Source organism: Budorcas taxicolor, chromosome 2 (genome assembly GCF_023091745.1).
Source record: "Budorcas taxicolor isolate Tak-1 chromosome 2, Takin1.1, whole genome shotgun sequence".
Lineage (NCBI taxonomy): Eukaryota > Metazoa > Chordata > Mammalia > Artiodactyla > Bovidae > Budorcas > Budorcas taxicolor.
The window spans coordinates 49,415,029-49,524,240 of NC_068911.1; the positions used below are offsets into that span (position 1 = coordinate 49,415,029).

A 109,212-nucleotide genomic window follows, 5' to 3' on the forward strand; every position below is an offset into this window, starting at 1 on the left:
CTCATGGCACGGAGCAACTAAGCCTGTGCGCCACAGCTCCTAAACCCATGCTCTAGAGCCTGCGAGCTGCAACTACTGAAGCCTGTGGGCCTAGAACCTGCGCTCTGCAACAAGAGAGGCCACCGCATTGAGAAGCCTGAACACCGCAACGGTGAGAGTAGGCCTGGCTCACTGCAACTAGAGGAAGCCTGCATGCAGCGAATGAAGGCTCAGGGCCACCAAAAATAAATATAATTTTTACCAATAAAACAAACATTGTGTCCTTCACCTACCCATGCATCTGCTTACTCAGCAAATATACACAGCTCGTCCTGGGCAGAAGCAGGCATGCAAGGTGAAGCTGGGGTGCTTTCCCTTGAGGTGCTTTTGGTCTCACTGGGAGGCAGCTGTACAAGCAGCCACAGAAGGCCTTGCAGTGACAGAGATGAATAGGGTGAGAGTGAGACTGTCAGCCTGGCAGGAAGGGCGTGTGACTGTTGAAAAGTCGTCCTTCTGAGCCTCAGCTTCCTCCCCTGTAAAATGGAGCAGTGAAGTCCTGCCTCCTAGAGTTGTAGTGAGCCTGGGAGGGCCTCAGGAGAGCATTGTTGGGAGGCCTGTGGAGGGAGTCGGGGGAGAGGAGGAGGCGTTCAGCAGGGAACCTACAGGCCTGAGAGGTGGGGCTGGTTGAGGATTTGGGGTGACAGGGTGTTGAGACAGACTGGGACTTGGGACCCTTTGCTGCAGTGCTTCCATCTGGATATATATCTCCTAGAGCTCAAATGCAAAGAAACTCTAAGGGACTAAAAATAACTATATCCATGTGCAGTTGGGACAAATTATGGACAACAAGAAACAAAAAGACCAAAAACCCCAACTGCCACGTCTGAAGAGCTGGGAGCAAAAGCAGGGGTCCGAAGCAAAAGCAGCGTAGAGCACTCAACACCACCAAAGGCGGTGGGCAAACCACAAAAGCCACCCCTCTGGGCCGACCCTCACCTCATATAAGGAACCAACTCACTTGCAAGAGAGCAAGGGAACCCATTACTTGTTCTTGCTCCCTCTTGCTGCAGTAGGGCCCCAGTAAGGCCTTCCTGAATTTCTTGTCTGGCCTCTTATCAATTCCTATTGACTAAGGAGGCCAAGAACCCTGGTCTGTTACAGAATGACATGGCCAGATCTGTATCCTTTACACTGACTCAAGAGATTCCTGCAGCTGTAAGGAGCCTGGTCAAAATCTGACATCATACAGCACTTGGAAGATAGCCTGTGGAGGTGAAGCAAGAACAGAAAAGGGAAACTGGTGTTTCCAGCGAGAGGCGGCAGGCTGAGGCATGACGGCAGCCACAGCCTCTCCCAGCCAAGTGCAGGGACCAGCTGCAAGACTCAGGCCTGGCCCTGATGTCAGAGAGAATTCTCCAGCCCTCCAGCTGTGGGACCGCCCTGGAGAACTGCTGCAGGCTGAGCCCGGGAGCTCAGTCCCTGAACCCCAGCGGCACTTCAAGTGGAATGTCACCATGAAAAGACAGGGTGCTACACCACAGAGAACCAAGTTGGAATCCTGTTTCTTCCACCTCCAATTTAGGTGATTTTAGGAAAGTTAGTTTATTTTGCCCTGGACTACAGTTTCCTCATTGTCAAATTCAATAGGGAGATAAGTGTGAATGAGGTAATATGTTTAAAGTCCGTTATAAGCCCCCAGTAAGGAGTCACTCTTAACGTGATCTCATAGGCTTCCTGTCATGATGAGGAGGCTGAGGTCAGAGAGGTTAAGGTTAAGGGACTGTGTAGCCCAAGGCTACACAGCTGGCAAAACCAGGAACCCAGCAGTGGTCTGACTCTCTGTACCTGATGTTCCTGCTGCTCCGGGCTCGGTTCCACAAGAGGAAGCCTGGCCGGCTGCACCCAGCCTGAAACCGCGTGTACCTGGTAACCTTGTCCCAGGAGCCACAGTGCGCAGGAATGAGTCACCGAAACCCACTCCCGCGAGAAGACCCCTGCTCCCCAGCCCGCTTGCGGTCCAGACCTGGTTGCCAAGCAACAAGACACAACACACATAAACACACTGCGATCCCTGGCTGTAACCGTGAGGCTGTCTCTGGCGCTGCTGTCTTTCCCTTGCCCCTCCCCGCCAGCTGGGGCCCAGGAGCAGAAGGTTTGACCCTCGGGCTAAGGGCTTCCAGACTGGAGTGAATGTGTATTCCCTTGTGTGGATGTGGGGCTCTGCCCTCGCGAGGAATGGGACGACGCTGCACAGGGCAGGGTGCAGGGAGGGGCAGCCGAAGGCGTGGGCGGTGGCAGGCGGCGTGAACTTTCACCATTTCGGCCTGCTGAGGTGGTGCCCAGGCAGGACTTCCTGAGTCTGAACTGGAGGACAGCAGGGTGGCTCCGCAATGAGAGTGCGTGCCCATTTCCCAGGCACGAGGAGCTTCTGATGCCCCGAGGGCGGTGACACCGTCCTGTGTGGGGCTTGGAAACTCCGAAACTCCGCAGTCCCTCCTTTAGAATCTGCCACCATGCGCTCTCCTTACTCCACCACTCAGTTCAGTTGCAAACGTCTTGAGAGGGTGGCTCCCCTGGGTAGCCTCTTGCCTACACATTTGCCTGCATGGTCAAAGACTGTGTGCCTGGGTAACAGCTATTATTTCAGATCTGCTGTCCTAGTCAGGCACTGAACTCGGGGCTGTATATGTATTATTCTATTAACCCTCACAGTGACATTGTAAAGTAGGTATTTAAAAATCAGTTTTATTAGGCTTATGTTACAACAAAATCCAGCAATTTAATGCATATGATTTGATGAATTTTGACAAAAGTACACAAGCTTTTCACCACCACCACACCACAATGTTCATGACATATTAAACAGAATATTCCCATTAGCCTTCTGCAGACAAGTCTCCACTTTTGGCTCCCGGCAACCACTCACTGATCACTATAGCTTTACCTTTTCTAGAATTTCATATAAATGGAATCATGCACTGTAGTCTTTTGTCTAGTTTCTTTAACTTAGCATAGTGCTTTTGAAAGTCATTTAAGGGAGCCCTGGTTTTTTCCTTTCTTTGCTAACCAGTCGATGAATATTTGGGTTGTTTCCAGTTTGGGGCTATCATAAGCAAAGCAGCTGTGAACATACATGTGCAAGTCTCTGTGTGGACCTATGTTTTCATTTCTCGTGAGGAAATAGTAGGAATGGAATTGCTGATTCATTCAATAGGTATTATTATTATCATCTCCTTTATGCAGATGAAAGATTGGAGCTCAGAGAGGTTAAGCAGCCTGCCTGAACTCACAGTTTGGCAGAAATTCAAAGTCACGTCTGACCTGTATGCCAAGTGGCCGTCCATAGGAAACAGGTATTTATTGAGTTGAAAGTACTTCCTTGGTCAGTAATCAGTGTAGCAATGTGTACGTGGCCCGAATTCATCTGCACTCAAGTGCACAGCTTGACACTGAGCACGAGTTGCTGAGCACAGCATGTACACAGGCACAAAGGTCGCCCCTCCTGGAGGCCTAAGTGACAGAGCTGCAGGGTATCTGTTTTGTGTGCTAAAGATGGTGTTTGCCAGGTTTCTCCATCATAAAGTTGCTGTTTCCCGTTTGTAATTAATAATTTGAGAAGAGACTTTGAAAGTGAGTATTGTACTTCTCATCACGCTTTCACCCACCTGTTTGAATAAGCAACGTGAATTACCTAACTCCACCGTTCCTTTTACTCATTAGTTGAATTCTTCTGCTGTGGAGGCTTTCCCTTCTTCTTCGTGTGTCAGTATGACTCATGGGTTATTTTATAATATGGGATAGAATTCACTGTTTTAGTGCTCAACGTGCCCCATATTTGGCCAGCAGCAGTTCCTTTACGCTGACTCCTGACACTGTTTAACATGCCTTTATGATCTTCTGAGCACTTCCTTACTCTCTGAGGGAAGATGGTCCAGGGCCTCGCACGTCTGCACCGGTCCTGGTCTTGTCCATGGAGAACGGCATTCGGAAACCCTACCAGGGCACTGAATATACTCATCATCACTGGGATGTCTGACTCATAGGCCCCCTCAGGCTACCGGATCTTATGGCAGTAGAGTTAGGTGAAAGGCAGGACACAGAGACTGGACTGGCAAGTGAACGCTCAGCAAAATCAGGCATCGGCCTGTACAGGAATTTATAGTAAAAGCCCAGCTCAATGCCCGTGGGAACCCAAGCCAGACCAATCACAGTACGGTTTCTCCGCTCAAAAATGTCTCTATAACTTTATAAGCCTCTGGGGGTAACATCTTTCAGCATTTCCTGCTTTGGTGTGAATTACTCCCAGGGCAGAGGACATGGGAGCCTGGCCCTCAGGGATGGTGGAAGAGGGTAAGGGAGAGTGGGGGAAGGATGGTCTCAGGGGCTCTAGATAGTCGGCTGTGTCTCCCATGGTATAGAAAGCAGCACAGGTTTCTCCTGGCACAGACCCCGTTCTGTGCTGCCGGCTGACTGGCCAGTTGGCTCATCAGGGCCTGAGCATTGGTGTGAACTCCAGGAACTAGAGGTGGTGACTCACAACGTGAGGCCATAACTACACCTTCTGGTTGTGTTGGGTGCCCTCCATTCCGAAGGGCCGGCTGGCTCTGTAGTCTACAGGGAGGGGCAGTGCTGGGCTTCTTGCGGGCAGCAGGTGGGGACAAGTGCTGTTTCCCAGTGGCTTTCACATGCCTTACCCCACTGTGTCCACCACAACCCTGGGCCAGGATGCCTTCCCGTCTTCAGATGAGGATGCTGAGTGAAGTGGCCGAGAAGGCAGACACCAGTGTCTGCCAACTCCAGTGTTCGGTATGGTTCGGGCTGGCCCGAGATACCAGGCAGAATGACTACCATTTGAGGGCACAGGGAGCCCCACTCTCTGAGACTGGTCTGAGCAGTCTGGAGGGCCTGAAAGGCTCAGTGGGACACTGAACCCTGCTCTGCTCAGCTTCAGCCAGGCTGGTCTACAGCGTAGACCCAGCTGAAGAAAGGACACCAACCCTTGTGACTTGCCTTGCAGAAGCCACTTGTGGAAGGAGCTATGTCACTCTTTGCAAACCTTAAGGAGGGGTATGGCTAACTCTTCACTCACCTCTGCCAGTGTCAACCCACTTGATGGTGTACCATGGGGGCTTAGGGTCCCGCAAAGCAGATCTGAGATGGGGCTGGGAAGGCTTGGCCAGAAGGACCATGGTTTCAGGAATGACGAGGCTGAACCTGGAGAGCAGAGCCCTGGTGCTGGGAGGGGCACAGGGCATTAGGCAAATGGAGGGAGCTGGCATCAAGGAGCCAAGTGAGACATCAGGAGCAGAGAGGGCTGGACAGGCAGACTCCAGTTCAGGGGTGCTCCATTAGATGTCCCAGGGGCCCGGTGCAACCCAACCTTTCTCTGACAGTTTTTTCTCATAGGTAAATGAGGTATTAATTCTGCAACCTACTTCATAGGATGTTTGTGAAAAATAACTAAAATTTGATAAAGGAGGGTGAGATAGAGGTAGAGAGAGAAGGAAAAAGTGGGATGGAAAGGAAATAAGAAGCCAGTATAAATAAAAACAGGAGGAAGGGAAGAAGCAGCCAATCCTTGTTTTGTTGACAAGTCAGAAGGGAGGAGCCCATGGGCAGTGGTTCCATTGGGGGCTGCTGCAGTGGTGGAGGCCACTGGGAGGCCCCAAACAAATAGCCACCTTCTTAAAAAATGATTATTATTGCTCACAGTTTGATGTTGTTTCTTAAAAAAATATTTATTTGACTGTGCTGGGTCCCAGCATCTTCAGTCTTCATTGCAGCATTCGAGCTCCTGGTTGCAGCATGCAGGATCTAGTCCCCTGCCTTGGAAGCACAGAATCTTAACCACTGGACCACACCAGGGAAGACCACACAACTTGAGGTTTTCAAAGCGTATCTTGGGGGACTTCTCTGGTGGTCCTGTGGTTAACCATCCACCTTCCAATACAGCGTTCAGTTCAGTTCAGTCGCTCAGTCGTGCCTGACTCTTTGCGACCCCATGGACTGCAGCATGCCAGGCTTCCCTGTCCATCACCAACTCCCGGAGCTTGCTCAAACTCATGTCCATCGAGTTGGTAATGTCACCCAACCATCTCATCCCCTGTTGTACTCTTCTCCTCCTCGGTGTACTCAGGTTCAATCCCTGGATGGGGACTTAAGACCCCATACGCCTTGGGGCAACTAAGCCCAGAGTGCACAGCTGCTGCAACTAAGACCCAACACAGCCAAAAACAAAGAAAAATATAGTAAAGGAAAAAAAAAGCGTATCTTAAGACTGCCCTGGTGGTCCTGTGGTTAAGACTCTGAGCTCCTAATGCAGGGGGCTTGGGTTTGATCCCTGGTCAGGGAACTAGATCCCACATGCTACAAGGTACAGCCAAAAAAAAAAAAAGCTTATCTTTTAACTAGATAGTGTTAGAATGCACCAACTCATATAAAACAGATGATTTAAGTACCTCTGGGTCCTTTTCCAAAGCAGGATATTCTCCCCCAATGGTAATCCATAATATTCTTTTGACCTTGTAAGCAAAATTCGATCATGCTGTGCAAGGGCTAAAGGAATATAAAAGGGACAGTCGTTACCTGTATGAGCTTCACTTCTCAGATCTAGCTGAGCATTGGGATCTCTTGTGGTTGCTCTCACTGCTCAGACACTAAGTGAAAAAAAAAGAAAAATCTCTAATGTGTCCCATGGCAGCCAAGAAGCTGTCACTGGCTCTACATATATCCATTTTATGAATATTTTTCATTAAAAAGTTTAGAATGAAGGTAAAACTTTAAGTATATATGCCAGCTGTTCAAATTTGCTTGCAAGTATAAGAGAAGATAAAGTCAAACTACTTCTGCTGTGTAAGTGAAAAAAGTAGGACGTAAAATTACATGTGCAATTACTTAAAAACTATCTAAAAATGTATCTAAAAGTAAAAAAACACCCCTACAACGAAGCTCCATACATGGAGAAAAGATGGGATGGAAACAGAGCCTCAGAACGAATTAGAGGGTTTTTCCCCTTGTCTTTTCCACATTTTCTATTAGTAACAGGAAATATATAACAATTTTAAAGAAATGTACGTATTAGCAACAGATAAATGAAAGAATTGGAGATGATCAGGATCACAGAGAATTCAAGATAATCCCTCTGTTAGAAATCCTTCATATGGCCTTTCATCAAACTCAGAAAACGTCGAGGGCTATTCTAAACAGCAGAAATCCCAGAAATGAGTTTTCTTTGATGATGGAAGCACTATGCACTTTTTAATCAGAAGATTTAGCTTGTTAATGTTTTGCTTTTTAAAACAGCAAAGTTGAGTTTCAACCGCAGCTGCCCTGAGGATGACAAGGATAACAGATTTCCCACAGATCATTTACACAGTATAAGATAAGCTTAAGGGGCCCTGCTCTGGCTCTCCACATCCTGACTCTCCAAGCACTTCCCAGGTACACCCCATTGGCTACTACACAACAGCCATCCATTCCTCGACTCCCCTGCAACCTAACCCAGGTTTCTGTCCAGACGTGGCCTGGCAGTGTTCCCAGTCCCAGGGCGGGCCTCCTGTGGGCTGAACCCATTGTGGTAAAGCTGAGTCCTTTGCGGGCACAGACACAAGGCCCAGCTCCTACCAATGAGATGCTTTTAGGAGTAAGTTCATCTAATGGTAACAAGCATTTATTCTTCTCTCTTGTGAAAGTACAGAGCCCTGGAAAGAGGGCTCTCCTTCCAGCTCCACCATTCCTGTTTTTCACTCTCCAAGAAGGCCAGGAGGTATTCCAGGATGGAGGAAGGGATGAAGACAGAGGTGCAAAAGCAGTGGTCTGTTGAGGAAAGGTCTCTTAAAGCAGGTACTTGGACTAGACACTTTCATTGATTTCCTTTTAGACAGTACTTAGTCACCCAGCTATGATGAGTTGCAAGTGAGATTGGGAAATTGACTTTTTACTATGGGGCGGGGATGCTATGTACTCAGGTAAAATCTGATAACTTTGGAAAGAAAAGAATGAACTTGGGGCCACCATTAGATCTTGCTGCAAAAACAGGAGGCCGCCTTCTCGGGAGAGCTGATATGAGGATATCCTCAAAAGAGAATCCCAAATATACTCAGCATCAGATCTTTGTTTCTAATGTCATTCCCCAATAAAAGGAAACAGGGCTCCTTGGAGAAATGGCTGACTCTAGGACTGGGGCAGGAAACAGTCAGGATGAATTGGCTCTGGTAAGGCCAGAAAGCAGGGGAGTGCTCTAAAAGTAAAAACAAAACAAAGCAAACATACTCAACATCCCAAAACAGACCAACACAAGAAAACACCCCACAATGACAGGGATATGCCAAAGGGCGACAAAAGTCAATGGAAAGAGTTCCTAATGCCCAAACTTGGGTAACTTGGACAAAATAAATAACGTGGTATTGGATTATTGGTTCAGTTCAGTCGCTCAGTTGTGTCCGACTCTTTGCGACTCCATGGACTGCCGCGTGCCAGGCCTCCCTGTCCATCACCAACTCCTGGAGTTCACTCAAACTCATGTCCATCGAGTCAGTGATGCCATCCAACCATCTCATCCTCTGTCGTCCCCTTCTCCTCCCGCCTTCAATCTTCCCCAGCATCAGCGTCTTTTCCAATGGGTCAGTTCTCTGCATCAGGAGGCAAAAGTACTGGAGTTTCAGCTTCAGCACTAGTCCTTCCAATGAATATTCAGGACTGATTTCCTTTAGGATGGACTGGTTGGATCTCCTTGCAGTTCAAGGGACTCTCAAGAGTCTTCTCCAACACCACAGTTCAAAAGCATCAATTCTCCACTCAGCTTTCTTTACAGTCCATCTCTCACATCCATACATGACTACTGGAGAAACCATAGCTTTGACTAGATGGACCTTTGTCAGCAAAGTAATGTCTCTGCTTGTTAATATACTGTCTAGGTTGGCTGGCCATAGCTTTTCTTCCAAGGAGCAAGCGTCTTTTAATTTCATGGCTGCACTCACCTGCAGTGATTTTGGAGCCCTAGAAAATAAAGTCTGTCACTGTTTCCATCGTTTCCCCATCTATTTGCCATGAAGTGATGGGACTGGATGCCATGATCTTCGTTTTCTGAATGTTGAGTTTTAAGCCCACTTTTTCACTCTTCTTTTTCACTTTCAACAAGAGGTTCTTTAAACCAGAGATAATATAAAACCCGTGAGTCCATAGTAACATAAACAAACAATTCCATAAGTAAGTAACTGAGGGAGAAGGGACATATCTCCCATGCAGAAGAATTCCGTGGAATTCATGTCGATACTTTGTACTCCAGGGAATGGAGCCTAACTCCCCACTCTTCAGGTGTGAGAAGGGAGATTTCTTTGCAGACAGTACTGCATGGAAAGAAGGCGAGAAAACCTGACAAATAAAACCACAAACAGGCAATCAAGGTCAAGCTCAATAGCCATGTCATGTGGTCAGGAATGTCCTTGATAAGTCTGTGGTGAGAATGACATGTTACCTCAGTGATCTGCATCCCCCAAACCCACAACCCTGGTCTAATTGCCAGACAAACAGCAGACATACTACAGCGAAGGGATATTCCTCAAAGCACCTGACAAGCGCTCCTCAGAACTGTCAAGGTCATCAAAAACAAAGGAAGTCATGGCCAAGAGCAGCCTGAGGAGGCACGATGACTAAGTGTAATGTGGTATCCTGGATGGGATTCTGAAACAAGAAAAGGACATTAGGTGAAAACTAAGGAAATCTGAGTCAAGTGTGGACTTCCGTTAATGATACTGTATCAATATTGGTTCCCTGATTGTGACAAATTACTATTTTAATGTTCAGATATGAATTAAAGAAACTGGGTGTGGGGTATATAGGAACTCTCTGTACTATCTTCTCAACTTCTCTGTAAATCTAAGACTATTCTAAAATTAAAAGTTTATTAGAGAGTGAGAAGACATTCTCCCCTTTCCTGAATGGGAGGTCATAATGTCTGAAGCTGAGGCAGTCATATTCTGACTGCAGAGATGACAATTCATAGCCCTAGCCAATTTTGGGCCCAGTTACTGCATTTTTGTTATGTGAGAAAATAAACTTTACTGTTTAAGCTGTTTTGTTCCTTGCAGCTGAAAAAAATATCCCAAGCTCACGAATTTGTAATCATATATCCCCAAATAAGCCAGGATGCCAGAGATTTACAGTCTAAGCAAGTATCTCACCAATGTAAAAGAGACTGGAGAAAAAGAAAAAAAGAGGCTTTTATTAATATACACGTGTGGTGGAAAATGGTGGATGAAGTCCCAGTTAGGGTAGGGAGAGAACAAGTGAGCAGAGGTATGAAGAAAAATCCATCTCCATCTTGAGATTATTTTGTAAACAAGTATTTACTGAGTGACTACTATATGGTCTGGAGAAGGAAATGGCAGCCCACTCCAGTATGCTTGCCTGGAACATCCCATGGATGGAGGAGCCTGGCGGGCTTCAGTCCGTGGGGTTGCAAAGAGTTGGACACGACTGAGCAATTTCACTGTCACTATATAGTCAGGCTAGGAACCATGGAAAATAATAAAACGTTTAAGATTTAAATCCTGCCCAAGTATATTGAGATCCTTTATTTTTCTGTGGTATATCAGGCTTAGACGTTAGAACCAAAAGCCATCTTAAAGACCGGTTTTCTGCATACATAAGCTTAAAAGTACTCTACTTTTTAAATTAGTGGCAGCAAAGTGCTTTTCTATTAGGCTTTGTATTTTTGAGGTCCTCCAGCATTTAGCCTTTCTTTGTGGTGGCTGCCTAATTCCCTGCAGAGCAAATGAACCATTATTTATCCGCTCAGTCGGAGTCATTTAGGTTTCCAGGCTTCACCGTTACAAAAACTTGCCAATGAACATCTCTGTTCTTGCTCCTTTGACAACACCGCTAGTGTGCCTGTAATAAAAATTCCACGAAGGGGATCTAGATATTTTATTACAGAACACCCTTTCCCTCAGTCCCTGCCCCACAGGTGCGATCTCCCCTGTTCTTCAGGGCCGCAGGTTGGGTAGCTGCTTACCTCTGGGTGGGCACCACTCTTATTTCAACTGTTTAAGTGGATATGAGGCAGGAAGCAGGTGGGATCCATAACCTACCAAGAAAGCACGCAGATGCTAAAGGAAGAAATGGCGCAGGAAGTTGTAAGGGGTATTTGAGGAAACAAGAGATGGGGCAGGACAGATATTCTCTGGATCATAGTAGTTTGGGCTGAAGAAAATGCAGAATGCAGGTCAGTCACATGACAGAGGCCTCCAAAGCTAACGCGATGAATTTGTACTTAGTACTGCGGGGCGACGGGGAGTGAAGAAAAGACTCAGTGAAAGCGACTGGGTTTTAGACTGTCACAAGTCCTGGGGGTGGAGTGTCAACTCATCTTCCTGCGCCGAGATTTCCACATTTGTTAACAATTAAAAAGTAATACTTGCTGGGCCGACCTCGAATACATACAAGAAGTAAACAGTGAACTGTAAAACTCAGAAGGCCGATCTCCAGGGTAGTGGTTTACGGTCAGGTGACAAGTCAACAAAAATTTCTTAAGTCTTTTAGGAAAAATGCTGAAACCAGATCCAAAAACGAAATCTTTTCGCCTGCAAACGACTTGCTATGGACTCGAAGTGGGTCGCAGCCTCTTGCTCCGCTGCTCTCGCTCTGCCAGAAGCCCACGCGGGAGACCATTTTCGAGGTTTGTTTTGGCGTCTCGGCGCCAAGAACTCCGGTAGACGCGAGGGAACTGAGGTGCATGTGCGTGTGCGTGAGTGCACAGGCCCGGAATCCCCGCACTACTGAGCCGGCGTGTGCCACCGGGCGTGCGTGGGCGCAGCCAGCCACTGCGCAGGCGCGGACACGCTCCCCCTCGGCCTCCGCGCGGCGCTCTGGGCGAGCGCGCGCCCCCGGCGGGTTCCGCTCCCGACAGGCGGAGGGCTGCGTGCGCACGAGAGAGCCGGCCGTGACGTGCGCCGCGCTACGCCCGACGTCACGGGTCCGTGTGTAGTGGCGGCCGGGCTGCCCTCAGCAGCGGCTCCCGACGAGGGTGGTGCGGTCGCTGGGTGCGGTGTTCGGGGGTCCTGCGGCCCGCAGCGGCGGCGGCGGCTGCGGCGACGACGACTACGACTACCGGGAGGCCCGGCGCTCCCAGCCGCGGAGTCGTCGCTCCCGCCCCTTCTCCGGCCTCGGCGGCACCCGGCCCGCGGCTTCCTCCTTTTCTGCCCAGCTTCCCGCGGGCCTCGGGGCCGCGGCGGCGAGAAGGAACGAGGGGCGCCGAGAGGCCCCGGCCGGCCGCCACGGTCCACGCGCCCGCCGCAGGCTCCATGTGAAGGAGGGCCGGGCCTGGCCCCCGGCCCGCGCCCGACTCCTCGCGCGCCCCTCCGGTCCCCGGGGGCCCGCAGCCTCCCTCGACCGGGGGGCGCGGTGACAGGCCGCGCGGGGGCGGAGGGGTGGGTCTGCGGCTCCCTACGTCCCCGCGGAGCGGCGGGTAAGTGCGTGCGTGTGTGTGCGTGTGTGTGTGTGCGTGTGTGTGTGCGTGTGTGTGTGTGCGTGTGTGTGTGAGCGCGCGCGCGCGCCCGCACAAATGTGTGGCGGTGGGGGTTGGGGAGCGGGGAGGGGGCCGGACATGAGGAGGGGGCCGTTACCGGCCTGGGCGCAGCCCCTGGGGCGGAGATTTTGCTAGGTTGTTGCCTCGCTTGGGGTGGGCGGACCTTGGGTCCCTTGCATCCTGTCCTGAAGTCCAGGTCTGAGCGAAGTAGACCGCTGGGCGGTGGAGCTGTCAAGACGCGTACTCCGCCGGGCCTTTGGATGGAAGATTGCGCCTGGTCCTTGGGAGAGGCAGAAATGTTACACGCAGGAAGCGAGAAAGTGCTTGTCTTTGCCCCGCTGTATCGTCGTGCACTAGTGGTTGGGGTTGATGCCCTTTTCTCTTTATGGACCATTTAGCGAGCACTTGTTACGCCCCCGATACTTACCGTGCATTGTTTCACCTCACCTTGGAAGCCCAGTGCGGTGATACTGTCTCTCCATTTTACGGTTGAAAACATCGAGGCTCAGATTGAGGAACTTGCCCAAGGTCACGCAGCTTGGTAATCTGGGAAAGCCTTGGTTCGAATATGATGTATTTTCTGTAGAAGTGTATTTCTCTAGTTCAGATCTTGGGAAAATAAATAAGTGAGGAAAATGAGAAAACCTGAAAAGTTTCTTCTTGGGAGTAAAATCTAAATATTTAAAACAGTAGATCGAGTTTATATGCCCCTATTGTAGGTTGTTCAGTGTGTTTTGCTGCAGCCTAGCCAAATGATTTTCTTGATTCTTTCCCCCCAAAATTACTTTTAAAAGGTGACTCTAGGCACCTTTACCTTTTTCTTTTTTTGAGTTGGAACTGACCGAACAGAAAATATTTCCCCTCTTAGCAAAAAGAAGAAATAGATTTAGTTAAACTCCGTATTTCTTGAAAAGTTACAATTTGTGCAGTTTATTCTTGATGCATACAGGGAACTCACAGTTGGGTTATTTGCTTGAGATTTCCTTATTGCAAAATTTGTTTCTGGATTATGTGGCAATGACAACATGCTTAGTAATTTGTGCATTAACTTGTGCAATATCTCTGAGTGGAGAGCCAGAATTTAATGTGTAGAGTGTTGTAAAAGTTATCTTTTAATGTATGTATGTAGCAAACTAATGAGTATTTATAAACTAACTGAAATTCTCATTGCACATTGACCTATACTCTGTTTCTTTGATGATGGTTAAAGTTAGATAGCCTTTACATTTCTCTTTGCAGAAGAAAGTGTTGATAAAATTCTCTTGAGTAACTTGAATTTCATGCATAGTTGTAAATGTTTAAGAAATCTATTGATGCCCCAAATTGTAGTAGTTTATAATTTCCTTTAATGTATTATCAGATAGATTTAAGAAAATTTGTAGTTGAATGTCTTTGTAATGTCTGTAGAGAAAAGGTTGAATTATAGAGCTAAGAAGTGGATGGTTCACAGATTGATTTGTCGTTTGCTTAAAATACAAACGTGTGTTGAGTCTTGTTGAATGTAATATCATTATAGAATGGTTATCTAGTCATGCTGTCCATGAATCTCTCTTGAAAGAAATAACTATTAAAGATTTATTGTAAATAATTTGATGATTACAGTGTAGACTCAGTCTTTTAAGTGTTTTAATTGGAACTTTCATCCCTTGTTTACCTTATTGCTACCAGAGGGGAAACTATATTTAATAGATGCTGTAGTAAAATGGAATTGTGTTTGGTTCTAGACAAGTCCCGGCTTTAGTATCAGATTGATTTTATTTTTCCTTGTAGAATTGGAGCTCTCAAAGCTCCCTCCCACCTGCCCCCCAACCCAACCCCAACTTTTTATTAGGACAGTTTTAAGTACACAGGAGTTTGGTAATATCAGAACCCATATAGTAACCCTATAGACTGATTTATTGGCATCTTGCCATACTGTGTATATTATTTTTGGCCATGCGTGCCTGTGTGCTCAGTCAGTCAGTCAGTCATGTCCCACTCTTTGTGACCCCATGGACTGTAGTCTGCCAGGCTCTGTCCATGGGATTTTCCAGGCAAGAATATGGGAATAGGTTGCCATTTCCTCCTTCAGGGGATGTTCCCAACCCAGGGGTTGAATCACTATCTCCTGCATGTCTCTTGCATTGGCAGGCAGCTTCTTCACTACTGAGCCATGTGGGAAGCGTTTTTGGCTATACCATTTGAAAACTAAACTGTGGACACTATGACACTTTACCCCTAAATATGCCAACTTGCATTTCCAAAGATAAGGACATTTTCTTACACAGCCAAAATATCATTATTGTTAACTTTCTAATTAATAGTGTTTTATTGTTAATTTGTTAATGTAGTCTAGTATCCATCCATGTTTAAATTTCCCCGTTTGTGCTGGAAAGATCACTACAAGGTTTATTCACTACATTTGGCTAAGTCTCTTTGATCTCTTCTAGTCTAAAACAATATCAACTCTCCATTTTATTTATTTATTTTTTTATCTTTTGGCCATGCCACACAGTATGTGGGATCTTAGTTTCCAAGCCAGGGATTGAACCTGTGGCCCCTGCTGTGGAAGCACAGTTTTAACCACTGGATGCCTTGGAAGTCCCATCATCTCTCTATTTTATAAAATGGATTTTTTTAAAATAAAAAGATCAAGCCAGTTATCTTGTAAAACAAGTCACATTCTGGATTTGTCTGATTTTTTTCCCCCCTCATGTTGTAGTAGTTCCTCTAGCTAACTGTAAGCTAGATTTAAAGAATTGTTCGTTTCAGGTTAAATACTTTGGGCAAGAAAAACTATTGAGTGTTTCTATGTACTTTATATTGCTTCCCATCAGGGTCATATATTGTTAAGTCCTATTATTTGTGATCCTGAGTTTGATCACTTGGTTATGGGGGTTGTTGTTGTTCAGTTGCTAAGTCATGTCTTTGCGACTCCATGGACTGCAGCACACCAGGCTTCCCTATCCTTTACTATCTCCCCAAGTTAGCTCAAACTCGTGTCCATTGAGTCAGTGATGCCATCCAACCATCTCATCCTCTGTTGCCCCCTTCTCCTGCCTGCAGTCTTTCCCAGCATCGGGGTCTTTTCCAGTGAGTCAGCTCTTCCCATTAGGTGGCTAAAGTATTGGAGTTTCAGCTGTAGCATCAGTCTTTCCAATGAATATTCAGGGCTGATTTCCTTTAGGGTTTACTGGTTTGATCTTGCTGTCCAAGGGACTCTCAAGAGTCCTCTGCAGCACCACAGTTTGAAAGCATGAGTTCTTAGGCACTGAGCCTTCTTTATGGTTCAACTCTCACATCCCTACATGATTACTGAAAAGACCACAGCTTTGACTAGATGGACCTTTGTCAGCAAAGTGATGTCTCTGCTTTTTAATATGCTGTCTAGGTTTGTCATAGCTTTCCTTCCAAGGAGCGAGCATCTTTTAATTTTGTGGCTGCAGTCACCCTCTGCAGTGATTTTGGAGCCCAAGAAAATAAAATCTGCCACTCTTTCCCCCTTTTTCCCATCTGTTTGCCATGAAGTGATGGGACTGGATGCCATGATCTTAGTTTTTTGAATGTTGAGTTTTAAACCCGCTCTTTCACTCTCCTCTTTCAGTCAGTTCAGTGGTGTCTGACTCTTTGTGACCCCATGGACTGCAGCACACCAAGCTTCTCTGTCCATCACCAACTCCTGGAGTTTACTCAGACTCATATCCATCGAGTTGGTGATGCCATCCAACCATCTCATCCTCTGTCATCCACTTCTCCTGCCTTCAGTCTTTCCCAGCATCAGGGTCTTTTCTAGCGAGTCAGTTCTTTGCATCAGGTGGCCAAAGTGTTGGAGTTTCAGCTTCAGCTCTCCTCTTTAGGTGAGGTATATTTTCCCCACTGCAATTGGCATGGGTTCTCCAGTAATCTTTCAGTTTTCAGTAGATAGTAATATCTATTGCTGCATCTGTTGGCAAGCTAACTTCTGAATTTCAATGTTAACAATCTTTTGCTGGTCTGTAGACAGCAACAGAATCGCAGGAATTGTAAAAATATTCTGTGTAGCTGTATTAATCAGGTTCTGATTTTGCAGCTGTATTAATCAGGTTCTGATCTGGGGGATTTTTAAATATTTTTAATAATGAATTCAAGGTTATCGCCAGTTATGAATAAAAAGAGACCTGACTTGAGAGAACAGAGGACAATTCAGTTCCTGTCTTTTCCTGTACTCTCTCAAGGAGGGAGGGAGGGAGGGAGGGAGGGAGGGAGTGAGAGTGTGTGTGTGTGTGTGTGTGTGTGTGTGTGTGTGTGTGTGTGTTTTGGCTGTACTGTGAGGCTTGTGAGATATTAGTCCTCACTGAACCTTGGTCCTTGGCAGTAAAGTCGAGGGGTCCCTATCACTGGCCCATCAGGGAATTCCCTCCATATGTTTCTTTTAAGTCTCAGCCAATATTTGTTGCTCAGAAATAGCTGAAATATAAAAGGAGAGCTACTTTACTAAAACGTATTTTGAGAAAACTGTTTTTTGGTGTCATGCAAAGGAGAACGGGATTGAGAATCAGAAGGTCTAAACCCTAGGCCTAATTCACCTGTTCTATGACGTTCAAGGATTATAAACTTTTTAACTTCACTCTGTATTCTCATGTTGTAGTGATTGTTAGTGAACATGTTCGTAGGAGGATAGGAATAGACTCTTCTTTGATGCTCTTCCCGTAACTAGCCCACCACCTTTCTTGTAAGTGCTCAAGAATGTTATGCTTGAGATTCATAGTACTATAAATTTAAAAAGCACTCTAGTTGGTAAACTTTGGAAGTTTTTCTAGGGTAATTTCCCCCCATTTGTATAGTCAGTCATTTAGTATGGACTTTAATAAATTAATAGTGACAAATTAAAAGAGTAGTTTAAGGTACGGTTTTATCCGTGTTCTTTTGATAATTCCCAGATTGTGCCTGCTCAGCGCCACTGCCTCAGGCGGGCTGCCCCTTGAGCACTGTGCACTCGCCTCCGCTGCCCTCGCTGCCCTCTGACTGCATGGCACCGCGGTTGTCTCTGTGTCCTCTGCAGAGAAACTAGCTCTTCAAGCACAAGGCAGTGCTGTGTTGATTGTAGTGCCCAACACCTAGCACGATACCTGTTGACAAACGTTTATTACATGGATAGGTAATTGACAAGAGGCCTCCTTTTACAGTGTTCTCAGATTCTTAAAAGATGGTAGCTACATGAGTGGAAAAGGGTGGGGAAGTTCAAGAAAATGTTTCTGTATTCTCAGAAAATCAAGCATTTGTGAACAGCTCTACCACAGAGGCAAGGCTGTGGAAAAGTTTCTGAAAATTAATAGGAATCAGTGGGAGAATGTTAAGATAATACTTATTATTTTTGAAAGTCTTTGAGAACAGATCTGCAGCCTAAGCCGAAATTTCAATTCTTTCTGTGCTATTTAGTAATAGTTATATGCTCCCAACTCATATTGTATTTTAGATTTGTGACTTGGAGATGTTTCATTATCATTATTATTGTTTGATAAGTTTGTTGTTACCCTAAGTTTGACTGACTTAGCTACATGCTTCCCTGGTGGCTCAGATGGTAAATCGTCTGCCCGCAATGCGGGAGACCTGGGTTCGATCCCTGGGTCAGGAAGATCCCCTAGAGAAGGAAATGGCAACCCACTCCAGTACTTCTGCCTGGGAAACTCCATGGATGGAGGAGCCTGGTGGGCTACAGGCCATGGGGTCACTAAGAGTCGGACACAACTGAGTGACTTCACTTCACAATGCTATTTATGGAGTTTTAACTCAGAATATTTTGTTCTTTCGTTTTAATATGAAAGAAACGAGACCAGTGTTCTCTGACTAAATTTTGCGGAGAGATTAATGTCATGATTTGTATGATTGCTTTAATGCATTTTAAAATCATTTTAGGCATTTTTAGACCTGTTGACTGCTTTGTAAAATTAGTAATAGTTATTATATGGTATGACATAATGTATAAAAACAGTATGTCAAAGAACATTTACAAACTTTCTTATTTGGTTAGATATTATAAGGAAATGAAACAAGTAGAAGGTAGCTAGCTCAGCCTTGGTGTTGATAAAGATCTGCTTTGAGAGATGCTGTATCATTAACCATCCAGTCTGTAGCAGTGCCTGACTGCATTTGGTTGACTTCACCCCCAAACCACCATATACCTTTATTATAAATCTTTCCCCATGATTTGAGAAAGAATAGATTAATTTTGTGTTCTGAGATCATGTAATGTGTATTAATCAGCATCTCAAAGTTTTGTCCCATAGTTATGAACTGTTGCATGCTGCCTTAGGGTTAGAAGATTTACTCAGGGATGTACCTGAAGAGTTTCTTGCCTAGAATGTTCCTGAAGTGAATACACAGAGTGCAAACTGTATTTCATAGTAGGTAGAAAGCCTGAATTCAGTCTTAAATCTGCCATTAATTAGAAGTTGACTGTGACAAAGTGACTTCAGTAATTTTTTAAAAAACATTATCTTAGCATATAGCAGGGACACGCAGGGCTTAGCGTATAGCAGGTACACGCAGGGCTTAGCGTATAGCAGGTACACGCAGGGCTTAGCGCATAGCAGGGACACGCGGGGCTCTCAGCGCATAGCAGGGACACGCGGGGCTCTCAGCGCATAGCAGGGACACGCGGGGCTCTCAGCGCATAGCAGGGACACGCGGGGCTCTCAGCGCATAGCAGGGACACGCGGGGCTCTCAGCGCATAGCAGGGACACGCGGGGCTCTCAGCGCATAGCAGGGACACGCGGGGCTCTCAGCGCATAGCAGGGACACGCGGGGCTCTCAGCGCATAGCAGGGACACGCGGGGCTCTCAGCGCATAGCAGGGACACGCGGGGCTCTTAGCGCATAGCAGGTGCACGCAGGTACACGAGATCTTTCTTTGTAGCACACGGACGCTAAGTTGTGGTCCACGGGCTCAGTACTTGCAGTGCTTCGGCTTAGTTGCTCCACACCACGTGGTATCTTAGTCCCCAAACCAGGAACCCACTCTGCACCCCCTGCATTGCAAGGTGGATTCTTAACCACTGGACCACCAGGGAAGTGCCTAGTTCACCATTTCTGAATTTGAAAAAGTTGCCCTAGTTGCTTTCTTTTTTAAAAAAGGTTTATTTATTTTTTGGCTATGGTGGGTCTTTTTTGCTGCATGGGGCCTACTCTTCATCGCAGTGCCTGGGCTGCTGCTTGCAGTGGTTTCTCTTGCTGTGGAGAGCACAGCCTCAAGGTTTGTGGGCTCAGCAGTTGTGTGCACAGGCTTAGTCGCTCTGCAGCACCCGGGATCTTCCCTGACCAGGTATCAAATTGATGTCCCTTGCATCACCAGGTGGATTCTTAAACACTGAGCCATGAGGGAAGCCCCACCCCACCACACCTAGTTGATTTCTTAAGGACCTATCTAATCTATGATTCTGTGAGATCCACAGCATCATAGAAAATAGTAGAGTCAAAAGAGATTCACGTTTTCTTGCTTGGGAGATTGTTAAGATGACAACTGTCCAGGGAAGATTTGTTACAGGGCAGCATTTGGAAGATAAATCGCTGTGTTTAAATGTGATTAATTTGTCAGAATGACATCTTTTACTTAAAGATATTTTATAGCCAGGTAGCTTGTGGTGAACTGTGATAATCTATAGTAGGTTCACAGTAAATACTTGTTGGAAGAGTAGGTGAATAACTTCAGGACTGATATGATTGAAATCAGAATCACCTGATGATATTTTAGTGATAAAAATCCAGGACAGTAACCATTGAATTCTAGAAAAGAACTAAATTATACTCATAAATGGGCACCTAAGACTAGTGAAATACATTTTTTGAAATACTTTAGCCAAAAGTGAGGGAAGATCTTTTTAGAAAAGAAAAAAAAAAGAGATATTGGAAAAATTTTACCTGCAGTCTATGCCTGCTAGAAATTTTAAAATAATTTTATGGATGTACTGGATAAACCCCAAATGATTACATTAAAAAAATTCTTACTTCCCAATGGAAAAAACCATTTGGGGCAAACCACACATCAGCAAAAAAATTTTTTAATATATATATTTATTTTTGTGAGGCTGTGTGGAATCTTAATTCCCTAACAAGGAATTGAACCTGTGCCCCCCTGCATTGGGAATGTGGAGTCTTAACCATTGGACCACAGGGAAGTCCCAGCAAATTATTTTTTTCTCAGAATCTTTCTGCTTTTTTATTCTTCCTTTCTTCCATCTTTGCATCTCTAACCAAAGCATAGAAGTACATTAAGTGTTCTTAGCTTATTTTGTTCTTAGGTAATAAATTGGTATTGGCATTTGTTAAACTAGAGCTTCCCTTGTGCTCAGATGTTAAAGAAACTACCTGCAATGCTGGAGACCTGGGTTCAATCCCTGGGTCAGGAAGATCCCCTGGAGAAGGGATTGGCAACCCACTCCAGTATTCTTGCCTGGAGAATCCCATGGACAGAGGAGCCTGGTGTGCTGCAGTCTGTGGGGTCACAAAGAGTTGGACACGACTGAGCAACTAACACTTGTTAATCTGATGCCCACTCTAGTGTTTTCTCTCATATAAATCTTGCTCTTTTGCAAATGGGAGGATCAAGTTTGGATGATACGGCTGCATAGAACGAGAGCTCTTCATCCTGTTTTCAAAGATTGGCAGCTGAGAACTGATAAAAGAAGGCTTGATTGGAGATTATGAAAGGACTAAGTGGCTTAGATTTGGTTATGCAGGAAGATCTCTAAAGGGAAAGTTGCAGAGATCTTGGTCAGTAGGTGGAGGGGAGGCTTCAGTGGTTGCATGAGTTAGGGTTCAATCACAGAGGAAGAACGAACTGCTGCGGTATCATGGAATTAAGGAATTTATGAAAGGTAGAAGGCCTTACAGAGTTGTGGGAGAAGCTTGGAAACCAGAGTCTGTAAGGGGGAGTTGGCAGAGGAGAGAAATCACTAATCAGCCTTCCTGAGTCAGTGGTGCAGTGGGCAAGTCAGAGTTTGCAGGGGAATGTGAGGAGCTAGTGATGCCCAGCTACTGAAGTGTGGGCCCACACAGTAGAGCTGGTGGAAAGTATAGAAAGCTGTTGTCTCTACATAGCTACCCCTTCTGTGGTCTTCAATCAGGCTTTTGATGGTGGGCCTGAGGTTGCTGTTTGGTTGGCAGGGTTGACAATAAGAAAGAGCTACGTGCAGTACAGGGGAGAGCAGAGACACAGTGAAGTGCTCTGTCAGCTCTACATCCGTCTGACCATAATCCTCAGAGAGTAATTTCCGTGTTTGACCATCTCTAACCAGGAACCTGGTGGGGAGAGGATTCTGGAAATGTAGTTTGAACTTAAAAGTTGAAATCGTACAAACCGTCACAGAGAGTGAGAGTGGAGGGTGCCTGGGAAATCACAGTGAGGGCTGTGATGGCTGTGGCAGTCCACAGTGATGTTTCATCTTCTGTGAGACAGCAAGTTCTTTAAAATCTCCAAGCCTTTCTCTTCCTCTGTGAGATGGGAAGATAATACTTACATTAGGGATTATTGTGAGCATTAAATGAAATGTTTTGTATTTAGCAGACTGTCAGCACAGTGTAAAATAATAGCTTTTATTAGTAGTAGTAATTGTGGTAGTAAAGAAGATGGATTGAGAAATAGGAAGGGTGTATTTTGAAAGAGAGGGGAGAATAGAGAAGATGAATGGAGAGAAGAGTGAAGTAGAAGACATAGTTCCTGTAATTGAGAATGCAGTAATGAAGCTGTGGAGGACGCATGCCAGCATATAGCAAGGTTGGGAAGGTGTTAAATCAGATAACACCCTTTGAGACAAATGACTGCTGTGATGAGTGGAGAGACGGTGAATGCTGTCGTTCCAGCGCGCTCTTGCTCCGTCGGCCACTCAAGCCCACTCTTTGCAACCCTGTGGACTGCAGCCCGCCAGGCTGCTCTGTCCATGGGATTTTCCAGGCGAGAATACTGGAGTAGGTTGCCATTTCCTTCTCCAGGGTGTAGTTAAGGTTAAAAGTGGTAATGTAAAATTTCTAGTACACTATCAGTCCTCAGAGGTTATTTTTCACTTCTTATCATTTAGAAAGCTGGACAGATGAAGGGAGTAGGGAAGGCTGAAACTGGGTCCTTGTTTAGACAAGAAGGAAAGGAGGAAGGACACATTTCGGATAGCAGAAGTAGGAGGAGGCATCCTCACAGCATGCAGCACTTCATAAGACAAGTTGGTGCCTACTGGCTCCTAATCTATGCTTTTGATAGCCTGTTTGTAGTTTCTTGATTTTAATTTTGAAGGATTGCTTATGCTTGTATCACTGCAAGCAATCAGTACCCAGTAATTGTGTAGCACTTAATGATACTTACTGTATAACAAAGCCTGAGTTTTTACCAACTGTGAACCCCTAAAGTTAGGTGTCTCCCTCCTCATCCATAATCTATACCATGGCGTTTTCTCACACTCAGTAGATTCATAAGGTTATTTGCCTTTAGTGATTTCACTTGCTTACAGTATGAGATGATGAAGATTGATAAAAGGAGAGATTACATTAAAAAAATAAATAATAAAGAAGAAAAAAGCAAAGCTGAAAAGAAGCAGCAGCTCTAATGTATTTCTTCGTGAGTCTCAGGGTTCCTTAAGTGTTTCCTATTTTGGCTTTTCAAATCGAGCCTAAGCTAAAATGATGAGGTGTGGTAGATGCTGTTACACATACTCACAGTTCCCAAAGACCCCAGTAGGGTAAAGACCAAACGGAAGCAACACTAAAAGAAGATAAAACAGGAGAGCTGGGTTTGATCCCTGGGTTGGAAAGATCCCCTGGAAAAGGAAATGGCAACCCACTCCAATATTCTTGCCTGGAGAATTCCATGGAGCAAACACCCTCTTCCAAGAACACAAGAGAAGACTCTGCACATGGGCATCACCAGATGGTCAACACCAAAATCACCACTAATTGATTATATTCTTTGCAGCCAAAGGTGGGAAAGCTCTATACAGTCAGCAAAAAGAAGACTGGGAGCTGACTGTGGCTCAGACCATGAACTCCTTATTGCCAAGTTCAGACTTAAATTGAAGAAAGTAGGGAAAACCACTAGAACATTCATGTATGACCTAAATCAAATCCCTTACGGTTATACAGTGAAAGTGAGAAATAGATTTAAGGGATTATATCTGATAGACAGAGTGCCTGATGAACTATGGACAGAGGTTCGTGACATTGTACAGGAGACAGGGATCAAGACCATCCCCAAGAAAAAGAAGTGCAAAAAGGCAAAATGGTTGTCTGAGTAGGCCTTACAAATAGCTGTGAAAAGAAAAGAGGCGAAAGGCAGAGGAGAAAAGGAAAGGTATATCCATTTGAATGCAGAGTTCCAAACAATAGCAAGGAGAGATAAGAAAGCCTTCCTCAGCGATCAATGCAAAGAAAAATGGGAAAACAATAGAATGGGAAAGATTAGAGATCTCTTCAAGAAAATTAAAGATACCAAGGGAACATTTCATGCAAAGATGGGCTTTGGACAGAAGGACAGAAATGGTATGGACCTAACAGAAGCAGAAGATATTAAGAAGAGGTGGCAAGAATACACAGAAGAACTGTCTTCACGACCCAGATAATCATGATGGTGTGATTACTCACTACAGCCAGACATCCTGGAGTGTGAAGTCAAGTGGGCCTTAGGAAGCATCACTACAAACAAAGCTAGTGGAGGTGATGGAATTCCAGTTGAGCTCTTTCAAATCCTGAAAGATGATGCTGTGAAAGGGCTGCACTCAATATGCCAGCAAATTTGGAAAACTCAGCAGTGGCCACAGGACTGGAAAAGGACAGTTTTCATTCCAATCCCAAAGAAAGGCAATGCCAAGGAGTGTTCAAACTACCGCACAGTTGCACTCATCTCACATGCTAGTAAAGTAATGCTCAAAATTCTCCAAACCAGGCTTCAACAATATGTGAACTATGAACTTGCAGATGTTCAAGCTGGTTTTAGAAAAGGCAGAGGAACCAGAGGTCAAATTGCCAATATCCACTGGATCATCGAAGCAAGAGTTCCAGAAAAACATCTACTTCTGCTTTATTGACTATGCCAAAGCCTTTGACTGTGTGGATCACAACAAACTGTGGAAAATTCAGAAAGAGATGGGAATACCAGACCACCTGACCTGCCTCTTGAGAAATGTGTATGTAGGTTGGGAGCAGCTGTTAGAACTGGACATGGAACAACAGACAGGTTCCAAATAGGAAAAGGAGTACATCAAAGCTGTATATTGTCACCCTGCTTATTTAACTTATATGCAGAGTACATCATGAGAAATGCTGGGCTGGAAGAAGCACAAGCTGGAATCAAGATTGCTGGGAGAAATATCAATAACCTCAGATATGCAGATGGCACCACCCTTATGGCAGAAAGTGAAGAGGAACTAAAAAGCCTCTTGATGAACGTGAAAGAGGAGAGTGCAAAAGTTGACTTAAAACTCAACATTCAGAAAACTAAGATCATGGCATCCGGTCCCATCACTTCATGGGAAATAGATGGGGAAACAGTGGAAACAGTGGCAGACTTTTTTTTTGCGGGGGGGGGGGGCGGGCTCCAAAATCACTGCAGATGGTGATTGCAGCCATGAAATTAAAAGACGCTTACTCCTTGGAAGAAAAGTTATGACCAACCTAGAAGGCATATTGAAAAGCAGAGACATTACTTTGCCAACAAAGGTCCGTCTAGTCAAGGCTATGATTTTTACATTAGTCAGATATGGATGTGAGAGTTGGACTATAACGAAAGCTGAGCGCCGAAGAATTGATGCTTTTGAACTGGTGTGTTGGAGAAGACTCTTGAGAGTCCCTTGAACTGCACAGAGATCCAGCCAGTCCATCCTAAAGGAAATCAGTCCTGAGTGTTCATTGGAAGGACTGATGTTGCACCTGAAACTCCAATCCTTTGGCCACTTGATGCGAAGAGCTGACTCATTTGAAAAGACCCTGATGCTGGGAAAGATTGAGGGCGGGAGGAGAAGGGGATGACAGAGGTTGAGATGGTTGGATGGCATCACCAAGTTGATGGACATGAGTGTCAGTAAAGTCTGGGAGTTGGTGATGGACAAGGAGGCCTGGCGTGCTGCAGTCCATGGGGTCACAAAGAGTTGGACATGACTGAGCGACTGAACTGAACTGATGGGGTACAGTCCACGGGGTTGCAAAGAGTCAGACATGACTGAAGCAGCTTTCATACTTGTAGTTTCTAAAGACTGTCCATCTTTGCTCCTACTTGGGCCAGTTGCGCTCTTCTGACCATCTGTTTTGGTGAGGGACTACACTGAACTAATTTGGTGACATTTAGTAATCAAGTGGGTGGTTGGAGGTTGTGTTTGTAGAAGGGATAAGCTTCCAGAAGAAGGCCACTAGAGTGAATCACTTAATTCAGTATATTAATTGATTAGTCAATTCAGTATAATCTACCTTGTTATTTTCAAGTTCTTCAAATTAAGCATTTTATTTTAATACAATTAATATGCAAGTTAAGTTTCTTTTTTTCACTTTTTCACCAATTTCTTGCTAGCTTTTGTTCTACTGGAATCACTTTCCTTCTTCATGAAGTATATCCTTTATCCGCGGTCTTTTAAAAAGTATTTATTTATTGTATTCGGTTGCCCCGGGGGGCTTTGTTGCTCGGTTTTCTCTGGTGGTGAGTGGAGGCTTCTCTCTAGTTGCGTGCCCAGGCTTCTCGTTGCAGTGGCTTCTCTTCCTGAGGAGAAGAGGCTCTAGGTGCAAGGGCTTTAGTAGTTGTGGCATGCAGGCGCAATAGTTACAGCACATGAACTTAGTCACGCTGAGGCATGTGGGATTTTCCTGGACCAGGGATCAAACCTGGGAGAATTCCACATGCCTCAGAGTAACTGAGTCCATGTGCCAAAACTGTTGAGCCTGGGACCAGGGATCAGACCCAGGGAGGGCACGGCAGCCCACTTCAGTGTTCTTGCCTGGAGAATCCCCATGGACAGAGGAGCCTGCTGGGCTACAGCCCATGGGTTGCAGAGTTGGACACGACTGAGAGACTGAGCACAGCACAGGGGTGGAGCCCATGTACCCTGCGTTGGCTGGTGAACTCTCACTGCTGGACCACCAGGGGAGTCCAGAACCCATGGTCTTTCGTTTGGTTTAAACTTTTTATTTTGTATTGGTGACAAATTACAGTTTTTGTTTGTTGGGAATCTTTAGCTCTTGTTCTTGAAGATATTTTAGTTGTGAATGAAAGTCTAGATTGGCAGTTATTTTTCCCTCACCATTTTGAAGATATTATTCCATTCGGTTTTCTACAGTATGCTGCTAAGTTGCTTCAGTCGTGTCCGACTCTGTGCGACCCCACAGACTGCAGCCCACCAGGCTCCCCTGTCCCTGGGCTTCTCCAGGCAGGAACACTGGAGTGGGTTGCCATTTCCTTCTCCAATGTGCAAGAGTGAAAAGTGAAAGTGAAGTTGCTCAGTCTTGTCCGACTCGTAGCGACCCCATGGACTGCAGCCTACCAGGCTCCTCCATCCATGGGATTTTCCAGGCAAGAGTGGAAAATACTGGAGTGGGGTGCCATTGCCTTCTCCATTTCTACTGTATAATCAGACCTAAAAGACTGTATGGATTTTTTTTTAAAGTATCTTTGTTCTATTTATTTTTGATTCAGAATTTTTTTTTTTAGTATATGCTTATTTATTTGACTGCATCAGGTTTTAGTTGCATCATGTGGGCTCCAAAGTGCATGGGCTTAGTTGCTCCACAGCGTGTGGCATCTTAGTTCCCCAGCCAGGGATTGAACCCACATCCCTTGCATGGCAAGGTGGGTTCTTAACTGCTGGATCACCAGGGAAGTCCCTGGATGTTTTATCAATAATAATTTTTTATTGTGTTGTTAAAGTATATAATTGACTTTTTAATGGAAATACTCACATTGGTTTTTATTTTTTCTTTTAATTTTTAAATTCATTTAATGCTTATTGAAAATATTAGGAATATCTTAGGAATCAGTAAAATAGCCTTTAATAAATTTTTTATTGAGTTTAATTGTTCGTGGGCACAATTATTAAATGTTTGACTTCCTTCTGTGTATTGGCACTGAAGATAAATGAATTGGTCATTGTTTCTGTAATTATAGAACTCCATTCTGATGTGGGAGGGAGACAGATGTACCCGGCCTCGTAATTTGTTAGGCTTCCCTGGTGGCTCAGCTGGTAGAGAATCCGCCTGCAATGCAGGAGACCTGGGTTTGATCGCTAGGTTGGGAAGAGCCCCTGGAGAAGGAAATGGCAACCTACTCCAGTATTCTGGTCTGGGAAATCCCATGGACGGAGGAGCCTGGTGGGCTACAGTCCACGGGGTCGCAAAGAGTTGGACACGACTGAGCGACTCCATACTTGTTTGCGTACTTTTTAAGCTTTGGGTAGATTTTAGAATTTTAAAGAGACGTTAATATTTTAGAACTTGGTGTTTTGTTATTTTTTGAATCCAGGAGATTAGCAAGTGGAGCATATTGGTACACAGCAGGCATGGGCCAAGTGTTGGTTAAATGAGAGGCAATATAGTGTAGCATGTGAGAGTGGATTGCAGATAAGACTGTCTTGAGTTCCAAAGCCGAACTTAATAAATAAGTAAACTTAGCTCTTATTATTTTTTGAGTGTTCACTGTGCTTTGTTATTTTTCAAAGTGCTTTACAAGTAATATTTCATTTATGCCTTATAATAGTCACATAAAATAGGTACAGTTACTGTTACCATTTTATAGATGAGGAATTGGGCACTGAGAGCCATCATTATCGTTATTATCAATGAATTTTGAGAGGTATTTTTGGTAAACTAATGATATTTTTTTCTCTCTGGTACCTGATAGAAATATCAGGGAATGACAAATAATTCTTCATCAGTCTGCATTAATTTAAGAGTTTTAATAAAAGCCTAAATTTCTTGCAAGTGTTGAGTGAAGAGTTACCTCATTCTCTGTTAAGATCCATTTAATAAAATGTAGAAAAGAATTAAGATGTGTAGACATTTAAATTCCCCTACATGTATATGTATGGCTGAGGCCCTTTGCTGTCCACCTGAAACTATCACAGCATTGTTAATTGGCTATACTCCAGTACAAATAAAAAGTTTTTAAAAAGTTAAAAAAAAAAATCCCCCAGTATTCTCAGTATGATTTAAGAACTAAGGAAGAGGGGAAAAAAAAAAACAACCACTCATTAGATATCAACTTACTTTTAACAAACATTTGCATAATTATTACCAATATGCTAGGCCCATTATAGGCACTTTACAAACATTGACTTGTTTAATCTCCATGGCAATCTGGTGATGATTATGACTATATAATCATTCTAGGAGGCTATGCATTTTTTGTTACTACTTTTATAAAATTACTTAAAATGTTTTAGGAACACTCATAAAGCCCATGCTCTTTTTTTTTTTTTCGTCTATGCCATGTGGCATGTGGGATCTTGGTTCCCTGACCAGGGATCAGACCCACACCCCTTGCAGTCCCTAAAATTCTCTTTAAATTTGAATTCTGTATGGTTTTGAGTAGATAATGTGGTACAAAGTTCAGAAACTATGAATAGATAAACAATGCAGGTCTGCCTCCCCAGCTACCCAGTTCTTCTAACTGGAAGTGACCAGTGTTACTAGGGAAATACTCCCTTGAAATTGTCTTTAGAATTTTTGAATACCTGAAATTGGGATGTGTCTGACAAATGATGACATTTTATTTTTTAAAGTCAGAATTCATTTGTAGTCTGGCAAATAAAGGGGCTACTGCTCTGTGTAATAGTTTTGCAAATCAAAAGTAAGGGATGTCCGTAAGGTAATGAGACTTGTGTAACTTATAAACTGGCTTAAGGCCAGTAGTCGCAGTTGCAGTGCCAGTAGCATTATAGAATAAGATTTGTAGCTAGATTGAGATAATCGACAGACTACACACTTAAGGTATGTGATTTGGTAAAATCAGACGTGTGTATACAAGTGAAACCATAACCTCATCAAGATAGTGACCATATCCATCACCCCCAGAAGCTTCTTCATGCCCTTTTGTAGTCCCATCACTGTCTTGCCTCTTTTTATTGTCCCGAGGCAACCAGTGATCTGCTTTTTATCATAAATTAGCTGCTCACCTGGTAATGGACATTTGAGTCTCCAGTTTGGGGCTATCACGCAGTAGTGCTACGAACATTTGTATACAAGTATTTGTGTGGACAGTCCATGGGGTCGCAAAGAATCAGACACAACTTAGCAACTGAACAACAACAGTGAACGGTTTTTGTGGACATACGCTTTCATTTTTCTCGAGTAAATATCTAGGAGTGGAATGGGTGGGTCATAAGATTTTGCCAAACTGTTTCATAAAGTGAATGTCCAATCTTATACCATTGGACATTTGACGTTCTTACCAGCACTGTGAACATTTTCATTGCACAGCATCCTTGCCAACACTTCATATGACCATTCTTTTGGAATCTCATTGTGTTTTTTCCTCCCTCCCCTCTTCTCCGAAGGTGAAAAGGAAGGAATTTTAAGGGTTTTTTTGAGCAGTTTTAGATTTACAGAAAAATTGAGCATAGAGTTCCCATTTACCCTCTCCCTTGCTCCCAAGTTTTCCCTATTATTAACATTTTACATTAGTGTGATACATTTGTTACCTTTCATGACCCTGTATTGATATATTCTTATTAACTGAAGTTCATAGTTTACATTAGGGTACACTTTTTATATTATTTATTGTATGAGTTCTGACAAATGTTCAATGACATGTATCTGCCATTCTTACAGTATCATGGGGAATAGTCTCACTGCCCAGAAAATCTGTGGTCCTCTTACCCCTCCCGCCCGCCCGCCCGCCCGCCCTGGGTGCCATGGCAGCCACAGATCCTTTGATTGTCTCCGTAGTTTTGCCTCGTCCAGAGTGTAGTATGGTTGGAGGCACACAATAGATAACTCTCCAAGCATTGGCCTCTTTCACTTTGTAATATGCACTTAAGTTTCCTTTAAGGTCTTTTTCATGGCTTGAGAGCTCATTTCCTTTCAGCACTGAGTATTCTACTGCTCAAATGTATCAGTATATTTATCCATCAACTTAAAATAATTTAATTTTCATCACTGTTTGAGGGTTTGGAGTGAAAACAGGCTGATCAGACAGGAAGGTATTGGAGATAACCCCGGGCAAAAGATAGTATCATGCCTTGGAATGGAATGGTAGTAGTGGAGATGTATATTTAAAGAAAAGCTAACAGGATTTGCTGATCAGCTGGAATGTAGAAAGAAGGAATAAGAGGACTCAAGGCTGTCCCCAAATTTTTGTCTTGAACAACTAGAAAATTAGAATTTTTTTGTGTGTGTGATAGTAAAGACTGGGGAGAAATACTAATGTTTATTTTCCCAACTTTGTTAAAAATTTTCTCTTTAGAAATTTTCAGAAGTTGAGGAATTTTTTTTCTTTTCATTTGAGAGTAAATTGCCAGTATGAGGCCCCATGACCCCAGAGCACTTTAGTTTGTAATTGCTGTCAGCAAGGAAATTTTCTTACATATCTGGAATGAAACCATCAAAATCATGAAGTTAGCATTAATAGAATTAGTATCATCTAATCCACAGAACCCATTCAGGTTTTGTCAGTGGTTTCAGTAGCATCCACTTTAGCAAAATAATTCAATCTAGGGCCGTATTTTGTTTTTAGTGTCTTTCGTTCTGGAACAGTTCTTTCATTTTTTTTTTTTTTCAATTAATTTTTAAATTGAATGATAATTGCTTTACAGAATTTTGTTGTTTTCTGTCAAACCTTAACATGAGTCAGCCATAGGTATACATATATCCCCTCCCTGTTGAACCTCCCTCCCATCTCCCGCCCCATCCCACCACTCTAGATTGATACAGAGCCCCTGTTTGAGTTTCCTGAGTCATACAGCATATTCCCATTGGCTGTCTATTTTACATATGGTAATGTAAGTTTCCACGTTGCTCTTTCTATACATCTTACCCTCTCCTCCCCTCTCCCCATGTCCGTAAGTCTGTTCTTTATGTCTTTTTCTCCATTGCTGCCCTGTAGATAAATTCTTCCATACCATTTTTCTAGATTTCATATATATGCGTTAGAATATGACATTTGTCTTACTTTTTCTGACTCACTTCATTCTGTATAATAGGTTCTAGGTTCATCCGCTTCATCAGAATTGACTCAAAGGTGTTCCTATTTATGACTGAGTAATATTCCATTGTGTATATGTACCACAACTTCTTTATCCATTCATCTGTCAGTGGACATCTAGGTTGCTTCCATGTTCTAGCTATTGTAAATAGTGCTGTAATGAACAATGAGATATTTGTGTCTTTTTCAATTTTGGTTTCCTCAGGGTATATGCCTAGGAGTGGGATTGCTGGGTCATATGGTGGTTTTACTCCTAGTTTGTTAAGGAATCCCCACACCATCTTCCATATGGCTGTATCAGTTTACATTCCCACCCACAGTGCAAGAGCGTTCCCTTTTCTCCACTTCCTGTCCAGCATTTATTGTTTGTAGACTTTGGTGATGGCCATTCTGACTGGTATGAGGTGATATCTCATTGTAGTTTTGATTTGCATTTCTCTAATAATGAATGATGTTGAGCATCTTTTCATGTGTTTGCTAGCTATCTGTATGTCTTCTTTGGAGAAATGTCTGTTTCAGTCTTTTTCCCACTTTCTGATTGGTTGTTTGTTTTTCTGGTAATGAGTTGTATGAGCTGCTTGTATATTTTGGAAATTAATCCTTTGTCAATTGTTTCATTTGCTATTATTTTCTCCCATTCTGAGGGTTGTCTTTTCACCTTGCTTATAGTTTCCTTTGTTGTGCAAAAGCTTTTAAGTTTAATAGGTCCCACTTGCTTACTTTTGTTTTTATTTCCATTATTCTAGGAAGTGGGTCATAGAGGATCTTGCTTTGATTTATGTCATCAAGTGTTCTGTCTGTGTTTTCCTCTTAAGAGTTTTATAGTTTCTGGTCTTACATTTTAGGTCTTTAATCCGTTTTCAGTTTATCTTTGTGTGTGTTCTTAGGAAGTGTTCTAATTTCATTCTTTTACATACAGCTTTCCAGTTTTCCCAGCAGCATTTATTGAAGAGGCTGTCTTTGTCCCATTGTATATTCTTGCCTCCTTTGTCAAAAATAAGGTACGCATAGGTGCATGGGTTTATTTCTGGGCTTTCTGTCTTGTTCTATTGGTCTGTGTTTCTGTTTCTGTGCCGGTACCATACTGTCTTGATGACTGTAGCCTTGTAGTATAACCTGAGGTCAGGAAGGTCGATCCCTCCAGCCCCATTCTTCTTTCTCAGGACTGCTTTGGCTATTCGGGGTCTTTTGTGTTTCCATATGAACTGTGAAATTTTCTGTTCTAGTTCTGTGGAAAATGCCACTGCTAATTTGATAGGGATTGCGCTGACTCTGTACGTTGTGTTTGGTAGTATAATCATTTTCACAGTATTGATTCTTCCTACCCAGGAACATGGAATATCTCTCCATCCTGGAGCAATTCTTTCATGTTTGCCTGACTTTCATGATCTTGACAGTTTTGAAATTTATAGAATGGTTGACTCTTAAAATATTCCTCAGTTAAGGTTTGTCTTTTGCTTCCCCTGTGATTCAATTTAGGTTGTATATTTTTGGCAGAAACATTACAGAAGTGATATGATAGTCTTCTCAGTACATCCTATCAGGTGCAAATGATTTTAATTTGCCCATTATTGGTGATCTTGATCACTTAAGCATTCTGCCAGATTTCTACACTAAAAAAGACTTTTTTCCTTTATAATTAATAAATATTAGGGGGAAAAGTATTTTGAGACTATTTCATTCCTTATCACTTCACCTGGTAGTTTTAGCAGTTACTGATTTTTATTGGCTGAATTACTATTATTGATGATTGCAAACTATTTTATAATTTCATTAATTATAATTTATTAGTTAACACTCAGATACCCATGCCTTGAATATCAAAAGAAGATAAAGCTTCTTTCTCTTCTCCCATTTACTGATTCATTTTTTAATTGTATAGCTGTAGACTTGTGGGTTCCCTTTTTTTGTTGTTATTCAGTGGGTTGTAATCTATCATTATTTGTTTTGAAACCCAAATTGTCCCACATTTGGCCAGTAGGAGCCCGTTTAGAGTGGTTTTTGTGTCCTTTTCACATGTCCCATGATTCCTTGTATACTTATATTCTGGCGCAGTAAGATGTTCTAGGGTTACCTTGCAGTTACATGGAAATAACCCGTATTTTCAAGGAGCCTTCATTCCTCTTAGTGGAGACTGATATTTAGAAACTGGTATCTAGCAGATGTACTCATTGTGAGTAGGATGTCACTGCTTCCAGGTCTCCATAGCCAAAGCTGTAAAACACATACAGGTACAGATGTGTGTGTATGTGTACATCGGTTTCTTTACATATTTCAAAATGGTGGTTTCATAATGATACCTTGTTCCACATCACAGAGTTCATTCTTAACCTTACCCCTTCCCATGTTTTCAAGAGCCCGAAAGATGTTAGATGGGGCAGCTGTTGTGTAGTGGGAGGTGGGCATAATAGCAACCCAGAGTGGTGCTGTAAATTTTCCTCTTATCACTTCCTTACCTGTATTTTATATGATTTAACATGTTATGTTTTTATTTAGTTGTGTATACTTAAAAATGTGTTGAGACTTTCTCGTTTAGCTGCAGATTATTCTTTACGTATGTTGTTTCAGTTCCAAATGTTTGGAGATTTTTTCTGTTATTACCTACTGCATTGCTTCCATTATGATCAGAGAACATAGTTTTTATGATTTTAAGTCTTTTAAATGTGTTATAATTTATTTTGTGGCCCAGGATATGGCCCAGGTCTACCTGGGTTAATGTTCCATGGGTGTTTGAAAAGAATGTGTAATCTGCCATTAGCCATTAGTGGGTGGAATGATGTGTGTGTGTGTATGCATGCGTGAACTAGCTGTATACAGTCAAATGTTTTTTAAGGAGCTTAAGAGGAGGAAAAATGCTTACCTTCGAACTTACTCTTGTATTTAATTCTTTTGATTTGAGTATTCTTCATTTTGTCTGCTGGATTTCAGTTCCCTCCTCTAATGTCACTTCTCAGTCTGAACTACTCCCCTTAGTATTTCTTATAAGGCAGTTTTTGCAAAGAATTCTCTGTTTCTGTTTATCTAGGAATACATTTATTTTGTTTTGTTTTGAAGGATTGTCTTGTTGCGTATGTGATTCTTGCTTGGTGTTTTTGTTTTGTTTCTCTCGTTACACATGCCATTGCACCTTCTTCTGGTTCAGTTATTTATGCTAGAAGTCAGTAGTTAATTGTATTTTTCCCCTGTAGCAAAATGAGTTATTTTTCTGCTTTTAAGATTTTATTTATCTTTGGCTTTCTGTAGTTTAACCATGATGGGTATCTAGGTGTGGTTCTCTCTCTCTCTTTTTTTTTTAAGATTTTTCAAATGGTATTTTAAAAGATTTAGATACAGATCTCTTGATATTTATTGTGTTTAGGGTTTATTGAGCTTCTTGGGTCTTTAGATTCCTGGTTTTCATGAAATTTGGGAACTTTTCAGCCATTGTTTTCTTCAGACATTTTTTCTGTCTCCATTTTTCTTTTTTCCTTGTGGGACGTACAGTAAGTGTTGGTCTGCTGTGTCTCATAGGTTTCTGAGACTTCGTTAATTTTCCTTCAGTCTTTCTTCTCTCTATTCTTCAGATTAGTTGACTACTGCTGATCCTTTTGTGGAGTTTAATTTTTTCTTCTGCCATCTCAGATTTACTATTGATTCCATCTGATACATTTTACCTTTGGATATGGTATTTCTCAACTCTAGAATTTGAATTTTTGTTTTTTTAATAGTTTCTATGTATTGATATTTCCTTTTTTGTGGAGTAATTTTCACCAGATTTTCCTTTAATTCTTTTAAATATATTTGTGATAGCTACTTTGAAGTCTTTAGGCTTCCCAGGTGTCTCAGATGGTAAAGAATCCACCTGCAGTGTGGGAGACCTGGGTTCAATCCCTGGGTTGGGAAGATCCGCTGGAGGAGGGCGTGGCAACCCACCTCAGTATTTTTGCCTGGAGAATCCCCATGGACAGAGGAACCTGGGAGGTGACAGTCCATGGGGTCGCAAAGAGTTGGACATGACTGAGCGACTAAGCACAAATTCCAACATCTGGACCTACCCAGAGTTTGTCTCTACTGACAGCTTTTTTAAAAAAATCTTAAGTGTGGGTCCCACTTTACTCTTTGTTTGCTTACCTCACTTTTTTTTTTTTTGGAAAATTAGATAATATAGGAATTTCGGGTTGGACTTTTTTAAAAAAAACAAAAACTTTATTTTTTTAAATTTATTTATTTTAATTGCAGGCTAATTACTTTACAGTATTGTCGTGGTTTTGCCATACATTGACACGAATCAGCCATGGGTGTCCATGTATTCCACATCCTGAACCCCCCTCCCACCTCCCTCCCCATCCCATCCCTCAGGGTCATCCCAGTGCACCAGCCCTGAGCACCCTGCCTCATGCATCGAACCTGGACTGGCGATCCGTTTCACATATGATAATACACATGTTTCAATGCCATTCTCCCAAACCATCCCACCCTCGCCTTCTCCCACAGAGTCCAAAAGACTGTTCTATACATCTGTGTCTCCTTAGAACCAACTTTAAATTTAACTTAATCTGTGGAATACATCGTTGCCCATGATTGTTGGGCTGTTATTATATTGCTTAGTTATTTTTTGTTTGTTTTTCTGTCTGTATCTTTTAAGGCAGACTTCCTAGCGGTTACCCTGCAATTGTGTAACTTAGTGGTCAGGCAGTGATTGGGCAGAGGTTGCATTCAGATACCTCAAAGATGACTTCAGCCATCTTCTGGTGGGTGTGTATGAATAGCACAAACTGAAGGCAGCAGCCACGTGGACCTTAGTTTTAGTTTTGTACCTGGCCCTTTTGGGTCTGTTCATGCCTTGGGTCTGTGCATTCATGTCTGTGTGTGCTCATAGTTTCCTACTCAGCTGGAGATTTGTAGAGTCCATCGAGCACTTCTGTGGCTCTCTGATTTTCAAGATCTTCCTGTTAAATTTTTGGCCAGTCTGCTTTGCCTTCACCTGAGGCACTTTTCTTCCTCCTCCTCCTCCTAATAGAGTTACTGGTTTTCCCCATTCATTTTTACCGTGTTTTTTCCTTTTATTTTTGGTGTTGGTATTTAGTGTGACTTTTCATCTTTCACTCCAAATCACGTCAACCCCTCTAGCAAGAGTTGCTGAGTTTCAAAACTGTTGAAAGTTCTTATGTAGACCAAGCTAGGTTAGTGTTGGGAATCTACAGACTGCCTCTGCTTTACCTGAAGGTCTGGTAGTTTTCCATGAATAAATACTTCTCAATTTGTTGTTTATCTTTTGGTAATTTCCAAATCCCTGAAATAGTTTTTGGCAATTTGTCCAGTTTTATTCTTACTTTTGGAGACGAGGATATGCTGACTTCAGTATTCTGCATTAACTGGAAGTCCCAAATTCTTTTTTTTTTTTTTAAATAATTTTATTCATTTATTTTTGGTTGTGGGGAGTCTTGTTGCTGTACAGGCCTTTTCTCTATAGCTGTGGTGACCAGGGCTACTCTTCGTTGCAGCGTGCAGGCAAGCACAGGCTCTGGTGTGTGGACTTCACCAGCGGATTGTGGGCTCTAGAGCCACGGGCTCAGTAGTCGTGGCTCGTGGGCTTAGTTCCGCAGGACGGGGAATCTTCCTGGCTCAGGGATCAAACCCCTGTCTCCTCCACTGGATGGTGGATTCTTTACCACTGAGCCACCAGAGAAGCCCCCCAAGGTCTTTTTATTCTGTCTTCAAAATATGCCTTGTATTATTCTAAACATTTTAATGTATCATCATCTCCCTCTGGACCTAAGTAGTCTTATAACTAGTTTTTGCTGCTTATGTTCCTTTTACAGTTCATTCTTTAAATGATTTTTTGAGTTTGCAAATGTTCTAGATTTACGGGAAAGGTTTTAAATAGTGAAGAGGGTTCTTGTACTCTGTATCCAGTTTCCCTAGGGTTAGCATCTTATGTATACATCTGTCACAAGTAAGGGAGCAGTATTGATTGTTTCTGTTGTTTAGTCACTAAGTTGTGTCTGACTCTTTGCAGCTCCATGGTCTGTAGCCTGCCAGGCTCCTCTTTCCGGGGGATTTCCCAGGCAGGAACACTGGAGTGGGTTGCCATTTCCTTCTCCAAGCATTATTGATACATCATGATTAACCTCATACTTTCTTAAGATTTCATTGTCCTTTCTCCATTGCAGGATCTCATCGAGGATACAGTGTTGCATTTGGTTTTTATAATGCTTTAATTCCTCTGGATTGTGGCAGTTTCTCAAACATTCCTTGTTTTTAATGACCTTGATAGTTTTGAAGGATATTGATCAGGTGTTTCATTCACTGTCTCTCAGATTTCATTTTGATTAATGTTTTGTTATGTTAGTTAGTTTTTGAGTTCTTGGAGGAAGATCACAAAGATAAAGTGCTATTTTTGTCACATTTTATAACATCGTATTAAAGGCTGAGTATGGCATGACTGAATAAATGAACATGGACTTGGGCAAACTCCAGGAGATGAGGAGGGACAGGGAAGCGTGGTGTGCTCCACGGGGTTGCGAAGAGTCAGGCACACTTGGTGACTGAACGACAGCATAAACATGATTTCCTCACTGTAATGCTGGTATTGGTTGCCTAGCTGAGGCAGCATTTATTGTATTTCTGCTCCGTAAAGTTACTCCTCCCCTCTTTTACAGATGAAAATACACTGTAAGGATTCTTTTTTGTTTGCTTTTTTGCTCAACATATGTTTTTAACTTTAAGGATTTTTTGCTCAATATGACTAAATACCCATGTTTTATAACATGTATATGTAATAAAGTAAATGAGCAAACTAACATTCAGTGTTTGAATTTATAATATATCCTGTCTGTGCCTGATACACATTTTGGCTATTTACTGAGCAACCAATGTGACATTTAAGAACAGATGAAAAAACAAACAAAACCCAACCAACCAAACAGGGAAAACCCCTCAAATCAAATGATGTCTTATCTTTGCTTAAAACCATTAGCAGCCCTCTGGTGGGTTACATACTCTATCTAGATTCCTCTATGACCTTCCTTGGCTGTAGCTCTGGCTCACAGTCTCAGTGTATGCATTGCCACTCCGTCTTTGCTTTGTAAGATACTGATCACACAGTTCTTCCTACAGTTCCTGGAGCATGCTGAGCTTTTTGGGCATTTGTGTGTGCTTCTTTCCAGCCTTGAGAGTTTTCCCGCTGATCTTCTCAGTTTCAGAGGTTTTACCTGTTTTCTCATTCACTGTTCATTTTCTTCATTGGCACTTTGTAGTCACATGTTTGTCTTCCTCATTAAAGTGTAAGCCGCAAGAGTACAGCAGTATATGTGGCACATAGTGAGTAGACATTTAATAAAGTGTTTTTTGTTTGTTTTTTAAGAAACTAGTGAATAGTAGTCCTCAAAAAGTGTTTGAAATGGAGAAATTTACAGTGTTAGTAGATCATTTGGAATACACAGTAAATTCCTACATTGAAGAAGTAAATGGTTGCATTTGAAGGAAAGGACAGTGTAGGATCATTAGGTTTTAGAGTTGAGTCTTGTTGGTATTTTGCAAGAAATAAGAGTTTTGGGGGTTTTCTTGGTATTTTTAAAAATTGTGGTGGTGGTTTAGTTGCTAAGTCATGTCTGACTCTTGCAACCCCATGAACTGTGTAGCCTGCCAGGCTCCTTAGTCCATGGGATTTCCCAGGCAAGAATACTGGAGCAGGTTGTTTAAAATTGTGGTAAAATACAGATAACTTAAAATTTACCATCTTCACTATTTTTTTAAACTGTATAGTACAGTGACATTAAATATACTAGCATTCTTACATGCCATTGCTAGTACATTTCACTGTCACCACCATCCATTTCTAGAACTCTTTCATCTTGCAAAACTGAAACTCTAGATTCATTAAACAAAACTCCTCCTTTTCCTCTGACAACTTTCTTTCTACTTTCTGTCTGTGTGAATTTGACTTAAATAAGTAGAATCATACACTATGTATATTTTTGTTGACTGGCTTATTTCATTTAGTAAAATGTCCTTAAAGTTTATCCCTGTTGTAGCATATGTAAAGATCGAATTCCTTTTTAAGGCTGAATAATTCTCCATTATATATATGTTTCTCTGATTGCTCAATTGGTAAAGAATCTATCTGCAATCCAGGAGACCCCAGTTAGATTCCTGGGTCAGGAATATCTGCTGGAGAAGGGATAGGCTACCCACTCCAGTATTCTTGGGCTTCCCTGGTGGCTAAGATGGTAAAGAATCTGCCTGCACCTTGGGAAACCTGGGTTTGATCCCTGAGTTGGGAAGATCCCCTGGAGGAGGGCATGGCAGCCCACTCCAGTATTCTTGCCTGGAGAATCCCCACAGAGAGGGGCTTGGTGGGCTACAGTCCATGGGGTTGCAAATAGTTGGACACAGCTGAGCGACTAAGCACAGCACAGAATGGTAACTTAGTTTTTAATTTCTGAGGACCCACCAAACTGTTTTCCATAGTGACTGCACATTCCTACCAACAGTATACAGGAGTTCCAAATTTCCCACATTTTGCCAACATTTACTTTCATTTTTCTTAACAGTAGCCATTGTATGGGTGTGAGATGATATTTCATTGTTTTGATTTTGTGTTTGTTTCCCTAATGATTGGTGATATTCTTTGGAGAAATGACTTGAGTCCTTTGTCCATTTTTTAGTCTTATTTTTTTGTTGAACTGTAAGAGTAACTGATAAATTTGGACATTAACCTCTTATCAGATAAATGATTTGCAAATATTTTCTCCCATTCCATGGATTATCTTTTCACCCTGCTGATTGTGTCCTTTGATGCACAGAAGTTTAAAATTTTTTAAAGTTTTATTAAGGTGTAACTGATAAAATAACTGCACATATTTGATGTATACAGTTTTTGAGTCAGTACATAAATGAACACTCAAGATGCTGTTGCCACAATTGGAGTAATAGAAACATGCAGTGCCTCCCCCAAATTCCTTGTGTCCCTTTCCCCGCTTTCTTTTTTTGGTGGTGGGAAAGGAGTAAGTCAAGGCTATATATTGTCATCCTGCTTATTTAACTTAAATGTGGAGTACATCATGCAAGGGCTGGATGAATCACAGACTGGAATCAAGATTGCAGGGAGAAATATCAACAATCTCAGATACACAGATGATACCACCCTTATGGCAGAAAACAAAGAAGAGAGCCTCTTGATGGGGGTGAAAGAAGAGAGTGAAAAAACTGGCTTAGAACTCAACATTCAAAAGACAGAAATCATGGCATCTGGTCTCATTACTTCATGGCAAACAGATGGGGGAAAAGTGGAAACAGTGACAGATTTTATTTTATTTTCTTGGGCTCCAAAATCACTGCGGATGGTAACTGCAGCCATGAAATTAAAAGGTGCTTTCTCCTTGAAAGAAAAGCTATGACAAACCTATACAGCATATTAAAAAGCAGAGACATCACTTTACTGACAAAAGTCCATATAGTCAAAGCAATGGTTTTTCCAGTAGTCATGTGCAGATGTGAGTTGGACGAAAAAGAAGGCTGAGTGCCAAAGAATTGATGCTTTCGAACTGTGGTGCTGAAGAAGACTCTTGAGAGATCAAACCAGTCAATTCTTAAAGGAAATCAGTCCTAAATATTTATTGAAAGGTCTACTGCTGAAGCTGAAGCTCCAATACTTTGGCCACCTGATGAGAAGATCCAACTCATAGGAAAAGACCCTGATGCTGGAACAGACAGGCCAAGAGAGACTCAATGGACATGAGTTTGAGCAAGTTCCAGAAGATAGTTGAAAGACAGGGAAGCCTGGTGTGCTACAGTTTATGGGGTTGCGAAGAGCTGGATATGACTTACCAACTGAACAACAACAAGAATACTTCCCATGACATCTACCTTCTTAACAAAATTTGAAGTGCCCAATACCATATTAATAACTTTAGGCAATATGTTTTACAGCAGATCTCTAGAACTTAAATCATCAGCATAACTGAAATTTTACATACATTGAATAAAAATGCCCCATTTTTGCTACCTGACAACCCCCCCCCCCCAATCCAACAACCACAGTTTTATTCTGTGCTTCTATAAATTTGACTATTTTAGATACCTCATATAAGTGGAATCATGCATTATTTGCCTTTCTCTACCTGGATTATTTCACTTAACATAATGTCCTCTGGGTTTATCCATGAGGTGTTTTAAATTTTGATTAACTCCAGTTTATCTATTTTTTCTCTTGTTGACTGTGCTTTTGATTTCACATTCAAGAGATTGTTGCAAAAATGGTTTCCCTTTATACTTTGAAGAGTTCTGTTGTTTTAGCTTTTACATTTAGGTTTATGATCCATTTTAAGGCAGTTTTTGTGTCTGGTGTAAAGTACCAGCTACTTTTTTTTTTTTGCATGTGGATGTTTTCCAGTTTTCCCATCACCATATTATTAAAACACTATGCTTTCCCTCTTAAATAGTCTTGGCACTCTTGTCAAAAATTATTTGACCAAATATGCAAGGGTATAATCCTGGGCTCTATTCCATTGGTCTTTATTACCAGTACTGTGTTGTTATGATTACTGTAACTTTGGAGTGAGTTTTAAAATCAGAAAGTGTGAGTCCTCTAGTTTTATTTTTTCAGGATTGTTTCGATTATTTGGGATCCCTTGAGATTTCATATGAACTTTTGGATGGATTTTTCTGTTTCTGCAAAAAATGTCATTGGGATTTTGATAGGGTTTACATCAAATCTATTGATCATTTTGTGTAGTATTGACATCTTAGTATTAAGTCTTCTAATTCATGGACATGGGATATGTTTCATTTATTTGTGTCATTTTAATTTATTTAGCAGCATTCTGTAGTTTTCATTGTATAAGTCTTTTAGTACCTTGGTTAATTCATGAGTACTTGATTCTTTTTGATGCTATTGTAAATGGGATTTTCTTAATTTCATTTTCTGATTGTTCATAGTGTGTAGAAATGTAACTGGTTTTTGTGTGTTGATTTGTAACAATACACACAGTGTTGTTGAATATGTTTATTAGCTTCAACATCGTGTGTGTGTGTGTGTACACATAATCTTTAGGCATTTCTGTATTTGAGATCATGTCACCTTCAAATAGAGATAATTTTGCTTCTTTGATTCTGATTTGGAAGTCTGTTTGTTTTCATGCCTGTTGCTCCTACTAGAACTCCCAACACTGTGCTGAGTAAGAGTGGCCAAGTGGACGTCTGAGTCTTGTCCCTGGTCTGGACAGGAAAGGCGTAGGGAGAAGCCTTCAGTGGTTTGCCCTGAGTGTGATGTCAGATATAGGCTTTTCTTATATGACCTTCATTATGCTCAGGGAATTTCCTTCGGTTGCTAGTTTCCTGAGTGTTTCCTCATGAAAGAGTATTAGATTTTGTTAAATGCTTTTTATGCAACAATGGCGAGAACTGTTTTTTTCCCCTTCCTTCCCTTAATGTGATTTATGACATTGATGTTTTCATGTGTTGAATCATCCTTGCCTTGTAATAATCAATCCCACTTGATTGTGATGCATAACCCTTTTGCTATGCTGCTTAGTTTTGTTTCCTAGTACCTTGTTAAGGGTTTTTGCACCAGTATTCATAAGAGATCATTGGTCTGTAGTCTTCCTGTCATGACTTTGTCTGGCTTTGGTATCAGGCTAATGTTGGCCTCATCCAGTGAGTTAGTAGATTTTCCTTCCTCTTCAGTTTTTTGGAAGAATTTCTTCTAATGTAGAATATTACCAGTGGAACCGTCTGGACCTAGGCTTTTCTTTTTAGGAGGTTTTTGTTTGTTTATTCATTTGGGTTTTTTGTTCTTGTTTGTTTTTTAGCTGTGCCACACGGCATATGGAATCTTGGTTTTCCAACCAGAGATTGAACCTGTGTACCTCCTACAGAGGAAGTGTGGTGTCCTAACCACCGGACTGCTAAGGAATTTCCTGATTATTTTTACTTCTGTAATGTTTCCTCTTTCATTTTTTATCTTAGTTATTTGACTCTTTTCTCTCTTCTTAGTCTAGCTAAAATTTTGCCCATTCTGTTGATCTTGAAGAATCACCTCTTGGTTTTACTGATTTTTCTTTTATTATTTATCTCTTTATTTTGCTTCTCTCTGCTCTAATCTTTATTATTTCCTTTCTTCTGCTAGCTTTGGGTTTAGTTTGTTCTTTTTCTGGTTCCTTAAGATGTAAAGTTAGGTTGTTGATTTGAAATCTTTTTTAATATGTACATTTACAGATATAAATTCCTCTCTCAGCACTGCTTTCACTTCATGATAGCTATACATTTTTCTTTTAGCACTGCTTTTACATATGGTGGTGTATATGTTTCCATACTGCTCTCTCCATTCATCCCACCCTCTCCTTCCCAACCCTCACCCCATGTCCATAAGTCTGTTCTTTACGTCTGCATCTCCTCTGCTGCCATGTAGATAGAATGATTAGTACCGTCTTTCTAGATTCCATATATGTGGACTAATAGGTGATACTTGTTTTTCTCTTCTGACATACTTCATTCTGGACAATAGTCTCTAGTTCATCCACCTCAGTAGAACTAACTCAGATGCATTCCTGTTTTATGGCTGAGTAATATTCCATTGTGTATCTGTACCACAGCTTCTCTATCCATTCATCTTTCGACGGACATCTAGGTTGCTTCCACGTCCTAGCTACTGTAGATAGTACTGCAGTGAACATTGGGGTAAATGTATCTTTTTCAGTTACGTTTTTCTCAGGGTATATGCCGAGGAGTGGGATTTTTGGGTCATGTGGTAGTTTCATTCCTGGTGTTTTAAGGACTGTCCATAGTCTTCCATAGTGGCTGTATTGATTTACATTCCCTCAAAGAGTGGAAGACAGTTCCCCTTTCTTCACATGTTCTCCAGCATTTATTGTTTGTAGATTTTCTGATGATGGCCAGTGTGAGGTGATATCTCCTTGTAGTTTTCATTATTGCGTTTGTCTAATAATAAGCAATGTTGAGCATCTTTTCTTGTGTTTATTAGCCATCTATGTTTTCTTTGGAGAAATGTCTGTGTAGGTCTTTTGCCCACTCTTTGATTGGGTTGTTTTTCTGGTTTTGACTTGTATGAGCTGCTTGAATATTTTGGAAATAATCCTTTGTCAGTTGTTTGATTTGCTATTGTTTTCGCCCATTCTGATGGTTGTCTTTTCACCTTGTTTTTAGTTTCCGTTGCTGTGAAAAAGCTTTTCAGTTTAATTATGTCCCACTTGTTTATTTTTGTTTTTATTTCATTACTCTAGGAGGTGGGTCATAGAGGATCTTGCTGTGATTTATGTCATGAAGTGTTCTGCCTATGTTTCCCTTTAAGAGTTTTATAGTTTCTGGTCTTAAATTTAGGTCTTTAATCCACTTTGAATTTATCTTTGTATATAGTGTAAGGAAGTGTTCTAATTTCATTCTTTTACATGTAGCTTTCCAGTTTTCCCAGCACCACTTATTGAAGAGGCTGTCTTTTTTCCAGTGTATATTCTTTCCTCCTTCGTCAAAGATAAGGTGCCCATAGGTGCGTGGGTTTATGTCTGGGCGTTCTATCTTGTTCCATTGGTCTGTATGTCTTTTTTCCAGTGTATATTCTTTCCTGCTTCGTGAAAGATAAGGTGCCCATGGGTGCGTGGGTTTGCATCTGGGCTTCCTGTCTTGCTCCATTGGTCTGTGTGTCTTTTTTCCAGTGTATATTCTTTCCTCCTTCGTGAAAATAAGGTGCCCATAGGTGCGTGAGTTTGCGTTTGGGCTTCCTATCTTGTTCCATTGGTCTGTGTGTCTTTTTTTGTGCCAGTACCATATAATTTTGATTGCTGTAACTTTGTAGTATAGTCTGAAGTCAGGAAACCTCCAGATCCATTCTTCTTTCTCAAGATTGCTTTGGCTATTTGGGGTCTTTTGTGTTTCCATATGAATTATGAAATTTTTTGCTTTAGTTCTGTGGAAAATGCCATTGGTTATTTGATGAGGATTGCATTGAATCTGTAGATTGCATTTGGTAGTGTAGTCGTTTTCACCGTATTGATTCTTACACCCCAGAAACATGGAATATTTCTGTTTCTGTGATCTTCAATTTCTTTCATCAGTGTCTTACAGTTTTCTGTGTACAGCTCTTTGTCTCCTTAGGCAGATTTATTCCTAGGCATTTTATTCTTTATGTTGCAGTGGTAAATGGGCTTGATATCTTAATTTCTATTTCTGATGTTTCATTGTTCATGTATAGGAATGTAAGTGATTTCTGTGTATTGATTTTTGTATCCTGCAACTTTACTAAATTCACTGATTAGCTCTAGTAATTTTCTGATACTATCTTTAGGGTTTTTTGTGTATAATATTGTGTTGTTTGCAAGCAAGAGTTTTACTTCTTTTCCAATCTGGCTTCCTTTTATTTCGTTTTCTTCTCTGATTGCCATAGCTAGGACTTCCAAAACTGTGCTGAGTAATAGTGGCAAGAGTAGGCACCCTTTCCTTGTTCCTGATCATAGATCTCTTTTAACTTACAATTTATTCATATCAGGATGGAGACTCCTAATCATTATCCATTTCTTTAAATGTGAAAGTCATTAAAGTCTTGTTAGAATGGTTTGATACATTTAGATTGAGTACCACTTTTGCCTGTCACTTTTAGGTGAAACATTTGATCTCAATTCATAATCTACTTGTGGATGGGGGAAATGCACTTACTCTTAAGTTATTAATAGTTAGAGTATAGTATGGCAGATACTGTCACACAGTGGACTGTTTCTTAACGTGTATTTTAATGACATATCTCTGTTAAAATCCATAATACTACTGCAGTGTCTTTTTCTCTTTTCTTTCTTGGTCCATGGGCTTTTTGAGTGTGGAGTACAAAACTTACTAATGTCTTACTCATTTTCTTAGTATCTGAGCACTTGTGTAGACGTCCCTGCCCGCCCCCAACCCATTCTTTTAGAGTTAGTTTTTTGATCTTTGCAAGATAACTCCTGTCTTCTCTTATTCTCCACCTCCCACTTTTTAATTTTTTCTGTCTTTTATTCTGAAATACCCAGCACCTTCTATGAGCCATGCACTATTCTGTACATCAGAGGTGCAGTGATCAGTCATATCAACAGAGTCTCTGTTCTTAAGGCTCCCGTGTGCCAGTGGGGATGGAGGTGTAATAAATAAATAAACTGACTAAAAGAATTTTTATATGATGATATGTTTTATCAAGAAGCAAAAATAGAATGATGTAAAAAAAAAAAGTGAGTGAGTGAGGGAAATGTTTTATATTAGATGGTCAGTAGACCTTAGTAGCCACTTAAAGACTCGGGGGAAAGACTCTTAGATGTAGCAAAAGTGAGTCAGGAGGTCCTAAGTTGGTTGTTGTGAATTGAACAAAGTCTAATTGGTTATGCACAATTATTGTGTTATTTTAGGTAAATAAAGTATATAGCAATCAGTGAACTTAAGTGAATATCAGCTGCTTTCTTATAATCTATTGGCTTATAGTGAAAGTAAACCTTAGACCAGATCCTTCCAAATATAGTAGACTTTTATTTTGCCATCATTTATTAGCAAGCAAGTTCAAAAATAGTAAGTGCCATCTGCTTTGTAAACATGTGAACTCCTCAGCTTCCTTATCTTTAAGGTACTTCAGCCATAACTTGCATGAAAGATTCAGTTGATGTACAGATGCAACAAAATTGTAGAGGCAGGAGTTGGTTAATCTTACTGGTGGCATTAAATAACCAGACTCCTCGAAATGAATGACTGGCCTTGGCACTGTCTTTAAGAAGATAGGCTTTTATAGAAATAAACCACATACCTATGGTCAGTTAATCTAACAAAGGAGGCAAGAATATACAGTGGGAAAAAGTTAGTCTCTTCAGCAAGTGTGGTGTTGGGAAAACTGGACAGCCACATGTGCATGAGTGAAGTTAGAACACGCCTTCACACCATAGACAAAAATAAACTCAAAATGGCTTAGAGACTTAAATATAATACACAATACTGTAAGACTCCTAGAAGAGAACACAAGCAAAACATTCTCTGACGTAAATTGTGCCAGCGTTTTCTTCGGTCAGTCTCCCAAGACAATTGAAGTAAAAGCAAAATTAAGCAAATGGGACCTAATCAAATGTATAAGCTTTTGCATAGCAAAAGAAACAAAAAACAAAATGGAAAGACAACCTGCGAACTGGGAGAAAATATTTTCAAATGATGTGACCAACCGGGGCTTAATTCCCAAAATGTGCAGACAGCTTGTACATCCCCATAACAGAAAAACAAACAACCCAATCAAAAAATGGGCAGAAGACCTAAATACACATTTCTCCAAAGACGACATCCAGATGGCCGATAGACGCATGAAGACATGCTCAACATTGCCAGTTACTAGAGAAATGGAAATCAGAACGACCATGAGGTGCCACCTCACACCAACCATAATGTCCACCTTTAAAAAGTCTACAGATAAGAGATGCTGGAGAGGATGTGGAGAAAAGGGAATATAGATTGGCACAGCCACCATGGAAAACAGTACGGAGGTGCCTTAAAGAGCTAAAACTAGAGTTGCCATATGATCCAGCAGTCCCTCTCCTGGGCATATATCGGGAGAAAACTCTAATTTGAAAAGAAAGATGCACCCCAGTGTTCACAGCAGCATGTCTACAATAGCCAGGACATGGAAGCAGCTTAAATGTCCATTGACAGGTGTAAGGATAAAGAAAATGTGAGACATATATGTGTGTGTGTACTCAGCCTTAAAAAAAGAGTGAAATAATGCCATTTGCAGCAACATGAGTAGACCTATAGGTTATCATACTAAGTGAAGTCAGTCATACACAGAAAGAAAAGTATCATGATATTACTTACATGTGGAATCTAAAATATGACACCGATGAATCTGCTTACAAAACAGAAACGGACTCACAAATATAGAAAAATAGAAAATAAGCTTGTTTGGGGTGGGAAAGGGATAAATTAGGAGTTTGGAATTAACTGTTACAAGCTTCTATGTACAAAATTGAAGCTGTAGCTCCAGTACTTTGACCACCTGATATGAAGAGCCAACTCAGTTGGAAAAGACCCTGATGCTGGGAAGGATAAAAGACAAAAGGAAAAGAGGGTGACAGAGGATAACATCATTATCTCAGTGGACATGAATTTGAGCAACCTCTAGGAGATAGTCAAGGACAGGTAAGCCTGATGTGCTGCAGCCCATGGGGTTGCAAAGAGTCAGACATGACTTAACAGCAACAGCAATGTATAAAATAGGTAAAAAGCAAGGTGTAGTACAGGGAATTCCAGTTGAGCTATTTCAACTACTAAAAGATTTGTGAAACTCCAAAAAGATGCTGTGAAAGTGCTGTACTCAATATGCCAGCAAATGTGGAAAACTCAGCAGTGGCCACAGGACTGGAAAAGGCCAGTTTTCATTCTAATGCCAAAGAAGGTTCACACTACCGCACAATTGGACTCATCTCACACACTAGCAAAGTAATGCTCAAAATTCTTCAAGCTAGGCTTTAGCAGTATGTGAACCGTGAACTTCCAGATGTTCAAACTGGATTTAGAAAAGGCAGAGGAACCAGAGATCAAATTGCCAACATCTGCTGGATCATTGAAAAAGCAAGAGAGTTCCAGAAAAACATCTACTTTTGCTTTATTGACTACGCCAAAGTCTTTGACAGTGTGGATCACAACAAACTGTGGAAAAGAGATGGGAATTCTTCAAGAGATGGGAATACCAGACCACCTGACCTGCCTCTTGAGAAATCTGTATGCAGGTCAGGAAGCAACAGTTAGAACTGGACATGGAACAGCAGACTGGTTCCAAATTGGGAAAGGAGTACGTCAAGGCTGTATATTTTCACCCTGCTTATTTAACTTATACGCAGAGTACATCATGAGAAATGCTGGGCTGGAAGAAGCACAAGCTGGAATCAAGCTTGCCAGGAGAAATATCAATAACCTCAGATATGCAGATGACACCACCCTTATGGCAGAAAGTGAAGAGGAACTAAAAAGCCTCTAGATGAAAGTGAAAGAGGAGAGTGAAAAAGTTGGCTTAAAACTCAACATTCAGAAAACTAAGATCATGGCATCTGGTCCTATCACTTCATGGCAAATAGATGGGGAACCAATGGAAACAGTGACAGACTTTTTTTTTTTTTGGTCTCTAAAATCGCTGCAGATGATGACTGCAGCCATGTAATTAAAAGATGCTCCTTGGAAGAAAAGCTGTGATCAACCTAGACAGCATATTAAAAAGCAGAGACATTACTTTTCCAACAAAGATCTGTTTAGTCAGAGTTATGGTTTTTCCAGTAGTCGTGTATGGATGTGAGAGTTGGACTATAAAGAAAGCTGAGCGCCGAATAATTGATGCTTTTGAACTGTGGTGTTGGAGAAGACTCTTGAGAGTCCCTTGGACTGCAGGGAGATCCAACCAGTCCGTCCTAAATGAAATTAGTCCTGTATATTCATTGGAAAGACTGATGCTGAAACTGAAACTCCGATACTTTGGCCACCTGATGCGAAGAGCTGACTCATTTGAAAAGACCCTGATGCTGAGAAAGATTGAAGGTGGGAGGAGAAGGGGATGACAGAGGATGAGATTGTTGGATGGTATCACTGATTTGATGGACATGAGTTTGAGTATGCTCCGGGAGTTGGTGACAGACAGGGAAGCCTGGCATGCTGCAGTCCATGGGGTCGCAAAGAGTCGGATACGACTGAGTGACTGAACTGAACTGATAGTATAGGGAAATTTATTCAGTATCCTGTAATAAACTATAATGAGAAAGAAAATGAAAAAGAATATGTGTATAAAGGTATAATGGAATCACTTTGCTGTACACCAGAAACTAACACAATGTGGGAAATCAACTATACTTCAATAAGAAATTTTTTTTAATTAAAAATACAATAAAGAATATAGATAGGCTTTTATATTTTGTTCATGCAGGGTAGTGGAGTGTTTCTCTGGTATTTTAGCCAGCCCATATATTTGAATTCCCACCAGTTTTGTGGATAAAAGCTCATTACTAATATGTCTTTTATGCCAGTTAATAACCACCAGAACCCACATGCACATTTTTATCATAGCGTAAATGTAGGAGGAGAGCAGAGACAATAGTAACTGGAATGTAGCCTTTCTGAAGAAATAATTCCTATACATATTCCAGTTTTGTCATTTGACCTGATAATAGCCTGTATAGCAGTTTGTCTCTGGTATAGGATCCAATCTAGGTTTAGGAAAGATCAAGTTGCTGTGTTTCTTTACTCTCCTGGAATCTGCAACATTTCCATAGCCCTTCTTTGACTTTTATCTGATTGACATTTTGAGGAATGCAGTCTCTTTGTTTAAATGCAGTGTTTCTCATTTTGTCTGAGTTTTCTTTATTTAATTATATTTAGGTTATACAGTCTCAGAAAGCTGGTTAGTTTATGCTGTTTCCTTCTCAGAGTATTAAACCTTGAGACACAGAATGTCCATCTGTCTTTTATATGTGATGCTAATCTTAATCACCTCATTAAGGAGTTGCCCAAATTCTCCACTGTATACTTACTGACTGCATTAGATTTGTTAGAGTGAAGATACCATAAACAAAGTGTAAAGATAAGACATAGACCATAGACCATAATGAACATATCCAACAGAGTTCTTGTGTTTAAAATTTTTAAATGTGCAAAAGGCTTGTTAAATAGTCACTTTACAGAAGAGGGTATCAGAATGGCCAGTAAACGAATGAAAATGGTACTCAACATCATTACTCACCAGATAAGTGCAAATTAAAACTATAGTGATAAATACATTACACAGCCACCAGAATGACCGCTAGGGTTGGTGAGGATGTGGAAGAACTGGAATGCTCTGGCATTACTGATGAGAGTATGTGTGCTTAACACAGTCGCTTTGAAGAAATGCTCCTCCATAACTGCTGAAGGTAATTATATGCACGTCTTGGAGATTTAGCAGTTCCCTCCTTGGATATATATCCAACAGAAATATGTGTGTATGTTTACCAAAAGGCATGTTCGAGAGGTTCATAGAGCTTTTATTTGTAATAGCCAGTAACTGGAGACAGCCTTCATGTCCACCAGTAGTAGAATGGGTGAATTAGTCGAGGTATAAGCTTATAATGGAATGTTGCATGGTGATGAAAGTGAATAAAATACTTGTACAGATTATGTTGAAGAATTTCAGAGACATAAGATATCAAGTGAAAATAGATACAGGCAGTTCCATGGTGGTCCAGTGGTTAGGGCTTCACTGGCTCTCACTGCCAAGGGCATGGGTTCAGTCCCTGGTTGGTGAGCTAAAACCCTGTAAATTGTGCAGCACAACCAAAAACATAGAAAAGAAAACTACAAAGATAGGTCTTGTATGTTTCAGTTAGCATGGAATGTTAAAAGGCAAAACTAATCTATGGCAGTGAATGTCAAGATGAAGGTTCCCTTACGGGGAAATAGTGGCTGACAGGGGACAGATACAAGGGAGTCTTCATGGGTCCTGGAAATGCCTGTATTTTTATCTGTTGTGGTTATGCGGGTGAATGCGTATGTAAAATGTATATTAAAAGTTTGTGCCCTTTAGGTAAGTTCTGCAGGGTGGTAGGTAAAAAATGATGTTTATACCTCTGTTCCCTTCTAAGAGTTTTTATACATTTAGCTTTTCCATTTTGTGTTTGATCCATGTTGAATTAATTTTTGCATTATGTGTGAGGTAGGGGTCTAACTTCTTGTTTTGGCATGTGGGTATCTAGTTGTCTAGTACCATTTATTGATGATTATTATTTCCCCAGTGTCTTGGTACTCATTTAACTATAGATGTTTGAGTTTATTTCTGAACTCTCACTTCTGTTTCACCAGTCTCTCGCCTTATTTCGGTACCCCCACTGCTTTGATTGCTATAACTTTGTAGTAATTTTTAAAATCAGAGAGTGTGAGTCTTCCAACTTTATTTTTCTTTTTCAATATTGTTTTGGCTCTTCAGAGTCTCTTTTAGCTCCATATGCATTTAAGTATCACTCTTTTCATTGCTGTAAAGAAAGGTCATTGGAATTTTGATAGAGATTACATTGAATCTGTAGGTGACTTTGAGAGTTTTACCATCTTAAAAACATTTTCTTCCAATCTATGAACATGGAATGTCTTTCCAGATACTCAGATCTGTTTTAATGTTATTCAGAAGCGTTTTATAGTTTTCAGTGTACAAGACTTGTTGTTAAATATATTCCTAATCATTATATTATTTTGATGGTAATATAAGTGGAATTTATTTCTAAATTTTAGTTCCAAATTGTTCATTGCTTGTGTGTAAAAATACAACTGATTTTTTAAGTTATTTTTTATTGAAGGATAATTGCTTTACAGAATTTTGTTTTCTGTCAAACCTCAACATGAATCAGCCATAGGTATACAACTGATAATTTTAAGTGTTGATCTTGTATCCTGCAACTGTGCTGACCTCTTTCATTAACTCTAATATTGTTTTTGTGAACTTAGACTCTCTGTATACAAGATTGTCATCTGCAAATAGGTATAGTTTTGCTTCTTATTGAGTCTGAATTCCTTTTATCAAATATTTCATTTTCTTGCCTCATTTTCTGACTAGGACTCTAGTACAATATTAAATAAGAGTGGCAAGACTGAAATCTGTTTTGATCTTAGTAGGCACATACCCAGTTTTTGCTGTGGAGTTTTCATGGTTGCCCTGATCAGCTGCAGGAATTTCCTTTCTCTTCCTAGTCTTCTGAGTAGGCAGTTGGATTTTGGCACTTGCATTTTCTTTGTCTGTTGAGGTGATTATGTATCTTTCTTTTATCTGTGTTTTATTACATTGATGTTGTATGCTGAACCCACCTTGCTTTTGTGGGATATATCCTATAGGTTTCTGGCATAGAATCCCTCTTTTAAATGTTCTGGATTAGATTTGTTACTGTTTTGTTAGTATTTTTCTATATTCACAAAGTTATCAATCTGTAGTTTTCTCTTACAATATCTTTGTCTGATTTGATTATCAGAGTAATATTGAGTAATAAAATATTAATAATGGTGTAATTCTTCCTTAAATGTTTGAGCCATCTATCTGGGTTAGGACTTTTTATTTGTGAAAAGCTTTAAAATTTCTGATTCAATCACTTTATTTCTTCCAGGTGGTCTTATTCACTGATGTACAGTTATTCATAGTATTCCCTTTTCCTTTTTGTTTCTGTAAGGTTGGTAGTAATTCTCCTTTAATTCCTTAGATATTTGAATCCTCCTCCTTTTTTTTCTTGGTTAATCTTGCTAAAAATTTGTCAGTTTTTTTGATCTTTTCATGTAACCAACTTTTTGTTTCATTGATTTAAAAAATTTGTGCTTTTATATTCTGATTTGTTTCCATTTCTAATCCTTATTGTTTCTTTCCTTCTACTTGCTTTGGACTTAACATGCTCTTACACCTTTTAAGGTAGAAGTTTGGGTCACTGATTTGAGATCTTTCTAATTTTTTAATATAAACATTAGCAGTTATAAATTTGTCTCTGATTTCTTGGGGAGGGGCATGCTGTGTGGCTTGTGGGATCTTGCTTCACTCACCAGGGATTGAACTCAACATTGAGAGTGTTGAGTCCTAACCACTGGACTACCAGCAAATTCCCAGCAGCTACAAGTTTATCTCTAAATTATACTTTAGATGCATCCAATACTTTTCAGTATGTTTTAAAATTTTCATTCATTCAAAGCATTTTCTAATTTTCCACGTTACTTCTTTTTTGTCTCATTGGTTCTTTAGGAGTGTGTTTAATTTTCATGTTTGTAAATCCCCCAGATTTCTTTCTGTTACCAATCTCTCATTTCATTGTTGTCAGGGAACATACATCATATATCTTTTTTCTTTTATTTCTATTCAATTGTATTTTTATTCTGTTGACCAAAACGAGGAAAAATCTGTTTGGCTTTATGGTTTGCCTTTTATGCATATGGTTATCTAAAGTTCTATATTCAAAGTTATAAACTTCTATAGTTAGGAGAGTCTTGATAACACTTTGTTTTAATAGATATTTTATAAATATTTATGATCATGGTTTACCAATAGTTTTTTGTTGTTGTTGTTGTTCATGCACATTCATTTACTTATTTTTTGTCTTTTAAGCTTTTTCTTTTGTATTGAAGTGTAGCCAATTAGGGCCTCCCTGGTGGCTCAGACAGTAAAGAGTATTCCTGCAATGCAGGAGACCTGGGTTTGATTCCTGGGTTGGGAAGATCCCTTGGAGAAGGGAATGGCTGCTCACTGCAGTATTCTTGCCTGGAGAATTCCATAAACAGAGGAGACTGGTGGGCAACAGTCCTTGGGGTCACAAAGAGTTGGACAAGACTAAGTGACTGACACGTTCACTCACTACTATAGCTGATTACCATTTTAGAACAGTTTCAGGTGGACAGCAGAAGGACTCACCTATACATGCACCATTCTCCCCCAAACTCCTCTCCCGTCCAGGCTGCCACATAACATGGGGCAGATTTCCCTGTGCTCCACATTTGGACCTGGTTGTTATCCATTTTAAATACAGCGGTGTGTACATGTCGATCCAAAACTCTCTAATTATTCCTTTCCCATTTTTTTCACCCCTGGCATCCATAAGTTTGTTCTCTAAGTCTGTGAGTCTATTTCTGTTTTGTAAATAAGTTCATTTGTATCATTTCTTTTTAGATTCTGCATATAAGGGATGTCATGATATTTCACCTTCTCTGTCTGACTTCACTCATTATGACAGTCTCTGGGTCCATCCATATTGCTGCAAATGGCGTTATTTCATTCTTTTCAATGACTTGAGTGATATTCCATTGTATATAGGAACCACATCTTCTTTATCCGTTCCTCTGTTGATGGACATTTAGGTTGCTTCTGTGTCTTGGCTATTGTACACAGTGCTGCAGTGAACATTGGGATGCATGTTTCCTTTCAGACCATGGTTTTCTCTGGGGTATATGCCAAGAATATTTCTTAAATCTATTTGTACTTACTGAGACAAGTTTTATTGCCTAACATGTGATCTGTCCTGGAAAATGTTCTACATGCATTTGAGAAAAATGTGTATTTTGCTCTTTTGGGGTTGAGTGTACTATAGATACGCTCTTTATCTAAATAGCATTATTTTATCTGTGTAGCATTTTATAGCATTGCCTAAGTCTTCATTTTCTCACTGATGTTTCTGTCTGTTTGTTTATCCTTTATTGGAAATGAAGCATTGAACTCTCCAACTGTCCTATTTTAATTATTTCATATCTTTTTTCATGTATTTTGAGAGTCTGTTGTTACATGCATACATGTTTATCATTATGTATCTTGCTGATAAGTTGGCCATTTTGTCACTATAGATGTCCTTCGTTGCCATTAACAACCATTTTGTAATATATTCCATTTTTATGCTAATAGTATAGCCTTTTGGCTACTGTTTGCTTGGTATATTTTTTACAGTCTTTTAATCTATTTTGTGCTTGAATCTAAAATGTGTCTGTTGTAGACAGTATATAGTTGTCAAGTTTTTTAACCTAGTCTGCTCATTTCTGCCTTTCTTCATTCTGCTTTTATATATCACTATGCATAAGGGAGGATTACATCTGCCGTTTTTGCCAGGTGTGTTCTGTATGTTTTATATCTTTTTTTGTTCCTCATTCCTTCATTAGTGCCTTCTTTTTGTTAAATAGATATTTTCTAGTGTGCTGTTTTAATTTTCTTGTTTCTTTTGCCATTTAAATGTATATTTCAGTAGTTGACCTGGGGATTAAAATCAACATCTCAACCTACAACAATATAGTTTGAGTTAACACCACTTAATTATAGCGGCATACAAAACTTTCCTTCTAACTCCATCCCTTGTCTGTCTTTTGTGCTATTGTCGTTATATAAATTATATCTCCATAATATATACCGAACAGCATGCTTAAAATTATTGATTTATGCAGTTTCTTTAAACTTGTCTATTAATTTCCTTCTGCTGCTTGTGTAGAAAAGAGTTAAGGTAGACCTTGCTCCTTATCCTTGAAATAACTGCTTATGATGCCTGCTCATTGCTGGCATCTGAAAACTTGGATTTCAGGAGGGTTCCCACCTGCCTAACGGCCACGAATGGCTTACTGTGCCTAAACTGCTTATACAAACAATGTAGTTTATGCTGAAGGGAATCTGGAATTTTGATACGGGTCTAGTTAGTCTGACATTTGGGCTTCTTCAGGGTTGGTTTCTATTGATTGCTTTTTCTCTGTGTATGGACCAATGTCTTTGTATGTCTTTTTTTTCCTTGAAAACTGGACATTTAAAATATTATAATGCACCACCTCTGGAAATCTGGTTCTTCTACCTCCCCTGTATTTTTTGTTGTTGTTGTTATAATTTGTTTTTTTAATGATGTTTCAGAAGTCATTTTTTAAAGTCTGTATTCTGTTGTATGTGGTCCCTGAAGACTGCTCCTAATTTAGTTCTCAACTCGTGATTAGACAGATTTCCTTAGATACTTGGAACCTTTAAGTCTCACAGTCTTTCGGGGGGTGTGTGTGTGGGGGGTGTGGGTGTGTGTGTGTGTGTGTGTGTTGGGGCTGGCCTTTAACATTCTCTCAGGCATTTACAGTTCTACCGCATCTTTCACTTCAATTCAGTCGCTCAGTCGTGTCCGACTCTTTGCGGCCCCATGAATCGCAGCATGCCAGGCCTCCCTGTCCATCACCAACTCCTGGAGTTCACTCAGACTCACGTCCATCGAGTCAGTGATGCCATCCAGCCATCTCATCCTCGGTCGTCCCCTCCTCCTCCTGCCCCCAATCCCTCCCCGCATCAGAGTCTTTTCCAATGAGTCAGCTCTTCGCATGAGGTGGCCAAAGTACTGGAGTTTCAGCTTTAGCATCATTCCTTCCAAAGAAATCCCAGGGCTGATCTCCATCAGAATGGACTGGATGGATCACCTTGCAGTCCAAGGGACTCTCAAGAGTCTTCTCCAACACCACAGTTCAAAAGCATCTATTCTTCGGCACTCAGCTTTCTTCACAGTCCAACTCTCACATCCATACATGACCACAGGAAAAACCATAGCCTTGACTACATGGACCTTTGTTGGCAAAGTAATGTCTCTGCTTTTGAATATGCTATCTAGGCTGGTCATAACTTTTCTTCCAAGGAGTAAGCGTCTTTTAATTTCATGGCTGCAGTCACCATCTGCAGTGATTTTGGAGCCCAAAAAATAAAGTCTGACACGGTTTCGACTGTTTCCCCATCTGTTTCCCATGAAGTGATGGGACCAGATGCCATGATCTTAGTTTTCTGAATGTTGAGTTTTAAGCCAACTTTTTCGTGCTCCTCTTTCACTTTCATCAAGAGGCTTTTAGTTCCTCTTCACTTTCTGCCATAGGGATGGTGTCATCTGCATATCTGAGGTTATTGATATTTCTCCCAGCAGTCTTGATTCCAGCTTGTGCTTCTTCCAGCCCAGCGTTTCTCATGATGTACTATGCATAGAAGTTAAATATACAGCCTGACGTACTCCTTTTCCTCTTTGGAACCTGTCTGTTGTTCCGTGTCCAGTTCTAACTGTTGCTTCCTGACCTGCATAGGGGTTTCTAAAGAGGCAGGTCAGGTGGTCTGGTATTCCCATCTCTTGAAGAATTTTCTACAGTTTCTTGTGATCCACACAGTCCAAGGCTTTGGTGTAGTCAATAAAGCAGAAATAGATTTTTTTTTGGAACTCTCTTGCTTTTTTAATGATCCAGCGGATGTTGGCAATTTGATCTCTGGTTCCTATGCCTTTTTGAAAACTGGCTTGAACATAAGGGAGTTCACGGTTCACGTATTGCTGAAGCCTGGCTTGGAGAATTTTGAGCATTACTTTACTAGCATGTGAGATGAGTGCAACTTTGCAGTAGTTTGAGCATTCTTTGGCATTGCCTTTCTTTGGGATTGGAATGAAAACTGACCTTTTCCAGTCCTGTGGCCACTGCTGAGTTTTCCAAATTTGCTGGCATATTGAGTGCAGCACTTTTACAGCATCATCTTTCAGGATTTGAAATAGCTCAATAGGAATTCCATCATCTCCACTAGCTTTGTTCGTAGTGATGCTTTCTAAGGCCCACTTGACTTCACATTCCAAGATGTCTGGCTCTAGATTAGTGATCACACCATTGTGATTATCTGGATCATGATCTTTTTTGTATAGTTCTTCTGTGTATTCTTGCCACCTCTTCTTAATATCTTCTGCTTCTGTTAGGTCCAGACCATTTCTGTCCTTTATCAAGCCCATCTTTGCATGAAATGTTCCCTTGGTATCTCTAATTTTCTTGAAGAGATCTCTAGTCTTTCTCATTTTGTTGTTTTCCTCTATTTCTTTGCATTGATCGCTGAAGAAGGCTTTCTTATCTCTTCTTGCTATTCTTTGGAGCTCTGCATTCAGATGCTTATATCTTTCCTTTTCTCCTTTGCTTTTTGCTTCTTTTCTTTTCACAGCTATTTGTAAGGCCTCCCAGACAGCCATTTTGCTTTTTTGCATTTCTTTTCCATGGGGATAGTCTTGATTCCTGTCTCCTGCACAATGTCACGAACCTCATTCCATAGTTCATCAGGCACTCTATCTATCAGATCTAGGCCCTTAAATCTATTTCCCACTTCCACTGTATAAGGGATTTGATTTCGGTCATACCTGAACGGTCGAGTGGTTTTCCCTACTTTCTTCAATTTGAGTCTGAATTTGGTAATAAGGAGTTCATGATCTGAGCCACAGTCAGCTCCTGGTCTTGTTTTTGTTGACTGTATAGAGCTTCTCCATCTTCGGCTGCAAAGAATGTAATCAATCTGATTTCGGTGTTGACCATCTGGTGATGTCCATGTGTAGAGTCTTCTCTTGTGTTGTTGGAAGAGGGTGTTTGCTATGACCAGAGCGTTCTCTTGGCAAAACTCTATTAGTCTTTGCCCTGCTTCATTCCGTATTCCAGGCCAAATCTGCTTGTTACTCCAGGTGTTTCTTGACTTCTAAAAGGTTTTGTAGGTCTTCACAGAGCCGTTCAACTTCAGTTTCTTCAGCGTTACTGGTTGGGGCATAGGGTTGGATAACTGTGATATTGAATGGTTTGCCTTGGAGATGAACAGAGATCATTCTGTCATTTTTGAGATTGCATCCAAGTACTGCATTTTGGACTCTCTTGTTCACCGTGATGGCTACTCCATTTCTTCTGAGGGATTCCTGCCTGCAGTAGTAGATATAATGGTCATCTGAGTTAAATTCACCCATTCCAGTCCATTTTAGTTCGCTGATTCCTAGAATATCGACGTTCACTTTTGCCATCTCTTGTTTGACCACTTCCAGTTTACCTTGATTCATGGAGCTGACATTCCAGGTTCCTATGCAATATTGCTCTTTACAGCATCGGACCTTGCTTCTATCACCAGTTACATCCACAGCTGGGTATTGTTTTTGCTTTGGCTCCATCCCTCTGGAGTTATTTCTCCACTGATCTCCACTAGCATATTGGGCACCTACCGACCTGGGGAGTTCCTCTTTCTGTATCCTATCATTTTGCCTTTTCATACTGTTCCTGGGGTTCTCAAGGCAAGAATACTGAAGTGGTTTGCCATTCCCTTCTCCAGTGGACCACATTCTGTCAGACCTCTCCACCATGACCCGCCCGTCTTGGGTGGCCCCATGGGGGTTTCAGTGAGTTAGGCAAGGCTGTGGTCCTAGTGTGATTAGATTGACTAGTTTTCTGTGAGTATGGTTTCAGTGTGTCTGCCCTCTGATGCCCTCTTGCAACACCTACCATCTTACTTGGGTTTCTCTTACCTTGGACTTAATGTTGCACAAAGCCTCAAAGTTAGCCAGAGGTGAAAGCCGAAGGTTTTTTTAGGCCTTTCTTGACTGTGCAACAGACTTGGGAGTTTGCATAACTTCTAGATTTCTAGGAATTTGTTGGAGATTTTCAGAGTTCCCTACCGACATCTCATTCCTCAGCTTTTCTAGAAAATTTTTTTCTTAATGTATTGCCTCCCCAAAATATTTTATCCCCAACCTCTGACAGTTGAGATATGTAACAGTTGTCCTTGATTGATTTTCGGTAAAGACTTCAAGCTCTTCGCGTTGGAAAAGCTTTAAGTCAGGTTAAATAAAGGCAGCCTTTCAAATGGGGTCTATCAGCAAACCATTAGAGAGGTCAACTATGATAGTTTTGGGGGAATCCATTCTGCCTTCTCCAGTGGCTGCCAGGCTGCTCATTTTCATGGGGACTTTGTGCTTGTTGGGGTTTTTTGTTCTTTGGCCACATTCTAGCATGTGGAGGCTTAGTTCCCAGTTGTATGTATGCGCTCAGTTATATCTGACTCTTTGTGACCCTATGGACTGAGGCCTGCTAGGCTTCTCTGTTCATAGCATTTTCCAGATAAGAATACGGGAGTGGGTTTCCATTTCCTCTTCCAAGCGATCTTCCCAGTGCAGCGATCAAACTTGCATCTCTTGATGTCCCCTGCTTTGGCAAGTGGATTCTTTACCACTGTGCCACCTAGGAATCTCCTTAGTTCCCTGACCAGGGCTCAAACCTGCACTCCTGCATTGCAAGTACAGAGTCTTAACCACTGGACTGTCAGGAAAATCTCTGGGCTTGTTGGTTTAAATTGCTAATTTAGAGCTGGGAGTAAAGGGTGGAAAAGATAAGAATAGGGAAGGTCAAAACACCACAAGGCTTTCTGTTTTTATTGAGACTACAGAATGCTTCCCAGATGGCTGCAAATTTTTGATTAATTCCTTTGTGTTGATTGTGATAATTTTTTCTTAGATGGAGGAGAGAATTTTTACTACTTTGTTGATGTCCTCCTTTTTGTCTCTAAACATGACCTTTTCCATGCATCTTTATGTGCCCCTGCCTTGTGGGAGCTTGGGTTTATTCAATTATCTCTTAAGCTTTTTAACTGTCAAAAATTGTTCCATTTTGTTTTGCTTTAGTTTAGATGGACAGAAATCTGAAGAATACTGAAATAAATTTAATATAAAGTAATAATGATTTTTAGTTCATTCTCAATAATTGAATATCTGGGGAAAGTAAGGCACTTTCCCCATAAAAATGTGTAAAATATGAATATTGTACGTTCTCATTAGTGTTACTTATACTGATTTTTTTCTTTTTATGGCTCCCTCTTCTCTTTCTTCTTACTATTACCATGTTCATTTTTTACCTCCTTAGGCCACAGAGAATGCTGATGGGAGAACTATTTCCCTAATTTCCACGTAGTCAAGCTGATTGCCATGATGGGTGAGTTCCAACTAAAAGCATTTCTTATCTATAATTACAGGATAATATGGGGTGAGGGCTCTCTGTGTGTGTGTGATAAGCTTCTTGGGAAGAAATCTTATGATTTAGTACGTTTATATAATGTTTTACATTTATTTACTTAACAGTTTCGATTAAAGCACTTACTGTGTTGACTTTTACAGTTTTGGGATAACCAGTTTGTGCAGGACATGAGGTGGAGATTCAAAAGAAACTGTTAAGATGGATTGTGATTTTTTTTTTCCCCGCTGTCTTTCTTTTATTTATTTATTTTTTTTGGATTGTGATTTTCCTAGAGACTGATGCCAGATAAAATTCTTGGTAAAAAAACCTGACTTTTAAAGATTGAGTAAATGCTGAGGAATGAATTGTTATATAATTACTCAACAGTGTAGTAATATAGATCAATTCAGTCGCTCAGTCGTGTCCGACTCTTTGCGACCCCATGAATCGCAGCACGCCAGGCCTCCCTGTCCATCACCATCTCCTGGAGTTCACTCAGACTCACGTCCATCAAGTCCGTGATGCCATCCAGCCACCTCATCCTCGGTCATCCCCTTCTCCTCCTGCCCCCAATCCCTCCCCGCATCAGAGTCTTTTCCAGTGAGTCAACTCTTCGCATGGGGTGGCTAAAGTACTGGAGCTTCAGCTTTAGCATCATTCCTTCCAAAGAACACCCAGGACTAATCTCCTTCAGAATGGACTGGTTGGATCTCCTTGCAGTCCAAGGGACTCTCAAGAGTCTTCTCCAAGACCATAGTTCAAAAGCATCAATTCTTTGGCGCTCAGCTTTTTTCACAGAAGATCTTCACGACCCAGATAATCACAATGATGTGATCACTGATCTAGAGCCAGACATCTTGGAATGTGAAGTCAAGTGGGCCTTAGGAAGCATCACTATGAACAAAGCTAGTGGAGGTGATGAAATTCCAGTTGAGCTGTTTCAAATCCTGAAAGATGATGCTGTGAAAGTGCTGCACTCAATATGCCAGCAAATTTGGAAAACTCAGCAGTGGCCACAGGACTGGAAAAGGTCAGTTTCCATTCCAATCCCAAAGAAAGGCAATGCCAAAGAATGCTCAAACTACCGCACAGTTGCACTCGTCTCACACGCTGGTAAAGTAATGCTCAAAATTCTCCAAGCCAGGCTTCAGCAATGTGTGAACCGTGAACTCCCTGATGTTCAAGCTGGTTTTAGAAAAGGCAGAGGAACCAGAGATCAAATTGCCAACATCCGCTGGATCATGGAAAAAGCAAGAGAGTTCCAGAAAAATATCTACTTCTGCTTTATTGACTATGCCAAAGCCTTTGACTGTGTGGATCACAATAAACTGTGGAAAATTCAGAAAGAGATGGGAATACCAGACCACCTGACCTGCCTCTTGAGAAACCTGTATGCAGGTCAGGAAGCAACAGTTAGAACTGGACATGGAACAACAGACTGGTTCCAAATAGGAGAAGGAGTACGTCAAGGCTGTATATTGTCACCCTGCTTATTTAACTTATATGCAGAGTACATCATGAGAAACGCTGGACTGGAAGAAACACAAGCTGGAATCAAGATTGCTGGGAGAAATATCAATAAACTTAGATGCAGATGACACCACCGTTATGGCAGAAAGTGAAGAGGAGCTAAAAAGCCTCTTGATGAAAGTGAAAGAGAAGAGCGAAAAGTTGGCTTAAAGCTCAACATTCAGAAAACAAAGATCATGGCATCTGGTCCCATCACTTCATGGGAAGTAGATGGAGAAACAGTTGAAACCGTGTCAGACTTTATTTTTCTGGGCTCCAGAATCACTGCAGCTGGTGATTGCAGCCATGAAATTAAGAGATGCTTACTCCTTGGAAGAAAAGTTATGACCAGCCTAGATAGTATATTCAAAAGCAGAGACATTACTTTGCCGACTAAGGTCCGTCTAGTCAAGGCTATGGTTTTTCCAGTGGTCATGTATGGATGTGAGAGTAATATAGATAGACTAAGGAAAATAGCTGCATAAGAATATGAATCATGAAACTTTATAACAGAATAGAGGAGTAAATCATTGGTGCTCAAGGAGGATATGTTTTACAACTCTTGTGAGTTTTCTGTGATTAATGAAAAGGAAGGCCAAAGTATGGGAATGGATTGTGGGGGATAAGTTTATATATCTTTTTGTTTTCTTCTGTACTTTCTTTTTTTCCCCCTCTTTTCTCCTTGGAGTTGAGGGTTCCAATGTGAGGCAGGGATTGGACAGGGAAAAACTAGAAAGAAGTGGAGCAAATGGCCCATCCCATCCTAATGGGGAAAAATAGACCGTGTTTGGAAGCTCAGGTTTTAAACTTAGACCAGTATCTTATACAGATATCTTAAATCTGACCTGTATTTGCCGATGTTTGTCTTTGTCACAGTGTTCCTGTCCCTTGCTTAACAAAGCCATTATTCACTCTTACATGTATATCCATGACAGTGGCGCCAGAGAGCTTAAATCTGTCCATGTGCTTTCCTGGAGGCCCAGCACACTTTGAGTGTGTCTGTTGTGGCAGATGTGCAGGCACAGCCCCCAGCTTCCTGCTTTTTAAATATCTCCTCCGTCTGTAGCCAGGAGCGCAGCGCCGTCAGGCGGTCCCGGTGCTCCGCTTCAGTCACCTCACGTCCAGCTGTGAATTGGAACTTTTACTGAATTCATACCAGCTTTTCGTTTTTGTTGCTGCCACCATAGTGTGCAAAGAACAGTCATGGCTTAAAAACATTTACAGAGGTTGTCTCAGGAAACTATGAATAGTTAAAAGGATGCATCACAGATACTTGAATTTTAATTGAAGATTTTCTCTTGTAAATAGTTTCTTATGTGTAATGAATTAACCATAAAAGGTAATAAGCATTTCTGATAAATCTTTTATTTGAAATTATTACCTCCCAAACATTTTCTGGGTTTGTGCTCAACAAGCAAATGTCCTCATAATGTGTGTCAGAAATCCACTGCTGCTTTTGTGTGGCTCCTGGTCAGACTGTGGGGTCCTCTGAGCAGCCTCTCTGCCATATAGATCAACTCATGATCCTGTGACGTTTATAACCTGTCTAATCTTCCTGGTACCTGTCACCACCATAGAGATTCTTAATAGAGTAAAACGGTCTAAGAATGGTTAGAACAGTGCTTGTAGTGTATGTTCACCACTTGGCTTGATCCTTTGGGCATTTGTTAGCTTACATCTTATCAAAAGCAAGTTTCCCGTTGGGTATTTATGTAGCATCTGGTTCTCCTTCAAACCAGAAAAAAGGAGCTCGGTTAAGTAACCCTTCAGTTGTATGTCATCTCCTTGAGAAGTTACTTTTATTCAGTGACTCTGTCTACTTTTTTACATGTACTATGGAAAATGGTATTCATTTCTTTAAACTCAGTGTATGTAGTATATATATATACTGATTATATATTACATATACTGAGTTAATATATGTAAACGTGATAAGAGATTTAAGCCAAAGCCTTCCCAAGAATTTATTTTGGTGTTATAATATTAAACATGTAATGTTGAACATGAAATATTGTGAAAATGCCTAAATTCACATGCTTAAAGAAGAAAATAATTAGGACATAGATACGTGTAAGTATTAAAAGTTTTCCTCTCCCCAGTGTAGAATTGCAGGTCTTACTTTTCATAAGAAAGTTATATCAGATAATTTCATTCCAATTCATAATATTTTCAGCTTGTTCTTTTTCTAAGGAAGGATTTATATTTTATCAATAAATGACATAGTCTGGCTTGGACCCATATACAGCACACATGTTGTAATTACATTAGATCCATTTGGCTCAGTTACTGTTTGGCTAAGCTAATATTATATAGAAATTTTATTTCACAAACAATACTTTTTGAAGGATTAAAATTTTCTCTGGACCTGGAATTTGTTAACAAAACCTTTGGAGCCATGATTTTAATTTTAATATGCAAGTAGTTTCACTATAGAACAGAATATATTGAGTGTTGTAAAAAAATTAAATGTTAGAGAAATAAGCTGTTTGTGTGTTTGAAAGACTGATAAAGCCATTGACTTGCCAGATCCTTTTTAATGATCTCCCTTTACAGGGTAAAGCATGTTTTAATTACTACTGCTCTGGAACATAAATTGTTGTTACCAAAATGGTTACATTGTAAAATGTAAGCTGTAAAGTGCCTTAGTTCCTTTATTTACCAACTGTTGATTATCATTAGTAGAATTTTTTTACTAGTGAAAAATCAATAAAATTGTCCAGAGGTCATATAATTATCATTACTAGGATGCTCATGCTTATATAGTCTTAGAAAGAAATCTTTGATATATTTGGAAAAGATTAAAAGTTCATGGTTCATGATCGTTTCAGTTTTACGGATTCAGTAATTTTTCTTGCATTGATACCTTTTAAGTTGTTAGTGGTTGAGGTCATTAGTCTGTTAATGTAGTCTTGTTGAACCTTATGGTGAAGGTATTTTAAAAAAACCACATCCAAATATCAGTAGGCCTTTATCTACAGATACAGCTTTTCTTTGTTCCTGACTTGAGGTACTGATGAAAGAGAAAAACTCTGAGAGGAATTCTGTATTTTAAACATAAATGCTAAATTATGATAGTATTTAGAGAAAGGTGTTTATTTTTCCCCACTTGTTTTAATTAAGATTTTAGATGTCTTGTTGATGTTTTGTTTAGGAGTCATAGAAAAGAATTTGTTATAACAGGGTTGTTTTGACCCATATCCTAGAATGTTACATCAGGAGAAGAGTCAGAACGACTGTACTTGCCTTATAAATGTCTTGTGTGAACACCTAGTGTGAGGCAGGTGCTTGATATAGTGCAGTTTTAAGTTACTTATGTTCAGTTTTTAAATAGCTAAGCTTTTCTTTCACCAAAATAACAAATACAGGCCTTGAAAGTGTTCTAGATGCATTAAGTTTTATTATAAATTTTATATCGATGTCTATGATAAATGCATATTGAAATCACAGTTCTGTGTGTGTTTTATTTTAAAAATACCTAGATGATCAGCAAGCTTTGAACTCAATCATGCAAGATTTGGCTGTTCTTCATAAGGCCAGTCGACCAGCATTATCCTTACAGGAAACCAGAAAAACAAAATCCTCATCACCAAAAAAGCAGGTATTTGTCTCAATAATATTTTAATAAACATATACTGTTCTGTGAATTATTTTCTTTGGATATCCTAATTGTATAGAGGATTTGTTTGAAGTGATTCGCTTTCATACTTTTGAATCAAGTATTTTGTTGTCATACATTTTTCTGTAAGGGTGTCAGTTCTTTTAAAGGATAGTTTCATTTGCGGTAGCTTCCCTCTAGAGTAGATATCTCATCCAGTTCCTAAGGCATGTGACACGTGCAAGTGGCTTTCATTTAAACAATTGGCTATTCTCTGTATTTACAGGTGAAGACAATCTTATTCTTATACTTGAGGTTCATCTGGAACATCTAACATAGAAAGTGGAAATGTGGTTTTCTGTATTGCTCTCTAACAGAGTTAGTAAATGTCACATGCTGGGGATCCCATCACTGATAGATCTTGGTGTTCTTTCCTGTTGAGCCCAGATTAAGCAACCTAATTCTCTCAACTCAGCTCTTGGGTAGAAACTGTCAGTTGATTGGAGTTGACGCTAATTGAAATCTTCTTTCCCCTCTGCTCTATCTTAAATGAGTGACTAAAAAGAAAAGTGATTTAGAAATTCTGGGAATTTTATCTGATCTCTGACATGACTTATCATTTCATTACAGAATGATGTTCGAGTCAAATTTGAACACAGAGGAGAAAAAAGGTAAGAAAGGGAGCATTATATGTCAGTTCATTGATTTAATCAAATGCATTGCCTACTTAAGATATTAGAGGTTCTTTTTAGATTTTAATGTGGGTTCTCGTGGCTTACGGATTGAGAATGGAATAGTCCTTGTTAGTAACTGTAATGTGTACTTGTACTTAAGATAGAATCTATCAAATTTCAGGCTACAAAGCATCAGAAGTGAATCATGTTTTTACTTTGCAGTATTAGGAAATAACTAAGGTCATTGTGTAATGCAGCTTTAACTGTTACCTTTTAAAAATATTTTTACTCAGTGGAAATTAAATATTTTTCTCCTTTTAATTCCGTCATCTCTTCAGATACTATACAGATTTTAGGTGTATGGACTTATATTCACAATTTTGAGTATTCTGAAAAAACTTGAATCATTTGACCTGTATTTAATTTGTAACATTGAGAAAAGTGTTGGACTGATGACTATAAATTATTTAGCAAAGGTGGAAGACTACCCTTCAACTGGGCGTTTGTATCTCAGTGGAATGGTGGAAATGGTCACAGTGGTAGGTGGTTGACAACAGAATTGCTGACAAGACCTCGTAGAAGTTAAAGAAGATAGACTTTTATTTCTATTATTAGTGTCTCATTAATATAATGAAAGATCTGTCCATCTTAAGGATTTTAAAAAGCTCACAGATCATATAGCCTGAAGATGTAAAAATGTTTTACACAGAGATTTGGGGAAGAAAAAAAACAGGTGGAAAGTCTTCCCTGGCAGTCCAGTGGTTAAGACTGCACATGCCAGGACTATGGATTTGATTCTGGTCAGGGAGCTAAGATCCTACATGCCTTAGGGCCAAAAAACCAAAACATAAACAGAAGCAGTATTGTAACAAATTCAATAAGGACTTTAAAAGATAAGTGACCTGGAGAAGGGAAATGGCAACCCACTCCAGTGTTCTTGCCTGGAGAATCCCATGGACGGAGGAGCCTGGTAGGCAGTCCATGGGGTCGCAGTGAGTCGGCCTCGACTGAGTGACTAACACTATATGTGTTAATATACGATAGTTACCTTTGTCTTTCTGACTTAGTTCACTCTGTATAGCAGAGCCTCGTTTAAACTGACTCCGATGCAAATAAATGCATTTTGACTGGGGAAAAAAAAATAATAAAAAAAATAAAAAGTAAAAGATAAGTGAATAAGTAAACTGAAAGAAAAGAAGGGAGTAGAGGATGCAGACACATTATACAGGTATTGTTCTGCCTGCTTTTTCCCGTTTACAATGTTTATGGACATATTCTCAATTTTTTTTTTTTAGTTCATTGAGGAGTGATTATTGAGTACTTACTATATGCTGGGCTATAAAGGGAATAAAGTTAAGTGAACTATGCACGATGCCTCCTGTTACAAATCTTACAAGTCTAGCAGATAGTCTCCAAGCTTAGAGGCATGGTCCCTAGGGGCAACACAAGGCAATCCTTTGTGAAATAAGAAAATTCTAGGATTAAAAAATTTTAATTCTTTAAAAATATTTATTTGGGGACATGTATGCTTACGTGATATATATATATGTGTGTGTGTGTGTGTTTGTGTGCATGCACGTGCACTCAGAAATACGGAGTTGATAACAGTTCAGAAATCAAAACTTGGATCACCAAGGAACGTCGACATTCTAGGAATCAGCGGACTAAAACGGGCTGGAATGTGTGAATTTAACTCAGGTGACCGTTATATCTACTACTGCGGGCAGGAATCCCTCAGAAGAAATGGAGTAGCCATCATGGTCAACAAAAGAGTCCAAAATGCAGTACTTGGATGCAATCTCAAAAACGACAGAATGATCTCTGTTCGTCTGCAAGGCAAACCATTCAATATCACAGTTATCCAAGTCTATGCCCCAACCAGTAGCGCTGAAGAAACTGAAGTTGAACGGTTCTATGAAGACCTATAAGACCTTTCAGAACTAACACCCAAGAAAGATGTCCTTTTCATTATAGGGGACTGGAATGCAAAAGTAGGAAGTCAAGAAACACCTGGAGGAACAGGCATATTTGGCCTTGGAATAGGGAATGAAGCAGGGCAAAGACTAATAGAGTTTTGCCAAGAGAACGCTCTGGTCATAGCAAACACCCTCTTCCAACAACACAAGAGAAGACTCTACACATGGACATCACCAGATGGTCAACACCGAAATCAGACTGATTATATTCTTTGCAGCCAAAGATGGAGAAGCTCTATACAGTCAACAAAAACAAGACCAGGAGCTGACTGTGGCTCAGATCATGAACTCCTTATTACCAAATTCAGACTGAAATTGAAGAAAGTAGGGAAAACCGCTAGACCATTCGGGTATGACCTAAATCAAATCCCTTATGATTATGCGGTGGAAGTGAGAAATAGATTTAAGGGCCTAGATCTGATAGATAGAGTGCCTGAACAACTATGGAATGAGGTTCGTGACATTGTGCAGGAGACAGGAATCAAGACTATCCCCATGGAAAAGAAATGCAAAAAAGCAAAATGGCTGTCTGGGGAGGCCTTACAAATAGCTGTGAAAAGAAGAGAGGCGAAAAGGAAAGGTATAAGCATCTGAATGCAGGGCTCCAAAGAATAGCAAGAAGAGATAAGAAAGCCTTCCTTAGCGATCAATGCAAAGAAATAGAGGAAAACAACAGAATGGGAAAGACTAGAGATCTCTTCAAGAAAATTAGAGATACCAAGGGAACATTTCATGCAAAGATGGGCTTGATAAAGGACAGAAATGGTCTGGATCTAACAGAAGCAGAAGATATTAAGAAGAGGTGGCAAGAATACACAGAAGAACTGTACAAAAAAGATCTTCACGACCCAGATAATCACAATGATGTGATCACTAATCTAGAGCCAGACATCTTGGAATGTGAAGTCAAGTGGGCCTTAGAAAGCATCACTATGAACAAAGCTAGTGGAGGTGATGGAATTCCAGTTGAGCTGTTTCAAATCCTGAAAGATGATGCTGTGAAAGTGCTGCACTCAATATGCCAGCAAATTTGGAAAACTCAGCAGTGGCCACAGGACTGGAAAAGGTCAGTTTTCATTCCAATCCCAAAGAAAGGCAATGCCAAAGAATGCTCAAACTACCGCACAGTTGCACTCGTCTCACACGCTGGTAAAGTAATGCTCAAAATTCTCCAAGCCAGGCTTCAGCAATGTGTGAACCGTGAACTCCCTGATGTTCAAGCTGGTTTTAGAAAAGGCAGAGGAACCAGAGATCAAATTGCCAACATCCGCTGGATCATGGAAAAAGCAAGAGAGTTCCAGAAAAATATCTACTTCTGCTTTATTGACTATGCCAAAGCCTTTGACTGTGTGGATCACAATAAACTGTGGAAAATTCAGAAAGAGATGGGAATACCAGACCACCTGACCTGCCTCTTGAGAAACCTGTATGCAGGTCAGGAAGCAACAGTTAGAACTGGACATGGAACAACAGACTGGTTCCAAATAGGAGAAGGAGTATGTCAAGGCTGTATATTGTCACCCTGCTTATTTAACTTATATGCAGAGTACATCATGAGAAACGCTGGACTGGAAGAAACACAAGCTGGAATCAAGGTTGCCAGGAGAAATATCAATAACCTCAGATATGCAGATGACACCACCGTTATGGCAGAAATTGAAGAGGAGCTAAAAAGCCTCTTGATGAAAGTGAAAGAGGAGAGTGAAAAAGTTGGCTTAAAGCTCAACATTCAGAAAACGAAGATCATGGCATCTGGTCCCATCACTTCATGGGAAATAGATGGGGAAACAGTGGAAGCAGTGTCAGACTTTATTTTTCTGGGCTCCAAAATTACTGCAGATGGTGACTGCAGCCATGAAATTAAAAGACTCTTACTCCTTGGAAGAAAAGTTATGACCAACCTAGAAAGTATATTCAAACGCAGAGACATTACTTTGCCAACAAAGGTCCGTCTAGTCAAAGCTATGGTTTTTCCAGTGGTCATGTATCGATGTGAGAGTTGGACTGTGAAGAAGGCTGAGGGCCGAAGAATTGATGCTTTTGAACTGTGGTGTTGGAAAACACTCTTGAGAGTCCCTTGGACTGCAAGGAGATCCAACCAGTCCATTCTGAAGGAGATCAGCCCTGGGATTTCTTTGGAGGGAATGATGCTAAAGCTGAAGCTCCAGTACTTTGGCCACCTCATGCGAAGAGTTGACTCACTGGAAAAGACTCTGATGCTGGGAGGGATTGGGGGCAGGAGGAAAAGGGGACGACCGAGGATGAGATGGCTGGATGGCATCACGGACTCGATGGACGTGACTCTGAGTGAACTCCCGGAGTTGGTGATGGACAGGGAGGCCTGGCGTGCTGCGATTCATGGGGTCGCAAAGAGTGAGACACGACTGAGCGACTGAACTGAAAGGAGAACTTTATTTTTTTACCAGTTTCATCGTATGGCTATGACATAGTTAAGGTTAATCATTTTCCAAAATGAATTTTACATTGTTATTTAATATTATAAAAAACAGTGCAAATTATAAACTGCAGAGTATTCTGGTAATTTCCTTTTTATAGTTTTCATTAGGCTAGAAGAGACTTCAGAATTCTTGAACTTTGTGTTAAAATGTTAGTGTACCTGATCAGAAATAAGCCATTGTAATGTTTAAGTAAAGTGAATGTTTATATTTTAACTTGATTTTGTATTTCTGTTTTCAGGAGGTAACTGTTACAAGTAAGTTATTTAACTGTGCATAAGAAAATAAAATATATTAAAATTCTGTTTACATAGAATCCTTCAGTTCCCCAGACCAGTTAAACTGGAAGACCTGAGATCTAAAGCTAAAATTGCCTTTGGACAGTCTATGGATCTGCATTATACCAATAATGAGGTAAACATGTGCACATTAACTTTCAATAATTCTGTTTTTGGAAAAGTAGTGTGTTTATTTAAGAGGTTGTTTTAGGATGGTTGTGCTTTTATTTGGGCATTGATAAGGATGTGTTATTTTAGAGGAATAAGATATCAGTAGTAAATTTTAACTCATTAAAATGGATTATTTCATTGTGGAGTGTACTGAAAGGTGCTGCTGTGCAACATTTGAGAATCTGTTAGAGGAGGAAATGCGTGTATTGCCTAGAAGTTTGCTGCTTGTTTATGTTTTATTTTTCTTCTTTGTTCTTTACTGATGAACTCTTTCTTTCCTTTTCATACTGTATACTTTTCTACAGAGACAACAGGGCTTTGGTAGTTGGACAGTTTAGTTAAAACTTAAAGGATTGCTTTCATGCTGCTAAGGATTCGAATAGATTGTTAGTTTATGTTTGGGAGTCAGTATGTAATCTCGGGCTCACTATGACACTAAAGAGCTCTGTGTTCTGGGGAATCCCTTTTGAACCTTCTGTAAAATTTGGATTGCAAATCTCTGAGATTTCTTTCAGATCCTATGATCTCAGATCAAGATCTTGAGATTTAAAAATTTCTAGGGACAGTTTAGTTAATTGGTTAATTTATTTTCTTTTCCCTCTCCGAAATATCTGTTGGATTTGCAAGGCATGATGGTTATGATTTATGAATTGCAGCCCCTAATGGAGTTTATAAACTTGTAGTAGAAGTAGACAGTTAATAACTGAATTGTTTAAATATGTGAGTTCTTTGAAGGAAATGCATAAAATATTATGATAAAGGATAAAGGCAAGGGCAGTATATGTCTTATTTAGTTAGTACTAAGGAAGAGCTAAATGAGGTCATAGTATTTAATTGTTAAGATTTGAAGTATGAAAAGTCAACCCTACAAAGAATTTGAGTAACATTCATGATAGAGAGCAGCTTGAGAGCAGAGCATACAGAGATCCTGGGAAGGAAAAGACTTGTGTGTCAGGAATAGAAAAAAATGTCAGTGGTAATGGAGTGACAGTGGGAAGTTTAGTAAAAATTAGAAAACGTGAAAGTACTTTGCAAATGTTAAAGCATGGTGCTGATAAAAATGCTTGAAATATTAGATTTTCTAATGAATTATTGTCATTTTAAAGCAAGAGAACATGCAAATATGGCTTGTCTAAAGATATCACTTATAAAATGGAAAGTATTTTGAATAAGTAAAAATCCATATCCAAACAAACAATGTTTCTGAACAAAGTGATGAGTACCATTCTATAGTAATACCTTAGAATGTCATTTTTCAAATACTTTTTGGGTTTTTGGGTAGCTATGAACAGCTCTTCTTGCCTGGCCCTGTCTTGGCACTTATTTGTGTCTGTGCTGGCCTAATTTCCAACTGGCAGCCCCTGAGATTCTGAGGACTTATCAGAGATATGACTGTAGGGTGTAAGTTCAAGTATATAAGGGAGGGAATGGGGATTGGTGATACGAGGCTCAAGGATGTGGCAGGAGATGGGGATGGATGGGCCCCACTTGCCCACCGTGCTAACTTGTTGGATTTACACCCTCTATGGACCTCTTCTCTTCCTTGTCTTCCCAGTTACGCTACCAGTGTTTCCTAGTATCTTTTATAAACATGCTTGCATTTATCTCATGGTACGATTCTGGGGAACCCAGATACATCTTTGTTTTGGTTTTGTTTGGTCTAAAATTGTATCATGGAAAACTTTTAAGTGCCAAGGTACATTGACTACAATATTGTCTTGACCTATGAGCCTAGTATGTCTGTCAAGAAAAGTTAGGTTAATTTGGCATGATTTGTTCATATTGTTCCTATCTGAGCTCTTAAAATTGCTGTTTCTTTTTCTGAGTTCTCCCAATTTGTTACAGACATACCTTGGAGATACTGCAGGTTCAGTCTAGACCTCTACAATAAAGTGACTGTTGCGACAGAACCAGTCACATGAATTGTTTTCCCAGTGCAGTTACGCTTGTGTAACGTCTCTTAAGCGTGTGATATTAAAAAATACTTTATAGTTAAAAATGCTAGTCATCATTGTAAGCTTCAGCGAATTATAATCCTCTTGCAATAGTAACATCAAAGATCACTGATCATAGATCACCATAACAATTATAATAATAATGAAAACCTTCGAAATATTTGGAAGAATTACCAGAAAGTAACATAGAGACACAGGGGAGTAAATGCTGTTGGAAAAATGGTGCCAGTAGACTTGAGGCAGGGTTGCCACAAACCTTCACTTTGTGAAAAAACAGTATCTATGAAGAGCATAGGTGATGTGCTCTAAAGCAGGGGGTGCCTGCATATGATATTTTCTAGGGTTTTCTTGAGGATTGACGTAGAGCTGATTGACTAGGTTTTAGCAGCTTGCTCCCATTTTCCAAAAATTGGGACATTTCTTCATATCGGCTTCTTTTTCTCGTGCTTTCTGAAGGATTCTCAGAGTGGTTTTGCTGTTTTTATCTGGGTGTCCTCTTGGCAAAAGTATGGTAGAGGAGGCATTAGGGTACAACATTACATTGCTTAACGTTTTCCTGCCACTCTGAGTGTGAGAATCTGTGGTTTCTGAGTTAGCTAGGTTCTGATTCACTGAGTGACAAGCCTGCTGTGTGTTCTTGGACAGTGGGGGTATTAGGGAGAGACTTAAAAGAGGTATTAGTTTTATGGACCTGTAGACATGCAGAAAACTCATTGATACTGCTTTTATTCCAGTTCTGTAAATATTTTTTTGTCTGTGTAATACAAAATCCTCTGTTCTAAAAGAATTATTTTGGTTTACCAGAATTGAAACAGAGAAATTTAAGCTGGGATTGGATCTTTATCTTATAAAGTGTCAGGCAGTTATGTATTGTCACAGGGCATAGATGGGGATGTGTAGGCCAAGTGGATTTTCTAAGACTTTCCCCATTTTAGATGGGTAGACAGTGAACCTTTTTATGAACAGTTTTCATGTTTCACTATGTAAAGTTAAAAGATAATTCACTTATTCCAGATTTAGGTTCCATTTAATGAGATTTTGGACTCAATTTTTAGTTTCCTTTCCAGAAATTATTTTTATTAACATACAACTGATTTACCTGTAATAAGCCTGAGGAAAATAGATTTTATGAATGAGACTGAAGTGAATTCAGTGAACAGGAAAATATTGGGTAATTTATTTAGTATAATTTAGAAAAGGTGAAACTTGTTCTCGACTTTAAGTTATTGTTTTAGAATTTGTAACAGGTGCCCTTAGCACATATGCGAGATTACAGCAGAGCTGTAGGACCAGGGGCCACTTCAGGCTCCTCCAGAATGTCCAGATTGCACTCTAGCAAGCTGCAGACTCATTCATGTTAATGCTTTGTTACTGTGACTTAAACTAGAGTCTTTTTTGAATTTAATTAAGTAGATCAGACTTGTTTTTTGATATCCATTAATATTCTGTTGTTGTTGTTGTTTTTTTAGAAAAATTTCTCAGGAAAAGAAAAAGGGCCTAATTGTAGATAAGTTGTAACAGTATAAAATTTGCTATGAACAGAAATTGGGAATATAATTTCAAGTACTGAGTGAGGGTAAGCAGATTGTATGATGTAATTCACATTAGTCCTGCTTTGTATTTGTGTTTGGCAGCCTTTCTTAAACAAGGAATAGTTTTCATAAAAGAAATCTACAGAGAATGAGTTCACATCATGTCAGCTAGTGGGTTTGAGTACAGATGAAGCTTTGCCCTATATTTATTAAACAGTATTTACCAAGAATTTGTTTTTTGCTGTGCTCTGCCTTCATTGCAAGTTTAGGGAAATCCTTGTCTGCTAGGTGTTTATACTGTACAAGACCCTTAACTAGTTCACTGGGCCTTTACATTTGAATGGCCTGTATACTGCGTGTGTTAGTGCAGGCTCACAAGTATGGAATATGTTTGCTTGTTTTTATTCTGTCCTTTTAATGAAATGGAATGTACTTTGAAGATTATTGACAGAGTTGTCTTAAGCTAGTAAATTTACATTTGAAACAAGTATTTTGTTAAGTAGTATGAATCTTGCTTTTCCCTCACAGACCGTTTAGGTGCTTCAGTCCGTTATAACATCTGATCCATAAGAGGACTGATGAAAGCAGATTTCAGCATTCAGGGCTTATTGCAGGATGGCTCACCTGTTTAGCTTACTTGTTTTAGATGGTGGTGGTCACGTTGCCATGGTCAGAGGGAGCAGTGCAGGGGGGACTGTAGATTGCAGGCGCCTTACTGGTGGCACCCCGCCATGGCGTCTGTCAGCAGTGCTTGTTTGTGTTGTGTATGTTGGTAAGTACACTAGTGAGAATGCATACCTCTGCTTATTATTTTTTAAAAATAAAAATTTCATCAATGCAGGTGAAAGATAATACTTTTATATAGTTTTGTATATGTTCCTTAATGCTGTTTTGAGGTGAAGAGACTGTAACTTAAGTTTAACAATATTATGGAAATATCCTAGAAAATTGATCTTTAATCTTTAAATATGTTTTCTAGAAAAATTTAATGTATAATAAAGCAAAAAATTTATTCATATTCATTTTATGATTTCAGTGATGGTAGGATGAGAAGAAAAAAAACCTAGATACATATATTCATTCAGAATTTCATTATACTGACAAAGAACAAAGTATTTTGAGGTTTATAATTCCATAATAATGGAGATACTCCTAGAAGGACTTGACCTGATGAGATGGCTACACAATTCCTTGTGTTCCTTTTTGTTTAGTTGGTAATTCCATTAACCACCCAAGATGACTTGGACAAGGCTGTGGAACTGCTGGATCGTAGTATTCATATGAAGAGCCTCAAAATACTACTTGTAATAAATGGAAGTGCACAGGTATGAACTGGGAATTTTTTTGAATGAGGATTATAGGATATATGCCTGTAAGAAGTCAATGTATGAAATATAGTTATATTCTATAATCATTTATATATTTTCAATATGATTAAATTTAAACTTACACATTGTAATTGCTATAGTTCAATATCCTTGCTCCTCAAAACTATATAGCCAAAATTACAAATAAGTATAATATACTGTACATATGATATTAATAGCAACTGAGAACCTGGGAAGAATTACATTAGAATTAAAATTGCAAAGACTAAATTTGCTAAGACCCAGAGAGAGAATACTTGGGTTGTGTTTGATAGGGGAAGGAGTCTGATTAAAACCCTAAAGGAGAAGAATAACATTAATCTTCCTTTTTTCTCTTTAGGCTACTAATTTAGAGCCATTGCCATCACTAGAAGATTTGGATAACACAGTATTTGGAGCAGAGAGGAAAAAAGGACTTTCTGTAGTAGGTAAGAAAGCTAGTGTCTAAATCATGAAATGGGTTACTTTTCAGTTTCATCTGCATCCTTTAATGTAGGGTAACACCTGTACATAATCCTGATAAATAGTTTATCTCTTTATGCCTTGCAGTTTATTGCAGTTAACTACGTTCTAGTATCTGATGTCCCTTGAAAAGTTATGTCGAGTATTAACAGGATTAGCAGTCACCAGTTTAAATATTTCCTTTCTTTATATACATAGGGTATTTTGATTTTTAAAAAATTAAAACCTAAAAAATGTTTTAATTGTAAAAATAAAGTGAAGGGAAAAAATTAAAAGTAATTCCAATATATTAAAGTTAATGGATGGACTAATAAATTCATAGGCCTTTCTCTAAGTTTTAATTATTGCCAAGAATGCTATCAAAATAAAGATTGCTAAGAATTTGCAGATTATGCTTTATAATTACTTTAGTAGTCATTAAAAATACAGTTATAATTAAGCTTATGATAGAAAAATGGATCCTGTGTGCAATTTTTTTTTTTTAAAGGAGGCTTATTAGAGAGACATGGGCTGGGTAGAGGTCCTCTGAACTTGCCAGTTCTGTGAATCTTCTTCAGTTTGTATAAAACATTGATATTCCACATTTTTATATGATAAAAACATTATATTGCTCAAAAAACATTGGTATAAATGTTTTTAACAGATAGAGCAGTGAATATGAGCATTAAAGGTAGCATGAAAACATGAGAGGTGGATTTAAAGAAGGAAGGTAGAAGGAGATGAAAACAGATGAATAGGGAGAAAGTGGAAGGGAATCTAAGACTGGCTGTAGAAGAGGATTGTTAATAATGAAAGAAAAGATTAAATTGGTGTATGAACAAACCAGAACATTTATGAGTTTGTTACTCATCTTCCCCCAAAACTGTTTATGACTTGCTGCTGCGTGTGTGCTCCGTGATGTCTGGCTCTTCACGGCCCCACGCACTGTACCCTGCCAGGCTCCTCTGTCCATGGAATTCTCTAGGCAAGAATACTAGGATAGGTAATCATTCCTTCCTCCAGGGGATCTTCCCGGTCCAGGGATCAAACCTGAGTCTCCTACATTGTAGCCGAGCTCCTTACCATCTGAGCCATCAGAGAAGCCCGTTTTATGACTGCGTCCTTCTAAGTGCGTTTTACGTTAAGTCTTACTTTGGGTTTCCAAAGTGTTAGAAATGTGAGCAGCAGAGATAATATACAAGTAAACTAATAATATTTGCTTATCTTCATTTGTATTTATTTTTATATAATTTAAATTTTTGATAAAAGAATATTAGAAGTATCTGAGTTCAAATTCTAGCTCTCTAATTAACCAGCAACCAGTGACATTGTCCTCATCTTTAAATCATGGGATTATTACAGCAGACAGTTGAGAGAACACTTTAAAGTACATTTAGCTTTTCAAACTAGAAAGCATGACTGTTACTAATCATTGATTTCTTTCTGTATTCCCTTTTATCATTATAGTACCTATCATTTTAAAGCAAAAAAATGCCAATTCACCTTCGTTGTATTAGATAGAACAAGCTAACTACATTAGTTAAATAGGCAGTTTTAATTCATTTTCATTTAAAACTGCTGAATGCCTCACTTTTACTCTGCTAATAATTATTCTTATCAGTGCCAGCATAAAAAGAAACGGAAATTGTAAAGTATAAAATTACTAGTCTTTTCTTGGCACTTTAAGCTTGAAATGGCTTTGATAGGTATGACCATTATCTTTTCCCTTTATTTATTGAAAATTATTTCCTTTAATTATTTTCACAAAAGATAGAGAAAGAACTTCCACAGGAGTATATGCTGGTGTGGAGGTCTTGACCACTGAAATATGTAGTACTAACAAAGGTTCAAAAATATAGGTTATCAAGTAAGGAGATAAAGAAATTTTCAAAGCCTTTTTTCTTCCCTATTATCTTTGAATAATGAGTGTATTCATCCTTGTTTGTAAATAAGAGCTTATAGAAGGAACAGAAACATTAGGGACATTGTGATCATAGTTGTTACAAAGTCCAAATCAATTCCTGGCTCAGAGGTTTCCTAATAATTTTAGAATCAAGTGTAGAATATTATCTTTTTTATGCATATCTCTTGGTAATCATTTTGTTCTCTTTCTCCCTCTCTCTTCACTAACAATTCCAACATGTGTTTACAGTGACCCCTTTACATGAAGCAAGAGCCTTTTTTGCTTGAAATTTGACCAGAACACAAATGCTCACATAACTTCCTTAAATCTTTTTTTTTTAATTTCAAAAAATTAGGAGGAAAGCACAGAAACTGTGTTAATAAACATAGCACAATGAGATGAGCTAGTTTAGTGTCTCTAATTCTCTAAACTATGAAGAAATTTAAATTCCAGGAATATGGCTTGCCACCAGAAGCCTAATTTTAAGTATCCAAGGATAAAATCCAGCATTCCAAATTGGAAACATTCTAATATTGGCTAAATGACTAAGAAGTAAATCTCACTTCAGATTTCTAAAGATTAAAGAGAGGCAGTGCAAAGAACACCGTGTAGACAGATGTGCACGGCATATGTTCATTATGAATAATTTTGCCATCACAGCACCTTTGCAAGGAAGGATTCAGTCCCATGTTTACAGATAAGGAAACAGGTTCATGGAGATTAGATAGCTTTCCCAAAGACAGAGGTGGTAAATAACTGGAACTGGAATTTAAACCAAGGGTGGACTGTGAAGTTCATATACTTTCCGCTAGATCACGGTGCCTTTCATAAATTACATTAAAGGGTAATATATATCAGGGTACCAGTGACCTTTGGAAATGGAGAACCAGTGGCATTTATCTAAAAATTTTAAGAGCCCCTGGAATGGCTTCTCACTCCAATGTCATTGCCTGGAGAATTCCTTATACAGAGGAGCCTGGCGGACTATATAATGGGGTTGCAAGAGTCAGATACGACTGAACGACTTTCTCTTCTTTTTTTTTTTTTTCATTGTGTTATCAACCTCATAATGCAGTTGTCAGCAGGCAGAAAAACATACTACCTAACAAGTATAAATGAATATTATATTAAGGTGGGAGTTTAGAAAAGACTAAAAAACATTTGAAGTTTTACAGACATGAGTGCTCTGATAACTTTTAATTAAAACTGGAGATTAGTTGCTAAAATCAATCATTAAGTTCTGAGTGTATATTTAATTAAAATGAGTTGGTTCCCTGATAGAATTTATAAAATCTATAATTTTTCTCTCTTGAGGTCCCACTAGTAGAGATAGAAGCTCCCCTCCCCCTGGATACATTCCAGATGAGTTACACCAGGTTGCCCGGAATGGGTCATTTACCAGTATCAACAGTGAAGGAGAGTTCATCCCAGAGAGCATGGACCAAGTAAGCAAAATTTGAACGTTGTTTTTCATGTCACTTAAAGGGATGTTGTCAGGGGATAGTGTGGTTTGACAGGTATATGGAGGAAGGTATTTGCTTTACCTCTTGTCCAGTCCCATATCTTCCTTTTTAAGTGAGCAAAATGGTGGAAATACAGGAAAACACCCACTAATTTACATGTGTCTGTATTCATATATAAAGAAAGGTGGTATAAGGCTTATTTTCTTATGTTCATAAATGAATGAATGAATGTATTTGTTTATAATCCTGATATTAACATTCAATTTAATAAATACTTTGTGAAGCTGAGGTTTGTCTACTCTCTAAAACATTAAAAAAAATTTTTTAAAATCTTTTTAAAAAGATTCATTTTTAAATTTGCATCTTTGTTTCTGGCTGCACTGGGTCTGAGTTGCCACAGACTGTCTCTGGGTGCTGCCAGCAGGGGCTGTGCTTTGTCGTGATGCCTGGGCTTCCCGTTGCAGCGGTTCTTTTGTTGCAGAGCACAGACTCTAGAGCATGCGCGCTTCAGTAGTGGTGGCTCGCAGGCTCAGTAGCTTTCGGGTTGAGTGGTTGTAGCACATGGGCTGAGTTGCCCTGCGGCCTATGGGATCTTCCTGGACCAGGGAGTGAACCCCTGTCTTCTGCATTAGTGGGTGGATTCTTCACCACTAGACCACATGGAAGCCCTTAAAATGTTTTTTTTTAAAGTTTTGTAGTATTGAAGTATTTTTATGGAGTTGGCTATTGTTTTCTTATCATTACATTGGCTGCTTATATTATTACAGGAGTTTACATTTTCTACTAATACAGCAGTCATGGTGTCATTTATTTCAGTCTGGGTGGTGCTGTTGTTCAGTTTTCAGTAAACAAAATTAAGTGAAGTGTTTAGCTTTTAATTATTTAGATGATAATCCAAAGCGGAAGATACAGAAAATTCCTATATTTAATTAGTAAATTTTGCAGTTATAGTCCACCTACAGGGGACAGCTACTTTTAAAACATTTAAATAGGGTGGCTGCTATTGGATATGGAGTTTCTTTTTTGGGTACTGAAAGTGTTCTGCGATTTTGGTGAGAGTTACACATTCTGCTATTAACCACTGAATTGCATTGTATGCTTTAAAATGGGTGAATTTTATGATACATGAATTGTATCTCAACAAAGCTATTTTTAAAAACAGTAACTTCAGTTATATTCATGTAGAATGAAGGTGGACTTTTTATTTTTCTAGATGCTGGACCCATTATCTTTAAGTAGCCCTGAAAATTCTGGCTCAGGAAGTTGTCCATCACTTGATAGCCCTCTGGATGGGTAATGTTGATTGTAGTTATTTTTTAATATATGTGGGTAAATATACATATGTATTAATAGCATGTTGAATTATCAACTCTTTTGTGCTACATTCAGAGAAATGTAGATCATACTCATATATACTTAATGGCAAATTGATTTTTCCAGTCATCGGGCTCAGTATCTCTTTTACTTAAAATGATTTCTGATTATAGTATTTTGAGTTTCCTGCTTGGTAAATTGTGTTTGAAACTAAAGGTAAACTTTGAGTTTATGTACGTTTACTTTTAAACCTGTGTTGGTGAAACTGCTGTCAAATTTTTCATGATAGGTTTAATTTTGGAGATTCTTTAATTTCTGTTGTTCAGGATTTATTTTTATTCTGGTACCAAATTATAAGTACTGTACATTCTTGGTAGTTATGTCCCAGTTTTGGTTGTCAGTTAAAATTTAAGTACTTTTTGTGAGGAATGTACTTTTGTTCAGGAATATAAGCATGGTCCAGTTGCATCTGTGAATTTTTGTTACAAGTGCTGCCTCTCTCCTGGTCTCAGTAGGACTGTTTTCACCTGTAGCATGCAGTCAGTACCTATTTACTGTCCTCTGAGACTGCTTTTGAAAGTAACTGCTGAAAATGTAACTACTATTGTATGGAAATATACATTTAATTTTCTTTTATTCATGTGTATGAAACCATTGTCTGTGCCCATGTCTGTCTCAAGATAGATATTTAAAACATTTAAGGAATTCAGGGGAATAGTGATGTGAAAGCTACGTATTGAGTACTTAGTATTTGAAAGACAGTGTCCTGAGATAGACAAGTATAAAACTACTGAGTTAGTATTTTCTCCTTGTTATAAATGTGGAAATCATTTCAGAAAGATGGTTTGCCAGGGTTGCAATAACTAGTTTAAGTGGCAGAGCTAGGATTGAAACACAGGTGTTTGCATGTATCCATAATGCCAAAATGTATCTTTCTTAACCACTGTACTCTGTAGGTCAGTTTTAAAAGCCAGGCTTTTTGTGTGCATGTATCAAATAAGTGTTTGAAAAAAGTTTCCTTTTTTCAGTTAATGTTTCAGAGAGAGTGCTGTATCTGTGTATGTATATATTATATATATATATAATATGTATATTTGTCTGTTTGTATATCTACACATACATATTGATATTGCATAAAGATTTTTTAAAATATGTTAAATACTTTCTCTTAAAATAATGACACTTTTTCTACTTTTTAGAGAGAGCTATCCAAAATCACGAATGCCTAGGGCACAGAGCTACCCAGATAATCATCAGGAATTTTCAGGTTAGACTGTTCACATTCTAAATGTTTAAATATTTATGTCATTGAATAATATTTTGGCTGGGTGGAGAGAGACATTTTTTTAAAAATCAAAAATGTGTAAATGTGTTTTTCATGATTAGAAATATTTGATTTTTTTTAATATATAACTTTCTTATGTGTCTTAATAGACTATGATAACCCTATCTTTGAAAAATTTGGAAAAGGAGGAACATATCCAAGAAGGTATCATATTTCGTATCACCATCAAGACTATAATGATGGTAAGTTTATTAGATCAACAACAGTTGTTAAAAATCTCGCAAACAATAAAAAAAAGTTTGGTCCTATATGAATTAGTTTTCTACTTAAAACTTTTTAAAAAGACTTTGGATCGTAACTACAATAGCGTTTTAGCTTTATGCCAGCTTACCTCTTGAGACATGTCTTTCCTTAGAAAAGAAATAGTTAAAAATGGTCCTAATTAAAAATTACTCCTTTAGTGATGAAATGCATACTGTATTCTCCTTTTTTTTGGTATTGTCCTTTTAAGGAGAAAAAGCACTTCCTATTAACTTTGCAGTTTTTGTTTATATTTTAAATCATTATTGAAAATGAAAAGAAAATACATTTTTCTTCTTTTTATACAGACTGAGGGAGTTCTGTCTGTGCTTTTATGAATGTGTGAGTGTGTTAGCACAAAAGTTATTTGAACTTATATTCAGATTCTGTTTCTTGTTTTTTCCCCATTTTTCATTTCTGCTTATACCTTTTTTTTTCGTGATTCAGTGTTAGCTAGGGTATTTCCTTGAACTCTTAAAAATACGTAAAATCAAATAATCATTGCTGTTTTAGCTTCTTATCCTAGTCACAGAACAAATTCTGTTCCTTATGCTACAAATTTTAAATACTTTGAATTACAATATGTTATTAAAAGTTGCAGGGTAATTGTGTTTTCATTTTGTAGGTCGTAAAACTTTTCCAAGAGCTAGAAGGACCCAGGGGACCAGCTTCCGATCTCCTGTGAGTTTCAGTCCTACTGACCACTCCTTAAGCACTAGTAGTGGAAGCAGTATCTTTACCCCGGAGTACGATGAGAGTCGAATCAGAAGAAGGGGAAGTGACATAGACAATCCTACTTTGACTGTAATGGACATTAGCCCACCCAGCCGCTGTGAGTAATAGAAACTGGCATAGTGGAATGTGTGGCAGAACCTTGGCAGAATTTTATAATATTAACAATAGGAATAAATAAAACGAAGCCAGACCTCGGGGTGAGATCAGATTTTCAAAAGAGGTAAAAATGGTATTTCTAATGGTGTTTATAATGTTGGGTAAAAGCATGGTATTACTTCTAATTACTTTAAATGATTTACTATCTTTTGCTTTTTTTAGGAAAATTGTTACCAGTTACTCACTCATTCATTCCACATATCCTTATTGAATGCTAAACTCTGAGAAATTTCAAATACGACATTCCAGATGTAATCTAATGGGGAGAATGATGTGTGGAGAAATAATTATAGTATACTGTCTAATCAAGACCTTTAATGTGAGGAGGAATTCACTAGTTAAATAGGTGACATACGCAGGAGGCCGTGACATATTCTGGGCTTCCCTGGTAGCTCAGCTGGTAAAGAATCTGCCTGCGATTCAGGAGACCCTGGTTCAATTCCTGGGTCAGGAAGATCCCCTGGAGAAGGGATAGGCTACCCTCTCCAGTATTCTTGGGCTTCCCTGGTAGCTCAGATGGTAAAGAATCCACCTGCAATGTGGGAGACCTGGGTTCAGTCCCTGGTTGGGAAGATACCCTGGAGGAGGGCAGCCCACTCGAGTATTCTTGCCTGGAGACTCCCCATGTACAGAGAAGCCTGGCAGGCTACGGGGTCTCAAAGAGTTGGACATGACCGAGTGACTAGGCACACATGACATATTCTGAAAATGAGAAATAGTTATTTTTTGGCTGAGGTGGAGGATATCTTACTTGAAGCAGCAGAAATAGAACTAGAATGGTAACTAAGGCCAGATTGTGAATTATGTGACCTTTATCTTGTAAGCAATATAGAAAAGGTTCATGCTCAAGGATATTATTTGCAACAATATTTGTATATCCTTGCTTTTGTGCTGGTGTTGTCTTTTTTACTTTTATACCTGCAACTTGCATTGCATTGCTGCTACTTTTTGGCTTAGACAACTCTATTTTAAAGTGATTAAAATAAGATGAATGTCTTTTATATATATCTCCAGCTTATTTCTATAGATCTTTATTTAAATTGATCCAGGATTCTGTTAGGTATCGTATCCCTTTTGCCTGAAGAATTGTTTTTAACCTTTTCTTCTAATATGAGTCTACTGGTAACAAATTCCTTCAGCTTTTGTTTGAAAAACCTTTATTTATTTTTGAGAGAGGCATACATTTTTCTGGATATAGAATTCTGGACACTTCAGTGGCTCTCGTTCCGCACTTTGAAGCTGTCTCTCCGTTGTCCTCTGGCCTGTGTGCTTTCTGAGGAGTCTGCTGTCTTTCTTGCCTTTGTTCCCTTGTGTGTATGTGCTTTTTTCTCTCCCATTGGCTGCTTTAAAGATTTCCTCTTATTAGAATGAGAGTGATGGTCTTCCAGCTTTCTACATTGTAGGCAGATGGAAAACCTTATTACAGATATTACTGCAATAAAGATTTGAAATAGCACATCTTACATAATCAGTGGCATTTTAAATTGAGTGAAAGATGCTGTTATATTTATAATCAGGTAAAAAAAAAACCTCATTGGAAAAAATCAGTCCTAGGAATCTGAACCTTGTTTGGATTTAGAATTCTTACAGTTTTCAAAGATGATGATTATTATGAATTTGGATGAACATGATTTTCTCTTAATATCCAAGCATATTCAATTAAAGATACCACCAATGCAATAGTCCTTAACCATTGTGTGCCATTGGGCTACTCCCATTTTAAGAAAATGTTCTTTTTTAGCACCTCGTGCTCCAACCAACTGGAGATTGGGCAAATTACTTGGCCAGGGAGCCTTTGGCAGGGTCTACCTCTGTTACGATGTTGATACAGGAAGAGAATTGGCTGTTAAGCAAGTTCAGTTTGACCCAGATAGTCCTGAGACCAGCAAGGTAAGAATCATTGAACAAGCTACTTTGTCACCTTATGAGAACCATTTTTATGGAAATAAATATAACACACCGTAGAATTTTTTTGTTTTTCCTCAATGCAAATTATTTGGAAAAAAAAAAAAGATAATAGATATGTTTGTTTACTGTGTACTCTGGATTTTCTGTTTTAGTACTCAGTTGTATTCCTAATCTGGTTTAGTGTTGGTTTAGCATACCATCAAGGACTGTTACAGAAGTATTGCTTAGAGACTTTAAAATGTTTATTCTTTGGGAAGTGGAAATTTCAGAATGAAATTACCTTGATGGTCTATAATGTTTGCATTTTTTTTGCTTTTACTAGCAATGCTGTAAAGACTTAACAGTGAGTTCTGTCTTTCAGGAAGTAAATGCACTTGAGTGTGAAATTCAGTTGTTGAAAAACTTGCTGCATGAGCGAATTGTTCAGTATTATGGCTGTTTGAGGGATCCCCAAGAAAAAACACTTTCCATATTTATGGAATATATGCCAGGGGTAAGTTAATACATTCTTTGAAATTAGAGATACTCTATTTAAAGTCTTAGTTGAAGATAAAGAAAAACAACAACTTTGATTATAAAATGTTACAGACATTTTGGAAGAGTTTTGAATTTAATAGAATTTTACTTTTCTATCTTCTTCACTTACCTATGTATTCTTTTTTAATACTAAAGTATACTAAAATAGGTTATAAACATCATAGCAGTCTATACTCAGATTTCCCTAAGTGCCCTAAAAATAACACACAATAACTGGTTTATCCAAACCAGGATTCAGCCCAGGACCACACATTACATTTTGCTACTATGTCTCTTACTCCTCCTTTAACAAAAAACAATTTTTAGGTGACATAGATTTGACAGAGAGACCAAGCCAGTTGTTCTGTTAACAGTCTCATCTTATAGATTTCTCTGATCACATCCTCATGATAGTATTTAGTTTGTTCCTTTGTCCCCGTATTTCCTATAAACTCCAAGTTAGATCTAAAATCTAAATTATATTCAAATTCAGCTTTTACTAGCATGCATCCCAGATGATGCTGTGCATCCCATTAGAAGACATACAGTTTTTCTGGTGGTTCTGATAGTGATATTAAGATTGACGGCTTGATTAGGGTGATTGACATCCTGTTTTCTCCATTGTAAAGTTTTGTTTTTCTGAAGACCAGAAAGTAATCTGAGCTGTAGCAGTGGCACATGGGAATATCCAGTTCCTTTTCAGTCATCCACCTAAATGTCTTTAACACAGATTGATGATAATTGCCTGAGTCATTTATTTCATTAGGAGGTGAAAATGTGATTTGCAAAAAACTCATTCCTTCTACATTATTTTTAGTATATGTAGAGTACATTCTAATACTAATGATTTTCAAGATGGTATATTTACTCACTTAAAAATACATTCATTCTCATAATAGGTGATATATGTTAGAAAAAGATTTGTGGATCTTTAAGGAAAGAGCTTATTAGAATTGTATGTAAAATAAAATATACATATTACAGCTTAATCTTATGGAACAACAAAACCGTGGACCAGTATCTGATAGTACAGTTGTCCCTTGTTATCCCCAGGGAATAGTCCAGGACCTCCCACAGATATCAGAATCCAAATATGCTCACGTCCCTTATCTAAGGGTATAGTATTTGCATATAATCTACACACATCCTTCCATATACATTGTCATCTCTAAATTATTTATAATACCTAATACACTGTAAAATGCTATATAAATAGTTGCCAGTGCAGCAAATTCAAGTTTTGCTTTATGGAAATTTTTTTTCCAAATATTTTCAGTGAGTAGTTGGTTGAATCTGCAGATGTGGAGTTCGAGAATATAGAGAACTGATTGTAATGGTTTTAACCATCCTCAGTCTTATAAGAGCAACAGTAAACTTTATTTTGATTTTTATCTTCATGAATAATTGTTTATACTGACATCATTGTTATTCATCATTGCTGCTGTTTCATTTTCAAAGATTATGTTGGCAGTGTAAAAATTGTTCTTTAAAATTTAGTCTACAGAAATAATTCAAAAGAAGAAGAAAGTTGTGTACCTTTATTTTAGTACTGTCTGTAATAGGAAAAGTGGAAATATCAGTTCACTCAGTGGGAGTAAATTATGATGACATTGTACAAGAGAATATATATTTAAAATTGTGAAAACCAAGTAACAAAGTTGGAGGAAGTAGGAAGTACTTTGAGAGCGAAAAAGAATATAAAATGCTTTTTAATATTGGTAATGGTATTTTAAAAGTATCTGTATTTGAAAAATAACAGAAGAAACTAAAAAAATGAAAATGTATTATGTTGGCATTGTGATTGATTTTTCTCTTATTCAGATTTCCATTACTGTTTGTGCAGTAAATATGTAAATTAAATACCTATGAATAAATGTGACTAGTGATGGAGACTATTGAATATAAAGTTAATTAAATTGGTTTGTTGGCTAGAACCAATTTATGTCACAAATAGAGATGTAAGTAATCTTTATATATTTAGCAATCTTAAGACTAGGACTATTCAGGAAAAGATATTAGATCATATTTCTGATGAGATTTTGTAAAGATAGCTATCTTTTCAAAGTATAGGTTATCAGTCCTTGAATTTGAAAAGCATGTTACTAGATTAATCATAGTTCTTGTATGTTAAGCCCATGGCATATATGGACTGGACGTAAATGTTCCTAGACTTTGCTGAATCTCCAGGTCTGTGAATTCTGTATAATTTCCTTGAGTAGATTTGGTATAATGGACCCCTTTATGCCCCTAGATTCAAGCTTTGCCAGAAACGTCATTCTTCAATTTTCCCAAATATAGCATTCCATTTTTTAGTTAATCTAGAACTATTTTCATATCAGAACTGTATGTTTCTTTTATCTCCAGTGCCTGTATTAGCAGTTGACTTCTGTTACTCTTACACACACAGTTTATCTGGCACAGTGCTTTCCAGCCCACTCCAGTTGTTCACACTGAAGAAGGTAACATTTTCATGTTACATAGCAGTATGCAGACTACACTGAGAGAGCTGTTAGCACCATGGGCCACTGGCCTAGCTGCCCGAGGACCCAGAGGATGCAAAAGTCTGACAGTCATTTGCAGCCTACAAGTATTTGGGGGCTTATGATTTGGAAAGCTCAGTCTTTCTGTGTTATTTTGTGCATTACTACAATAGAGACATAGTAAGTTGACTGAACAATAAGCCACATTGAGTTGTAGGTATGCCTGGTTGCCTGGCTTGACTCACTGTCTAAGGCTTTCAATACATGTCTGCAAGTCAGGGTTAGCAGAACAGCATCTTGCTGTCCCTTCAGGGATTGCTCAGAATAGTGGGAACAACATATGGCTAAGTCTGCAAAATCCAAGGATCTATTTTTATATGACAGAGTACACAGTTTACAAGAATTGAAAGAAAGACGGGAACATTTGGATATATTTTTTCTTTAAAGGAAAAGATTTTGTCCCTCAGGAAGCATTTTATTTCTATCTTTTAAAGTGGTGGTTGTCAGATTTTCACATTGGAATTATCAGAGAAGCTTTTTCAAAATTCAGATGCCTGTGTCTTACCTCAGATTGATTCCCTGTTCTCAGAAATAGCACCTGCCTAAAAAGACTTCAGAAAATTAGAAATTCCTTTTAAATGTATTTTTCTCATGTTTTGAGCTAAAATGGTGAGTATATAAAAGAAAAACTTTAAAATCTTATATGTGTTCTGATCTAATCATACCCATTCTTTCTCCTGAGAAGTAAATTTTCAGATATCAATAAAACAGTGTTTTACAAACAAAGTAAGAACAAAATAAATTTAAAGTAGGACATACATAGAAGAGCAAGTAGGAAAATTAAAAAATGTATTCAGGGCAAAAACAAGCAAGACAAAGGTACTGGAGAATTTTAAAAATTGTAATAATTGCAAGAGAACAGGAGCTAGAACCAGCGCAGTCACAGAAACAAGGGTATCAGTCAAAAATAATTTAAAGGCTTTCTTGAGCTATGCCACTTACTCTTTCACAGTTCTAGTCCAGAAATACAGTAGAGTTTTGTGTTAAATTAATGGCATATAATGTCCTTCCTAAGAATTCCTGTGTTCTTCAGTTAGAGCCTTCTAGTCATTCACTAGGATTCTCTAAATTAAAACGTCTAGTTTTAAATAGTCATGGGATGTAATATACAGCATAAGGAATATAGTCAAATAATACTGTAATGACTTTGTACAGAGGTAGATGGTCACCAGGAATGATCACAGTGGTGATCATTTTGTAATGTATGTAAATGTTGAGTCATTATGTTATATACCTGAAACTAACATGACATTGTATGTCAACTAAGCTTCAAGTAAGTAAAATAAAGAGCACTTCATTTAGTCAATAAGAATAACAGATAAGTATAGGTACACAGATCTTAAAAATATTTACCAGTACTTTTCCTTTCAAACCATACTATAGTTTTCTTTTGTTTTCTTTTTTCCTAGGGCTCCATTAAGGACCAATTAAAAGCATATGGAGCTCTAACTGAGAATGTGACCCGGAAATACACCCGTCAGATTCTTGAGGGAGTTCATTATTTGCACAGTAATATGATTGTTCATAGAGATATAAAAGGTAAGTAGTAAGGTGTTTTTTAAGTACTCAGTTGTTTTTTTTTAATGAAAATGTGCTGTGGTTAAGAAATTTAACATTTAAATCAATTCACCTACCTCTGCAATGCCATAGGAAAACAATTCCAGCTAGTCCTATTGTTCAGGTTTCTAAAAGAGGGAAGCTCTCCTGTGGAGATTCACAGAATCAGTAAAGTTCAAATGAGCCTAACAGTGAGACATATTTTCATACACAGTGCACAGGCTTAGAACATAGTGGTTAGGAATAGGGGTAAGGAGAGGGTGGGACAAATTGAGAAAGGAGCATTGAGACATACACATTACCAGGTGTAAAATAGATACGCGGTGGGGAGCTACAGTGTAACACAGTGATCACAACCTGGAGCTCTGTGACACATAGAGGGGTATGTGGGGAGGGGTGTATGTATAGTTATGGCTGACTTACATTGTGGCATGGCAGAGACCAACACAGATTGTAAAACATCCTCCAATTAAAAATAAGAAAAAAAAGTAGGGGCTCAAATTTGACCCAGTTCACATTCAGGCTTTATCCATCATCACGTGTAATCTTGGACAAGACACTTAGTCTCTCTGTGCCTCACCTCCTCAGTTTTTTCAGATCAGTTTGGCTGATCTGGATCTTCGTTGCTGCGCTCGCACTTTCTCTAGTTGTGGCAAGCAGGGGCTGCTCTTAGTTGAGGGGCATGGGCTTCTCCCGGTGGTGGCTTCCCTTGTTTTGGAGGACGGGTTCTAGGTCCACAGACTCAGCAGTTGTGGCGCATGGGCTTAGTTGCTGAGGTGTGTGGAGTCTTCCCTGATTGGAGATTGAATCCATGTCCCCTGAACTGGCAGGTGAATTTTTATCCAGTGTGTCACCAGGGAAATCCTCAGCTCCTCATTTTTAAGGAGGGTGATAATAGTGTACAGATCACAGAGTTCTTATAAGGATTAAATGAGTTAATCTGTGTAGCATCCTTAAAATCATGCCTGGTATCTAGAAAGCACTCAAAAGTTAGTTACAGTGACGATGTGTGTTGAGATTGTATTTAAAACTGTGGGAAATGGACCTCATTACTTAAGAGAGTAAGAGAGCCTAAGACTGAGCTTTGATAAGCAAGTTCTTAAAGTTTTTCATCAGTCTTTCTGGGCGCTCTTACAAGCCACCAGGAAGTTACTTCTTTCCTGTGGTGTGTCACACCCCGAATATGGCCAGAGTCAGACTAAGGAGAATATTCCGAACCAGTGTTGCTCATGGAGTAGAGTCTGCTGTAGAATGCTGGAGTGGGGTCACGTGTACAGAGTGGACTTGCCTAGTGACTCTAAGAGGATGGCAATGTGGCTCATGATCTGAAAGAAATAGGAGCCTGTTGTTCACCTCAAGATTTTCCCTGCTTAGGCAGACCTCAGATGTCAAGTTCAAAACCTGAAAGCCAAGAACTGCATAAGGTGGTCACCATCTTATAATGTATAGAAGTATTGAATCGCAGTGTTGTATGCCGTGGAACTAACATAGTGTTGTAGGTCAAGTGTATTTCAATTAAGTATATGCCCTATACTTTGTAGGGAAATGATCTGTAAGTTATTCTATTAGTAATAATCTCTATTCAAGCCAGTTTCTCTTTAGCCTTCATAATAAGATAAGATAAAGGAACTGAGGGGAGCTACCTGTTCAAGTGGATCCTCTTCTGACCTTGCCAGTAACATGAGGAAGTTGGAAGCAAGCTGATTTAAAAACATTATAAGGGCTGTTTTGCTGTGCATGACATGAGACAAGATGGTCGCTGTGGGTGTCATCAAAGCAGTGGACAAGAAGGCAGCTGGAGCTGCAAGGTCACCAGGTCTGCCCAGAAAGCTCAGAAGGCTAAATGAATTTTATCCCCAATACCTGCCACCCCAGTTTTAATCAGTGGTGGAAGAACGGTCTCAGAACTGTTTGTCTCAATTGGACATTTAAGTAATAGTCAAAGACTGGTTAATGACAGCAGTGCATCATAAAACCTTCCAAAGGAAGAGAGAATGTTTTTGTGGATCATGTTTTGTGTGTGGCAGTTTATTAGTTTTAAAAATCAGTACTTTTTAATGAAAACAACTTGAACAAAAATCTGTCACAGGATTTGAGACCCCTTAAAAAAAAGCTTAAAGAGAAAAACACAAAGAAAAACATTATAGGGCAAATATATTGATAAGAAAAATGTAAGATATAAAATTGAACATGCAGTATGATCTCAAGTTTATAAAATTAAAGTATGATGTAGAACAATTTTCACATGACTAATGGTGGTTATTTTCAAGTAGCAGGATGAGTGGTAATTGTTTATTTCCTTCATATTTTTTTACTCTTTATGTATTTTCTAAACTTTTTAAAGACTTTTTTCCTAATTAAAGAGAAACCTTTTATTATTTATTTATTGCTTATTTATTTTTGGCTGCTCTTGGCCTTCATTGCTTTGCATGGGCTTTCTCTAGTTGGGTGAGTAGAGGCTCCTTTTCGCTGTGGTGTTGAGGGCTTCTCATTGCTGTGGCTTCTCTTGTTGCAGGGAACGAGCTCCAGGTGCTCAGGCTTCAGTAGTTGCAGCACGCGGGCTCAGTAGGTGTGCACGGGGCTTAGTTGCTCTGCTACATGTGAAATCTTCCCAGGCCAGGGATCGAACCCATGTCCCCTACATTGGCAGGTGAATTGTTACTCACTGCACCCCCAGGGAAGTCCCAGAATGAGCAGTGTTTAAATGGCAAGGGAAAAGGAAAGCTAGTTGCTTACTTTTAATTTAGACTCACGAGTTCATAATGAAAAGTAGGGAACCAGCTCATTATTTCATAATAGGGTTTCTTTATTTAACCTTTCTTTTATGAACTATACTACTGAGGACTAAATAGAGGATGACCTTTATAAAAATATTTTGGCTAACAAAGAGGGAAAATGACAGAATCGTACCATTTTACAACTGCTAATGGGAGTAATAGATATATGCACTAAACATTAATGGTTGCTAACATCACCTCACAGAGACAGTCTGTCATCGCATACTTCCTATTTGTAGACTATGTCTACAAAGCAGTTTCCTACCCACCCCCACCCCAAATTCTTTTTGAACCTGAGTCTGATCGAGCCTCTAGATTCAGCTACCAAATTGTAAAATTATGGAACATTTATAGAGAACAGATCAGCATGTTAAATGACTCCTTAGGATGGGCTCGGCAAAACCTAGACAATAAGAAAACTGTAGGCAGACAACTTAGATTCTTCATAAACTGCAAAGAATAAAAAAAAGATTGGAAGGAACTTTAGGAAAGACTTAAAAGATGTATCAGTGATTGTCAACATAAAGTCCTTGTTTGGATTCAGATTTTTTTCTGAGAAAAAAAAAAAACTTAAAAAGGAAACCCACTGAGTATATATTTAATAATATCAAGGAATTATTGCCTGTTGTCTTATGTGTGATAAGAGTCCTTGTCTTTTAAAGATATGTACTGAACTGTTTATTGATCATGATGTCTTTAATTCAATTCAGATAATGAGGGAAGGAGTGGCTATTAGTGTGGTTAGAAGAGTTGCCCAGATGATTGCTGAGATTGGGTGAGAGGGTCGTGCAGTGTTCTATCTGCTTTTGTGTGTCTTTGAAAAGTCTCCTTAACAGTTTACTTTTAACATATCCAAAGTAAGTTTTTAAAAAGTTAGGTAACTATATTGGGAACCTGCTATATACATTTTTTCCTCCACCCTTTGCAAGGATGGGCATTGATTCAGCATTGGTGATGACTCCCCGGCGATAGCTCTCCGCGTGTACCTGCCTGGGACTGTTTCTGCCCAGGTGGTAACTGTTAAAAACTGGCTTGTTGGTTATCCTTCCCCAGCTTAAATATTTTAGACACAGCGGTGTGGTTTTTTTTGACAGAGTCCTTCTTTAAGTATTGGACATCAAGAGGTGTCAGAGAGGCAGTGCTGTTTAGAGAGTCACTGGCACAGCGACAGATGTCAGAGAGGCAGTGCTGTTTAGAGAGTCACTGGCACAGCGAGAGGGGTCGGAGAGGCAGTGCTGCTTTAGAGAGTCACCGGCACAGCGAGAGGCGTCAGAGAGGCAGTGCTGTTTAGAGAGTCACTGGCACCAAGGCATGCTTTGGCTTCTGCATGCAGAGCGCGAGTCCTTGACTCTCCCCTCAAGACAGGCCTTAAGTGACTAGACTGGGAAATTTGCTGGAGAACAGGAGACAGGGCCAGAAGTTCATGGTAGGGATGGACAGTTTGCATTCTCTCCAGTCTATAATAAAGGTTTTTCTCCACTATTCACATTCCTTCTTAGAGGCTGTTTAAGAAAAAAAGAAGAAGACAGATAAGGAGTCTTTTTTTAAATCTAAAATATGCTGAAAAAAAAAAAAGGAATAAAAATAAAAAATATGCTGAAGGTTAGGAAGATTTTAGGTAAAGACTAAGGGCTTCCCTGGTGGCTCAGAGGTTAAAGCGTCTGCCTGGAATGCAGGAGACCCAGGTTCGATCCCTGGGTTGGGAAGATCCCCTGGAGAAGGAAATGGCAACCCACTCCAATATTCTTGCCTGGAGAATCCCATGGAGTGAGGAGCCTGATAGGCTACAGTCCATGGGGTCACAAAGAGTTGGACACGACTGAGTGACTTCACTTAGAAGCTAAAATTAGATAAGTCAGTAAAATAAATTGCTTGTTTAAAAACAGCAACTTAGCTGGAACAGCATGAGCAAAAAAAAAAAAAAAGATAGTAAAGTCATTGGTTTATAACCAAAGTGCAAAATAAATATCCATGTATTCACACTAGTAGAAATAGATGGTTGAATAAGTAGGAAAAAAGAGACAAATCTCCCACGCAGAATAATTCCAAATAATATATGTAGCTACTAAAAGTAGTTTTTTAGAAATTTATATATGAAGAAATTGACATAATCATAGAAAAAAGGTTGAGTTTAAAGAATGGTAAAGGGGAAAATAGAGAATAAAAATAAATGAACCTAGCTCCTAGATTGTTGGTTTCTGATACCATTCTCCACTAAAGGAACTAGTGTCCCTTGGAGAAACGGCGGACTGTAGACTTGGTGCAGGAGGTACAGAGTGAGCATGGAGCATCTTCTAGTTCCAGAATGTAAGGCAGTGCTGACACACACAGTCCAGAAATCCAACGAAGTGAGAGCACGATGACTGAGTTATGGCAGAGGGACACAGGAGCCAGCAGAGAGGGCTCCCAGTGGACAGAGCTGTAAACAACATGAACAAAACAAAACAACAACAATAATAATAAAGTCATTGGTTTATAACCCAAAATACAAAATAAATATCCACATATTCAGATTGGTAGAAATGGATGGTCAAATAAATAGGAACGAAGAGACAGATCTCCCATGCAGAATAATTCCAAATAATATATGTAACTACTAAGCCCAGAGCATACTCTCTCACTCACTTATACATAGTGAACTTCCAGAGAGCTTGGTATGGAAAGGAGGAAAGAGTAACTTTACAGTGGAGGATTCTGTAAACACTTTCTCAGCTAAGCAATCGTGTTCAGTTTATAATAAATAAAGTTAGAAGTTTGTTATAGAAGCAAATGAAATTTTAAAACAGAAACCTTGAAGCTTGCTTAGAATAGATTTAAAATGTGCTATATAGAAGTTGAGAAGGAGAAATTTTGATTACGGAGGTTCCTGAGGAGAGGCTAGGTTCACAGGGAAATAATCTTGTATGGGCTTCTTGCTTTATAACAGAGAGGCTGGGGCCAAGAGCCTGCTATTGCCTTCATCATCCTTCTCTGAACTTCCATTCCTTTTTGTTTGAACTTCCCATTCTTAGTCGTTTTCCCCTTTCTCTTCTTTTGCGTTCTCACCTCCCGCTTGCACCAGCCCTTTTCAGTGGGGGAACCTTTTCTTAGGTCCTGAAGCACACACAGTGACACTAAATTTTCATTGTTCCATGTAAGAAATCTTTAATACACACTGACCATACACCTGGCATTAACCAGGTACTATTCAGAGGTGCAAAGCAGCCTGATTCTGGAGACAGATTGAAGAGTCTAAGTAATTTTCTGCCGTTTTCTTTTATGTTATATTCCAGATTGCCAATAAAAATAATGAAATGAGGGTATTTCTTGTTTTAGGTGCAAATATTCTGAGAGATTCAACAGGCAACGTCAAACTAGGAGATTTTGGGGCCAGCAAACGGCTTCAAACCATCTGTCTTTCAGGGACGGGAATGAAGTCTGTCACAGGCACACCATATTGGATGAGCCCTGAAGTGATTAGTGGAGAAGGCTATGGCAGAAAAGCAGATATCTGGTAGGTTTTGATGCGGGATTTGCCTGAAAACACATACCTTATTAACATATTTCCACTCAGGATGGAAATTATTGAAATGAACTTAAATTCTTTTTTGTACTTTTGAAATAGGATGTCAGGATTACAAGGATTGATATCATTTTAATTATGCCCTTTGAGGCTTAATAACTGACCAAATAAATAGAGCTTTCAAACCATTTTTTCATTCTTTGAGAAGAATTTCTTCTTAAGCAAATTTCAGCATTAGAAAGCTGTCTTCATTTTATTTCCCGGATGAACTTTTAAAGTAATTAATCTTTATTGTTAGTCTTATAATTCAGTTAACCTTTAATTGCTTAATATTTTAAGATAGAACATAAAACGGTCATTTCCTACTTCCCCCTGAGGAAAGTGGTTTTTTTCCTTTGGTGTTTATTGGTATTTATTGAAGCTGCAAAGAGAAGGTTTCTCTCTGTGACCACCGCAGAGCTAGGAAGTGACGGGAGTCTCTGTTCCTCCTCTTGCCGTTCACTAAAGGTCACTCTGGTTCCTCCTTAACCAAGTTCTCACTGCCCGCCAGCTCCTGACCCTGAGGTTAGGCACCCTGAGAGGGTGTCAGCAATTCTCTAAACCCTTTCCATTGTGCAGCTCTGGAGTCTTTCCTGCCTGCTTCTCAGCCCCAGCTACTTACATGAGCTCTTTTGAGTAAAGTTCTTAATAGGTACTCATTTTAGGCACCTAAAGACAAAGAATTTCTAATGTTTCTATTTTTTGTAAAATAAAGACAAAAAAACACTTACATTCAGTGACAGGCTAGAGAATTAAATGGAGCAAAACTTATGAATAATATTCTGTGCCTAACAAATTTGAGAGCTTAAATTGTGGTTTGTTTTCATTGATTCTTATGTTTAAAGTACAGGTTTGGGTTTTTGTTTTTAGCTCAAACATAAGTGCTTATTTTTTTAACAAGATAGTAACACAGTAATTTAGTTGTAACAAAGCCATCAACAGAGCCACATAGAAACAAAACTAAAGGTATTGCTTTAAATTGATTATCTCCCTTAAATAGGAAAAATTTAACCTGTTAGTCTAGTGGCTCTCAAACCTATCCACACATTTGAGAAATGGAGGGAAGGAGGAGGATTGGTACTTAAAAATTAGCTATACCCAGAGCTCATCTCAGAACAATTATATGTCTCAAGAGTGGGGACCAGGCAAAGATTTCTGAAGTGTTGCCAGGTTTGAGAAACAAAGCTCTGAAGTAATAAGCAATAGAAAATATGCCTTCAAAGCAATTCAAAAACACAAAGTTAAAAAAATAAATATGGTAAATTTCTTTTATCATAGCAAAAGGAGGAGGGAAGCACCAATTCATTCTCATTATTTTTTATCCATTTTTGATTGCCCAGAGTGGAGTTTAACAAACATCAAATATTGAAAGTTATACAAATGTATTATATGCTACAGTTTTCACTGCTTTACATTTGGAAAGCTCTTCTAAGACAGTACCAGCTTTCAGAAAGAAAAGCACTTTTTAAAGTTTGCATAGATGTTTAAGTTGGCTGTTGGTTCAACTAAGAGTCAATATAATGCACTAAAAGGCATTTTATTAGTAACAGTTATTATAAAACAGTTCATTTCATGTACCACAAATTTAACTTTTTGGTGCAACAAGAATAATATTTGAGTGTTTCCCATTTATTTCTACAGCTGTCAGAATTCATTGAAATGCAGACTCAAAACACAATTTTTTCTTCGAGACTGCATACATAAAATACTTTTCCTATAACTGCACTGTATCCCTGACAGATCCCTATGGGGAAGTTCAATAGTGACTATAGGCATATTTATCTTTAAAACAACTTTTTTCTCATTGTTTGGGTTTGGGATTGATATCAAGTTTGGAAAAAGATGTTTCTTTAAGATTACACAAATTCACTTAAAAATGTCTCCTCAAATTAAAAAACCGTGTTTTCTTCAGCTCCTTCTGTCAGGTCTCCATGTCAGTCGATCTAAACTGCATCATTCTTGCCCTGAAGTACTCTTCTCTCAGCTTGTCTTCATGTGTACCTTCCGTGGATTCTCCTTCAGGGCTGGGAGGGGGCCTGGTGCCTGGGAGCAGGTGTCCAGCCATCTGCTGTTGGCCGGGCCAGCCGAGGCCTCAGTCACCCCTGCGTCTTTTTGGCGCTTCACAGGGGCTTCAAGGCCGCTCGGGGCTGCTGGGGGTACGGAGGGTCCGGAGCAGGAGCCCTTCAGAGGCGCGTAGAACGTCAGCCTCAGAGCCCAGTGGCTCCGTGAGGGCGCCGAGGGCTGTGACCTCAATCCCAGTTGCCCATGGTAACAGCCTCCTAATGAAGTTTTACACTTGAAACCAAGTCATGCTTAAATGTATAGGAACTTCACACGTTTCTCATTTCGTGGGTAGTTAACTGACTTTCATGATGATGTTTGTGTAAGGTGTTTTTTTTCCCCCTTAGGAGCGTGGGCTGTACTGTGGTAGAAATGCTAACTGAAAAGCCTCCCTGGGCCGAGTTTGAAGCGATGGCTGCCATCTTTAAAATCGCCACTCAGCCAACGAACCCAAAGCTGCCACCTCATGTCTCCGACTATACTCGAGACTTCCTCAAACGGATTTTTGTGGAGGCCAAACTGAGGCCGCCCGCTGACGACCTTCTGAGGCACACGTTTGTGCACTGCCACTAGCGGCCGGGAGCCTCCCCTGCGCCTCTGCCCAGCTCCCTTCTGTCCAGGCACCTTCTCTCTGACTGCACTTTTCCTTTTTTATAAAGAAGAGAGGTGTGGAGGAAGAAAGACAAGAGGGAAAAGTGCTTCTCTTGATTCCTGGTTAAATTTGATTATTAATAATAATAGTAACCTAAATTTTTTATATTTAATCCTTTTTTCCCTTACAAGAACTTGAAGCTTTTTTTTTTTTTTTTAATTTTTATAATGTACTGATGTGGTTCAGAGACATACAGCACTTTAGTACATAGTCGCTCTTTTTAGTACAAAAAAATCATTGGAATACCTTAAGATTGTAGAGTCTTCCCCTGTGTCACTGACAGATTGGCAGTGATGGGGAGACATGGAAAACAAGAAGAAAACAATGATGTATGATTTGTAGTTTTTAGTGATAGTATTTAAAATAGATTCTCGTTTGTGAGGTTGAGCCCTAAACTTGAGTTTAGGATAGGTACTCAACTGAAAGAATATAGGTTCCTTCTTGTAACTGTATTCTTTAGATCCTAACCTCTGTCTGCCAAGCTTTTTGCTCAGTAGGAATCTTGATAGAAAATATGATTCTCTAGAGGTATCTTTATTTGTTAATCCTAACCAGTATAATAAGCAAATACACTATAATAGATCCATATTACTGGAATCTGTAAACCTTGAGGGATAGCTTTCTGCTTAAAAAAGATACTGTTTTATTTTAAAGCAGATACGTGAAGTCAATAAGCAAATTCAAATTAAAAGATAGAAGACTGCTCTAATTAAATGTCTGAGAGTAGAAGAGGCCACATTTGCCAGTCAGCAGAAATCCTGAAAAGAACCAAGTGTGGTTTAGTGCATTTTAGACTGTGTTCTTTACCTGAGGGGGAAGCCCCAACATTAAGGGGCAGGAGAAGTGAAATCATGCGTACTGTGTCTCTCCGATTCTAGCTCCTGATTCCCCACAGGTAATCATTCTTTAGGAACTGAGAGTTTAACCTGGAGTATCCGTGTCTTAAAAGCTAACGTCATGAGAGAAAACCTTTGTTCTTTGGATCACAGAGGACTAAAGTACCTCAGAAAACAGTTACCATGTAAAACAGTGGCTTCCATGGCTGGGGTGGGGATAATGTTACCTGGCATTTGGCAATGCCTGGAGACATTTTTGGTTGTCATAAAAAAGAGGATGCTAGAGGCATCTAGTGGTTAGAGGCCAGGGATGCTACTAAAGAAACTAAAATACACAAGAACAGCACTTCCCTTTCCCCATCAAAGAATTATCCTCCCCGGATATTAAAAGTGCTGAAGTTGAGAATCCCTGAGATATATACTAGCCCTAGTTATAAACTGAAAATGGTACAAAGCAGGTTCCTTGCAAAAAGTAAATTTCAGAGAGTGATATAGTGCATAATGAGGGTTTTACAAGAGTAGAGATTGCTACTTCAAGTCAAGGGTGAATGATCTGTACAAACAGCAAGGAGCAACCCTTTTCTTACCAGCTGCATATTGCACCCAAATCAGTAACTTTCATTTTGGAAATAAAATTAACTTAAACCTGGAGCCTATTGAACTCAGCCATCTGTATGTATGTATTCTTTCCTCGGAAGTCAGTTCATTCATAATTGTGGGAAAAGAAAGGCATATTAAAACTAAGTATTAACTACTTTAAACGAAGATTAAAAACTGCCAGATATTTCTAGCATAAGAGCCAAGGACATTAAGCAGAAAGAGACTACTGGGAAACTCCCACTATCGCTGATGGACTTGTGCTACTGAAAAACATGAATGATATCAATGATTTGGCCACTTGCAATGTTTTCAGCATATTAAAGCAAGGACTAAGTACTTTAAGGGTCTAGAAAATAGTATTCTTCCTGGAGGCCCTCAATGTGATGCCTTTCATGGGGTTCATAAGGGACTTGGGTATTTTATTTTCTGCTAAAAGGTATGCTTGTTTAGGAACTGTTTTAAAATACTTTGCTTCTGAAGTTAAGTAGATGTTGGTTTACTGCATCAAGGTCCTATCTGGCATTCCCTGTAGGAATATTTGAAATTCCACTAGCTAGTCTGAGAAGAAGTCAAAGTACAAATAACAGCTGTTAAAGCTTCTCCTATTCCCGTATAATGAAAGGAAGCAGCTTGCAAGGAAGAACATGAATTAATAGCCTACCTCCCACCCCCCAGAAAATCAACTGCCAAATCTTGTGCTGTAAACATAGTCCCCAAGGTTGTGGATCTATTATAATTTCTTCATCTTTTATGAGTGAAGGCATCTCTTCTACTTGAGCAAGACCGTGGTATCTGGACCAGTGGGCTTTTCCTTCCCTTGTGTTGTGTGCTTGTGATTTTCTTCTGGCTCAATTTTGGTCTGTCAGGGTAATCAGCAGTGCAGAATATGAGACAAGTGTTCTTTCAAGAGAAACTTTTGGAGACTGTGAAACCCAAAGCAAAGTGTTTGCTTTTTTCAGTCTCTCTCTCTTTCCAAAATGCTATCGAAAATAAAATCACCTGAAAAGAAACTACTATGTTAACACTGCTGTGTAAGACCTTTGTTTTATACGAAAAATATTATTAGCTATGGAAAAGTATTGTTCTTTATGTAAAGACTTAAGAATAGACTAATAGTTTACAGAGTTATATAAAAATGTGATGTGAATTTATTTCATACAAGTTGTTAAAGGTACCAAAAACCACAAAAAATTTAATATATATAAAAACTACTAGAATGGAAAAGCTTAACGTGGGGTGAGGTATGGAAGATCAAAATTAAATTTAAAAAAGAAAATTTTAAAAGGAAACACATCTATCAGGGGCTGTTAAATATAACACTCCTTTTTTTTTCCTTTCTAATAATGATACGGATCAACAAATGAAATTTGAACTTTTTAGGATGACTAAAAATGTGTTTTGCTTTTTAAATGCACAGCCTGATTCTTCTATACTGTAATGTTTCTTTGCTGAGGCTGGAAAATGACCAGACTGCTAACTTTGTGCCTTTAAAATGCATTCTGCTTTGGTAGTGGCAGACTTTCTGGTGCTGGAGAAGATTCACTAGCAGTCTCTTAAGCGCTTTTCAGGATACACCTTTCTGCTTAGGCCTTGAGAGAGTCAAGATGGCATGACTTAGGCTTGGACCAAATACGAGATCTTTTACATTGCACATAAGTTATATTGAATACAAGGGTTGAAAATATCATAATGACTAATAGAAATTTTGATGATAATTCTTTAAAATGTATTTTAAAGTATACAGACTTTGAAAGTTTCAATATGACGATCCTTAATTTTCCTCATTTACAAAACATGTTTCTAACCTGAGAAACAGTTGAAGACTACTGCCTTAGAAAGTTTTCAAAGGCATGACCACCTTTCATATGAATTGAAGTGTTAATGCACGGCTGAACTATAAAAGAAAAATTAAAACTTATTTCGTAGTAAATTGAATTGGCTTTGAAGGAGTCTTTATCTTATTTCAAATAGAAGCTACATTTAAAAGGTGAAATTATTTCTTTAGAGAGCTTTCTCTGCTACTTCAGTTCTTGTATATGTCAGGTCTGGTGTGTAATATTTCTGAGATGGAAGTATAATAAGGTACATGAAATTACTGAGAAAATACAATTTGAACAGTTTATAGGGACAACCAGGCTTGGGAGCAAAAGCAAATACATTTGCCGGATGCAGACTCTTTGGCCCACAGCAGAGTTCTTTGTCAGTGATTTCATTTGGGACCAATAGTTTGATATAAAATCACCTAGTGTCAGCCAAGTATAGGGATCTATCAATTTTTTTTTTATCATGGTGAGTCTTTTTCATTTACTTATTCAATATTGTGACTTACTGTGTCAGGTATTAAATTAACTTGTCTGTAAGGAGGTCACAGTCTAGGAGGAAAAAATGGGCAAACAATTGTTTTTTTTGACATATCTTAACTCTGAAAAGTTCATCAATGATGTTTTAAACTGTCATTACTTACGAGGTGAGGGGACAGCGATTTTGGGTGGCCGTTGGCTGTGATAAACTGAACAACAGACAGTAAGTAGAAGCACCCCAGTTGGAGAGATGTGCACAGGTGAGGCCGCCTCTCGCTCAGGACTCCCTCTGAAACCCAGCCTCTGTTCAGACAGTTCCAGTGATGGGGGCATTTATTCCATTACATAGTATTTTTTTCCCCTGCTTTTTTCTTTTAAAGGAAATATTTTCTTTCGGTCTGAATTATTAAAATACCCAAAACATTTGATAGAAACTGAATTCTGCCAACAGTGTTCTTTATACTAAGATCAGGAAAATTTCTTGAGATCTTACTGTTTTATATGAAGTTTGGCCTTTGTTACAAATGTAATGTTCATATTTATTTGAATCTTAAGATTGGTTAAAATGTTAACGAAAAGCAGTTTAATTGTTAATTTTTCGTAGTGCCTTTTTCTCTGTATGCCTTAATTTTGTTTTATATCAATAATAATTCACATTACCCACCGCAATGAAAGTTTCTCCAAAATCAGTAGGCTTCAGGAGTTCCTTTGGCCTTAGACTGTGTACTGGCCATTAAACTTTTCTTAATGCCTGCTTCCTCCTACCCTTTTCTACCTCTTTTTTTAAAAATATGTTATTAGAAGAGAAACATTAACATTGTTTTGTGATAGACACATTGCAGTTTTACTAGACACAAATTTCTAAGATAAGGATAGAAAGATATTTTAATTCTAAAGAGACATAGTAAATTACTTTCCAGGTTGATTAGTTGATTTTTCAATCACATTGGCACTGTTCAAATTCTTGTCATGTTTCAGTTAACGATTTTCAGAGAAGAACTGAAATGGTGGGTTTTGTCCTAAAGAGGTCATTTAAATGGTTTACAAATGTGTTAAGGCAATGAGACTTAGGGCAATGAGCAAGAAATCCAGGAATAGCAAATTCTAATCCTTACTTTTAAGCTAGCATTTTGACTAAGACTCTAGCTTTTCTGTGAATGTGTGTGTGTGTGTGTGTGTGTGTGTGTGGAGTTGGGGCAGGGGTGGGAAGGAAGGAAAGGTGTGAATGTCCAATTAGATTAGTCTCTGTTCTTGGAAGAACAGTTTAAATATGTATAACCTACTGATGTTGGAATGCCAGCACATTTTCCACAATTAGCTAGTACAAACAGTTGTTTAATAAAGGTATTTATTGTAAATTGCCAAGCTCTTGGTTGCTAAAAGTAGATTAAAATTGAATTTGTATGTGTGTATAATAGCTTATATATAATCCCTAAATAGAAAGTAATTGGTTTTGCGTAGTTCTTCCTGAACTCTTTGGAATAGAAACTCTGCCAGACATTATCAGAACAAGCATCCTTAGCTTACCAAGTGTTCAAAAGGAAGTTGTTCTATCCCTCTTTCTGGTTGGCTAGGGAAGCGCGCTGTGAAGCTGCTGTTGCTACTTGACAGTCGCCTTTGGCTTTGCTTTGGCTTCTGCTGCAGCCTGGACAGGATGCCGTAATAGGGGTGGAAGTATCATGCCTGCTGACTCTCTGCTTTCAGCTCTCAGAGCTGTAGCGGGCAGTGCACTCGTAGGGGAGTTTAGAGAACCTTCTCTCGCTTATAGTGAGAGTGGACATGGCTTAGTTGCAGAAAGTTGGGGGAGGAGTCATAGCTATAAATTTTATCTTTGCTTGTATTACAGTCTCATGTAATTCTTCATATTTTTCAAAATTGTGCATTTTAATTGACAGTAATGCTATTTTTGTTAATAACAGAAAAGGCGTTAAATCAGTGATTACTATTCCCTATGCCTAATGACTTCTTGTTTGTATTTACAATCTGTATTATCAGAATCACTTTAAACCAAAGCTTTTATATTCTCTGCACACCTAGCCAAAATGATTAGCACTGTTAGTTCTGCCCAGTTGTAAGCTTATAGTATAAAAATGATAAAACAGGTACTAGTAGAATTTGTATCTCAGTCTATCCTTCAAGTTACAGGACAGGTGCTCAGTGTTTGCATTTAGACGTGCAGAATTTACTACAACTATTATGGAACTATAGAGACATTACAAACTTGAGCTTGTACACGTGCCAATCTTATTAATGTCACTTGACCACAGATGCATATACATACACATTGACACATGATGCCTCAGGTTGGTGGCGTACTTTCTTCCTAGAGTGTCTTGACATTTATGAACTTGTGTTTGACTTGAGGGGCATTTCAGGAAAGTTTTGCAGAAAAGTAGGTTATGGACTTGTTGTGCCATAGACATTTTGGAAGATAAGGACAAGTCTGCTCTCCAGCATACCTGCAGAATTTGTCCCCAAGTAGGATTTCTGAGTCCCTTAATGCCAGTTGAGGACAGTAAAGTTTGTGACTGTACTGAAAAGCACTTTTGTCTTCACTTATTTGTGTAATTAGCTGTTGGTGATTTAGCATTAGCATTGCTTGGAGGGGAGAGATAAGTAACAAAATTACGTCTAACCCTGTTAGACACTTAGGCTTCCAAATAGATTCTTCGTCATGTTCTCATTTTTCCAAAGACTTTTTTTCCACCTGGAATAAGAAAGAACTAGTGGAAACATTTGAGCTAGAAAGGTTTATGGGCAAAAGAAAGTAGGCCAAACCCTTGCAATATACCCCGTTCAAGTGAAAGTGCAGTGTCTAAGGATAAGAATACTTCTTTAAAAACAAACACTTGTTTTTAATACAGTCTTAGTAAGTAAAAGGTTTACATTTTTTCTATTGCTGTTGGTTTTAAAATTTGCTACCCTGCATTCTGAAATATTATAAAAGAGTTAATACCAAAAATACTTTTAATGTCTGACATCTCTTACATTTCACATGGTTCTTTTTATTCAGATATCATTGTAAATAAAAGTAAACTTGGATAAATATGAGAATAAACTTTTAATTGTTGCAAATTCTGATTATCAATTTGTAAATTTACCCTTTGACCTAATGTACATTTTTAAATGTAGCCATTAAATTCTCTATATTTAATCTGTTAGTTTCTGTAAATGTTTTTAATCTCAGTTAAATGCTGGGCAGTTTATGTACAGAGGTGTTCTTTTCCTATCAAGGTTGACTTTTTTGCACATTTTTGGAAATGTTTAATTTGTACACTGATTTACTACTCTGACCAATAATTGTTGATGGGTGTGTGAGCATCGTGAATGCGTGCATTGAACTACTGTCTGTGTCTCTACGTTTAAACTTCTTTCAAGATGTAGCCATCAGTAACTGCATTGCTATTACTGATTTAGATGGACTTTCATGCTTTTACAAAGTATACTTATCTATGGTTCTATCTTTGTTGAGAACTCAGGAGTTCAACATCACTTTCTGATTTTATATGTATTCTATAATTCATGACTAAGTTGAAAGTATGCCTGTAACTCTGTGTATTGGGGGATGTGTGTGTGGAGATGTCTTTTTCTGTTTGTAGGTACGTGTATATATCCCAGTAATTTCTTATTTTCATTTCTACATTTTTATGAACTTGTTTTATAAGGGTACTGTTTAGTTAGAATAATTAAATATATATAAAGCTTTCTGAGAGATTATTTACTATATGAATATATTTTCAGCTGGCTGATCAAAACTATTTTCTTAATTTTGTTTTTACCATTCAAAATGTATTTGTATTTCCACAGTTTATTGCAGATTTACTTAAGATATCTATCAATTAAAATACTCTTACAGAGAACATTGAATTCTCATTGGGAATTCTATGAAATGCAAATTAAGAGAAAAAAATAGGTTTTAAAGCAGTAGCAAAAACACTGTCCACTAAAACAGCCTTTGAATTCTCAGAGCTATGAAAAAATGTCAGAAACTAAATTATCTTGAAGAGATGTCAAGGCTTTTATATCTCCAGTTGCTGTTGGCCTGTCCTACTGTTTTTGAATATTTCCTTTATTCTACCCCAAAGATTTCAACTTTCAGTTTTCTTCTTACTGGGCAAGGTCAGACCTCACTCATAAAACAATATATTGAAAAATTGTGATTCTCTGTGATTAAATTGGTTTAGAAATGTCCAAACATACATTATTGTGTCTTTACACCATATTTTGTATTTTAAGTAACTGGCAGAAAACGAATTGGAAATTAAATTTCCAATCTGATAATGTTGTTGTACTTAAGGAAAACCTTGTTTTTAATATGCGGTATCATGTGAAATTACTTATGTTAGGAATAGAATCCACTGTTGAAGTTGAATGTCACTAAGCTTATGTTATAAGGAGCAGATACAATTAGAAAAACCTACCAGAAGCCAGACACAGTGTGGTATGCGCCACACTCCATGCACATTTGACTTTGTGTTCATTCAAAATTGTGCTTGTAAAAATGTATAAAATTTCTGAGTTTTACAGTTTTTATGTACTTGTTTTTTCTTGCTGGTAAATAGCTTTTTTTTTTTAAATCTAATGTGAAAGAAACCATGTTTATATTTTGTTAGTGATCAATGACTTTGTTTATATGGAAATTTGTATATTGTTGGCACACATCTTTGTTTAGATTTATTGTGCATGAAGGCCTGCAATAATTAGCACAATGAAAATTGCTTTTCCTTACATGTTCATTTTTTGAAAGATTGTGGTGCAAAGGCTTACTCTAAGTAACCTTCTGGACTATGGAATGAATATAAATGAATGGCACTTTGAGTGTTAATAAAGCTGATATTTATTTCCACTGTGATTGCTTTGTCCACAGCTCTTCTTGGACACACTGTCGTCTCTCCTCTGCCTGGTTTGATCACTTTCTAGGAGACAGCCTAGAAACATTGCAACTAAATTTTCCCAAGATACAAGTCTATAATGTT

At 39.2% G+C, this 109,212-nt stretch overlaps 1 protein-coding gene and 1 non-coding gene across 2 annotated transcripts; both read left to right on the forward strand.

Annotated features, from left to right (window-relative positions):
• Positions 1–12,381: 12,381 nt before the first annotated feature.
• MAP3K2 (mitogen-activated protein kinase kinase kinase 2) lies at positions 12,382–100,421 on the forward strand. The gene is made up of 17 exons (XM_052664358.1): positions 12,382–12,445; positions 61,749–61,817; positions 66,827–66,945; positions 67,573–67,613; positions 72,363–72,462; positions 77,196–77,309; positions 77,692–77,779; positions 81,010–81,140; positions 82,372–82,451; positions 83,672–83,739; positions 83,907–83,999; positions 84,683–84,889; positions 86,690–86,838; positions 87,218–87,349; positions 91,322–91,451; positions 97,562–97,739; positions 100,196–100,421. The coding sequence occupies exons 2-17, from the start codon at positions 61,811–61,813 to the stop codon at positions 100,419–100,421; spliced, it is 1,863 nt and encodes a 620-aa protein (XP_052520318.1). The 5' UTR covers positions 12,382–12,445; positions 61,749–61,810.
• TRNAS-GGA (transfer RNA serine (anticodon GGA)) lies at positions 95,881–95,952 on the forward strand. The gene has a single exon. It is a non-coding gene; the product is annotated as a tRNA-Ser (tRNA).
• Positions 100,422–109,212: the final 8,791 nt, after the last annotated feature.

Coding starts and splice junctions, on each gene's coding strand:
- MAP3K2 (XM_052664358.1), top strand. Junction 66,946..67,572: donor CCTCATCACCAAAAAAGCAG/GTATTTGTCTCA, acceptor ATTTCATTACAG/AATGATGTTCGAGTCAAATT. Junction 84,000..84,682: donor CCATCAAGACTATAATGATG/GTAAGTTTATTA, acceptor TTCATTTTGTAG/GTCGTAAAACTTTTCCAAGA.